At 40.5% G+C, this 143026-nt stretch overlaps 7 protein-coding genes and 1 long non-coding RNA gene across 17 annotated transcripts in view; 5 read left to right on the top strand and 3 right to left on the bottom strand.

Annotated features, from left to right (window-relative positions):
- The first annotated feature begins 28133 nt into the window (after positions 1-28133).
- Positions 28134-37161, top strand: LOC146518350 (alpha-1,3-galactosyltransferase 2-like). Of its 2 annotated transcripts, none has more exons than XM_085159559.1 (6): positions 28134-28288; positions 33301-33349; positions 33480-33569; positions 33987-34082; positions 34998-35135; positions 35279-37161. In XM_085159559.1, exons 2-6 carry the CDS (start codon positions 33345-33347, stop codon positions 35961-35963), a joined length of 1014 nt encoding a protein of 337 aa, XP_085015685.1. In that variant the 5' UTR covers positions 28134-28288; positions 33301-33344; the 3' UTR covers positions 35964-37161. The 2 variants fall into 2 exon arrangements, with proteins under 2 accessions (XP_085015685.1, XP_085015684.1); XM_085159558.1 differs by lacking the exon at positions 28134-28288 and adding an exon at positions 28797-29184.
- LOC146518348 (uncharacterized) lies at positions 36234-63928 on the bottom strand. 2 transcript variants are annotated; one of them, XM_085159555.1, is made up of 18 exons: positions 63346-63928; positions 56510-56683; positions 56312-56432; positions 55861-56072; positions 55674-55766; positions 55112-55277; positions 52522-52593; positions 51183-51298; positions 48660-48761; positions 47082-47180; positions 40648-40745; positions 40418-40538; positions 40050-40162; positions 39715-39856; positions 39342-39478; positions 39142-39259; positions 38174-38235; positions 36234-38082 (listed from the first exon to the last, which is right to left on the bottom strand). In XM_085159555.1, the coding sequence occupies exons 1-18, from the start codon at positions 63358-63360 to the stop codon at positions 37863-37865; spliced, it is 2181 nt and encodes a 726-aa protein (XP_085015681.1). In that variant the 5' UTR covers positions 63361-63928; the 3' UTR covers positions 36234-37862. The 2 variants fall into 2 exon arrangements, with proteins under 2 accessions (XP_085015681.1, XP_085015682.1); XM_085159556.1 differs by having other exon boundaries at positions 56510-56680.
- Positions 40810-43483, bottom strand: LOC146518349 (uncharacterized). The gene is made up of 2 exons (XR_014874103.1): positions 43276-43483; positions 40810-41814 (listed from the first exon to the last, which is right to left on the bottom strand). It is a non-coding gene; the product is annotated as an uncharacterized LOC146518349 (long non-coding RNA).
- Positions 63929-64765: 837 nt separating the features above from the next.
- On the top strand, positions 64766-74148 carry emp3a (epithelial membrane protein 3a (MAM blood group)). 3 transcript variants are annotated; one of them, XM_085159564.1, is made up of 6 exons: positions 64769-66943; positions 68141-70379; positions 71478-71605; positions 71807-71909; positions 72330-72470; positions 73693-74148. In XM_085159564.1, the coding sequence occupies exons 3-6, from the start codon at positions 71528-71530 to the stop codon at positions 73866-73868; spliced, it is 498 nt and encodes a 165-aa protein (XP_085015690.1). In that variant the 5' UTR covers positions 64769-66943; positions 68141-70379; positions 71478-71527; the 3' UTR covers positions 73869-74148. The 3 variants fall into 3 exon arrangements, with proteins under 3 accessions (XP_085015691.1, XP_085015690.1, XP_085015689.1); XM_085159563.1 differs by having other exon boundaries at positions 64769-68378; positions 68465-70379; XM_085159565.1 differs by lacking the exon at positions 68141-70379 and having other exon boundaries at positions 64766-65643.
- Positions 74149-74422: 274 nt separating this feature from the next.
- On the top strand, positions 74423-83687 carry sack1e (scaffolding CK1 anchoring protein E). Of its 3 annotated transcripts, XM_085159553.1 has the most exons (21): positions 74423-74852; positions 75013-75666; positions 76104-76250; positions 77137-77261; positions 77352-77774; positions 78032-78088; positions 78173-78244; positions 78347-78400; positions 78496-78546; positions 78691-78741; positions 78849-78905; positions 78987-79037; positions 79145-79201; positions 79295-79345; positions 79453-79509; positions 79591-79641; positions 79748-79804; positions 79889-79939; positions 80373-80574; positions 80664-80870; positions 81705-83687. In XM_085159553.1, exons 2-21 carry the CDS (start codon positions 75208-75210, stop codon positions 81861-81863), a joined length of 2439 nt encoding a protein of 812 aa, XP_085015679.1. In that variant the 5' UTR covers positions 74423-74852; positions 75013-75207; the 3' UTR covers positions 81864-83687. The 3 variants fall into 3 exon arrangements, with proteins under 3 accessions (XP_085015679.1, XP_085015678.1, XP_085015680.1); XM_085159552.1 differs by having other exon boundaries at positions 74423-75666; XM_085159554.1 differs by having other exon boundaries at positions 74424-75666; positions 78194-78244.
- An 843-nt stretch (positions 83688-84530) lies between these two features.
- On the top strand, positions 84531-90366 carry utp3 (UTP3 small subunit processome component). The gene is made up of 16 exons (XM_085159557.1): positions 84531-84705; positions 84982-85069; positions 85523-85579; positions 85660-85716; positions 85809-85923; positions 86011-86079; positions 86171-86292; positions 86374-86526; positions 86627-86698; positions 87312-87352; positions 87432-87528; positions 88154-88291; positions 88466-88596; positions 89075-89138; positions 89856-89963; positions 90101-90366. Exons 1-16 carry the CDS (start codon positions 84689-84691, stop codon positions 90188-90190), a joined length of 1419 nt encoding a protein of 472 aa, XP_085015683.1. The 5' UTR covers positions 84531-84688; the 3' UTR covers positions 90191-90366.
- On the bottom strand, positions 86371-93682 carry ppcs (phosphopantothenoylcysteine synthetase). 2 transcript variants are annotated; one of them, XM_085159561.1, is made up of 4 exons: positions 93549-93682; positions 92057-92591; positions 91870-91973; positions 86371-90927 (listed from the first exon to the last, which is right to left on the bottom strand). In XM_085159561.1, the coding sequence occupies exons 2-4, from the start codon at positions 92586-92588 to the stop codon at positions 90601-90603; spliced, it is 963 nt and encodes a 320-aa protein (XP_085015687.1). In that variant the 5' UTR covers positions 92589-92591; positions 93549-93682; the 3' UTR covers positions 86371-90600. The 2 variants fall into 2 exon arrangements, with proteins under 2 accessions (XP_085015687.1, XP_085015688.1); XM_085159562.1 differs by having other exon boundaries at positions 93583-93637.
- A 3740-nt stretch (positions 93683-97422) lies between these two features.
- The window catches only part of foxj3 (forkhead box J3), a 96972-nt gene continuing 51368 nt past the window's right edge, over positions 97423-143026 (top strand). For 2 of the 3 annotated variants that reach the window (XM_085159250.1, XM_085159248.1), the window contains exons 1-2: positions 97431-97785; positions 134109-134597. In XM_085159250.1, coding sequence (XP_085015376.1) covers positions 134277-134597 — 321 coding nt within the window. In that variant the 5' untranslated portion in view covers positions 97431-97785; positions 134109-134276. Of the gene's footprint in view, positions 106190-134108; positions 134598-143026 lie in introns of all 3 variants that reach the window. The other variant, XM_085159249.1, reaches the window with a different exon arrangement.

The following is a 143026-nucleotide window of genomic DNA, read 5'->3' as shown; positions in this document are numbered from 1 at the left end:
CAGAACAGGTATAGTATCTTTCTAGACACATTTTGTTACTTTTCAAATTCTATATTATTAAGTTATGCAGGGTTGTTTGCACAACCAGGCCTAAATAATTATATAAGCTTTTCTGAATCTAAATAGTGTACTTTGGTAGAATTAAAAAATAAGTGTAGTGCAGGTCTATGATGATTTTTAGTGCTACTGTCATCTAGTTTTGATTCTGGTTCTGTCTTGGTTAAGTCCTAAGTAGTGCTGATTTTGAACTGTTGTAGTCCTGTTTTAATTTCGGATCAGTTCTGGGTCTGGTTGATTTGGGGTTTAGTCCTCATGTCTTAATACAGCCCTGACTTTGTTCTGCCTTGCTGCTTAATTTTAAAAATAGTTTAAGGTGTCCTGCATATGTGATATATATATATATATATTTTCCTATATGAAGTCAATTTTTTTTAACAAAACTCAAAACACAGCCTAATAAATCTTTCAGTCGTTTCTGCTGTGCTTAGAGAGTGCTTTGTAGTGAATCAGAAGAGTCGACTCCCATTGAGCGAGAGCCGGCTCCTCACTTAATTTCCTTTCGGTGCTCAGCTCTCACACAGTGGCTCATCTATGCTCCAATCCCTCCATATTGTGGCCAATCACATGCAAGGATACAGGATAATATCATTATGTGAAAAACAGAGGGTGAGAGACGCGACAGTCAAGGGGAGCGTGCGTCTGTCCTCTCAGTGAGTGAGACAGTAGACAGCGGTGAGAGGGCTGTGCAAGTGCATTGCAAAAACACATAAATATGCCTGCCACCTGTAAACGAAGCAGCATCTGGCTGCAGTTTAAAGACTTTTTTGTCTTGACTTGGTCTTGGTCTCGGTCTCGGTTTAGGCGGTCTTGACTACAAGTCTAGTAATTAGATTACTCGTTACTGAAAAAAGGAACGCCGTTAGGGACGCCATTACTCGTAAGCCGTTATTCTCATCACTGGTTCTAAATAAGCTCATATCACTCTTTATAGCCTATTACTTTTATTTTCAATGCACTCTGAGTTCATAGCAAATTAGAACAAACATCCTAATGAGTGATTTTGTAGATATAGAATAGAATATAATTCAACTTTATTGTCATTGCACATGTCACAAGTACAGGCAAAGAAATGCACTTTGCACCCATCCAGAAGTGCTTTAGCCATAATATAGATTTATTACAAAATAAATATTAGCAATAATATATATGTATATATAGGGCTGTTCGATATAACGATATATATCGGATGACAATATAAAAACATCTTCCGTTTCCTATTACGCTATCGTTTGTTTCGTGGTGTCGTAAAATAAACTGTTTACAGCAATATTTTTTTCATTGTTTTGTTGTTCCTCGTAAACCTTTCACAATAAAAGCTCAAGAGTCCCTGTTGAGACCTTACAAAATAAACTGAATCACGTGAAAGAGTATGCAGAGAGTTTACGGATGAGAAGCAAAAAGAGAGCCATCAGGTGCTAAAAAAAAATCAACCTTAGAGTCAAACTTTAAAAGAAAATGGTGGCCGTTACAACTTATGTCTAAAAAATGTATAATTTCATGCATCTGTAAAACACTCGACTCCAGGTAAAGGCCCAGTGGAAACACTTCACGCAAGCTGAGTTGCCCGAGATTCACAGAATTCCTTGTGCCACGGATCAACACTGTTGCTTCTACTTAAAACAAAAGAGAGCAGCGACATGGGTGCAGGTCTCCACAGACTCCGGCCATACAGATGCTGTGGGCGTCTTCAACCTTCCCTGTGATGCTCACATTGACCCATGGCTGCAATTCAGGTCTTTGAGAGTGCAGTACCTGAAACACACACAGACAAAGTTAATTTAAAGACAAGAACTTTAATGAGCCAATGCAGACACAAGTGTGTTTTATCTACTTTTAAATCCATTTACCATAAATATATCAAAGTGTTTAAAACGTTAGCACATACATGTAATTTTTTATCTTTTTCATGTCACCATCTATAGAACGCTGGCATGTAATATTCTAAATCTGTCTGTTCTTTTTTTAAGAAACCCGCCTGCAAAAAATGAACCTAAAGTATGTAATGCAAGGATGTAATCACTTTCAAGAGGGAGAAAGCAATGTATAAAACCAAAATAGAATGTATTTTTAATGACACAAGACATAAAACGGAAGCAAGATGTATACTTAGGATTATTTATAATAAAATATGAATTAATTAGTACAATTTTCTTTAACCATAAAGGAATACCTAAACTGCTTCAGGACAATGTCACATCAATGCACTGAACTCAATATGTTATCCATCTAACAGAGCCTCCACATGTTCTCACTGTAATTTCCCCCTCATGAATTAATTTATATGCTGCACTAATCTGAATGTTCGGAGGGAAATCAAACGCATTTTACGCGCAGTACTCAAGCAGACTTTTTGTTTGAATGATGGGGAATTCACCAACTTAAAAAATAGCTAAATCTTGTACCCAGTCCTTGGTGGATGTGCGCCTCCAGAGATTTTGAATTGCGAAATTGGTTCGCCGTGTATGCGCTGACCTCCACAGAAGAGGGTAAGAAAATATATCAGGCTAAGTCAATGCGGTTGGTCTTCAGGGTTTCTACTCCACTGCTGTATTTCATACGGGTCCACATTTACAGTGCACGCTATTTTTGCAAGTACCGTCTTTTTGCATCCGGGAACGCAATCTGTCTCTATACGGTCCTTTTTCTTTTGAGCTGCTCTTAAGTATGCTTCGTAGCAAATCTTCCTTCGAACAAAGTGTGTTTGTTTTGATTCATGGGCCTGCTAAAATGGGGCCAGCGCTCCCACAATGCACTGCGGCGTGATGTCAACTCCAAAGCCCTATACCAGTTTTTAAATTGTGTTGATAGCCATGTAAAACCAGCATCATGATAAACAATATATATGCGTGTTTTCCTCAAAGTTTCGTTCACGTTTACTTTCTAAGGACAGAGCTAGCAAGCACTCTCTGCTTTATGACCAAACCCCCCCCCCCCCAAAAAAAAACAAACAACCAGCCCTTTCATTTTGGTGGAAAAAATGCACAATGTCGACCAATCAAAAAAGTGATATGAGCAACATGACATTTGGTTGTTTAGGAAGAGGGGAGAGTTTTAGGAGTGAGGGCAGAAAGAGAGAGAGAGAGAAAGACAGCAAAAAAGAGAGAGAGACGAGTTTTGAGATGTGAGAGATTTGTGACATTTAGGCATGTTGGAGTGTGTAGTTAATGTGATGTCTTGTGTATGTAACACTTCTGGAGTCGTTACAGTATACTAGGACCAGTTAGGTTCGACTAACTAGAGTAGTAATGAGTGTAGCGTGTAATAAAGACCACGACCAAGAAAATACGTTTAAATTGCCGGCTTGTTATTTTGTGAAGACAGAGAAATAGACAGTTAACAACACATCACATAAAACATTCAAGACATCACACTTTAAGGAAAATAAGATATTTCTTTCTCCCCTTTAGTTCAGTTTATTCTGCTAGTTTATCCTATTTATCTCAAAACCTTTTATTTGGCTTTAGAAGGATGTTATTTTCAACCTAGGTTATTGTTTTATTTATTTCAAGTTCTAAGTTCAAGTTTATCCTTTGATCTGAGTTAACACTGTGTTATTTTTAAATCAAGTTCAGTTCTTTAGGCCCAAGATTTAATTTAATCTTGGTCTAGGTTCACCTTTAAATTCTCAACCAGTTCTTATTTTGTTTTAACCCAACAAAATTATTTACATTTCCATTAACGCCATTACAGCATTAAAATGTAAGTGTCCGAAAGTCTCCTTATATTTCAATCGCATCGCTATGAGTGCAATGTTAATTTCTGCCGATAAGTTCCACTTTGTTCTTACTGTTTGCTGCGGTGATGACGTCACATGCTTTTACGACGGTCCTGCCGTATCACGAGTCGGAGGAGCACTAGGCATGTTTTTCTCCATGAGTGCGGGGAATAGCGATCTCCAGCCGTGTGCGTTCCTGTGCAAATAACCACACGTCTGTCCATCCCTCCCACATTCGTTAAGTATGCCTACTGCTGTACTGTTGAGCTGCTGTTAACTTCCATTAAAGTATATCCGGACATCACTCTCTGTGCCCCACTCTCTGACCGGAGTTTAAGTCCTGAGGGAGCTATCATCCCAGCATCCCAGAGATAACTCTCTAACAAGTGGTCCTTCGAGCCGGATAGATAGCTACACTGAGGACAACATGGAGTTTCAGCACCGGGATATCCCTGACATATCCGTGCGACGGAAAACTCAGCGAGAGAGACATCTCCCGGCTTACTTTGATGATTATGAAGTTGAATATCAACCCAAATCAGGTACATCCACTGATAAACCAACAGCAGGTGCAGAGGCAGGGATGGCTACAGATCAGCGCTCTGCCAAGCAGCGCTCGACCTCTTCACGATCACATGCCTCAGGTTCTCAATGCAGCAAACCTAGATCCCAGGCTAGTGGACACTCACCTTCGGGAGGCTCTATAATCGCAGGGCTAACTGATTTGCAGACAGCGATGTTGGAAGAGAAGATGAAGGGCATGGAGCTAGCAGAATTGCAGCGGCAGATGATGGAAGAGAGTCTAGCTGAGGAACAGTGTTTAATCTTGGATGCTCAGGCCCGGGAAGCCCTCAGTAAGAAGGAGGAACTATACATGCAGCAAGAAAGGCAAAGACGTCAATTAGACGAAGAGGCACGTACTGCTCACCACACCAGAGAATCTATTACCAGACGTTTATCAATGCAGCGTCGACTCAAAGAGAAGGAGATGGAACTAAAGAAAGCTTCCCTCATTGCTGCTTTTCTTCGTGATCAAGAAGATGGGCTGCCACCACCTAGACCTTTAAATAACTGTGAGTATGACTCGGGCCTTCAGGCTTGCAGCAGTGGAGTAAACTCCCAAGTGAATCTGTCGGAGCAGCCAGCACATAATGGACAGCGACGTAATATGACCAGCTATGTGAATGCTTTCCCACCTTCGATCTTGCCAGTGGATGCATCAGTACCAGATACACAGCCCTTACATCCCACCAGCTCCTCAGCTGACCTGGAGCCAGTATCTGAACCTCTCCATGGGTGTCCAACGCAACATATCAGTCCTGCTATGGATACTCCCTCAGCTGGTCATCAGTATGGTCAGCAGCTAGGTGGAAATCAATCCCCTATTACCTACCCGACTCAGACTCTCCGACCTGCAGCAGAGGACAGCTTTAATATCCCTAACCGACAATCACAGCCTCCTGGAAAGGTGAAACACCAGGGATGGCTTCCTCCAGTGCCATACACAACACCCAGTCAGTTTCTACCACTTCCTGATTTACAGTCCCGCCTGCGGGATAAAGTCGGACCAGCTGGCTGTGGGCCCACGGCGCCGTCTTTACGGTCAGAGATACCATTGCCACCTACTGACAGCAATGGCAACAACTTGATGGAACTGCTAATTGCCAGCTCGTATGGGATCCCCAAGCCAGCACTACCTTCTTTCGCCAGTGGTAAGGAAAATGATTTTGCACTTCTTAAGATGGCTCTGGACAGTCTGCTTGGCAGCCATACTCATCTCACAGAGCAGTTCAAATATCAAATCCTTCTGGAGCAGTTAAAACTACCAAGTGCTTACAAACTAGCACAAGCATATATGCATGATCCCCTGCCATATACTACAGCACTCCAGGCTCTCCAAGACAAATATGGTCAACCTCGTCAGCTCGTACAGAGTGAGCTTGGATCTATCCTGAACTCTCCCCAAATCCGGGTGGGGGACCCAGAAGCCTTCGACAATTTTGCTCTGGATGTGCAGGCTTTAGTAGGTATGCTTCGATCGCTGGAAGGTGAAAACGGCTACGAACTGCGATGTGGCTCTCATGTCGATAAGTTACTGAGTAAGCTCCCAGCAAGCTACAGAGATGGGTTTGTTGAGTACAGCCTCAGTCGTGGGATACTGAGAACTGGAACTGACAAGACATATACCCTGCCAGATTTTTCGGCCTGGCTCCAAGTGAAGTCGCAGGCCAAGCGCATATCTAGTAGGGCAGCCGACATGTTTCAGGACCAGACCAAACAAGGTCAGAAAGGCAGGAAAAGCCAAAGATATCCTTCCACTGTGTATTACAACACAGACAACAGGAAGGGGGATGGAGCTCATCTGGAACCAGGTTATCGGATACCTCCCATCAAAGGGAAGATTAAGCCAAAACCTTACTGTCCATACTGTGACACTCGTGAGCACTACCTTAATCTTTGCCCCAAATTTAAGACACTGTCCACCACCCAAATTGCAGAGTGGATCAAAGATAAAGGTTGTTGGCGTTGTGGACGGAATCACGCACCTGATGTGTGCACCCTGAAGGCACCCTGTAAAGCGTGCAAACAGCAACATCTTACAGTGCTGCATGAGGTTTGCCAACAGGAGCCCAGGAAAGTCCTGATGGTTGGCACTGCCCCAGATACGTCCACCATCTACATTGATCACCCAAACCGTCCTCATAAGGTCCTGCTAAAGGTTGTGAAGGTGTATCTGTACAATGCTGAGTATTCACTAGAGACCTTTGCTGTACTAGATGACGGTTCTGAACGATCCATCATCCTACCACCAGCCGTGCAGCACCTCAATCTAGGGAAGGAAGCCGAGACACTTCCATTAAGGACTGTTCGTCAGGATGTTATTCACCTGCAAGGGGCCTCGGTCTCCTTTGAGATTTCCCCTGCCCATGATCCTAAAGTGAGATACCAAATCCATCATGCCTTCACTGCTGACAAACTGGGCCTCTCTGAGCACAGTTATCCAGTTAAGGCACTCATGCAAAAATATGCACACCTGCAGGGACTCCCACTTTCCCCTGTCGACAGGGTGCAGCCTTTAGTCCTTATTGGCTCAGACTTCCCTCATCTGCTTGTCCCAACGAAACCTGTACGGTCTGGCCCTCCTGGGGGTCCATTAGCAGTCTGTACCTGCCTTGGATGGGCTCTGCAGGGTCCAGCTAACTTAGCCCAGTTCGCTGGGGAAGAGCAACAGTGTCTCTTTACTGGGTCTCCAAGCAATGATCTCCTTCAACATGTAGAACGATTGTGGAAGGCGGATGTACTCCCATACACAAATGTGAAGACCGCAACACGTTCTAAGGAAGATCAGAAAGCACTTGAAGCTCTTGAGCGGCGCACAACCAGAGTGCAGGTGGAGGGAGTGACAAGATATGCAACGCCCCTCCTCCGTCGCAAAGACAGTCCTCGCCTCTGGGCACCCAGGCTGGCCTTGCTACCACAGTTATGGAGTACTGAACATCGGATAGCGAGAGACCCAGGGCAGACTGAAACCTATTGTCAGGAGGTGCATAAACTGGAGGTGGTAGGCTATGTTGAGAAACTATCACCTGAGAAGGTGGATTGTTCGGGCGAGTCATGGTATCTACCCCACCATGTAGTTCACCACAACAACAAGGCTAGACTTGTATTCAACTGCTCATACCAATACAATGGGCTAAGCCTCAACAGCCAGTTGCTTCCAGGTCCAATTCTGGGACCTTCACTGCTTGGGGTCCTCCTCCGCTTCAGGGAGCATACTGTGGCCATAAGTGGTGACATCAAGGCAATGTTCCACCAAATTCGGTTGCTGCCCGAGGACAAACCTCTGCTCCGCTTCCTATGGAGGTCTATGAGGAAGGATGAGGAGCCAAGCGTGTACGAGTGGCAGGTTCTGCCTTTTGGTACAACGTGCAGTCCTTGTTGTGCCACCTATGCCCTCCAAAGACATGTCAGGGACAACAGCCAGGGTAATGAAGATATCTTGGGCACGGTGGAGAGGGCCTTCTATGTCGATAACTGTTTGCATAGTCTCCAATCTGCAGAGGAGGCTAAGACACTCATAGATCGGATGCGGGAGTTACTCGCCAAAGGAGGATTCGAGATCAGGCAATGGGCCAGTAACATTCCATCGGTGGTAGAGCATCTGCCAGTGGAAGCCAAAGCAGCCAGCACAGAGCTTTGGCTCTCCCAGCACAGCCAAGACCCAGAAGAACCAGCTCTGGGCCTTCGTTGGAACTGTCTCACTGACCGCCTTGGATACAGGCATCGACTTGTGGAGTACTCTCTGCCCACACTGAGAAATGTTTACCGGGTGATGGCATCGCAATATGATCCTCTAGGCTTCCTCATACCCTTCTCAACTCGAGCAAAGGTTCTAATTCAGGATCTTTGGAAGGCAGGAGTTGGATGGGATGAACAAATCCATCCTACGGCCCTACTAGAGAGATGGACACAGTGGGAGAAGGAACTAGTGTACTTGCCACAGGTGGAATTACCAAGATGCTATGTCCCACCAAGAGCAGACGCCGGGAGACCAGGTAGAGGGGCTCACATATTTTGTGATGCCTCCGAAAGAGCCTATGGAGCAGTAGCCTATCTGCGAACACAGGACTCCCAAGGCGACGTCCACGTGGCATTCATGATGGCGAGGTCAAGAGTAAGCCCCCGGAAACAGATTTCTATGCCACGTTTGGAGTTATGTGCAGCTCTTGCCGGAGCCCAATTGGCTAGAGTATTGGAGACCGAGCTGGCCTTTCAACCCAGTGACATCACTCTATGGAGCGACTCAACAACAGTTTTGACCTGGATCCAATCTGATTCATGCCGCTATAAGGTCTTTGTTGGTACCAGGATTGCCGAAATACAAGATCTTACTGAGGTGTCAAGTTGGAGATATGTCAACACCAAGGACAATCCGGCTGATGACCTCACGCGAGGGAAAACCCTTCTCGAGCTGAGTCAACCAAACCGTTGGACTCAGGGCCCACCTTTCCTTTTAACGAACCCTGATACCTGGCCAACTCTCCATGAAGGTGAAGGTCAAGAAGACGATGGGGAGCTGAGAGGAACAGCATTCTGTGGAACCACCACCACCACATGCAGTCCACAGCAAACGGTGCCAATTTCCAATTTTGGCAAATGGAGTGAAGTGGTTAAGGCTACCCATCAGATCCTTCATGGGGCGGCTGCTGATCACGAAAACCATGTCATGACTGCTACAGATGCATCAGCTGCTGAGCTGCATCTCCTGAAACAAGCTCAAAGTGATAGCTTCCCCGAGGAATTACAGGCCCTGGCTGCTGGTAAGGCAATTCATAAGCAGAGTCGCCTGCTAACACTTGCTCCAGAGTATGACCCGGCTATTGGGCTGATAAGAGTTGGGGGAAGACTCAGAAGAGCAGAAGGTCTGGACTTGGATGCCATGCACCCCATAGTCCTTGACCCGCAGCATCCGGTGACTAAACTACTGATCAGACAATATGATGAGCAGCTGTTGCACCCTGGGCCAGAACGAGTGTTCGGGGAGATGAGGAGAAAAGATTGGATTCTCCGAGGAAGGGAGGCAATCAAGCGGCACCAGCACAGCTGTGGTGAGTGTCGAAGGTGGCGAGCCAGTCCTGATATTCCTCGGATGGCAGATCTACCCCCCGCGAGGCTACGCCTATACAAACCACCCTTTTGGTCCACTGGAGTCGACTGCTTCGGCCCTTACAACATCAAAGTAGGATGGCGCACCGAAAAGCGTTGGGGTATCATATTCAAATGCATGACTACGAGCTGTGTGCATCTTGACCTGTTGGACAGCATAGATACCGATGCCTTTCTCATGGCTCTGCGTCGGTTTATTGCACGCCGGGGAAAGCCATATGAGATCCTATCTGACTGTGGTACCAACTTCAGGGGAGGAGAGACCGAACTGCGGTCTAGTTTCTCAGCTCTTGAAGCCCCCATTAAGGAGCAGCTGGCGGAGCAGAGGATTGAGTTCCGGTTTAATCCACCAGGTTCCCCCCATTTTGGAGGTACTTGGGAACGGGAGATAAGATCTGTGAAGACAGCTCTTCAAGTGGTGTTGGGAGGTAATACGGTTACAGAGGCAGTTTTGCAAACTGTGCTGATCGAGGTGGAAGGGATCATTAATGCAAAGCCTCTCGGGTATGTCTCTTCGGATGTAGCGGATCCGGATCCAGTCACACCCAACTTATTGCTAATGGGGCGACGAGATGCGTCACTCCCCCAGGTGATTTATGCTTCGAGTGAGATGCTGGGAAGACGGCGATGGCGCCATAGTCAGATTCTGGCGGACCATTTTTGGTCCAACTTCCTGCGTCACCATCTGCCGGATCTTCAGAGGAGACAAAGATGGCAGGGGGAAACTGACAACTTAACCACAGGACAAGTGGTTATGGTGGTTGACTCACAACTACCGTGAGCGCAGTGGCCTATTGGAAAGGTGGTCAAGGCCTGTCCAGGGCCAGATGGTCGGGTGAGAGCTGCTGAGGTGACAATCAAGGGACAGACATATCTTCGACCAGTTGCCAGATTGGTCAGACTCTCAGCCTGGGAGGATGATGAGGACTGGAAACCCAATGATGCTTAGACTTTCGGTTGAAGAGCAAATTTACTACTTAAATTTGGGGGCGGCTGTGTCCGAAAGTCTCCTTATATTTCAATCGCATCACTATGAGTGCAATGTTAATTTCTGCCGATAAGTTCCACTTTGTTCTTACTGTTTGCTGCGGTGATGACGTCACATGCTTTTACGACGGTCCTGCCGTATCACGAGTCGGAGGAGCACTAGGCATGTTTTTCTCCATGAGTGCGGGGAATAGCGATCTCCAGCCGTGTGCGTTCCTGTGCAAATAACCACACGTCTGTCCATCCCTCCCACATTCGTTAAGTATGCCTACTGCTGTACTGTTGAGCTGCTGTTAACTTCCATTAAAGTATATCCGGACATCACTCTCTGTGCCCCACTCTCTGACCGGAGTTTAAGTCCTGAGGGAGCTATCATCCCAGCATCCCAGAGATAACTCTCTAACAGTAAGGTTGACCAAAATAATTTACAAAAACATGTAAAAACTGAAAACAATTCAGCAAAAGGCTGAATGAATCCCTTAAACAAATGAACAAACAAAAGAAAGTTGTCTCTTTCTCCTTTAACTATTAATCCTGGAATTACTCCGAATGATTATCCAGTGCTTTGAAAGTCCGCTGTTCTTTTGCAGAGGTGTATGGATTAATCCTACCAGTTTTTTTTTAGCGAAAGAGCTCAACGTCCAGCAGGGGGCGTTTTCCCTTTTACTGCTCGGTACAGTTCAATGGGTCCGTGGGTGGCTCGCCATCTTGTTTCTCGCTCAGCGGATCAAAACTCCGATTCTAGCTCAGCATTTCCCGATCCAAACCTTAATGGCCTACCATAACAACAAAATAAAGTGCATAAACATTCGAAAATAACACAAGGGTAGCTCTTAAAAAACAGTAAAAGTCCATTTTTCCAGCTTATTTAGCCGTGAATCAGGTGACGCCAAACCGTCAAAGGCCTTTGAAGTACAGCCTGTGTGTCGGTTAAGCACGAATCCACCGTGTTTAACATAAAACAACATAAATCTGCTACCTTGGCTCTCCGTTTGCATGAAATGAGCAATATAATACAACAAAACATTTCTTGCATGAAATAAAATACAATTTCTGAACTCACCAAGTCCCGTTCGGTTGTGTTCACAACATCACCAAGGCAAGGACAGGTCGGAAAAACAAAAATACATTCTCCAGAGTACAAAAATGGCTTTATGTAGATTTCTGGCTTGTTTTTACTATTTCATCAGAAAGACGGAACAACCCGATTGGGTGTGGCTATCACAGGAGTCACGCTGCAACGTGCCCTTTCACAATAAGAGTCTCAACACATATTTTAGCATTTTACCTGAATTAACATAAAACACCATGAATTAGCAAGTTTTGTACTCTTTTAACATGTTTTTAAACACAAATGAAATCATATAACATGAATTATATCATTGCTGATGTTTTTAATGAATTTTCTAACCATTATGATCTATTTATTGACTATTTATTACTTGTAATATATTTCTTATGACTGTTTTTACTAACAGGCTTTTATTTATTGGCAGTTATGTTAACCAGGGTTACATGTAGTTAGTGTTTTGTGTTTTGTGTCAGAACAATGAGGTGACTGCTGTCTCCAGGTAGAGAACAGGAGAGTGAGACACCTGCTGCTGTCAGACCTGTAGGTATCAGGCTGTGATGTTCTCCTTTATAGTAGACAGAAACTTTTGGAGTGGCACAAATAATTTGTGTGGCATCTTATTGAATGCAGAACAGCTGATTGTTCTGTAAACAGTTTGAAATGGTTATATTAAAAAAAGGGTAAAAGGTAAATGGCTGCAAATAACTTTGTTTGCAAAACGTCTGGCATATGATTTTAAAATTGACAATTTATATTTGCCTTAAAAGTTATGAAATATGATTCATTAAACATGTTTGTGGTTGTTACAGTAAAAAAATATAACTTTTTCTACTTGGATTTTATGTTTTTTGTCTGATTTTAGATCAACTGTGTTAATACAGTATGTCAACATGAAAACATAACTGTAAATTCAGACACGTGAGGTTGTCCTGAAAAGAATGATGCCTAACAAGGCAAAGTAAATAGTTTTTAAAGGTGAAATGTAGAAGAAATACCAAAAGTAGTTAAAAATGGCCAATTATACCCTGGACCCCAGAGGGTTAAACTTTTTTTTTTTAAAGTAACGCAATAGTTACTTTTCAAGTAATTAATTACTTTTAGAATCTTGTAACTCAGGTACTAACTCAGTTACTTTTTTGAAGAAGTCACTATTAACTATAATTAATTACTTACTCAACACTGGTTACAGCGCTTTCAGAAAGACATCTACTGTGATAAAGTCTCCACTGCTGTGTAAATGTAAATGTTATCAGGAAATGATCAGATAGGAGAGGGTTTTCAGGAAGCACTGTTAAATGTTCCGTTTCTATGTCATATGTTAAAACAAGATCTAGAGTGTGATTAAAGTGGTGGGTGGGTTCTCCCTAGCGGCCTATTCTGCATGAAAACATCCGTTTGCTTTCCGTATGACTCACAGATGACCTAGATTGGTGGTTAGGTTGTTGGGTTTGTTTGTTTTTTAGTCTATTGTTTGTGTCTTTGTAAAGACAATGTGCCTATGTGATCAATAAATGATGAAAAAGGAGGAATGTCATGGGAAATTTTGCTCTTCTGTGTGTTAAGTGGATCTGACTGAATGAAATGCTCCATAATGTCATGTTTTTGTTGTTTTCTCGTCTTTTAATACAAGAGATACCCAACTGTATACGCCATCTATTGTACAGAATGTTCTAACTGTATTTTGTGATTCGAGGACCTTCTTAATTCCACTGACACATCTTCCATAGAGACAGCAGAGTCTGGGTGATGAGCTGAACAACTCATCCATAATTGGGGGTGAGGAGTTAAACAACTCCTTGGTGGCAGGGCCCCTAGGGTAGTTTCTGAAAGCTCTTGATGTTGTAGGGTTGTCTTGGTTGAAACACTTTGACAATGTTGTGTGGAAATAAGCAGTGGTACCTTTTGGATTGGCAGACCAGGGTGGGGATTCCCATCTTTAAGAAGTGGGAGCAAGATTTCTCTGCCTTCCCTTTTAAATTAGAAAAAGAAACGTTTAAATATTTGGGAATAAATATAACCCGCACAATGAACGAGTTGCGGATTTATAATTTTGACACTTTGTTAGAACAAACATTGCAAGATTTTAAAAAATGGGCAACACTTCCAATCTCATTGGCAGGCAGAATAAATATAGTTAAAATGGCAGTCTTACCAAAATTTCTCTGTGTTTTCCAAATGGTTCCTGTTTTTATAACCAAATCAAGTTTCAAAGATTTAGACAGATTAATAGCAACATTTATTTGGAAAAATTCAAATCCCAGAATAGAAAAAACATATTTGGAAGTACCAAAAGAGGCTGGTGGGCTAGGGTTGCCAAATTTTATCTTTTACTACTGGGCTGCTAATATCTCCAAATTATTGTACTGGAAATATGTTTATGAGAACAATGAGGGTGAGGCTTGGGTAAAAATGGAACTGATGTCTAATCCACTTCCCCTCCTAACCTCATCCCTAGCTCTAAATCAAAAACAGAAAATAACAAATCCAGTTGTAGGAACATCTATTAAAATATGGCTTCAATTCAGAAGGCACTTCTGTTTGCAACAAGTTAGTAATTTTTTCCCTGTTGCTTATAACCCTTTTTTTCTGCCATCCATTTCAGATAAAGCATTCCAAATTTGGCATAATAATGGTTTGAAGTTTTTTTACAATTTATTTTCAGGAGAAACTTTTAACACCTTTGACGCTCTGATGAGAGATTACAATATACCAACCTCACATGTGTTTAGATACTTGCAAATACGAAGCTTTGCAAAAACATTGTTTCCTTCTTTCCCGTACCTACCTCCTAAAAATCAAGTGGATACCATTTTGGAAATAGATCCTTTTGGCAAAAGGAGAATCTCCGTCATATACAAACTGATGCAGAGCTTAAGGCCTATTACTTGGGAAAAAACTAAAAATAATTGGGAAAAAGACATTGGGGTGGATCTATCTGATGATGAGTGGAGATCTTGTTTAAATCGTATACATACTTCCTCCTTTTGCATTCGCCATGGTTTAATTCAGTTTAAAATTCTTCATCGTCTTCATTATACAAAAGAGAGGCTTTCAAAATTTTTCCCAGAAGTCGATCCTGCCTGTCCCAGGTGTGGACATAATCCAGCAAATGAGGGTCACATGATGTGGTCTTGTCCGAACCTGGATAATTACTGGGGAAATATATTTAAAGCATTATCTCATATCAGTGCGCAGAACTTAGTGCTTGATTTCCGCATTGGCATTTTTGGAGTTATGCCATCTCAATACAAAACGAGTAAATCTCAGGAAAATGCCATAGCATTTGCTACATTGCTTGCCCGTAGACTTATTCTATTCCACTGTTCCATCTGTTAGTCAAACCTTGGCTACAGGAGGAATAATGTGGTTTGAGGTATCTCTGGGTCTTGTTCATGTGTGAGGGGAGAGGGGAATGGGAGATCGACTGATGGATTGGTGCTGCGGCTGCAGTGATGTGCTGTACTGGTTCATTATGGTGAAGAGAGAGCTGAGCATAAAAGCAAAGCTCTCAATTTACCGGTCAAATCTGTCCCCACCCTCAGTTATGGTCATGAGCTTTAGGTAGTGACTGAAAGCACGAGATTGCAAATAGAAGAGGTGGAAATGAGCTTTCTCCTAAGGGTGGCTGGCCTCTCTCTTATAGATCAGGTGTGGAGTTTGGCCATTGTTACGGATCCAAATATTGGGGATGGATACAAGAGGACAACCCAAAATAACCACACTGGTCCGGCCGGGTCAAGTCAAACGATGATTTAATGAACACACGCGTGGGAGATGGACAGCATACAGCAGACAGCATCAGATCTCAAAATGGTGGAGCCTTGATCAAACTCTTATAGCCTCTAGTGGCCCCCACCTAATCATAAAAGCCTAAACATTCACATTCTTTCTCACACAGCGCCTAAGCTACGACCTTGGCTCCCTGTTTATCTGCTCCTGATGAGATGGGGCAGTATGCTCTGTTCTCTTCTAATCAGACAAATAAGGTGATGACTTTCTGTGAACAATATTTCTTATAACTCAGCCGTATAATGCATCATAAAACAATATCATCCATTCACAATAAATCAGCAGTCTAATGTAATGCAAATCAGTTTACCAAATGTAATAGTTATCACCTTCTTCTAATTCAGGAGCATAATGCAAACTAAAACTACATAATAATTCACAATCTTTAATTAGGGGTCTAACATGGCATAAAGTAATATCATAATCCGACAATTCCCCCTGATGAGCTCTTTAGACTTAAAGAGCTCACTTACACCCTGCAATCCAGTGTTGCCGGGTTCATTTCTCCTTACTCCTGAGGCCCTTTGTCCCCCTGTTGGGTGAACCATATGTGAGATGACCTCTGTGTTTGCGCAGTTCAGATGCAAGAAAAACTTTTATTACAACAACAACAGTAGGTACAGATGATACTCCCATCACTCCCCAGTTCTCCCACAGCTTTATTTCGGTGCTACCTTATACCCTCCAAACGTACTCAGACTAGAACCTCTGTCCGAGGAGCTTTTAACCTTTATTTTATTGCTGTAGGCACCAGTATCTTCCAGTCGGGTGATCCTCTGCTCTTGTTTCCTTCAACCTCAGGGGTTAGACAACCCTTCAGTCGTTGCACAGATCAGGGGATTATTCTGCCCCGATTTCAAACAATGATCTGTGTATTCTGGGATCACAGCTGTGTTCCCCAGGAAAAGGAACAGAAAGGTGTTCTCCTTATGACCAACAGCCTCTCGAACGTTGTTGGTGTGGTGTTCCTGGATTTCCGTCAACCCCTTCATGATTATTGCTGTGTTTATGGGATCCATCCTTTTGAGGTGACTAACTGGAGCCCAAAATGCCATGACACTTGAACCCAGTTGATGTTTCCGCAGTCACCGTATCTGTCTCTGCTGCCAAGGATCCTCGTATATCTGTAACCTCGTCTGGTGTCTGTTCCTTTCTCTGTAAGAGACAGAAAACCAAAACACCTCTCTTCCCAGCTCTAACAATCTAATGTTGCTGTCTACTGATCTTTTGGTGATTCAGAATTTGTTTAAAATATTCAGAATGTCCCAAGGACTTATCCTAATTTAGTGTATGTGTGTGTAAGCGTGTTTGCATTTAGCCTGCTGCACTCAAGGCATTTCCTACACTTTATCAGTCCGGACTATCGCCGAACGAAGCTTATGACCTTCAAAAAACCGAGTGCCAACTCATTATAAGCACATTTGCAAGATATGTATAAAAATGATTAAACCCACTCATTCTAATAAAAGACATAAACAAATTAGCCATTTCTAATTCTAACATGTGTCCATTCAATGAAGCTAGAAAATTAAAAGAAAAGGTTAGTGACCTCATATCTCAAAAAGTATCAGACTTTCTCCTATCCAGTGTCGTTGCTCCAGTCTTGTTATCCTGTGTTAGGGAATGAAATCAATTTAATTGTCATGTTAGATCTGTTCAACTCCTGGCTCCGCCCAGAGCCTGCGTCTTCACAATCGTCTACAAACAAAACCTATATTATTATGAACTTCACTTCAACATGAACTTGTTGACTACTTTTGACACCTGTAGATAGAAGATTAACATGGGGTTATAACAATCACTGTAATACAAATGTTAATATGTCAATAGCTTCAATAAATGTTCAATGCAATGCTTGTTATATGATTCTGATGTAACAATAATGCTGATGCTAAAATAACAGTAAAACACACCCTTTTTATCCCTTACTGACCACAGCAGGGGCATCTATGTTTTAATTCAGCCATGAAGCTCACCTGATTCATCACTGAGCCCCACCGGCACTGGCATTTGACAGGGTGGCGCTGCATATTCTTCCTTTAATGTCACTATTTTCAATCTGTTAATTAGAGTGCTTAAACATGAAGTAGACTACGTCCACTACAAGTCAATGCAGCTATAAATGTGGCCAATTATCAATCTATTACCAATCAATAACAAACGACAGCTCTTATTTTCTGCATGCTTTTAGTCAACCACTCACCCAGAGGATCTTCAACCCCAGAAAATTCCTTCTCCTCATTTAATGAGTCTGTCCTCCTTCCATGCCCTGGTAACTGGTCCATCCAGAGCCATATCATCTTGGAATATACATACAACAAGCCAAACCCCACCTTGGTCACACCAACACTTTTCCGCCCTGAAGATGTCCAACGCCATCTTAGTCTGGACTGTCAAAGGTGACTTTAACGCTGACTGTTCCGACAATCCATTTTATAACATTTCCTGGTCAGATTAGCCAATCTCTGCACACTGGAATAAACATAATCAACATGATCAACATTTTTCCTGCGTGTTTTTTCACCATCTTATTAATTCCAACGCTCCATCCTTGTGTGGTTTGCTACATTATGTTTATCTAGAACTCCACTCTGTCTCTAAATGTTTGAAGAATTTTTCATGTTAGGGGTCAAGTTTTAAGAATTTGACCATACGTGAAATTAATGATGTTATCACCCCCATTGGGGCTTACCTTTCCCACTTCTGATGATATTCCTCCCTATTCTTTGCAAGTACCCCCTTTTAGTGGCGAGAAACTGTTGGTGTGGTCAAGTGGGTGCTGTAAAAACAAAAGCTCAGGACAGAACAGTTATCAGTCATGTACTTCATACAAAATTAGCATATATTGAATTTCATATTGATCCTGTGAGTGTAATGGTACATTTTAATTTTAATTTATCAAAGCTAAACACAATATTTTTTTTTTTATTTTGCTCTTGTTCTTGTGCAGCACCACATCTCAGCACATGCCCCTGTCGGTTCTATCTTACTTTTCTAAATTATTGACTATTTCAATGGAGAACCTAAATGACATGGACCAGTGTTTGTCATTACATATCTCTATTTTAAATGTGACAAGTCTATCATTCCCCTGTTATTCATAGACATCAATAGAGTTTTTTTTGCTTTTTTCTCTATCAAAATTAATTGGCTTTTTTACAGTGGCCTGCTATGGTTAATAATAACATGTTCAGTCTTGAATGAAATCAAAGCTTCTCTTCACTTTAGCATTTAACATTCCCAACAATATAATGTGATACATTAATCGAAACACAACTAATAAAACACAATTTTCTTAATGGAAACATCAGTAGCTCAAAATTAGCAACCAAAGGGTTAAGTCTGCAGTTCACACTCATGTGAAGCTACAGCCTCCCCCTTTAGTCTCTGTCCTCCTTCTACTCCTGCAAAAACAAAACAAAGCAAGACAAAACATCCACCCTTCTTTTACAGGCGGGGTGAATTGTTTGTGGGCATTTACTAATCCTAAAGTCGGTACCGTTTTTGTCTCAGTGTCAAGTCAGTTAAAACTTTTAGTCGTCAGTCCATCACAGTCCAGTCACAGGCATACATTCACACACATTCATACCAGATATTGCTGATAATGGAGTCTCACACGCAACCTATTCGAGGCTCCATCACCAGCAAGATGACGTCATCATTTTAAAGGAAAAACAGTTCCTTGTTTTTTGGACTGGATTGACTCGCTGCAATCCTTTTAGGCTCAGGACTTCTCATGTGATCTATGTCCCATATAAGTGAATTTCTCCAGAGCCCATTATAATCATGGAGAAAAATACTTTGCAACTGTTTTCAGTAAGAATGTTTTATAGCGCTTTAAAGTTCAATCTCTCAGGCCTTGATTAAAGAGCTGATTTATTAAATCAGGAACTCACAAAATACCAAAATATCACCACCGGTGGATCACTCCTCTCAGATGTTCTTATTTCAGTGCACTGTAACAAAAGCAAAGACAAACGTAACCAATAAAATACTCATATAATAACAAATACTGGGGCCCGTTGGAAACATGTCCAAGCATAAAACCATCTTTCTCTCTCTTAGAGAAAGAAAATAATCCAAACCTCACTGATAAAATCAACCTAGTGTTAAGCAAAACCCAAAATCAACCAAAACTTCACCAGAAAGTTTTTCTCTGTCCAGGGACAATATTGTGTAAGCATACAGGTACCGTAACTTCTTTTGCACTGACAAAAACGTGTTGGACTTATTTGATTCAATAGTGGACACCAGTTGCACACAAATGTTTTGCTTTGGTAGAAACTTAAACAACTGAGTCAAATCAACACAACCTTTTCATTTTCAGTTAACCTGTGCATTTTGAGTTCATATTACACGATTAAGACATGTTCAGATGGAGTAAGTTGAGCTCCTGGAATATTTTAATCCTTCACAATTCTGTCATTTTATTTCAACACTATTCAATAACTTTTATCCAAATTCTACTTGGTCCCTTACATACTACATGTTGTCTTCATATTGCCTACGGTTCAACAAAGTCTAAATTCTGGTTACCATAAAAATTGAATGGGTCTACAACAACTACCATCCTCCTATCTTTATCCTAATTGCACGAGGGCTGGGAAATAACTCTAAAGTGATAGGTTACGAGGCAGGGTGCACCCCGAACAGGTCACCAGTCTATCACCTAGAAACAAACAACCATTTACACTTACATTCACGGATAATTTAGAATCATCAATTAACCTAACTCTAATAGCTTCATGACTTTTCACTGTGGCAGGAAACCAGAATACCCAGAGAGAAACCACTGCAAACTAACCAGACTGTGGACTTGCACCCAGGACCTTCTTACTGTGGAGCAACAGCACCCACCAGCATGCCAACAATGTAGGAAATACAGGGAAGCTATGATTTCCTGTTGAATTTTGTACAGATCTTTAAAGCCTGAGGCAATTGTGTTAAATACATGTGGGATGCTTACGTAAATCCGAGGGCTGGCCCCCTTTTCTTTTTTTTTCTTTTTTTTCTTTATTTATTTATTTATTTATTTTCAGTGTGTTCCTCCTTCAATTAAATCTCAATCACAAACATGTGACTCTCCGAAATAAGGCTCACACCGTTAATTCATCATTTTCACTCTGTACCACTGCTCCTTATCAGGCTGTGCGAAGCACAGTAAACAATTCAGTCGAGGCCTTGAGCCATAAACAGACATCACTCACAGACATTGTTTTCATAACCAAACTGCTTTAGACCCTGTCCCCTAAATCTACACAAATGTCCTCTGGGTGACATGAAATGCATTTAACCAATTAACCATCAATGGCTTCTTGTTGTTGTAACAAATTCTGTATTTGGACGTTTGTGTGCAGCATTTTGCGTATCAGCATAGCATTTGTTAGTAAAGCATTCTTCATTGCATCAGCGTGTGTGTATCACTCTTCATTGCACAAACATGTGTATGTATGTGTGTGTGTGTGGATCACTTCTCCGTGAATTGAATCAACATTTCAATTTGTGTGCGTGTGTGTGTGTCATTTCTCAGTCAATCAACGAGTGCATATGTGTTCATATGTGTGTTTCTCTTGCTTCTGAGTCAGTGTATGTAAATGTGTGTGTTTGTGTTCATCACTTTCCTGTTCTGGTGTTCTGGGTAAACCATGGCCTGAAGCGTGCTCTGGGGTCCTGCCCTCCCCCTTTTCAGTCCGTTTGGGTCCATTGGTGCTGCTGCCCAAAGTTCTGTCCATACTGGTTCTGGCCCCAATTGAGGCAGTCCTTTTCTCCAGTGTCCTGCATCTTCTCCTTGTCCAGCTCCTCCTTAACTTGACCCTTTTTGCTTCTGTAGGTCCTTCAGGGTTTGCTCCTGCTGTTGGAGCTTCTCGTCAGGTTTGGCAACCTCCTGCTGCAGCAAGCTCCGGCCTGATTTAAAGTCCTGTATCTGGGACTCTAAGCAAGACTGATGGGTTCGATTAGCAGCCAGCTCCTCCTGAGCCATGCTCAGTTTCTGCTCTGATGTCTTGAGCTCTTACTGAGGGCAGAAACCTCAGAGTCTTTTCCGTACACGTCAGATTGAAGTTTATTGATGTTTTCCTTGCTTTGTTCCACGGCCTTCTGCAGCTCTGCTGTTCGGCTCTTCTCAGAGGTCAGCTCCTGGCTTAGCCCCGACACCTGTGCCTTCAGCTTATGTTCTTCTGCTGCTTTTGTCCAATCTGAGGTGCCTTCTGACCTCAGTTACTCCTCGTGTCTCTGGCACGCCCTTTTTGCTGCCCGATCATCCATGTTGGTCCGTCACTGTCCTGCACAGTTTTGATGCAGAGTTGTTAAGGTCAGCATTTTTTGCTCGGCCTCACTTTTCATCCGGGCTTAATAGGCGTCTTGTCACAGCTCTGTCAGCTGAAGCTGTCTGGAAATCTCCCCCGTGTCGTGAAACGGGCCTTGGATTTAACATTCTCCGTCTCCGCTGCATGAGATCGCTTTCCTGCAGCACTGTTGACATTCTCAGGCTGTTGTTGTGGGTCCAGCTGCTGTAGCATTTGGTCAGGGTCACATCAAAGATGGTAGAAAGGAGAGCAAAGATGGTAGAGGGGAGAGCAGGAGTCCAGGTCAGCCTCGGCTTTCCGGGCCGACAAAGCAGCCTGTAATTAAACATAAAGAGAAAAAACAAAAACAAAACAAAAACAGACGAACAGGAAAATGATGTTGTTTTGGCTGTGTTATTCAGAGAGGGGCCAGGCCCTGTGTCAGCCTTCTCCCCCCCTTTTTTTTTGTTTTTTCTCACTATATAATCAACTCATAACCCACCAAATTGACAGGACAACACAGGTACACGTTAAAATTCTTAAAATCATGTTTAATAATTCAAAAAGGAATTTTATTTCATTCAGTAATCACTTGTATTAATCAATCAGAGGAAAACATGTCACAATTTGACTCTTTTAACCACTAAATTTGTTGTTTCATCACTGGTTTGTGATTTACCAGTGTCTGTCTTTTTGAAGTCAAGTTGTTGTCCTGCAACCCAGAGAGTTTATTTGTTAGTAGTGGATAGACTTTATCATTTAACATCAGGTGTATGTTAAGTTTTGCTGCTTTAAGCTTGCTGGAAAATCTTCACGTGTTCATGAATGTAAGCTGTTTCTTCATTGCGTGTGTGTGCGTTTGTGGGTGGGTTATTTTAACTTTTTCTCAAACAAGGCATTTCTCTAATTGTGTGTGTTTTTAATTTTGTTTCCCAAATTTTGATTTCCCACCTTAAATAACAGCATTCCATGTCTTCAGCCAGGAATTAGAGCTTGCTTGTGAGATTCAGGGACACATGGTGCCAAAAACAATTCAGTGAAACTTGCCTGAAAATTTCCAGTGATGGTAACTGATAACTGGAGGAGAAGATGTCCTTTAAGCTTCTTTTTCGGGTGGGGACAAAGTGAGAGGTCAAGCTGTAAAATTTTGAGCCAGAGCTTGGCCTGTCTGTCGTCCCAATTTTGTTAGTCTATCCTTTTGCTGCTGTACTCAGGTTTCCAGGTTGAGAGAAATCCACCTGTATTAAGAGACTAAAACATTCATTTACTATTTTTCTTACAACATCCATTTAGTTCATCTACCTAGATTTTACTCTCTCTTGGTGCATAGTTCACACAGTCAGGCAGTTGCCTTTTATGGGCATGCAAGTTTCCGGTCACTTACCCCCAGCAGCTGCGAAGCCGTCTCTCCCATATCAAAACTCAGCCAAACATTAAACATTCACCGTAGTCATTCAAAACTTTATTTGTAATATTATAATCAGCAAAATCAGCGTTTTAATTACAGGCATGTATCATTGTTTGCAAATCATACTTATAAAACTCAATAACACGCTAAACAGGAAGTCCTCTGTGGGCTTCACAGCAGCCACCTCATTTGCATGTTCACACACTATCTAAAAATAGCTCGCAGCGCTGCAGCGCGCTGTCGTCACACACAGCCTCGTTTCACACTCAACTTTCTATTATATTACAAAGACGTCTTATATTTACAATCACTCTCAGGCCTGAAAGTTTTAGCGCCTACACAATTTTGACAAATTTAAGATAACGGGTCCAACCGAAGAAAGTCCAACTTTTTTGTAATCAATTAACCAGTATCAGACTCTAACTGTATCTGGCCTCATCTCTAAAATCCCTAACTCAATTTAAAGTGTCCAAAAAAGCGCAGATAAGGAGACTCTAACTCCTAGCTTGTTCCAGGATGCCCTGTACCCCACAGTCAAGCCAACTGAACTAACCCTGTTCGCCGACAGGTCAAGGTCGCGCGTCCGCGGCCAGGAGGGAGCGTAACCTCCGGGCTATGCGCCTCTTAGTGGACTCTAACCACCGTTCTAACAAAATTTATAATACTTTTAAACAACAGACAACACCCAAAAAACAAGAGTATGACTGAGGCAGATGCAACGTTATGGACATTGGAGACTCTAACTCGCAAAATGACCAACACAGATGCAATCCTTTAGACCAATGGAGACTCTAACTCACAAAATGACCAATTCCCTATCCAACTACCTGAGACTCTAACTCAGTATTATTTTCCTTTACCTTGGGACTCTAACCCAGTATTATTACCTTTACCTGAGACTCTAACTCAGTATTATTACTTTATCTTGGGACTCTAACCCAGTATTATTACTTATAAGCTTACTTCAAGTTTCAACACTCATGAGATTTTTTCCTCAAAATCAAAACAGACACTCACCGGCAACTTTTACTGAATAGACATTTAATTTCATCGTCCAATTCAGCACACTTCGGATAAAATCAACAGGCCTGTGCCTACCTCTTTTATAAAGGCGCCTGTCCACTCAGTTCGATTGCCGGATAATGTCTGCCCGTCTGACCACCTCGGACCGTCCAAGCCTCCAAAACTTCCACCCCAATACCACAGGACGAGCCCCCAAAACTGTTACGGATTCAAATATTGGGGATGGATACAAGAAGACAACCCAAAATAACCACACTGGTCCGGCCGGGTCAAGTCAAACGATGATTTAATGAACACACGCGTGGGAGATGGACACCATACAGCAGACAGCATCAGATCTCAAAATGGTGGAGCCTTGATCAAACTCTTATAGCCTCTAGTGGCCCCCACCTAATCATAAAAGCCTAAACATTCACATTCTTTCTCACACAGCGCCTAAGCTACGACCTTGGCTCCCTGTTTATCTGCTCCTGATGAGATGGGGCAGTATGCTCTGTTCTCTTCTAATCAGACAAATAAGGTGATGACTTTCTGTGAACAATATTTCTTATAACTCAGCTGTATAATGCATCATAAAACAATATCATCCATTCACAATAAATCAGCAGTCTAATGTAATGCAAATCAGTTTACCAAATGTAATAGTTATCACCTTCTTCTAATTCAGGAGCATAATGCAAACTAAAACTACATAATAATTCACAATCTTTAATTAGGGGTCTAACATGGCATAAAGTAATATCATAATCCGACACCATCCATTAGGGGCTCTGAGTAGAACCACTAGTCCTCCACATCAAAAGGAGCCAGTTGAGGTGGTTTGGGCATCTGACAAGGATGCCTCCTGGTTGAGGTGTTCCAGGCATGCCCCACTAGGAGGAGGCCCTGAGCCAGAACCAGGCCACGCTGGAGATATTATATCACTCAGCTGGCCAGGGATCACCTTGATGTTCCCCTGGACAAACTAGAACAGGTGGCCAAGGGGAAGGAGGTCTGGACTTCTGTGCTTAGGGTGCTGAGACAGGACCTGTGCACAACATCCTGGATGGATTGAAGAGAATGATGAATGATCTTCTCTTCAGTCTTCACCACTCTTAGCAATGGAAATACAGCTGGTCATGTTGCTCTCTGTGTTGCCATGGTATAAAGTAGCAAGGATGGGATCTGCATCAGGAGGTGCAGCCACTACTGAGCCTGTTTAACCAGTGCTGATGTATTAAGTGATCAGTCTAGACCAGGGGTTGGCAACCTGCGGCTCCGGAGCCGCATGCGGCTCTTTAGTCCTTATAGTGTGGCTCCGCGTGGTTTGGGAAAATAAATTAGAAGTATTAGCTGAAGTGTATTTTATTTATGTTAGTTCTTTTTTTAACTTGTAGTTCTAAATTGGAAGATTATTGTGATATTGAAATATAAATATATAATTATATTCTTTTTTTTTTTTTTCATCGCTCAAAATAAGCGTCACACTCGCGGAAGCCGGTGTACCCACCAAAACGGCATGCATTTATCGAGACTTTCAACCCCAGGTAGACCAATTATGAATCTTCGGATCCACATTATGTCAGCCGCTGTTCTCCACCATGAACTATGTTAAAAACAAACACCGCTCACGCCTCACAGATGACAGTTTACAGTCCTGCGTAAAGATGAAAGTGACTTTGTACAGCCCCGATTTGCAGACGCTGTGCGCAGAGGTTCAGGAGCAGAAGTTCCATTGTAAACATATCACGACAGACCCGCCGATGTTTCCATGAACATGCTTTTCAGCATCTCTTTATTGACCACTTTTCACACACGGTTGCTGTACGCATACAGCCGGCTGTATTTTTGCAGCTCACAGCCCGACATATACCAAAGGCGATATGAGGGTGGCGGCTCACAACAGTTTTGGTTTGCTACATGGATCATTTTAGTTCAGCTGGGTGTCTTTCCTTTTGTTATAAGAACTTGAAGAGTTCAAAATGTGTTAATTACATAAATAAAATGTAATTTTCTCTGTAGCACTTCATGGATTTCAAAAGCAACACACCTTAGTTGTTCACACAAAGCATAAAGGTAAAAAACAATATATACAGTGTTATCTTCATTTTAGATGTCAAAAAGTATATGCGGCTCCCAGTGTTTTCTTTTGCGTGGAAACCAGATCCAAATGGCTCTTTGGGTCTTAAAGGTTGCTGACCCCTGGTCTAGGCTGTCAGTTATCTGTACCTGCAGAAACTTGATGCTGCTGACTACCTCCACAGCACGCAATGCTGAGATCAGATTTTTAACAGGTCATTGTTGACCCTAACGAGAAACTGTTTCCCACACTCACTCAGCCAGTTACAAATGTTGTCACGGTTCTGGGTCGCTGCCTGTAGCCCAGTTAGCTGCCCAGCCTGTAGCCCAGTTAGCCGCCCGGCCTGTAGCCCAGTTAGCCGCCCGGCCTGTAGCCCAATCACCACCACCACTGTCACCTCAATTTCAGTCGCCCGTAGCTCAGTCTTCAGCCCCCTGCCCGTAGCTCAGTCATTACCACCACCAGACTTACTGCAAACTTTGTTACAGTCAATAGCCCAGTCAGTAGCTCAGATGATAGAGGAATCTTTAACTTTGTCAGCAGTTCAGGCTCCAGTGCTTTCACCCATTTAGTCAGCCACTTATCTTCACCCTCAGCCAGGGGTCCCAATTGCCTCTGGTCCTGCATCTGCTCCAGCTGGAGGGCTCGAGGAGCCTGTCCAGCCTCATGCCACGTCAGCTGGAGGGCCCGAGGAGCCCGTCCAGCACCACGCCTTGTCAGCTGAGGGTCCTGGAGGACCCAGCCAGCACATCCCCATGTCTGCTGACGGTTCAGGGGAGTCCATTCAGCCACCACCTGCTCCACCACCTGCAACCTCCACACCGTCGCTTGCACCATCACCGCCTGCAGCATCACCGCCTGGTCCCGCAGCCGCCACGCTGCCGTCAGGTCCCGCAGCCGCCATGCTGCCGTCAGGTCCCGCAGCCGCCACGCCTTCATCCTCGCCTGGATGAAGGCGCCTGGTCCTGCCTCGCCTGTGTGTCTTCATCCTCGCCTGGTCCTGCCTCGCCTGTGTGTCTTCATCCTCGCCTAGTCCTGCCTCACCTGGTCCTGCCGTTGCTACACCGTCCTCAGGTCCAGCTCGGACTGTACCACCTTGCCTTTGCTGGCTGCTTTCCAGGCCTCTAGTTGGACGACATGGTCATCGAGGTCGGCCTTCTGAACGAGGTCGTCGCCCCTGCTGCCTTCCACGTGGCTGGCCTCCGGACCTGTTCTGTCGCCACCGCTGGCTTCGCGGTCGGCCTCTGGACCTGCTTTGTCGCCGCCACTGCATTCCGTGTGGCCGGCCTCCTGATTGGTTTTGTCTGTGTCGCCGCTGCTGCTGTCCACACGGCCGGCCCCCTGAACTGTTTTGGCCCTGTGCTGTCAACCTCCGGGTCGACCCCCTGAACTTTTCTTGGACTCGTGTTAAGCTCCAGTCCAGTTTTGTTTTGCATCAGTGATGTATTCCTGAACTCTTGAGTTCTTGAACAGTTTTCTTGTTTTATGGACTGTTCTGGACTCTTGCTCCTTGTTTTTCGTTTTGTTTCTGTGTATGTATTCTGTAATCTGTAGTGGAATACATTTTAAAAGTAACCTTCTCAACACTGACCATATGTACTTTGTTCTCTGATTCACCGTTCTTTGCTGGCCTTACACTGGATGGTTCATTGGTATAATTTTACCTGTTAATCTGTTTTTACAAATTAAATTCTGCTTTCAACTGTTTAAACTGGTGTTTAAAATGTCCTCCTCTCCAATATGGCAGAAGCTAGGCAAAGAGAAACTTCACCAGTCTCATCATTTCTCTGTTTTGCAGGAACATTTAATCTGTTTTGCCGGCCCAAACTCTGGGTCGGTTACACCTGTCTTCGGCAAGTTACTCTGTGATGCATCCATTGGTGTGTGTAAATGTTAGCTATGAAGAGGGGAAGAGGGGTGGTGTTGGTGTGAATGGATGATCATGTCTCACTGAGCAATGCGCCACCCGGAGGTCGGGTGTGTTTGTGATCAGTATGTGGACCATTGTTTTAAGTTTTAGTTTAAGCTTCATCTCCAGATCTTGGAGATAATACAGCACATGATCTAAAACAACGGCTCATCATTGCGGTATTCTTAATTTAGGCTTTTTTCTTCATGAACTACAGACACGGAAACACAAAGGCATTTTATGGCACTCCTGTCACTTAGTTTTTAACCAGTCACTGAGACAGACTGCGATTTCCTGCCATCTCTAAAACTACAGGTAATCACTGTTCTCCAATCTTTATTTGAATATTGGTTCATTTGTTTCAGAATTGCAATATAATAGAATAAATTCCTGAATTTTTATGGCGGCTGTTACTTTATTTGACCTGTCAGAGAGGATGAGATCTGTGAGCTAGAGAGAAAACCCAACGCGCAAAGACAAGCAAGAAAACCGAAAATGTAATTTAATATCGTGAAAAAATTGTTTTTCACGCTAGGTTGCCCTCTGAATAACACCTTCTACATCTTTAATGTTGCTAATAGCGGTAAGATCGTGTTGTAACCTACAGCACCTTCTGTTGAATTAACGATAACAGGAAACATGAGCCACACAGCAGTGCGTAATGGCTGCGCGCAGTGGCTCGTCTTTAGTCCCGTCGTTGTTCGCACTTCTATGATAAAAGAAATGATTGAGTGTTACAGGCGACACTGAATATTCCGAGGAGGTATTTTTGCCCAAAAGCAGACAGAAGAAGAAAGGCGTGATTACATCAACTAATGGGCCACGTGGAGACACAACTGTGGATATTTGCTGCTGTTTCAATAATATTTCCATAAATTCTATATTTGTGGACTTCGCACCTGTTTCTAAAATTACGCAGTTTTAAGCCGAATTACAACTAATTTCATATATAGTTTATATTTTTAAATATCGGGAGATTCGCAGAAGACTTCACGGCTGTTTTAACGCTTAAGCTTTCTATTGGAGCGAGTAGTGTAAAGGAAAGCGGATATATACGTTGCTTTTGCTTTAAACTGAGCCCCGTCCTGAGCCAATTTTACCTGTGAGCACGGAGGCTCTTCGGTGAGCCACAACGCCACAACGAATCTTCCTCCTAAAGTTCCGCCTGTTTTGTTTTTAAAATTTTACTTAAGGGGGTCGGCGATTCACAGGTAGGTTATTTTTTTTCATCTCGGTTCCTTATAGGAAGTTTTTCCTCTTCTTCTTTACTTAAACTGAAGATACATTTTAGGGCCTTTAGGTCGTTTTAGGTCTCTTCATTTCCCAGTTGGACGTAATATTACCTCTTCTTGCACGTTCGTCTGAGTAAATGCCGACATCAGAATAAGTTCAAAATACGTTTTGGTTTGTTTAATGAAAAATGTAAAAATAGAAATCCTGCAATGACATTACAGACCTTGCTTGCTTTTTTGTTTTATATTATTCATGAGAGAAAACAACACGTTCAAAGGAATCTTTAAAGAATGCGTAACATCTCACCGGCCGAAACACAAGAACTGAACAAACTACATGAATCAACTCCATTGGACTGCTAAACCTACAGACTGGGCCACCTTTACAGGCTGCATAAGAAATTTGGGATAAACAAGCTACTTTAGAGCACGATCATGAAACACTATGCACTAGGCTACTACTAATTGCAACCCCAATACACTCCTACAGAAATGTAGCCACGATGCCTAAAGGACAAACCAAGGCAATTTTTATACAACAAAAGTATGATTTTGCATTTTATTATACATATTTATTTATTTTAAATGGTACAATACATTACCAGTACCCTAAAAATCCATTGTCCAGAAGCAGGTGTGATAATATTAAAATACAGAAAAAAAATTAAAAGTAATGTAAAATTAAACATCATGGCTCTCGTCACTAAGTATTTAAGTCAATACCTTATATAATATCAAAATATGCAATTGAAAATTTATTTTTACATATTTTTTAAGTGATTAAAATCGTGTTCAGAGTTTTTGTCAACACCATCAGATTTTTTTAAAAGTACAAAAGAATCAGGAATTATTATGGGTAGCTTACACTCTGAGGACCCCTTTACCACTTCCTGTTTGATACACATGCCATGAGGTCACTGCTGTGATAAAAAATTTTTTTTATTTTAATTTCATTTATTGCACACCTTTCTGATAAAACTCTGTGTCCCAACCATAGTGTGTCAACACCAAAGTCGATGTAATCCAAGATTTAATTTTTTATTTTATTTTCTTTGTTAAAAGAGCTTAATTTAGGTAGATTGTAAAGGCCATAAGCAACTGATGAAAAACAAGATGGCTTCTGTCAGAAAAACATGTGTTATGAGAGAAAGTAGGGTATTTTGTCAACACCATCAGATGTCAACACCATGGTATTGACCCTTTTTCTAATGGTGTTGACAAATGCCACAAAAGTGTGCTATTCACCATTTATATTAAGTTATTTTTTTACTAATATTTCAGATATATTACTTCCTGTGTATTTTACTGATATTTCTGCTTTACAGATGTGTCAAATATTATCAAATTTGTCTTATCTTGAATCTCATTGTTTATGTATACATCATTAATCCTGTAGGAAAATGCTTAGTCTTCTGCATTTAACCCATTCACTCAGTGATGCAGTGGGCAGCTACAAATCCAGGATAGCCTCTGTTCGTTGGATTTGAACGCCCAACCTTCTGATCATGTGGCATCTACTGAGCTAGCTGTGCCCCGAGAGCTGTTCTTTAAGTGATGATGTATGAATCCTGCTTCCGGACCTAAACTACTCTGTGTTTATTAAGCCTTTTGTGCTGTTAAAAGGTTTTAATGCTTTTTATCTTGTTCTATTACATCTGAACAAGCCCCTAAAACAGTCAGTGATCACTGTCAGCCTAACCATCGGGAACCATCACGTTAACTTTTATCAAGTGGAGAAAAGTTAGCATTCATCCACCAGCTTCACTGTGTTTATATTATGCTAACATAGCTGTGTCGCTAGCGATCATGTAGCACATCACTATATACCAGCTAGCCCAACTTCAGTAACCTGACAATAGTCACTGCTGTTTAGTTTTCTGTCTCCATTTATGTTGGAAGTGGTAGCAGAGCTGGTATATCATGTTCAGGTGGAAACAAGCAATCTAACTTCTAACTCTCATATATTCTGTTTTCATGGATGCCTGGATGTTACACCTGGTAGAGCAGCCACACTGAACATTTTATTAAAGATGAAAGAATTTAGACAGTTTTTAACTCTCGGTGATGTCGCAGAGTTCCTTTGATTTTGGGATCTGCAGCGGAGTTTGGACCTGGAAACGGCTAATGACATCAGACTTAAAGACCGGATAGCATCTCTATTGCTTAATGCATAATTGTGTTGTGAATATTCATCCTTAACCTGTAAAAAAGCATAAGGTTCAGAAAAATTATAATAATTACAAAATGGTACATTTTAGGCTAGAATAGCAAAGGGGAACCTGTTAGTAGAGGAATGAAAGAGAAGGAACAGGGAAGATCAAAAAAGAAGGAGAGAAAAAATTAACAGCCAGCCCGAGTTGAAGAAACAGTTTCTCATAAAAGAAAGGCAAAGATGGAGAAATAGAGTGAAAAAGAGAAAAATAAAGAACATCAGTGATCTGAAAGAAAGAGAAAAAAGGCAGCAGAGAAGTTTTTGGAAGAAAGCACAGAGAGTCAAAAGGAGAGAAAGTACAGCAGGGTCTAAACACACAACCACAGAGAAATTTAGGAATCAAGGAGTAGTAGGCAGCTACTTGCTGGTGAACTATTAAGATGTAGAACTTGACATGTGCAAAAACAGAATTGTTATGATGTGTCTTGTGATATTACAAAGGTTGCTAAAGTTTAATGGTCATTTTGAAATAAATAATATCTTGTTTTCTACTAGTGTGTCACCACCGTCAGCACCTTGTCAACTCCATAATATGGAGTTTTGGTTTATTTTTCTCTTTTGGAGAACCATATATTTTCCTCCCTCATGATCTTCCAATAAAAATACGTAATTTTCTCAATAAATGTGTAATTTGCATTCTGCTTAATATGATTGTTTCTTATAGAGATTAAATACAAGCTTCTGAAAATATGTATGACTGTAACTCTAATAATAAAAAGCCAAAACAATCTTACTTTTAAATGTGGTATAATTACTTTGAAAACATATGTGCATAAACAATAGAATAGAAGCTGCTAATAGTCAAAATAGCTGAAACAACTTAATTTAAAATATATATTTTTGCATTTCTTTGTGTCTGACGGTGTTGACAAAAACCTTGTACTTCTCCAGCAAAAACATAAATTATTAAAAAATGTTACACCTGGGAGATTGTACCAAAACACGGTGAGACGGCCAAAACTTTGTGTAACAATTATATGTAAATATGTTTTTGAAAAATCCAAAAATATATTTTAGAAAATTAAAATCTGTTTTGTCCCTAATCTCAGGAATCACTGACTGATCCTTTATACAAGGATGTGTCAAAGCAGGCATAAAAACATTGTTAGTCTGTGCCGGGACAATGAGGGCAGCCACAGTGTAGTCTTTGATGATTCTGGTAAATGGTCTGAGGAGTCCTAGCTTCAATAGTTTTTTCCTTAGTTATGTTCCACTGGAAGGATAAAATGACACTCCTTTGCATTTGGTGTTTTGATTATGGTGGAGAACAGGGTCTACCACGTTGGTCCAAAATTTACCAAAGATGTTGCAGCACAAAAACTCAAAAACTTTGAATTCATGCAGGTTGCCAGCATTGCCTGTAGTTTTCATGCAAGGTGGTAACTTAGAATGACGCAAGTGAAACTGTGAAAAGTGCAGCACAAAAAAAAAAGGTAACAGACTGTAGTGTCTTACCGCAGCAACCAACACATTTTAGAAAGGAGCCCTTTCAGTTTTCATTATCATTCGGTAAGCAGCTGGTGAACCTTTATACTTAGCAACAGAAGTTGCCAGGTGGTGGCCAATGGTCTCTAGACCTGTGTGACTGAGGCGTTTTGATAAACAAAACCCTGATGCATGCTCATATGAATGACTAATTGCATGGGTGCAAAGTCCTGCAGATCCCTAGGCAAAAGAATGCAGGATCCAGGTGTGATGCTGGTACCTTTGATCTTAAACATTCCAGAGTTCCAAATATGTAAAAAAAAAAGTTTTTTGTTTTTTTAAAAAAAGATTGGTTTCTCATGCTGATGCTGTTCTACAGGTAATAGTTATAGCAAAGCTTAAGAATAATGTCAGAGTTGCCAATTCAGCCAAACCCACACCTTTTTGTCTTTTCTCAGGTTATTTCTCAGTGTTGTCTGGTGAAGTTGAAGCACTGTGAACTATGAGGTATTAAAAACACCCTGGTTACTGTTTGTGTCATCTTTGCCTGTTCAGTAACACTTCTGCCCAGTTACTGAAATTAAAATTGAAATTCAGTCTCAGTATTTATGGTTAATTTTGAACCTTTCACCTGCAGATGCTTCCAGAAGATAAAGTGCACGCTGAAATGTTTGCTCTGGGTTCCGGCTGCACTCTGTGCTCTCTACTTCACACGTCCATCCGTGCAGTGAGTATCTTTAAACAAAAAACACAAAAAACCCCTCAGCTGCCAGTTTAATTCGACATTCCTGAAATGGCATTCCTGCAACACAACTACATGGATCCAACAGGGATCGTTTTGGAGATGTAGATTTTGTTGTTTTTGAAATATGTGGCTGGCTTTTCTTGTGTTCACTCTGTTTGAATCACTGTTGTAAGGTAAATGACAGAGATATCATTATACATATTACCACTAAACATAATCCAAAATTTTCCTTTAAATAAAACAACCTTAATCATGTTTCTTTCTAAATATAGACTAGATTACATTAGTTTAAACAAGGTGCGTACTATAGACAGTCTTTAACTCACCACAGAGTATTACATATTGTCATTGTGATGATGACATTTAAGAAAACAAACTATCAAATGCTTTTGATATCAGTATTTTGATAGGTTTCATACCCATGGAAAAATGCTCACTGGAAAATGGAAAGCTGTCAACCCTGGACAACAGCGTTGATGTCAGCCTCGACTTTTGGTAAGACCATCAAGACTTTTCATTTTGGCAACCAAGGTGCTACCGTTACTGTTTTACTTAAGTCTCAGTGTTTCTGGTCTCAAACACTGATAGGTTTGTAGCATAAACCTATTCGCTGGAACGTTCAAGACAATTTACTACACAGCAAAAAGCAAGACACAAGTAGGCAAAGTTCTTTGTGTTACTCATGCATGAGGGAGACCTGCCTGGAGCCAAGTGTCGTTCCACCCACTTGACCTCCGTCAGACTCTCAGCCAGGTTCCCCATAGCACTCCTTTTATTGTGGTTACATGAATGTGCATAGGTTCATTAACATATGGTGTATCATATAAGTGTACATGTGGACAAAGAATACCTTGTTTCTGTGTGTGTGTGTCCATAAAGACTTCCCTAAACCTGCTGGTCTGGAAGTCCAGCAGTTCATCTAAACAAAAGGCACTTGCTTCCAGGATGTGGGTGTGAATGCCAGAGTGCTCTGGCATTCACACCCACATCCACACCACACAAAGGTGTGCAGACCACTAAGGATCACATATCCTATCACTACACACTTGATTACACACCTCTAAGGATATATGGTTAAATATTTCCCAATACAAATGACAATAATAAAATATAAACCCATCAAACACCGTAACCTTGTTCTCATATGTTGAAAAGCTACATGTTAAACCCAAAGTACAGTAACAGACAAAACTCCGCCTTGGGTATATACTTTGTTTTAACAGGTTAAACTTTAATCCTTTTAAGATGTCTGCTTACCTGTAACAACACCCCCACGGCAGATCTGGTGCAACCTACATATACTGTTGGATTAGGCTGTTCTCATCATACAGGCCTCACCTTTTCCACAGACAGTAGTGCTAATTCTAACTTAAGTGTAATATGTGTTTAACCGATTTCTTTCCACTTCAGCTCTCGAACTGACGTTCAAACATGCACAACTTGGAAAGCTCCTATTATCTGGGAGGGGATGTTTGACCCTAAAATTTACGACCAGAACCACAAGAAGGAAGGATCCTCTGTTGCTCTAACAGTGTTTGCTGTGGGAAGGTTTGTTTTCACATTAGTACGACTGTTTAAAATATATCTTGGTCTTCTAATTGCCATTTAGTCTGTATATTTGTGCTCTATTCTTATAACTGTTTGAGACTGTGAAATAAAGCATGAACTCTTTTTCTCCACTATCACCAAAGGTACTTGGACGAATACCTCGAGACCTTTCTGAACTCCTCAGAACATCACTTTATGGTGGGTTTGCCTGTGTCCTACTACGTATTTACCGACATGCCAGAGAAGGTCCCGCACATCCATCTCGGTCCTCAGCGAACCTTGAAAATGATCAAAGTGCAACGGCACTCAAGATGGCAGGACATTTCGATGATGCGAATGAAGACGATATCAGATGTCATAGAGTCTGATATTCGCCACCACTCCACGCATGTCTTCTGCTTTGATGTAGATCAGGTGTTCACTGGCAGATTTGGCTCAGAGGCTCTGGGAGACTCTGTGGCTCTACTCCACGCCTACTACTACCACCTTCCAAAGAGTTTCTATACTTATGACCGAAACCCAAAATCCAAGGCTTACATGGAAACTGGGGATTTCTACTATCATGCTGCTGTCTTTGGAGGCTCATGGAAAAGCGTAAAATCTCTGGCTGAGGCCTGCTACCAAAACATCATGGAGGATAAACAAAATAACGTGGAGGCTTTGTGGCACGATGAAAGTCACCTAAACAAATACCTGTGGCTGCACAAACCCAGCAGGGTGCTTTCTCCAGAGTACTGCTGGGATACCCAAATCGGCTACAGGAGTGACATTCAAGTCACTCGACTGCTATGGGCACTAAAACAATATGATAAACTGCGCACACCTTAGTATTTCTTGGAATTGCACACAAAACCATGCAAATGAAAACACATTTTTCTCCGTACTCACAAAATATGCAAAAGTTGGCAACCATTTCAAATAATGGTATGAAAACAATACGGCAAAGGAAAATTTTCCTAGTTACTCATGCTTCCTCGTTGAGTTCATTTACACTCAACTCCAAAATGCACAAGTTTGCTTACAAGACGTCAGATAAATGTCTATGCAAATGCCAGATTTGCTTTCTCATCAGTGATTGCAACATTGTCTTTGTTTAAAAAAAAAAAAAAAGTGCTGATAAAAGGTCAAACAAGCAAAGCCGTCCACATATAATATACAATTTTAGCTAGTCCCATTTCTTCAGCTTCACTTTTTTTAAAATTTTTTTTTAATTTTTGTACTGATGTCATAGTCACATGGTAAAACGTGGTAAAATACATTTCTGGTTTCCAAGTATTAAGCACAGGCGGCTGGTCTGTTAAAAATTAAAACCTGTATTTGAATTTCATATAAAGTTATTTTGCATTCCAGGAATTAAGATCAACTGCAGCTCATTATTCTTCCTTGATGAAAACCTGGGTATGAGCCTGTGTTCTGAATATTAGAGTCATAATTTTTAAACATCATTTATAACACAGGAACTTTAAACCAAAGATTTGGGGTTTATTGTCAGCTCGTGCTGTTTTTACAAGTGTGCTATTACTTGGTGTTATGTTGAAAAATGACTGAACTGTTTTCTATATTTATATTGTTGGGGTATAACAAATGTTGGTGAGTACAGCTGCAAATTCTTTTGTACTGATATGAATAAAATTACATCTGTAGAGCATTACTGAATTCTCCGATGAAAACCTTCGTGGTAGATGTAAGGATTTTAAAGAGCTGTTTTGACAGTTTGAGACACGTCCGTGTGCGCATCTAGTGCCTTTCTGCAATAATAATGGCCGTGTTTGCTTTTCTTTTGATTAAAAGATGTCAAAATAAAATGTTTGTAGGACTTTTTTTGAGGAGAAATATATTATGTACAAAAACTGCAATGTTGGGTCTAAGATGTTTTTCAAGTGAAGTAGCATGTGAGGAAAAGGTTTTTGTTGAAAACAAGAAATACCACGTAATGTGGTTCACGGAAATTTCTGTTACTTGGCTTTAGGTTAAACTGGTATCCTGCTGTAATCTGACCTCAATTGGGCCGTTATTCTTGCTCAGTGCAAAAGTGGAACTGGTTTTGTGTAGCAACGTGATTTTCCAAAGTGCACTTAAGAAACTCCCATCGAACCCCCCACCTCCCCACAGAAATTTAGAGCATTTGATATGCTCCTGTTTTGTCTGATGCTGTTTATCTGATCACCAGTCCCTAAAATCTTTAAACTGTGCAGTAATTATGTTAGATACATTCATTTTAATTCTAGTGAACTGGAATTTTTTTTTCTGTTTAATAGCAGGAACCATATCATCATTTAGGATTGACAGCACTTATAGGAGATAATGGCAGATGGCATGAGCATGAAACCAGACTGTAGTTTTGGGGGAGGGGCTCAGAAGGGACTGGTGGCGTCTCCTGGGTCAGGCAGATGCACTAATAAGAGATGAGAGACAAAGAGATGAGGGAAGGTAGGTGGGGAACTAAAAGAAGAACAAACTGCTTGTAGCGCAAGGGGTCAAAAATACACAAAGAATTGAAAGGGGAGTGTTATGAGATGTGGGCCTGCTCCAGAAATTCAGATAACTTATTTCCAATGCAAAACCTTGAAGTTTAAGATGGAGAACAAATGTCAATTTTGATGCGAAAGTCCACAAAATTTAGAAACTGATACAAATTCAGGCTGGTTTAATTTGATGGTTTTAATGAAATTCAAACCCAGTTTGTATCTTATTTATTAATTTAACTTACAAATAAAACAGAAAACTTCAGGAAGGCAGATTTTCAAGGTTGCTGAGGGCAGCCAGGGGACCTGAGCAGTTCAAGTGGTTTTTCTGCGTGGAGGTCAGGTTCAGGTAGCTCATATCTGCTGATTGACACAAAATCTCAGACGCATGACTGTAACAAGTTCCATCTGTCTGCTTGGAGTGACCTCTAAGTGTACCATCCAACAAGGCCTGAGCTTCAGACTGCTCGGGTGAAATCACACTGTGGATGCAAAGTTAACAGTCATTTAATTAGGTTTCATTGTTCCTAACAAATTAATTTGAGGCAAGTTCTGAATTACTGCTGGACCTACCTTGAAGACTGCTGAGGAAGAGACTTGAAAACTTGCTGGTCATCTGGCATTTTCTTAAGTTTCTAATCACACAAAACAAGCAGCAGATTAATATTAAATTCAAAAGATGGGCTTTATCTGTTAAGAACCAGGACACAGTCAGGCTGTAGCGGTGTAGGTAATTCAGTGTCAAAGACTCAACAAATATTAAATTATGTTATGTTAGCATTTAACATGCTACAGACCTCAGTTAGCATGTTAAAGTTCATGACAGCACAATCAGAAAAAAGGCTGAATAAATGTGGCTTGTTTGAAGAGGCTCCCAGGAGAAAGCCTCTTGAATCAGAGCAAACCACACAATGGAACAATGTCCTTTGGAGAGACTAAAGTGATGTTTGACGAGAATGTCCAGTGCTGTTTGGCAAAAACCAAACACAACTCATCAGCACAAACACTTCATACCAACTGCCAAGCACAGTAATGGAGGGGTGAGGATTTGGGCTTGTCGTCACAGAGTCAATCATTAACTCCTCTGTATACAAGTATATAAGTTTTTTAGAGTAAAATGTGTGTCCACAACCGAAGCTAACTAAAATGCTTTGGCTGGACTCCACAATGAAGTGAGGGACCGATAAAGTCGCATAAAAAGCAGTTACTGCTAAAGATGGCTCTACTTAGCTTTTCAGACACTGCTTCTGCATTTTGGTTGAGTTTTTGTTAAATTAATAATGCCATGGTCATGTGCTCTTGCTTGTTAAATTTTGATGAAAACAACTTCTAAGGCCAAAGTTGGCAGAGAGTGAATTTTTCTTTTTTACCAAGGTGTATTTTCGCAACACCTTTGAGGCAGAGCCTAATTATAGGTTTAGGAATTTCTATTTTATTAGAAAGGCTCATAGATCATTCTTATGGTAGCCAAATAAATGGAAAACATAAAACAATATGGAGCATGTGTATAAAATAAAAGCATAATTAAGCACGAGTGGTACCTCAGCAAAGTGAAGCAGCTGCGTCTTCTGCAGGCTGAACTCCAGGACAGCGAGCTGGTTGGACATTTGTGATATTTGGTTTCCGAGTTTCTTGTTTTCGAGCTCTAAAAGTTCCACCCTTAGGATCAGAACGAACATACCGTAACATGAAGTCTGGATTGGATGACTTATCATTCAATAAATTTCAGTAATTTCAGTACCTGCATTTGGATAAAGAAGCTTTTAGACAACTGTCCTCCTTCTTGTGCTCCTCCTCGTTTAGCTGTTGCAGTAGCTTCCTCCTCTCAGAGAGTAGTTTCTCATTTTCCACAGTTATGCTTATGACAAGCTCCTTCTCCTGAGCATGAAAAGGAAAAAAGAAACATTTACCACCTTCAGCTTTATATCAGCTCCTACAGTCCCCCTTGATGAACATTTACAAATTCGGCTTCATCACTGAACCAATAAGACAGCAAACAGAAGCACACAAGTAGCAGTTTTCTGTGTTCTTCAGGGGACATAAAATACAGACTAAGCAACTGTAAAAAGACTCAATGTTACTGCTCCACCTCAAACATCCAAGTGCAGACTCACCTTTGCTACTGAATGACAGCACAAGGACAATTCTCTCTCTAGACTTTTTATCTTCTCATCACGCCAGGTGGTTTCATCTTCAAATTTCTGTTTGGCTCGGCAAAGTTTGGCCTTGTGTTTTTGCTTCATCTCGTGGAATTTGCTGAAGGGACATGGTAACAAAATCAAATGCAAAAAGCTCATTTCATGATGGCAAAAGATGCCTACGTGTTACACTGTGCACAGCCGTTTTATTCCATTTAATTATAGTTGTCTCCTATATGGATGAATGGACGTCTAATCATAATTACACGTCAAACTCATTGTATTTGTCACACTGATGTAAGTTAGGTTACCTTCGCTCTTCGTCAATGCATTTCAGGGTTTCGCAGATCTCCCTTTTAAGTGCCTCACACTCCTCTTGGGAGGACAGCAGAGTTTCCATTGCTTGTTGACAATTAATACACTCCTACAGTCCAAAATGAAAACATCAGCACAGACAGAATTTATTTTTATTTTTGGTGTTTACAGTTGGGGTTTTTGTGTTTGTTTTTGTTTGCCCAGAGCATTAAGTATCACCTTCTGCACATGTGAATTATTTATTTGCAGCTTTCTCTTTGAACTGAAAACATGAGCTAGGCAACTGTTATTTTTCCACTTTAGCACTATGACATGAAAGCAGGTTTAAATGTGTAAGCAGACCTGATGAAATAAGGGAAATTACTTTTTGTGGTCTGTTTTCTTCATACTTTGTCGTCTGTGGCTCTTCATCCGCTGTCACAAAGGAGTCATGTGACTGGGTGTTTACAAAAAGATGGGGATCTGCCTTTTTTTGTTTCAGCAGCCTTCAAACACAGACATGGACACACACACTGAATATAAACCTTCATTGATGGGAGATAGAAAATATAGAAAATCCTGAGAGCTAGAAGGTCCAGGGATTGAATATCGTACATTTGATCCTGCAGGATGACTTCACTGGTGTTGATATTTAGCACAAGGTTATCCACACTGGTTTGGGAACAGTCAACCTGCTGCTGAAGAGAATGTATCTAAACAGATGAGAAAAAAGATATAATGTATAATGTAAAACAGAAAAGGCTGTTTATTTTATTAAAAAAATTATTGGGACTCATCTGAAATCTCTCCATGTTCTTCTAATGTCTCAATTCGTCACCAAAAGCCATCTCGTGAGCACTGACGCTATTTTTAAAAAATCGGCAGGTCTGATTGGGTCTTAATCAACTTACTCACCCTGTACAGGACACAAAAAGATTCAGGCCCCCGAAAATAGTTGGCGACCACGTGGCAACCACTTGTTATCAGGCAAAAGAGAGTACTATCTGACCAGGTGCAGGTGGTTGCTGGCAATCACTGTGAAATGAACTGCTAAAGCCTCAGTTATGCACACTTAAATACTGGTCAGCAACGGCTTGGCAAAAACAGTTGCTAGTGAAAGATTTGTCGTTGCTGATAAGTTGGCGAGCACTTGCTGGAAGTTGGTTGCTGTTGCCAGCATGAACATTGTTTGTGCTATATGGGATACAGTGCTGCACTGAAAACCTCTTTGTAACTGCAGGTTATCAGGGTCATCTGTGGTTTCTAAGACAGCCCATAACTACTCATGAAAAAGCAGGCAAACTTTTAAGAGTGCAGCTCAAAACCTGTGACGGATACTGCTCAACTTTTTAAATGTGTTGGTTTGTAAAGCACAACTTTCCTGGTTACTGGTTTGTCTTGCAACCAATTGCTTGGTGGTTAGGCAAGTGTTTGTAAACAAATTGGTGTCTTTCACAAAAACTATGGGTTACAGACTGGTTGGGAAAAACCAGAGGCCTTGAGTAAGTCACAGTCCTGTTAACAGGGGTTCAGAATTCAGGGTTGTCACGTGGGTCATGCAGCTTTCATATAGTTCTCACAAGCGCTTAGCAGGTTGTTAAAATATGTGCTGATAACATACAGACGTGTTTTTTACTTGAAGACTTAGCTAAGGCTTTCAGATCTCTATGAAACTGTATTTATTCTGTCTCAGTTACCTTGGTCTTTCATCCCATTGGATGCATGTATGCGTACCTTTGTCTATAAGAGTTTGCGTGTGTGTGTATGTATGTATCTATCTATCTATCTATCACATCTATCGCCTCTGTCAGTGCACCCCAGGGTGGCTGTGGCTACAATGTAGCTTGCCATCACCAGTGTGTGAATGGGTGTGTGAATTCAATTCAATTCAATTCAATTTTATTTATATAGCGCCAAATCACAACAAATGTCGCCTCAAGGCGCTTCATAGATACAGAGAAAAGCCCAACAATCATATGACCCCCTATGAGCAAGCACTTTGGCGACAGTGGGAAGGAAAAACTCCCTTTTAACAGGAAGAAACCTCCGGCAGAACCAGGCTCAGGGAGGGGCGGCCAACTGCTGCGACCGGTTGGGGTGAGAGAAGGAAGACAGGATAAAAGACATGCTGTGGAAGAGAGACAGAGATTAATAACAGATATGATTCAATACAGAGAGGTCTATTAACACATAGTGAGTGAGAAAGGTGACTGGAAAGGAAAAACTCAATGCATCATGGGAATCCCCCGGCAGCCTACATCTATTGCAGCATAACTAAGGGAGGATTCAGGGTCACCTGGTCCAGCCCTAACTATATGCTTTAGCAAAAAGGAAAGTTTTAAGCCTAATCTTAAAAGTAGAGATAGTGTCTGTCTCCCGAATCCAAACTGGAAGCTGGTTCCACAGAAGAGGGGCCTGAAAACTGAAGGCTCTCCCTCCCATTCTACTTTTAAATACTCTAGGAACAACAAGTAGGCCTGCAGAGCGAGAGCGAAGTGCTCTAATAGGGAAATATGGTACTACAAGGTCATTAAGATAAGATGGGGCCTGATTATTTAAGACCTTGTATGTGAGGAGCAGGATTTTGAATTCAATTCTGGATTTAACAGGAAGCCAATGAAGGGAAGCCAAAACAGGAGAAATCGGCTCTCTCTTTCTAGTCCCTGTCAGTACTCTTGCTGCAGCATTTTGGATTAACTGAAGGCTTTTCAGTGAGTTTTTTGGACATCCTGATAATAATGAATTGCAGTAGTCCAGCCTGGAAGTAATAAATGCATGAACTAGTTTTTCAGCGTCACTCTGAGACAGGATATTTCTAATTTTAGAGATGTTGCGCAAATGGAAGAACGCAGTCTTACATATTTGTTTAATATGTGCGTTGAAGGACATATCCTGGTCAAAAATGACTCCAAGGTTCCTCACAGTGTTACTGGAGGCCAAGGTAATGCCATCCAGAGTAAGAATCTGGTTAGATACCATATTTCTAAGCTTTTCAGCGCCGAGTACAATGACCTCAGTTTTATCTGAGTTAAGAAGCAGAAAGTTAGTGGCCATCCAAGTCTTTATGTCTTTAAGACATTCCTGCAGTTTAACTAATTGGTGTGTGTTATCTGGCTTCATGGACAGATAGAGCTGGGTGTCATCTGCATAGGTTGAATGGGTGGATGACTGGATATGTAGAGCGCTTTGGGGTCCTTAGGGACTAGTAAGGCGCTATATAAATACAGGCCATTTACCATTTACCATTTACATTGTCCAGAGCCACGTAATGCATTTTAGAGCTCTGATGGGTAGTTTTTACATTTGTTTACAATACAGGCCTCCTGAGGTTGCTTAATCCACCTTGATAGAGGTGTGTTTTCAGTCCCACCTATTTAGCAAGATTACTCAGCAAGATTACTCAGCAAGATTACTCAGCAAGGTTACTCAACAACTGTCAGACTGAGATAATCATACAATAATCATCCCACAGATGTAATATTATCTACAGCTACTCTTAGTTTCATTGATGTTAAGTTAGACTCTTTTTTTCCAATCGATCTTTCTGAGTTAACTTCAATAATTACTTCCTCCAAACCATCAACGTGTCTTTTAGACCCCATTCCTACAAAACTGCTCAAAGAAGTCCTGCCATTGATTAATTCTTCGATCTTATATATGATCAACCTATCTCTAATAATCGGCTATGTACCACAGGCCTTCAAGGTGGCTGCAGTTAAACCTTTACTCAAAAAGCCATCTCTAGACCCAGCAGTCTTAGCTAATTATAGGCCAATCTCCAACCTTCCTTTCATATCAAAAATCCTTGAAAGAGTAGTTGTCAAACAGCTAACAGATCATCTGCAGAGGAATGGTTTATTTGAAGAGTTTCAGTCAGGTTTCAGAGTTCATCACAGCACAGAAACAGCTTTATTGAAGGTTACAAATGATCTTCTTATGGCCTCTGACAGTGGACTCATCTCTGTGCTTGTCCTTCTTGACCTTAGTGCAGCATTCGATACTGTTGACCATAATATTCTATTAGAGCGATTAGAACATGCTGTAGGTATTACAGGTATTGCACTGCAGTGGTTTGTATCATATCTATCTAATAGACTCCAATTTGTGCATGTAAATGGAGAGTCCTCTTCACACACTGAGGTTAATTATGGAGTTCCACAGGGTTCGGTGCTAGGACCAATTCTGTTTACATTATACATGCTTCCCCTAGGCAGCATCATTAGAAGACATAGCATACATTTTCACTGCTATGCAGATGACACCCAGCTCTATCTGTCCATGAGGCCAGATAACACACACCAATTAGTTAAACTGCAGGAATGTCTTAAAGACATAAAGACTTGGATGGCCACTAACTTTCTGCTTCTTAACTCAGATAAAACTGAGGTCATTGTACTCGGCGCTGAAAAGCTTAGAAATATGGTATCTAACCAGATTCTTACTCTGGATGGCATTACCTTGGCCTCCAGTAACACTGTGAGGAACCTTGGAGTCATTTTTGACCAGGATATGTCCTTCAACGCACATATTAAACAAATATGTAAGACTGCGTTCTTCCATTTGCGCAACATCTCTAAAATTAGAAATATCCTGTCTCAGAGTGACGCTGAAAAACTAGTTCATGCATTTATTACTTCCAGGCTAGACTACTGCAATTCATTATTATCAGGATGTCCAAAAAACTCACTGAAAAGCCTTCAGTTAATCCAAAATGCTGCAGCAAGAGTACTGACAGGGACTAGAAGGAGAGAGCATATTTCTCCTGTTTTGGCTTCCCTTCATTGGCTTCCTGTTAAATCCAGAATTGAATTCAAAATCCTGCTCCTCACATACAAGGTCTTAAATAATCAGGCCCCATCTTATCTTAATGACCTTGTAGTACCATATCACCCTATTAGAGCACTTCGCTCCCGCTCTGCAGGCCTACTTGTTGTTCCTAGAGTATTTAAAAGTAGAATGGGAGGGAGAGCCTTCAGTTTTCAGGCCCCTCTTCTGTGGAACCAGCTTCCAGTTTGGATTCAGGAGACAGACACTATCTCTACTTTTAAGATTAGGCTTAAAACCTTCCTTTTTGCTAAAGCATATAGTTAGGGCTGGACCAGGTGACCCTGAATCCTCCCTTAGTTATGCTGCAATAGATGTAGGCTGCCGGGGATTCCCATGATGCATTGAGTTTTTCCTTTCCAGTCACCTTTCTCACTCACTATGTATTAACAGACCTCTCTGTATTGAATCGTATCTGTTATTAATCTCTGTCTCTCTTCCACAGCATGTCTTTATCCTGTCTTCCTTCTCTCACCCCAACCGGTCGCAGCAGATGGCCGCCCCTCCCTGAGCCTGGTTCTGCCGGAGGTTTCTTCCTGTTAAAAGGGAGTTTTTCCTTCCCACTGTCGCCAAAGTGCTTGCTCATAGGGGGTCATATGATTGTTGGGCTTTTCTCTGTATCTATGAAGCGCCTTGAGGCGACATTTGTTGTGATTTGGCGCTATATAAATAAAATTGAATTGAATTGAATTGAATTGAAATTGAGAGCAAAAGAAGAAACACATTAAATTTTAGATTTTAGATCTCTCTATTTAAAATTGTGATAAGCAGTTTGTGGACACACTTTTCACATGTCATTCAAATCATCCTTCTAATTGTAATTTAGTATATATTAAACCTGACAGGGACGAAAGAATTCAGCACTTCTCTGCTGAAACTCTGTATTATAAACAGCAAAGGTTTGCCTGTCAAGGTGTGCTGTGTGTGGTTGTAGCGCTTAGGTGTGTTGAGGTAACAAACTGCAGAGCGTAGGCAGTACAAATAGTGTAAACAAAAGGCGGCCTTTAATAGCTGATATGCATAAAGTACCAAAAAATATGAAGGTTAAAAAAATCCCAAACTGATGATTTGTAACAAAATCACATATGGGAACTGGAGCTAAAGAAAGTCAAACACTAGATGGCAAACTATCTTGAAACATACTGCTAAAAATACAATGAAGCAATAGACTCAACTATATGAAAAGAAATCAAACTCTCTGTTAGAATAATACAAAAGAATTGAATCGGGAATCTAAAACTCAAACTACCAAATACAAGAATAAAGAATTCACTCATTAGATTAAAAAAAAAGAAACCCAAAACTGAAATATAGACCTAAAGCTCAAACACTACATAAACCTTAAAGACCATGAGAGATCTTCCTTCTTCCTCACATTCAACATTTTTCTGTCATACTGGACATGACGCAATTAGTCAGCAACAGCTCCAAGAGGTTTTCTGACTCTTGCTGGGTGAAATCAGAATCAAAGAAAGTGTTGTTTTCACAAATACACTACAGCTTGGAGAGCAACTGTTCAGTGTTAGACAGGTGTGTCACTTCCATGCAAATTACAGGCGACATATATACTTGTATACACTACGTACCTGTACTAGAGTGTTTATATATTGAAATTACAATGTTAAGCATTTGACCCGTATGCTCAAATTGTTTGTGACCCATATATTTAGGTCAAGCATTATTTACATTTGTAAGAACACCTGTTGATGCACACAGGTTGTTTTGAGATTTAATAACTGGAAATAATGTGTAACCTTGATAGGTTTGTGGCCTATTTTGAGAGCTTTGTGACATATGGTTGGTAGAAATAGGCCAATCTTTTTTTTTAGTGTAAGGCTGGCATAACAGTCATTATTTTTGACTTCATGAACTGACCTCAGCCATAAGCCTGTGAAAATGAGCCCTAAAAATGATTGATGATAAGGTCTGGGAAGAAAGCCCAGAAAGTTATACAAAGAGGGTGTTGAATGTCATAAGAAGCAAAGTTGTGTAAATTGATGCACTGATTAAAGTTAGACACATTTATTAGGTAACTGTTGTAAGATAACGATTCAGAGACAATTGGGGAAATAGATAGAGTTTAGTATTGGAATTAAATACCAGGTGTTCTGTCTTTGCCTTTGTGTGTCTCTGTGTGCTGTTTGTGCTTATGTGTTGTCTTCTGTTCATTGTGATGTTCTGTCTTGTTTGCATGACGGTTTTAACTTATTAATATATTTACTTACAGTTTCCTCTTTTTCCAAAAGGCTTCTCCTCTCTGCAGTGAGCTTTTCTTGCAAACGTCTGCAAGTCTTGTTGCTCTGTACCAGCTCTGCTGTTGGAGACTGAAAGAAGTACAAAATCAAACTTTACATTTTATTCAATCGCATCAATATGAAGAACGTAAATAATGAAATCTTTTTTTCTAGCCAATCTGTACTGACTGTTGTGATATTGGGCAGACATAATATTCAGGTATTTGTAAGTTTGTGTCACAGTCCTGTGTAGGTGACCCTGTATTTTGAGTCTTGTACTTGTATTTTTTATTTCATCATGGTTTATGACTGCTAGTGTTTTGCTGTCTGTTTTGTATGTCTAGCGCTCTAGTTGTTCTTTGTTCTGTGATTTCTAGTTCTTAGGTTTTGTTCCTGTGCCCCTCATGTGTCGTGTAGGTTTAGTTCTGTCTTCATGTCTATTTTCTTGTTCAGTCGGTTGTTGCTGTCCCTGTGCTCCGTACTTTCTCTGCTCAGCGTCAAGTCCATGCCTCTGTGCCTGCCGTGTGTTTCCTGTTTTTATTCTGATAGTCCCTGTCCTGTGTTCTGGTTTTGCGTCCACTTGTCTCGTTACCTCTGATTACTCCCTGCTGTGCTCTCCTTCTGTGTCTCATTCCCTGATTACTCCGGTGTATATTAAGCCCTCATCAAAAGTTCAGGTTGCTGTAGAGCACCTTCGGGATTTGGTGGAACAGGAAATTAGCATCAAATGTGCAGTCGACAAATCTGCATGAACTGTGCGATGCCTTAATTAGACAGTTATAACCAATTATAACTATTTCTAATTATATTTTATAATTTAACACATACTGAAATAGAATAACACAAACAGTGCGCAGGATTTTAACACATCCTCTCTTAGAGTGAAAGCAAAAGTGATATTAGTGAATTTTGAATAGCTGTTTTGGCTATTGAAGAAATGAGTTGACAGTTTTACAGCCATGTGTTTAAGTTCATGTTCTGATTTTTGTTATTTCAGGTCCCTAAGTGGTTCTCTATCTGTTCCTCCCCCTGCCTGTGTGTGTGATTCCTGTTGTGTCTCTACTCTTATTTTCTGTGCCGGGCTCCAGTGTGATTGTCCTAATTGTCTTCACCTGTATTACTTACTTTCAGCTGATATATGTTGCTCACCTGTCTCCTACTGACTGACCAGCCCTCTGTGCAAACATAGTTCTGTTTTTCTCTCTGTCAAGCTGTGTTATGTTTGCCCAAGCGCTGCCTAACCTTCCTTTCACGAGCTCATGTTTGCCCTCGCTCCTTGTCCCTGTAGGCTTTTGTTCATTTTAGATTATTTAAACAGCAGTTAAAACTTTCCATCTCATACTCTCACTCCTGCATTGTGCATATGAGTCTCCTGCCAATGTAAACCCCAAATTTGCTGTTGCATTCTTAGTTGTGCATTTATATAAGAGCAGTAGCAAAAATAGCACAAGACCAGTTTAGAAGGTTTCAAAGCTAACTTCCTCCAAAACGCTCCTGTCACCAAAATATGTATATATAGCATAAAAATGCAAAACCTTGAGTGAATACATGATGTTTAAACAGACTTACTTGAGTCATCTCTGTTACTTGTTTGACTGGAACCTCTTTAGTTAGGAGCTCCTCCTGTAAGGCTGCCTTCAACTGCTCTGCTTCTTCCTGCAGCGACACGACCTAAGACAAACACACATACAGTAGACAAGTTGTTATTTCACTATTCATTCATTCATGTTTGTGTTATTTGACGCTTAAATAATTAATTAGCCGATCTACAAAATAAAAGAGCCCACACATACACACACACATACACACACACACACAAACCAGTCCTCACAGGGGCCTTTATGCTACATATATTTGCATAATGTCTGTTCTGCACATGCAGTTAACAGGTAGGTGCATGTACCTCTCATGTACTTTATATTCAGCCGTGAATTAACAGCAAAGTTGAAATACGAACTGAGAACTTTGCTATTTTGTTTTAATTTAACTAAATTTTGCTGTACAGAAAGTAACAGCAAATAAATCTAACACAGTTTCACAAAGATACAGTATTGCACAAAAGGGTTGGGGCAAGACAATACAAGGAGCTCTCACTTCAGAGAAGTGAGAGCTCCTTGTATTTATTAAAAAGTGGTCCTGAGCAATAGTTCTCCAGGTTTTCTGAAGGTCTTTCAAAGTTTTTCTTTGGACACTGGCTGCTTTTTCACTCATTTTCAGTCCAGTCCTTCAACCTGATCCTTTTTCAGAGGAATGTTTTTTTTTTGTTAAGATGCTTAATGCTGACTTATGAATTAGTCAAGCACAAAAAATGCACCTAACTTACAGGATGAACCACTATTGTGTACACACATAATAGGCAACCTGCTACTTTGTTACTAGCAGCCTGCTGGAAAAACACATAATTTATTCTCATTTATTGCCATGTCTTTAGTTGGTGAAAGAAAACATTGTTTGAAGGCATAAAATAGTATTTTTGCATTAACAAGGTGATTGTTGGTCAAATTGTTGGTGAAATCTTGTGTGGTATGTATGGAGAAGGTCAGGAGAGAGGTACAACAGTGAGTGTCAGCAGCCATCTGTAAAACATGGTGGTGGTAAAAGACTGCTTCATATAAGGCCAAAGAGTCCATCCATCCATCCATCCATCCATCCATCCATCCATCCATCCATCCATTCGCTTCCGCTTATCCTTTTCAAGGTTGCGGGGGGCATCGGAGCCTATCCCAGCTGTCTTAGTGCAAGAGTTAGGGTACACCTTGGACAGGTTGCCAGTCTGTCAAAGGGCTAACACACAGACAGAAGACAACCAATTGCACTCGCATTCACTCCCGCATTCACACCTATGGGCAATTTAGTGTTTCCAATTAAGCTATCCCCACTAACTGCGGGAGGAGGTTAGTGGGAGGAAGCCGGAGTACCCGGGGAGAACCCACGCTAACACGGGGAGAAGATGCAAACTCCACACAGAAAGACCCTGGCCTGATGGTGGAATTGAACTCAGGACAGCAGGCAGCACAGTGGCACAGTGGTTAACACTGTTGCCTCACAGCAAGAAGGTCCTGCTCGTGTATACTTTTTCTTTATATGTATGTATGTATGTGTGCTTCTGTGACATGCTGCTCCTGGACATTCATAGCTGCTCTGTGTAGTTTGATGCAAGTATATGCTTGTACCACATTGTATCACTGCTGATTAAAAATAAATAAAAATCGAGTTTAAAAAAACATGGTGGTGTTTGGTGGTTTAGAGCTGTATTAGAGCCACTGGTGTTGGAGATCTCGTCAAATTTGATGGAATCATTAACGCAGAAAGCTACAGTCCAATTTTGATGCACCATATAGTGCCATCTGGAAAGAATCTGATTGGCAACACCTTCATTTCTCAGCCTGACCACAATCCCAAACACATTTCCAATGCAATAAATGCACACTAGGACAGAGAAAAAACACAATGAAACACAGTCATCAGTCTTGGATTGAGCTCCCCAGAGACCTCAGCATTATTGAAGCAGTGTGGGATCATCTGGACAGAGAACAGAACAAAAGGTAGCCGACATCCAACGAAGAGCTTTAAATGTCCTTCACAAAGCCTGGAAAACTATTTCTGAAGACTACTTAAAGAAATTATAAGATGCCTTGAAGAAGCGGGTATAGGCTACGTTGAAGAATAAAGATGAATTTCACCTTGAATTTCAAGTTTGTTACAATTATTTTTGTCTTTTACACCATATATACAGTACATGTATGTTTACACATTTCAATAAATTACTGCACCTGTTTCCCATTTTCCTAACAAAATATAAAGAAATGACGGGTGAATTTTGCATAGTACTGTGTGATTTTCCACAGCTTTTAATATATATGATAACATGTAAATGAAATTAGTGTTGAATGAGAGCATTCCACATAATTCCTAATGAACTAACCAAAGCAAAGAAACCAAGTACAGCAAGTTATGTGGTTGATTTGTGTTGAGTACTGTAAATGTAATTTAATGCTCTTCTATCAAAAGATCTTGTCCTCAACTTATGGACAATAAAAAAATCTTCATTGTATGTTTTTGTAAATTACTTTATTCTAGCTGGTCTCTTACCATCTGCTTCAAAGAGGTTTTCTCAGCATCCAAGGAGCAAACCCTATTCCTCAAGGCTCTGATCTCGAGGTCCAGGCGATCATTTAGCTCTTTGGTCTTTCGCAGTTCCACCATTTCTTTAAAAAAAATAAAAAAGTACTTATTAGATCAGCGTTCCCCAACCTTTTTTGTGCCATGGACCAGTTTATGTCAGACAATATTTTCATAGACCGGCTTTTAAGGTGTCGCGGATAAATACAACTAAATAAAACCAGTACCGGTACCAAATACAAAGAAGATTTATTCATAACACACAGGAAAAGACCCAGGGAAACCGAGTTAACGATAAAAACAATTAAAAAAATAACGCTAAAAACCCTGAAAACCATGAATTTCACACCCGAGTTTCAACTCTTGCAGCCCAGTACCAAACGACTCACAGACCTGTACCAGACTGTGGCCCAGGGCTTGGGGACCGCTGCATTAGATGATGATAATGATGATAATAATAATAATACAACATGCTATCACTGTTATCATTTTTATTTTACTTTAAACACTTTGAAGGTCTACTTAATAAATGTGATTAAAAGATTAATTTATATTTTTTAAACACTGTACTACCTGCTGTACTCCACATATCTGAAGCTAAAATAATGCTCCAGCAGTTTAAATTTATTAGTCCAAGTCTATTATACAAAACACTGATGGCCACCAGCGCTACCCCTCAGCATACTAGTAGATGCATCTATGTTGTAAATGTAAAATTCCTAAGTCACTTCCTTCTCAAGTTATCGTGTTCGCAACATTTTCAGTATACTTAAAATCTGAACTTGAACTTATCTGAGATTTTTAGGAGATACACCCGAGGCATGAATCTGAATACCCTAGCTCGGGTTTCAATGCCACCTGCCCACCTGGCAGGATGACAACAATACCCCATCAGGCTTTTACAGGTGAGGGGTTAATAAAAGCGGTTTTCTTGCTGATCTGCGGTAGAGGGAAAACTACTTAAAGAAGGGGTTTTATTCCAGTTCATGAATCTGAACTGTATGGGGCGTGTAAACCTGCTTTTGTCTTCGTTTCACAATTAGTTCTTTGAAAACTGTTGTTTAGAATGCAATTTCTTGGTAGTGGCGAGGTGTGTTGTTGGCTCAGCTGCAGCGGATGTGCGGCGCAGTAGTTTCAGGGGAAATGTGTGGAGTAAGCTGTAGCACGGATGAATGCTGAATGACATTTCACCAAAGTGTCACTTTAAAGCTATTATAACAACCAAAGTGAATCACAAACTGTGTCTGGCTATCTGTTGGGAATCCGTAGTGGCAATTTTGTGCTGAAAAAAATGCAAAACAATTCTCACCATATTTCTTCAGCTTTTCTACCTCCTGCTGGAGCTGCTCCACCTCCTGCTGTGCTGATTGCAGCTCAGGCTCTGAAAAACAACATAAGCTAGAGTAAGCACACACTTCTCTGAACAAAGTTGCTGGTTAAGTTTTGTTACAGGGGTGCAAAACTTCAGTTTTATTTGAAGAGTATGCTTATGTGTTATACAAACAAGGCTAAAAATCGGTTCCAGATTTAGCTAAATGTGGCATTTTCTTTTCAAACAGTCATGGCTGATTATTTTACACTAAAAGAAAATAGGACTGAACTTTGAGGTTGCATGCTTTCAACTAGTTTCATTTGACATACATATGTATCCAGAGTCAAATAAAACACATCAATCTTGAACTGTACACTACAGAATAACAAGAGAACAGATCTAACCTGGCCATGAAATAGCCTGTTAGCCAAATGTCTAGTTACTTTTGAGCCTATGAAAATCTTGTAGATAAATTATAACTGCATTTGGAAATGGGTGATTTATTGATTGATGTATTTCTTTCTTTTTTTTTTATGATGATGATGTGCATTGAATGACCCTCTCCTTGTATGTGTATATTTTCTCTTTTATCCCAGGAGAGGCTCTAATGTGAATGAAATAAAGAATTCTGATGTGTTACTCACAACAACCAGTTTATCACACAGTACTTGTTAATTTTTCTTCAAATAATGCTTTGCTTGTGTATTGTTAGTGCAATTATTTCCCAGAGAGAGTATTTTTTTAATAATTTGTTACATTACTTTTACATGAGATGAGCTGTCACATACTGTAATTACCAGTAAACAATCAAGCTTAGACTACACCTCCCCACCGTGACAGAAACCCTATCCTGGTGAGGAACATACAAGATCTTCTTTTTAGTGTTTAATCATTAACACAAAGTCTAGAACAATGCCAGTGAATCTTGTGAATTGTGGATGCATGGACAGACAGACAAAGGATGATGAACCTATCACCTTGCCATAAATTTACTGGTCCTTCAGCAGGATGAGCAAAAATCCAGCCCAAAAAGCATTTCACAAAGAAATGTCTGTGAAGGTTCTCAGTCATCCAGGTCATTGTAGTCTAAGGAGCCTGGAAAGAAAGGCATCTGGACTTCTTTAAGTTTCCTTGAAGACGTTTCACTTCTCATCCAAGAAGCTTCTTCAGTTCAAAGAGCAATTGGTGGAGAGTCCCAGATTAGAGCGGGTGAAGCTGGTTCTGTTTTCCAAGGAGCTTGTAGTCATTTTCTGTGGTTTTAAAGAGGAGTGAAATAAGCTATCTATGTCCACTGTGAATGACCATCTTTGAACAGAGGCAGTGGTTTATGACACCAACTGTCTGCCATCTATAATCCAGTTTTTAGATCCCTTCCCAGACGCCTTAATGCCCACTCACATCCTGGGACATTTGACCTCAGTAAATCACATGGGTGTGGCTAGGCTTCACAATGGGTTCACCCGAAACCTTGGCTGATTGTGAACCACACTTGTTTTCACACCTTGGCTGATGTGATTAGGTAGAGGATAAACCTCTTGGGGACACTCCCATAGGGCTTAAAATCTGGGACTCTCCACCATTTGCTCTTAGAACTGAAGTGAAGACGCTTCTTGGATGAGAGGTGAAACATCTTCAAGGAAACTTTAAAAAGTACGGACGCTTTCTTTCCAAATTCACAAAGAAATGCTCAACCACAATTTCTCCACTGTAGAAAGAGGCGTGGGTGGAAACGGAGGCTGCAATGCTGCAAGCATTATCCACTTATCACGCCTTTGTTACCTTAGTATTTTTCCTCTACCTTGCACACAAGCTGAAGCCAGCAAACTATAGTGTAAGTGTGCAAGTAAAGACATGGGTTTTTTTTGTTTGTTTCTAATCCCCCGTCTTGCAGATGACTAAGGATGGCATGTAAATGGTAAATGGCCTGTATTTATATAGCGCTTTACTAGTCCCTAAGGACCCCAAAGCGCTTTACATATCCAGTCATCCACCCATTCACACTCTGGTGATGGCAAGCTGCATTGTAGCCACAGCCACCCTGGGGCGCACTGACAGAGGCGAGGCTGCCGGACACTGGCGCCACCGGGCCCTCTGACCACCACCAGTAGGCAACGGGTGAAGTGTCTTGCCCAAGGACACAACGACCGAGGCTGTCCAAGCCGGGGCTCGAACCGGCAACCTTCCGATTACAAGGCGAACTCCCAACTCTTGAGCCACGATCGCCCTGCATGTAATGAAACTAACAAGATAGCTGCTTGATTTGCAATTTAGTACGGTAATTCTAAAGATTACATGTGATTAAATTAACTATACTTAGGAGTGTGCTATACCAAACAAGGTGGTACTGCAAGGACAACATAATCACCTCAGGATTAAGTCAAAGTGAACGTCTATTCCAAATTCGAAGAAATTCCCTCAGTGCATTATTGCAAAATTTCCATGAATTGGGGGGGGACAAAATGCCTCCAGGAAAAGCTGCATTTAGCATATCCATATATACACAGAGACAATTGTGATGGCAAGCCACCATGAGAAATCAGTTTAAGAATGACAGCCTCTTTATAAATTGCTGATTAATATTTCTCACCATACGCTCTCTGGGTCAAATGAGCAGACTCCAGCTCATCAGTCAAATGCCGGATCTCACTGTGCGCCATTGCCAGCCGGCGGGAGCCCTCCTCCAGGTCCCGCTCCAGCCGGGAGCACTCTCTTCCCAAACTGCTTTCCTGGCCAGCCAAAAATCTGGCCTCAGCCTGCGAATACAACACGCATCAACTTATCGCATGTCCAATACAGCAATAACTGACAAGCTCTAAAAGGAAGTAAGCAGGAGCAGGAATATATAGCGTAAATGTTTAGAGGTCCATGCAAGAACTGGACACCTTGAGAAGTGCAGTGGGTCAAGATGCATCAGTCGGGTAGTATCTTGAAATTCTTCTGCCATGCAAATTCCCTAACCTCTGCTCAGAACAGAGCTAAATAACACTGGAACAGAAAATAAGAGTTTGTAGTTAATGTGGCAAATGGCTAACGTGCAAGATCTTTATGTTTACACATTATACAAAAACTAAAGTCAGCATCAGTTCCTGAGAGCAATCTTAGTGTTTGTTAGTATTTAAAGGAAATGAGCAAACTAACGACATACATACAGGAATAAAAGTATGTTTGTTCTGTGAAGACTTGAGTCCAAAGAGTTTTTTCCATGCGCTCTGCCCATGACGTGGTGCCCCCTTGTGGGCAGCCTGTAGAATAACATTTGAAGACAGCGTCACAGACTAGGAAAACAATATGCATGTTGGCCATATGAGACTGAATTTGTGATGTTATTCCTCTAACCTGGGATACGCCGGTGCTCTTCACTTGTGCTCCTGTCCCCATATGGTTGGCTGTGTTTCCATCACCCGTCAACTTGTCTGTAAGCTCACTTGTCTCAAGCAGGGAAGCCCTCTCCACCAGGAGGTACGCCACCTGCTCACTGGGGCTGCTGTGAATCAACTCTGTGAGACCCTGCTGGTACAGCATTTTAGCCACCTCGCTTATCTGGGCATCTGACAGAGGAAATCGGTGAGGGGAATTGATTACTCACGAAATTTGTGGGTAATCAAGTAAATAGAGCATGTTTAGGATGATAAAAGAATAAGAATGAGTCCTTTAATGTATGAGACTAAAACATCTCTGTCTTTAGAAATTTATGAGTAAATACCATCCAACAATGAGGAAACACTACATTAATTCTGCTCTTAGGTTACTGTAATCTGTATATTGTGTAGGTAAGAATTTTTCACACCTTGAAGTGATATTAGGCGCCGCAGCTGCTCCTTAAGGTGATCATTCTCATCTTGTATCTCCTGAGCCAAAACATTTTTGTGATCCGTGAAGAATCTGATCTGCTCCAGCGACTTGCGTACCTTACGCACAGAAAGGACAGATAACAGACTTTCTCTCTTATCGTCACATTCTGATATCTTCAGAGGGGATACCTTACCTCCGCCATTTCTGCTAAGTGCTGAGAGCGGTGGGTTTCCAGGTCTCTGGTCACTTTGCTGAGGCGGCTCGTCGTGTGCTGAAGAGCGCGCCATAGCAAACACAGCTGAGCTTCCTTTGAGGAGTCAGGAGGAAGACCTTCCTCTTTACACCAAGCAAAGATCTCCTCCAGCTGCTTTTGGTGACAGTGAAGGCAACATATGGCTGAAAACTCAAAACTAATAACGCCACGTTCTGGGAAATTTTTACTGTTTCCTGCTTCTTGAATTACTTAAAGATAAATTAAGTATATGATAAGTAATTTTTTTAAAAAGTCATTTTTCAGCCTGAGGATTGATGCTACAAGCTGCAGAGCAAAAACACTGCAACAAAAGAATGAAGTTTGGAAGCAGACAGTTATGCTCCAACACAAGACTTCATGCACTTCATTGTGCATCACTAAAGCCTGATTTAAACTTCAACACAACATAACCTCTGCGAGTGTCCAACTTCACTGTCTGCATTTATGCTTGTTATGGACACATTGTAGGTTATGACACAGATTTTCCACTGAAGCAAACACTGGGCATAAGTTGGTTCTAGCTAAGGGCACAGCTCAGCCCAAAAACGCAGAGTCTTGCCTTTTTCTTTTAGTTCAATCGGTGAAAAAAGCAGCGCAGAAAACACAAGTCCTGTTTTTAAGGTAAGATTAGGAGGGCAGCCCACAACCCAAAGCCTGTTAAATCTCCTGGAGATGTCCTTTTATTGGCTTTCTGACTGGCTGCAGTGCACTCAGAGTTCTAATTTTTCAATAAGATCAGTGTTATGGTATTGAATTTTTTTTTGTATCATTCTACAAATGCACACACACACACTGCCCCGGGGCAGACCCAGGACACGCTGGAGAGATTATATCTCTTGGCTGGCTTGGGAACGCCTTGGTGTTCCCCCGGATAAGCTGGAGGAGGTGGCTGGGGAGAGAGAGGTCTGGGCCTCTCTGCTTAGGCTGCTGCCCCCGCGACCTCGGATAAAGCGGATGAAGATATGGATGGATCTACAAATGCACTCAAATGGAAAGTCTTTTATATTTCTTCTAAAGAGATGAAGCGATTACATTCACATGTGAACTAGAAGGTGAGGCACTTTTGTTTGGGTAAAAGAGTCACATAAATAAAATCTAAATACACACCCCCATGGTTCAGTAGCTTGTGATCCATTAATCTCAACAACATTGCTTCAGTTTTATGAGATCTGCAGGATGTGAGTGAAGTTGGCCCCCCCACCTTCTTCAAATCTAACAAAAGTGGTATCAAACGTTTGTGCTGGTTTGTGTTGCAAAAATTGTCATTAGTGCTGCTTCTGTTTTGAAGATAATAATTATTTATAATTAATTAATTATTAATTAATTAACACTTCTCCAACTCCAACCCCCGACGCATGTGGCAAGGACTCCAGACCGTTACAGACTACAGGACCACCAAACCCTCCCCTGCATCCTCCTTCCTCAACAAGCTCAACAGCTTTTATGCCCATTTTGAGCAAGGGAATCCAACAATGTGACGCCGGACCACCAACCACTGACTCTCTCCCCCACCGATGTAGGAGCGGTTGCTGAGCAGGATTAATGTCCACAAGGCTGCAGGTCCTGATGGCATCCCCGGGCACGTTCTCAGAGCATGTTCTGGGGAGCTTGCAGGAGTGCTGACAGACATATTCAACCTGTCCTTGGCCCACGCTGTGGTACCGGCCTGCTTCAACTCCACCTCCATCGTCCCCAAACACCAAAACTCCAACCCATCATGCCTACAGGACTACCACCCAGTAGCTCTCACCAACATCATTACAAAGTGCTTAGAGCGGCTGGTCCCAGCACACTACAAATCCTGTCATACTTTAGAATGACTTCAGTTCAGCTTTCAACACCATCATTCACAAACTAGATCTGCAGAATCAACCTTTTGGGATTTACTTGCCTGGATGATTAAGCACGCATCAGGACATTATTTTATTAATATCTTTAAAATAATAGCAGCACAAACAAAAAGATTTTGCAGCACAAATGTAGCACAAATGTTTGACATCAATTTTGTTTGATTTGGGTGATGTGGGGGGGCTGGTCGACCTTTACATTTTCATTGATATCTTTAAGACAGAAGCAGCACAAACGACATTTTTTGCAGCACAAACCAGCACAAACCAGCACAAACGTAGCACAAACGTTTGATACCACTTTTGTTAGATTTGAAGAAGATGGGGGGGACCAACTTCACTCACATGTGCTTGAGATCGTTGTCCTGTTTTATGATCCACCTGAATACAAACTTTAATGGACAGATGTCCTCTGTCAAGTCTCTACTGTGTGGCAGGTAGGAATTAAACCAAAAGTGCATGTACTGTAAGATAAGGTGTAAACCTCAAAACAGCTTTATTTTCGACGCCTTGCAAAAATGACAAACTAAACAAATTCATGAGTTAATTATCCGACAGGCAGTAACTTACAGGGAAAGCACACAGTTGAGCGAACAGGCAACAGGTGGAAGGCCAGCTGACACTAATCATGGCTAAATGAGACAAGGGAAGCAAAACTGAATATAACGTGCACAGGGTACCAAAACAAAACAGGAAGTAACAGAACATGAGAACAAAAACACGGGCTTGACTCTGAGATAGAAAGGTAAACGAATATAGAGACCCAAACAAAGACATGAGAACTGACAGGAACAGCAGATAAACATTGAGACATGACTGACACTGAGACCCCCACAAAGACACAACAGCTTGATGTAGAAAGAAGACAAAACACAGAAAATATAGAAGTCGTGCAGAAGATGAAACATAGATGAGACTGGGACAGAGTGGACACAGAAGGGAACTAACATCATAACCAGCAACCAGGACTAGAGACACAGAAACTCAGAAAGACAAATAATTAAACTAAATATCATATAGAGACTAGAAGATAAATAACATCACATGTCCAAAAGAATATGATTTTTTTTTTAAAATCACACAGGGGCCGTGACAGCCTCACACTTGACTTTCGAATACACTGGTATACATGCTGACTGGTCCTGTGGCTGCAAAACAAGTCAAATCATCAACCGTCCACCACTGTTTGACAGCTGTTATGAGGTATCTGTGCTGATATCCTGTATTTGGTTTTTGCCATGTAGGTCATTTTTGTGGTTTGTTTAGATGGATGGGTATCTGGATGGGTGGGTGATGTCTTCTTCCTCAACGAGCTCAACAACTTTTATGCTCGTTTTGAGCGAGGGAATCCAACAACCACAACCAAAACAGACATGACGCCAGACCACCAACCTCTGACTCTCTCCCCCACCGATGTAGGAGCGGTGCTGAGCAGGATCAATGTCCACAAGGCTGCAGGTCCTGATGGCATCCCCGGGCGTGTTCTCAGAGCGTGTTCTGGGGAGCTTGCAGGAGTGCTCACAGACATATTCAACCTGTCCTTGGCCCACGCTGTGGTACCGGCCTGCTTCAAATCCACCTCCATCGTCCCGATACCCAAAAACTCCAACCCATCTTGCCTCAACGACAACCGCCCAGTAGCACTCACCCCCATCATCACTAAGTGCTTAGAGCAGCTGGTCCTAGCACACTTCAAATCCTGTCTCCCCCCCACCCTGGACCCCCACCAATTCGCATACCGCCAGAACAGGAGCACAGAGGATGCAGTCTCCATCGCACTGCACTCTGTCCTCTCACACCTGGACAACAACAACACATATGCCAGAATGCTGTTTATAGACTTCAGTTCAGCATTCAATACAATCCACCCCTCACAACTCATCAGAAAACTGACAGACCTGGGCATCAGTTCCCTCATCTGCAAATGGTTACTGGACTTCCTGACCAACTGCCCCCAACATGTCCGGCTGGATAACCACTGCTCATCCACAATCACAATGAACACCGGTGTACCACAAGGCTGTGTGATGAGCCCTTTCCTCTACTCCCTCTTCACCCATGACTGCAGACCTGCTGATGGTTCCAACACCATCATTAAGTTTGCAGATGACACCACGGTGTTGGCCTCATCAGTGACAACGATGAGGCCGCCTACAGGGAGGAGGTGGATCGTCTGGCTGAGTGGTGCAACAGAAACAACCTGCTGCTTAACACAGAGAAGACCAAGGAGCTCATCGTGGACTACAGGAGGAATGCTGACCCACATCCACCCATCCACATTAAGGGGACGGCTGTGGAGCGTGTGAGCAGCTTCAAGTTCCTGGGAGTCCACATCTCCGAGGATCTCATCTGGACGACCAACTGCTCCAAGCTGGTCAAGAAGGCTCACCAGCGCCTCTTCTTCTTGAGGACTCTGAGGAAAAACCACCTGTCCTCAGACATCCTGGTGAACTTCTATCGCTGTACCATCGAGAGCATCCTGACCAACTGTATAACAGTCTGGTATGGGAACTGCTCTGCCTCGGACCGGAAGGCGTTGCAGAGGGTCGTGAAAACTGCCCAGCGCATCGCCGGAGCACCACTTCCTGCCATAAAAGACATATACAGGAAGCGGTGTCTGAAAAGGGCTGGGAAAATCATCAAAGACCCGAGTCACCCATCACATAGACTCTTCACCCTCCTGCCCTCTAGGAGGCGCTACAGGAGCCTCCGGACTAAGACCACCAGGTACCGGAACAGCTTCTTCCCCACAGCTGTCAGACTCCTGAACTCTGCCTCCTGACATCTGACCCACGTTAAACTCATGGACTGGACATACACACACCCACAACCACCTACACACACACCCAATGGACAACCATACCCTCAAACACACAATAATAACATGGACTGAACCACCATTCACAATCACTAGCACTTTATATACCTCTGTAGAAATTATCCACATATCTCACTTATCTTAACTGCACTACTGTATAGTTCTGTCTAAATAATCATACGATAATTTTTAATCCTACAACTGTTTATAACTTGCATAGTTCACATTTCTGTATAACTGTATATCTCAGATTTCTGTATAGTTTTTTTATTTCATATTTATATCCTGTTCATAGCCTGTACATACTTATAGTTATAGAATATTCATAACATACTTCACACCGTGTACATTATAACATACCATAATAGACCCATTTCTGTAACATACTTACATATCTATATTATTGCTAATATATATTGTAATATATCTATATCACTAAAGCACTTCTGGATGGATGCAAACTGCATTTCGTTGCCCTGTACCTGTGCATGTGCAATGACAATAAAGTTGAATTCTATTCTATTCTATTCTATCTTTCTTTTGGGAGACATAGTTATAACAGTGTTATAACAGTGTTTCTAAGTGTCAAGAACCAGAATCATAAGTATATCCATGACACATTAAAGAACAAGGCTGGCAGAAGGAGAAAAAGAAAGATTTCAAAGACATTGAAAACTAATGAGAGATGTGTCTACAGACCTCAGAATAACTGCCAAGACACTCATATATGACTTAGCCATGTCAGGAATTACTGTTCAAAAGAAGACAATCAATTTAACCCTGCACAGGAATAATCCACCAGGTCACTGATTAAGAAAAACTCTACTTCTGCAGGAGAGACCCCTTCAAATCAGACTAAAATAAGTAAGGACAACCTGGAGAAAGATTATGCAAGCATGTCCTTTGGGCAGATGGGACAAAGCTACAGCTCTCTGGGCACCGTGACACTGCTTATGTTTAGAGAAAGAAGGGAGTCAGAAGGAAGCAATACCATCTTCATGGTGAAACACAGTGGTGGGACTATTATGCTGTGATGATGCTGGAATTTTTTCTGTATCTTTTCTGTATTTTATTCATCTTTAGGCATGAAAAGCTTAATAAAAATACTTGAAAAAAAATTCTGAATCCTGATTCTTTTTTTCTTCATGATGTTTTTGTCATAATTTATGCATGATAGGGTTAAATAACAATAATTACAGTTACACACTACGTACATCTATTGTAACATTAAACTGCCAGTGGGTGGCGGGGTATGGAGTGACACGTCAGTGTCCAATGTAGTGGTTTATGTGCAAGTATACCATCAACACTGACACAAATACAAGATAACAACCTTTGAATACCTCTCCACTGCAATGACCACTATCCGTGAAAGGGTTAAGTATCCATTATATATCCATGTAAAGATTAACTTTGAGATTAAAAATCTCTTATTCTAGGGAGTTATAACATAAAAGTTCTATAACTAAAAAGTGCTATAATCTAATTGTAGAAAAAAACATACAACCAATTCGTAAAGCGCGTTGATGTCTATTTGCCAACATTAACAAGGATATTAGACCTAAAACAAAAAATTTAACCCTTACTGTCGTTCATACTTTCATTTAAAAAAAAGACACTGATGACACAAACCGCTAAGCGGAAACACTCAAGAACAAGAACAAAGTTTTGAAGCAATGAGACACATTTTTATCAGTAATCGTTGTAGCTGTAAGCTGTCTGTGCTGTGGTTACACCTATTACATAAACGTCTGTTTCATCCTGTGCAGACAACTGGCACTAAACGGAGTGTTTAGGCTGAACCGCATTTTCTTCCTCGCTGTTTCTGTAGTTCAAAAACCTGAAATAACTTAACATTACCACAAAAAATAACTTGGAATGCATGCGCGTTAGTAACTCAGTCTAAACCTCTTTCAGACACTCATGTTGAGTATTTTCTGAAAGGAAGCTGTTTTAAAAGCTTGATAAAGTATGTACGACTTCTATATTTGGTGTCTGCAGTTATATGAAAACGTCCTAATAAGTTGGTGATATTTTATTTTCTGTTGTAATGTAAAGTTTTCGCTAGCTAGCCATGTAGTGTAGTCGCTGCGAAGAAAAGTCAACGATACCTCTTCTTGATCCATTTGTCCTTAGGTGAAGGAAAACAATTTAAAAAAAAACCCAGTCTCGCGTTTTAGCTCTCATTTCACCGCGGCCAAGCGAGCCGTCATTTGTGAGCCGCGGTCTAGCCAGCCGCCTCTTATCCGCTTCTACACTGTGCGCTTCTACACTAAACTTTACGGCAGCGCCTGTTCTCCTTCATTCCTGGTCGCAAACTTAGAACCGCGTACACATACACGTGCGCGTGCGTTCACAAATACAAATCCTCCTCTGGGCCACGTCTGGGCCAAGTTTAATCTCTATCAGCTGCAATATTCCACAAAAATTAAAGGACAGTTATGCTCAAATTCAATACAGTCAATGCAAAACAGTCACCATCCATCCATCCATCTTCATCCGCTTTATCCGAGGCCGGGTCGCGGGGGCAGCAGCCTAAGCAAAGAGGCCCAGACCTCCCTCTCCCCGGCCACCTCCTCCAGCTTATCCGGGGGAACACCAAGGCGTTCCCAGGCCTATAATCTCTCCAGCGTGTCCTGGGTCTGCCCCGGGGCCTCCTCCCGGTGGGGCATGCCCGGAACACCTCACCCAGGAGGCGCCCAGGTGAGAGGCGGCGGGCTGGCCCTGTGCAAAACAGTCACATCATATTCAAAATCATCCTTGATGGCTGATGTCAGACTTTCAAAATATATTCCTCCTGTGTTTCATCAGAAACCGTTTTCATACTCCTAAGAAATTAAAGTACAAGTCTGCTCAAATTTAAAAACTTTAAATGAATGTGATAACGTAATGTAAAAATGTATCTGTGATAGTTGACATGAATTTCTTAACTATTGTGCTTTAGTTTGGCTTTTTGTATATTAGAATGATTGATACACATTTTAAAAAATGCTGGGTTATTATCTTAACTCAAATACTGGGTAAAAGTCGTTCGTAAGTTGGGTTGGTGTGACCAAATATTGGTTCAAAAGTCATGAATCAGGAGTTGGGTTGATGATGTTCTTCAATTCACTCCACAGCTTGACTCTGTTGGGTCATAGGTTTGGAAGCTTTGATCAAATACTGGGTCAAAATTTTACCCAATTGTTTGGGTTGAAGACAAGCCTCAGAAGAAGCCACATAAGTTTTCACAAACTGCCATTTTCAACTAGACTGTGACCTGATCACATATCACTGGACTTCTCCACTACTATGAAATAAAACATGGTAACTAAAAAACAGGGTAACTAAACTATTTAATTTAATTAAATTATTTAATGTATCCTAAATGATCTATGTTGATAACATCATATTTTATTTTTAAATTTAAAGGCAATGATAATTCCATTTACATTAAAAAATAAAGCTAGATTGCGCCAATACTTTGACCCACTTTTTCTAGACCCCTTAAAGGGCGCGCGCATATCTGCACTTAGCTGGCTTGCTACTAAAGAAAACGTGATGGCAACAGCAACATACGTGAGTATTTATACTGCCACCACCAATATTTAGCCCCACTTTTTAAGTGGGTTATATGACTGAGTTTAGGGTTGTATATTGAACATGAGCATAACTGTCCTTTAATTTTTGTGGAATATTGCAATTGATAGAGATTAAACTTGGCCCAGAGGTACAGTAAGGGGAACCAGGCTATCCCAATGCAATATGTGTGCGCGCGTATGTGTGAAGGAGAACAGGCGCTGCCGTAAAGGCAAGTGTAGAAGCGCAAGAAACTTTATGTGGCGGATAAGAGGCGGATGGCTTGACCGCGGCTCATTTAACTGCGGTCTCATACCACTCTTTCTTTCTTTTTTGGCCGCAGTTGTCTCAAACTGCCTTTGAAAATACACTCTCACCGGTACTGGTACCGAACACCGTGAGCACGCGTTGTTTTCTTCCCGTCGTTGTAACGGTACGATCCTGCGACGACGGAGGAGGGCCCTCAGACAAACTCTGGGGTTTAAAAATCTGACGCTAAAAATTGTCATTGTCTTTTACACGGGTAAAACATGACGTGGGCGGATCCTAATGGGATGCGCAGGGCGATATCACCTTCTCAAGCTACCCTAATGTCGTGTCGTGGGTAATATTTTGCAGGAGATGTTTTGTTCATGCATGGTGTTTGTGAACGCAGCATGAACATTCACCCCTCCCTTAGCTCTTTAATCGGAGGCTGGTTATAAGGAGCAGCTGTGGCCTACTCTGCCTCCTCCTGACATTTGGCACTCTTTCCTGTTGTAGGTGGCGATGATCACAGGTTGTCTTTAAGCATTGCAGTTCGGATTCATTTCCCCTTGCAATTGTTTAATCTGCGTAACTGTTGAAGGGTGGTGAGTAGGATCCTCATAGATTCTCTGCAATTTGGCTTATAGTAGGGTGGACCCCGGCCAACTGTTTTTCTCACTTGTTACAGGCCTACTCTCTGCTGCTGCCTTCTTCTTGTTGCTTTGTTGCTCTCGTGTTGACTGGCATCGATTGGTTATTTGTGTTTTGTGGTGTTTTAGTATTAACGTTTTATTATGTTTTAATCTTGCTGTGTGTGCCATTAGGTTGCCCCCCCCCCCCCCCCCCCCCCCTTGTTAATAAGGAGCCTGCGTGCCTTTTGTAGCTATTAAAACTTTGGACCGGCTAATGTAATCTCTTCCGGGGTGTAACTCCCTCCCCAGGTGGCGTTATCAGTACCATTTAGTTACCTTTACCGGATTTCCTACTTCATGCCGCCACAAGAGGCGGTGGGTGGTAATTCATCCCTGTAACAACTGATTGTAATTTGTCCGTGTGACTCTGAAGGCATCGGGAGAGAACTTTACCAACATGAGTAGTTTATTGGAGAACACGGATAATTTTCATTATTTTCCTTTAGTATTTTGAAATTGTGAGATTAAACTAATTCAGTGTAATAAACTCATTGTCAATTACAAGGATACGATTTAATATTTTATTCTGCTCCGGTTTAGTGGTCATGAGCAATAGTTCATTTATATTTTACTGAAGCGATTGTATATCCACATAATTATGCGTTTTTATAATGATAGTCAAAAAACACACCGTATTTTCAAGAATGCATTAAGAGACAGATTACATTAGTTTTATATTTCAAATATGACTGCTTTTTTTTCTGCAGCAAAATTGTATCTTTACAGATTAAACATTTAATAAGCTTTCAGCCTTACACAGAGTGGATAGTCCAACAAATTGAATCATCATAAATAATTTTATATTTAACTTTCCTATAACTTTATTATTATAGCACTAGGAATAAATAAGGGAAGGATTCTAGTTCAGCACCAGGATGCAAACTTGTGGTCATAGTATACAGTATTCTGGAGAAGGTATAAAATGTCACAGTGTGTGTTTCGTATTTAGTTTTTTGCGTGTATAACATTCATACCTTACCATGACCACCCTTTTCTTTTGCCCTACTAATACTACAGTTTCAGTTTATTTCCCAGTTTTTAAATCTGTTGCCCTGTGGTTCCAAGAGCTGTCACCAATCTTTGCGTTGTATTATTTCATAACACTTCTTTAATCAGCTAGCATTTCTCCTCTGTACTTGAGGTATACAGTCTCAGATCAACACAGTCCCTGCCCTCCAGCACTATCAGCAGCAGTAACATTGTACCCCATCAGGTAAAATATAGGCTATGTTTGCTTTGCATTGTCCCCACCTGATGAGTGATAGTATGGTGCAATTCTATATTATATTAGATTCTTGATGAATATGGGTTGTTGTTATTCACCCTGGTTCTATGCTCTCCTTTTTAATTTTGAGCCCCTGCACAGCCCTGGTTAAATGTTACAGCATTGGTCTTTGAAGATGTGGTCAAATACTAACAAAATACAGAACACTTATGAAAATGTTTTCTTTTCTACTGCACTTGGGCATTCAAAGCACTTTATACTTTATACTTTATCTCATCCACCCTTTCACACACTTTCATAAAGGCATAAAGGTTTTTTTTTCTGTCCTTCGCATCTAACATTGGTTTCCTTGGAACTTTAAGTCTATCTTAAAGTGGAGAATAATTCTTAAAACTTTAACTATTGCTCTAAATCATTGTTGTATATTTTTCACATGTTTGTACAGAATATTGTATCTGGTTTTTAAGTAGTTTTGTAGTTATGCGGTACATGTTTAACTCTTGCTGCCATGATACCATGATGTCTCTCTTGGAAATTAGATGATTAATCTCAATGAGATTTTTACCTGGATAAATAAAGAACGAATAAACCCCATGCCCTAGAAGACTTTGATTTTAAATTTTAGTGCTTTCTTTCTGAATAGTTTGATAAAGAAGTACAACATCAATTTCCCAGTTCTCCCAAAATTTTGGAGGAAAGATTTCCAATACAACCAATAAAAATTCCTGACAATTAAAATTTGCACTGCTGCATTAATGTACAGAGCTATAAAGTTACATGTAGCGTCTGCTCTTTTCCTTGTTCTTTTTTTTTTGTTGGTAATAATCAGTTTTTTATAATAATAATCAGTTTACTCATGTTTTCCTGCTGTATTAGTCAACTGAAACTGAAGAGTATTACTTTATTATGTCACTTCCCATTTGAGCTTCCTGGATGCTTCAGATTACAAAAGGATTAATGTTTATTTTCCTCATGTTACTGTAGTGACTGTTATTTGTTGTGAAAGAGAGATTTGGTTTTGGGAATGACTTTATTGTTGCAAACAAAGTGCTATTAGTCAAAGTGGAATATTTCAGCATGGTGTGCTGTCTGTCCTTTGTTTTTTTTTTTAAAAAAAAAAAAAAAAAAAATACTTGAAACTTGATATATGGCCTTTTAGTTGATTTTTCGCTAAACCTTCCCCAGAAACGATCGCAGTGAAGGTTGGCTGTCAAGAAGCCATTGTTATGGAAGGGAAATGGAGAAAATTATGAGGTACCTTATTACACACAACTGGACTGGAAAAACCGTGGCAGCAGGTCTTATGGAAGTCTATATCTTTGGTTCCAGTCATTGTAAGTATCAACAGAGTTGAAGAGAGAGGTGCAACAGTGAGCGTCAACAGGCATCCGTGAAACACAGTGGAGGCTTTGTCATGGTTTGGGTCTGTATTTCCACCACTTGATCTTGATAAAAATATCAGTTTGGTTTTTGAGCATGACAATGATCCCAAACAACCTGTCAATTCAGTAAAACCCTACCTGGATAGAGGGAAAAACCACAATCAAGGATTAACCTCCCCAGTGCCTGGACCTCAGCTCACTGAAGCAGTGCAGGATCATCTGGATATGGGGAAAAAAAGGTAAATGTCCTTTAAAATGTGTGGAGAACTATTCCTGGCGATGACTTAAAACAAATGACAAGAAAAGTTGCCTCAGTGAACTCAGTTCAGTGCAGGATTAGTTAGGTAGTGCCAAATTACACTGTATGTTAAAGACCTTACAGTATTTGGAGGAAAATCAAATGATCCTCTGTGAGCAAAAACTCAGCAACAGTGGGAAGGAAAAACCCCTTTAAATAGGAAGAAACCTCTGGCAGAACCAAGCTCAGGGAGGGGCAGCCATCTGCTGTGAGCAACTGGGGGTGAAGGGGAAAGAGAAGAATAGAAAAGAGAGGAAGGAAAGAGAACACAAGGATTTAATGACATGCTACAGTGCGCTATAAACACCTGAGGAGTGAAAAGAGGTGAATGGACAAGAAGTGCTCAGTACCTTCCATGAAATCTGAGCCTATATCGTGGGGGGGGGGGGGCCACTGGAGCCTATCCCAGCTGTCTTAGGGCTTAGGCTAACCTTAAATTTAGTAAGGGTGTCTGTCTCCAGGATGCAAACTGGGATTTGGCTCCATAGTAGAGGGGTCTGAGAGCTGAAGGCTCTGCCTCAAATTCTACTTCTAGAGATCCTATAGGAACCACAACCAAGCCTGCTGCGTGAGAGCATAAAGGTGGTCATAACAAACATTGTCTACGAAACTTGTTAGAATTGTATAAACTCTGTTTTTGTTTTATATGCTGTACTTCTATGTATGTGTGCACATATTCCAATAAATGCTGGCACCTATATCCATTTTCCTAGCAAAATGCAAAGAAAAAAAGGGTGTCTCAAGCCCAGTACTGTACTTTTAAAACTACAATTTTACTTTCACGGGCTATGATGTCTTTAATAAGTTCATGTGTATTAAGGTGGCGCTGTAATGAAACCGCATAATAAGCAGCAATTCAATGAACCAAAGTGATTCCTAAACATGAATACAACAGTAAAAATAATCCAGCCTCTTCCTATTTTCTGTATTTGATATTTTTTAATCTTGACACTACTTCAGGTACACAGAAGACAGTCTCTCATTAGTGAGACAAAGTCTACTACCTGGTAGGGCAATTAAGTAAACCTTTACCGTGAATGACGTCACTTGATGAAGTTGAGTTTAAAGACAAATCATTATCGTCTCTGGGGATTTAATTTAGGCTGAGACGGTGTGTGTTTTATTCTGGGTGGTCTGAGATTTCCTCTGCATTTACAATCAAAAGTGGGCAGGAATCAGCCCTTATTTCCTGTCCTTCCGTCGCCTCACATAGGAAGTGATATAGTGGTGTTCATACCAAGCTGCAAGGCTCAATGAACAGCATGAGCAGGAATGCAGCATTGGCACACAAATCTGTCTGTAGCAATTTAATCGTGTGCCGCCCACACATCTAGCAGTATCATGACAAATGCTGTGGGATCCTTTTCATTTTTCAACACACCCCCTAATTAGTACACTGTTGTTATTATTATGACCCATATTTTCGGTACAGATGGGATGTGTGCAGGAAACTGCACAGAATATATTCTGTGTTCACGCAGGTCCACAGGAATGTTATTTTTTTTTTGGTGTCGGGCTGGTCCCGACCACAGATTTGGGGGGAGGGCAGGGAAAGTTTGGAGGAAATGGCTGTAGAGAACTCCTCCTATGTCTAACTCTGCATTCCTCCTCGGTGCCCTTCTCTCCAAGTTTTCAAGCAAAAACCTCTGCAAGGAACGAAAAAGCAGAGATAGTGGATAGGAGTCACTAGGGAAAACTATCTGAGGATCTCTCTCGAGCTCTCGACTCCAACGCTTTGAAACGGGTAAGACGTTTACTCACAGAAACACTTGTTAGGGAGGATTATAAAGAGACTAACAAAATACTTCTCTGAGCTTTTATGAAGTTAAACTTTCTGTGTTAATCTTGAGATATGCTGGAGTTTTGTACAGTATACCTTAGCGCTGTCTTTCTGGATCATCTGAGATTTAAGAGCAACATTTCCCTGTAATGCCAGACCAATGCAAACTCCTGGCAGGGTAACGACACAGTGAAGTGTGCCAATGTAAACAGACGTGCAATTTACAGACTCAAAAGGTGACAAATCAAATTCAAAATTTAATTTTATCCATTTCTAATTTGAAAAAGTAGACAAAAAAAACATCACTTAAAAGGAGAATTTCTAATGTAGTGTGCAAGCTTTATAAAATAATAATAATAATAATAATAATTTTATCCAGATGTGTTAGTGAAACTGAAGACTGTTACTTAACTATGTAATTTCCCCTTTGAGCTTCCCAAATGTTCAGGAAGGTGTTTATTTCCCTCTCTTCTGTTACCGCAGTGACAGTTATTAGTCACACAGAGGAAACATTTGATTTAAGTTTTAGTAAATTTGCTGACTTATCAAAAGATTTAAATAGTTTTACTTGTTTTGTTTTGTTTTGACTCAGAGGCCTGTTTACAAAAAAATAATTTGACAAAGTGTTAAAAACTTTTTATTCGTTAATATGATTTTTATGCTTTGTGCATTTAAAAGCTGGAGGTTTATATCCAGATTTTAAAAAGTAGAAGCCACAGTATTCGATCATGAGCATAAGGGTTTCATACTCCATGTTTGTTTACAGATGTTACAGGGTGCAGATGTTTTCATGTGCTCCTCAGAGACTGGATAGAGTCTAAAGAGATGGAGCAACTCCCCTGCATCCACTTCCTTCTGTGTGGCGTGCCTGTGCCTTGATAAATGAGCAGAGATTGTCAGTGAAACTGCCCAGAAGCAGACAAAGAGTCCAGTGTGTCAGGCCACGGAAATCTGTGGGCCACTTTAAATAGCATAAAAGAAGAAGACAAAGAGGAGGGTTCACTGACTAATTATAAAATCTTTTTAATAATTAATCATTTTACTTTCTCACATACTTCACAGGGTCATTTGCACACCCGATTCTAGGCTCGTCCTCAAATCTCAGAATAGCCATGGTCTTCCTACTCATCTCCTTAGTGGTGCTGCATTTGCTCTCCTTGGCCATGCTTGTCATTGCCACCCTTGAGAAGGTGAGACGTGGGAAATTGTGTTAAATAATTTACCCTCTTCTATCAACAGATGTCGCTGTTACTCTGTATGTCACATGAAGAGCGCTGAGCAAAAAAAATGGTGCTTCTCAACAAACCAGCTGTAGATTTGTGCCATGTGCCTTTCTGCATATTTGTCTTAATGTGTGAGTGAGCATACTTTGAATTTCTTTCTTTCTTTAGACCTGGTGGGTTTGGACAGAATCAGAAGTCTCCAACCTCTGGCATTACTGCATGTATGACAATGCTACAGAAGCCTGGTTGTGTTCTGCTATCAATAAAAGCGGTAAGAAAGTATTTCTAACTTCATACTTCATATCTCTAATTTCATTTATGCATCACTAGCTATTGCATAACAGTTCAAAGCTCCATAGTGAGCCATGCTCTTCCTTTAATAGAATAGAATAGAATAGAATTCAACTTTATTGTCATTGCACATGTCACAGGTACAGGGCAACGAAATGCAGTTTGCGTCCATCCAGAAGTGCTTTAGCCATGATATAGATATATTACAATATATATTAGCAGTAATATGGATATGTAAGTATATTACAGAAATGGATCTATTATGGTATGTTATAGTGTACACGGTATGAAGTATGTTATGAATATTCTATAACTATAAGTATGTACAGACTGTAGTGAGTACAAGCTATGTACAGGCTACAAACAGGATATAAATATGAAAAAAAACTTGTTCTTCCAGACTGGCTGCAGTCTATCCAGGCCCTCATGGTCTTCTCTGTGGTCTTCTCCTCAATCTCCTTCCTGGTTTTTCTGGGTCAGCTGTTCACCATGTCCAGAGGAAGCCTGTTCTACATCACAGGCCTCTGTCAGGCCTTTGCAGGTAGTTAAAGACTTCTTCTTTCTTTGCAAAGAGTAACCTGTGAGAATTTTACATTTTCACTCTCTTATGGCCTTAACAGCTTAGCTAATTTTGTATTAATTGGACTGGACACTTGCATTACATTGATTTAATTTTAAAAACAGTTGCTTTCTTATTTTTCCAAACTTTTTGAATCATGCTTTTCTTCTATATGGTTGAAGTTTGACAAAGATGTTCATTTTCTTGTCATCAAACAGTTTTCTTATCTCATCTGCACTTCAAAACATCAATAAACTGGTCTGACAACAGTTTGTGTAGCCTGATGGTTGTGATTATAATCAAAGCAATTGCACGATTCACACCTTTAAACTGTGGCTCACTAGAGCACCACCGTGTGTTAAACCACAGCTGTATATAGTCCTCAACAAATTCAGTATTAGCTCCTGTCTTAACACCACTTGCTTAAAACTTTAAAAGAAAAGAAAATAAGTGTTTTTAACCTTCAAAGTCAGCTTATTGTGTTTTTCCTTATTTTTTTTGCTGATACATTGGTGCATGCTCAAGACCTACGTTTCAGATAATGAGACAAAAGTATGTACAAGTAATTCCTGTAAGCTTCAGTTAATAGATGTTCAGATAATCGCTCAGCGAGAGCATATATTCCAAAGATGGTCATCTGAGGCACAGAAGCCCCTCCCACCTGCAGTTAGAACTTTCGTTTTGGGACAGGCAGCCAATCAGAACAGACCAACCGACAATCTTTTTTGTTTTTTAGGGATATATATGCTGCATCTTTAGAAACCAGTGAGGTAGAGCATGACAGACAGCTCTTGGAGATTGGAAAGCACTGATATGTCAAATGACATGGCTCCTCTTCTCTTAATAAAAGAGAAAACTGTATATGACCATTGATATTTAAAACCTTAAAATGATTTAGGGAGTTATCATAGATGTGTATTAAAGTGACAATAAATGCTCCTCTTTCTTCTGACTGCCTCACCCCCCACCACCCTCACTGAGCATTTAGGGCTCAAAATCCTGAGGAATTCCGCTCGCAGTACTGTATATAAACGTAAAGAACAAAACGCATAAGTAACAGACAGGTGTTAGTGTGAACCAATGTATCAGGTTCATCACCTCACCTGATGACTGTAAAATTAAGCAATGTCACTCACTCTCTAATGTGGCTTTAAAATACGATTTTTGTTGTTGTTGTTGTTTATTTATTTTAAAACGTTTGCAGGTTTTGCGGACTTTGCCGCTTGCCTCATCTCCACCTTCCACAGAAAGGAGATTTTTGATGACTCAAGAGTCTTGAACAAAGGACACTTTGGCTACTGTTTCGTCCTGGCGTGGCTGTGCGTCCCCTTGCTTCTCGTGAGCGGAGTCCTGTACATCCACCTGCGCAAGAAGCAGTGAGCCAACAAGAAGCTGAAGCGAAGGCACCTTATTCAGAGACCTTATCTGTCTCTCTCTTTCTCTTTCTGTCCCTCCAGTTAAGAGTAAGCACACATGATGAGGAAATAAGATGACTGAGAATGAAATGCATCTTTAAATGCCACAGCTCAGTTTTCTTATTCCTGCTTCCAGGGAATTCAAAGTTACTATAATTGAGTGAGCAAATATATGTATAAATTTCCGTGTTTAATGTTTATATATAATTTTTATGCAATGAGAAAATGTACTCATTAAAAGAACATGCACTCAGAGCTGGGCTAAATAGCATTCCTGTGTTTTAAAAGGTTCAGTCTGTGTTGGCTTTCCTCTCAGTAAGTGTTTTGCCTGTAAAGCAGAGGAGGTTTAATCTAACGACATAACGCTGTGGCTGCAAAAATGTTGCTCCCTCTTTGTCATTCAATCGCTCACCAATTTGTGGCATTTGCTGTTTATCTTTTCAAAGCAACCTCGGGACATTTTCAACGGAACAGCAGAACAGAAGAGGGGAGAGGGGGGGGGGGGGGGATCAGTGATAACTCCCGCGCTATCGTGCTTTAGAAACACAGACAGCTTCGTTAAAGCACTTCCAAAGAAATCAAAATGAAACAGCTTACAGATTGCACCAATCACCGTTTGATGCAGAGCTAGATACAGTATTACACGTTACCCGTAAACTTACCTGTCAGGCTGGACCGGTCCCAGAAAAAAAACACTGCGTGGTGCACGACAGCTTCTCAAATAAAGCATGCATGGCACTATAATCCACTACACGCCTCACACACAGGTATATGCATCTTCTTTACAATCGGAAACCGGCAAAATATGCTGTGAAGACAGAGGGGATAAAGTAGAGTCATGCCAGGGCGTCTGTGATCCGAAGCGATCCGTCAGCTCCGCAGTATGTCTGGAATCTGGGAATGGTGTCAGCAACAAGGAGTGGAAGCCTTTAATGAAATTAGATAACAGGTAGGTGAGGTGACACACACAGAAGGATCACAGCTGCTCTCAGATTACGTATCGTATCACAATTGAGCCAAAGAGATCAAACTGCCCAGGAGGTGAGTTTCACAAAGTGCTGATTTAGTCATCAAACATTTCAACCTATTTTATTTTTTGGTTGTTTTAGGGGACAAAATCATAAAGTCTGACTGCAAGCGAGGACAAGATATCTCTGAACTGCCATAAATGGAAACAGTGAGCTTTTTTTTCTTTTCTGGAGGAGTGGATGAAAATCTCAGTTTTTTTTTTATTGGAGAGCGACATGAGTTGAGTTTCATTACTTTAAAAAAGTAAACGCTTATTGCCGGGAAAGACTACCGCCATGTCAAACAACGAGGAGAGTGTGGATGAGGATACAGTTTTCCTGCCGGTGGATGAGTCCTCCCCGGAGTTCATCTATAGCGAGAAGGAGAGAGAAGCAGTGGAGAAGCTGCTGAGCGCTGGACCAGAGGCTTTCTACTCAGTCGTCAAAGAGCTCCCCGACTGCTTCTTATCCTCTGAAGAGGTCAGCCAGTTTAAAAGCTGGGTTCAGAGCTACTCTTTCAACGATCCGCGGCTACAACATGAGAATGGAGCAGAGAGCATCGCAGAGATGGAGGACTTCTGTTCCAGTTACTTTCCCTGCCACTCGGACGTGCCCGTCCCGGGCCTGGAGTTGGGCTGGCCTCATAAAACCCCCTGGTCGGTAACGGCAAGTGTCACAGTCCACACCAGCCCTCCTGCAGAAGGGGAACCTTCAGTCAGAGAGGTGATCAGACGGCAGTTACAAAGAGCCAGACAGGTACGCAAATTTCTGCTGGATTCATTATTTTCACGAATAGAAACAGCTTATGTTTTCATATGAAGTACATAAAGTCAGGATATCTAAAAGGAAATTAGTTATATGCTTAGACCCTGATGAAGACGCCTGTGTTTGTTTTGCTTGCTAAATTTCTCCTAGAGTTAAATATTTTTATGTTGTCGGGGTTTTGTTTTGCACTCCTGAAGAATTCCCGTAGAGAAAGCCTTAGAGGCAGCACTTCCTCTTAAAGAACTCTTTTTTGTTGTTAGGCATTTCTCTGATAATTAACCATCAAATTTTAACTTTAGGCCATTATGATTTCATCATTTCTTTTTGTTATGATTGTATTCTTATGATAGGCCTGAACACTGAAAGAAATGGGCTTTAGTTAAAAATGCAGGCTAAATTATATACATGCATATTTTCATGTCATTCAGGTAATTGCCATCGTGACAGACAGACTGACAGATAGTGCAATAATTGGAGATTTACACAGTGCTGCCTCTCGGGGCGTCCCTGTCTACATCATCCTGAACCAAAGGTCCATTCAGGAGAAGTTCTCGTCCAACAGGCTCTGGCATCCAGTGAGTCAACACATACAAATCAGCACACACCTAGCAGCCATCCTTCACACATGGCAGTAAATAAAACAAAGATTTTAGTTGGACACAGCAGCGCATTGTGGAATGGGATATTTTCGTTTGCTATCCTGGTCTTAACATGTGCAACAAAGCCTTGTTGTGCTCAATGTGGTGGCAAATTTAAGCTGACAAAGGATGAAACTAAAAACACTTCCCATATGTCCCATGCTACTGCAGTGACATATATAAGCACACATTTGTTCCCAAAGTCTAGTTTTTGTATTTATTTTAGTTAAAAATGTTTTTCAAATGTAGTTTTATTGCTTTCGTTCAGTTTGAGTTACTTGACTCTGTGCACATATGTTGGAACTCAAACTGCAAGTCTTGTCTTTTTGCTTTGACAAGCTGATGGTAGGAATGTAGCAGAGAATCCGCCACACAGCTAAACTGGTTGCACAGCATTCAATGGAGTTTGTATTGCTTTCAAGCAAAGACAGCATTTCCATTAGAGCTGCTGATGAAATAGATGAACAGAAGGTAAAATTCAGGGCAGAATTCAGCCATACTTGGATAGAATGCTGAATTAAAACCCTGTTTACACTTATATCCAATCCTTTCCACAAAATCAATTTAAATCCAAGTGTAAACACAGCTGTTACATGTACTTTTAGACATTCTTTCTTGTGTCCTCAGGGGATCAAACCTACACTCCTTTGCATTGATTATATCACCTTGAAACCTAAAGTACCACTTAATCATATCAAGATCATGGTCTTGTTTGTACCTACAGTACTTACAGCATTACACACCAATGTGACGATTCAGCTTTTGGCACTGTCACAGGTTTTAGTGTAATGCAATGCTCAGTTTAAACCTTGTGTTTTGACAGAACATACGGGTCCGAGCTCTTGGTGGGAGAAGTTTTGGTTTGAGGGATGGAAGAAAGCTGGTTGGGGAAATGAATGAGAAATTCATTCTGGTGGATTTAGACACAGTGATCCACGGCAGCTACAGGTAAACAGATTTGGCTTCCACCTGCTTTTCTTTGCATGTGAGGCGTAAATGCTTGAAAGTGACTCAAAACATTGTTGCTGAATTCTGCAGCTTCACCTGGACGGACACCCACCTGCACCGGCAGCTGATCACCGTCCTGAGGGGACCGGCTGTTGATGCATTTGACCGGGAGTTCAGGATTTTGTATGCTAGTTCACTCCCAGTTCTTTCCACTGCAACCCATGTGAACCAAAACCATCAGCTTAAAGACATTTCAGCTGTCAGACTTCTGAAAAGGATCGCTGTTGATCCCGATATCACCGACCCTCCCTCCCCACGTGCTGTTTCTCCTCTGGACTGGGATAGGATGGGAGTTTTTTCAGAAGAAAGCAGCTTGCCAACCAGTCCTCTGTATCTTCATGGGGAAGTAGTGAAGCTGGAGATGTCACTACAGAACAGCATGCAGTTAGATAAAAACACACCTTTAATGGATGGATTTACTAACAACCAAAACCATCTTGAGGATAAAAGAAGGTAGTGTATCTGAATTAGTCTCCACATCATCATCAGTCCTTGAATAAATATGTCAGAGTACAGCAGATATATTTAAAATTCTCATGGCCAGAATTTATTCTGTCCTTTAACCAAACCTGTAGCTGATCTTCTTGCTTTTTTTCTATAACCTGTCCTCCCTTTTGTATTATTCTCTGAGTAATTTCCAAAATAGCAAACTGGATATTTTCAATATTTTGTGCTACAGGATGTTTTTTTCAGATTTTTGTATCTGACAGATTCAAAGAAAACTTCTCTCCAGTGGAAACTGAAGTTGTTAAAAACTCAACTTTCAAGTGAGTCTTATTAAAAGCTATGTTATGATTCGAACTACTAGCTCTCTATGTTTTTTCCATGTCGATGATTTTCACAAACATTAGGGATCTTGATTATGCTCATAGGAACAGAGAGCCTTTGACAGCAGAGCCAGCTACTTCAGAGAGAACGAAAAGGTAAAATCAATAAGACACCAGAAAAAAATAATTATTTTTAGACTGTCATTTTCAAATGTATGTATATTTTCACCATGTTATTAAAGATTTTTAAATCGACAGGATCACAGACAGCCTTTCTCCAGTGGCAACTGACATGGAGAAATCCACTCTCCAGTGAGTCTTAGTAAACACTATGATTCAAACTATTAGATGTTTTTCCCATGTTGATGTTTTACACAAACATTTGGGACATTTGACTACTTTCATAGGTGCAGAGAGTCCTTATCAACCCAGCCAGATACTTCAGAGAGAACAAAAAGGTAAGATCAACAACATACAAGTATTTTTTTTTATTTATTGTTCAAATGTATAATTTTATAAATATTTATATGTGGTATGACTGAGATTATTAAGGGTCTGTTTTTCCAGGTTGATGATATTTGGGATCTTATTTGTTTTCACAGGAACAGAGATCCCGTATCAACTCAGCCAGCTACTTCAGACAGAGTAAAAAAGTAAGATCAACATGATATAAGGAAAAATAATTATTCATTTTAAAGTGTGTCACATCCAAATATATCTATATTTTGAGGATATTCTTATAGATTTATATATTTGACAGGTTATCTGAAAGCATGTCTCCAGTGGCAGCTGACATAGAAAAATCAACAGTTTTCAAGTGAGTGTTATTATGAGCTATGCTATTATTAAGACTATTAGCTCTTTTGCACAAACATTTAAGGTCTGACTATTTTCATAGGAGCAGAGAGTCCTTATCAACACAGCCGGATACTTCAGACAGAAGAAAAAGGTAAGGTCAACAAGATACAAGTTAGTTGTTGTTGTTGTTTTTTATTGTTCAAATGTATCTTTTTATAAATATTTTAGGATGTTTTTACAGAGTTTTGTGTTTGACAGGGCCAAAGACAAAATCTCTCCAGTGGCAACTGATGTAGTAGAAAAATCAACTTTCAAGTGAGTCTTGTTATTAGCTGTGGTATGACTGAGATTATTAGGGGTCTGTTTTTTCCATGTCGATGATATTTGGGATTTTATTTGTTTTCACAGGAACAGAGATCCCGTATCAACTCAGCCAGCTACTTCAGACAGAGTAAAAAAGTAAGATCAACATGATATAAGGAAAAATAATTATTCATTTTAAAGTGTGTCACGTCCAAATATATCTATATTTTGAGGATATTCTTATAGATTTATATATTTGACAGGTTATCTGAAAGCATGTCTCCAGTGGCAACTGACATGGAAAAATCAACAGTTTTCAAGTGAGTGTTATTATGAGCTATGCTATTATTAAGACTATTAGCTTGTTTGCACAAACATTTAAGATCTTGATTATTTAATAGGAGCAGAGAGTCCTTATCAACTCAGCCGGATACTTCAGACAGAAGAAAAAGGTAAGATCAACAAGATACAAGTTTTTTCTTTGGCAATTTCTTGTCCAAATATATCTATTTGTATATGTTTCTAGGATGTTTTTTTACAGATATTTGTATTTGATAGGGTCAAAGACAATCTGTCTCCAGAGTCAACTGATGTCATAGAAAAAACACTTTTCAAGTAAGTCCTATTATTAGCTATACTATGATTAAGACAATTAGAGTCTCTGTTTTTTCCATGATCTTGATCTTGGTCTTGATTTAGGAGCAGGGAGTCCTTATCAGCACAGCCAGCTCCTTTAGAAAGAACAAAAAGGTAAGATATCGTGTCCAAATATCTGGCACCAAAATAAGTTATTGAAATAATTGTATAAATAATAATTTAATGTCCAAATTGTGTATTATGTAGATTATATTGTACTCTATTGTATTCAGTACATCTGTGGTTTATTGAGAAAAGCTGGTCATAAGCATTTTAACTTTACCTACTTTAAAATAATGCCAGATTTTTCTTCCGTGTGTATGTGTGTGTGTGTTGGCATGATTGTTTTTTTAATTACTTTTCTATCCTTTTATACTCAAATGACATGTTCACACAAGGAAAACTTTTTTTTTTTTAAAGGATAAAGCCCGGCGGTTATAATTTAGCTTTCCTTTTGCGTATTTAGTCAGAGTGGTTTCATTTTCAAATGGTCTAAAATGTCTAAAATAAAGTTTGTCACTTTTTATTCCTACTGGATGGAGTGCAGCATGGAAAGAGACACTTCCAGGCACCACCCATCAGAGAGGAGCACGACTTTATACACCAGAAATACATCTAGATATGATGACAAAGCAAACGAGGAAATGTACAGGCGTTACTCTTTTCAGGCAAGGAGGTACTCTATTAAAGAAGAGGAGAGTAAAACAGATGATATTGCAAAAAAAATGGGGAACAAGCCATCTTCTAGAGTAAGTAACCTTCTTTTGCTTTCAAAACACTCAATGTCATCTTGATATGGAGCTTCTAGCAAAGCTAAGATGTATTTCTCTCCTGTCAGAAGCCGATAATCTTGAGCGTGCACAGGGAGGAGAACTTCAGTGCTCTGAGCGACATCATGAGGAAAATTCCACAGACCAGTTCAGGACTGCTTAAGAGAGAATCAAAGAGTATACATACCCAGTCCATGTGGGATCTGAGCAAGGAAGATGCAGCTACAAGTCATGAAAAGAAAGGAGTCTTAGTGCCGAGATATACCAGGCCCATTGTAAGTGTGCAGATTCAACTAACTAACTAAAGGACTTTTTACTATTTATTGAGGCTCTCCCTTTTCTCTCTGTGCTCTCCTTTTTTCTTCCCCCTTAATCCCTGAGAGCGGTTATGTCACATAGCTGCCTCTCCCTGTGCCTGGATTGGCCAGGAGTTTCTTCCTGTTAAAAGGAAGAATCCTCCTAGTGCTGCTCATCAGAGATAAATTGAAAGTTTGGGGTTTTACTTACACTGCAGTGCATTTAGCTCACAATATAAAGAACCTTGTTATTGTGATTTGGCACTATAGTAATAAACCTGAAATTAAGTCAGTTGTTACTCCACAAAAACATAACAGTGGCCTTTTGCAAATATCTCTCCCCCTCAGTATTAAAAGTTATCATCTTAGAACTCTGAAGTAAGTAATAAGAAGCCAAAAAAAGGAAAAACAATTATTTTTAGTGCAATTTCCTTTTAGTAAAATCCATGTGTTTGAATCATTGCAAATAAAAGATAAACATACATGTAGAAAGTACAAATTAGCAAAGGGTTTTCAGCCTTTTTGGCTGAAAAAGCTTTCTAAAAACTACAATCAAATTTTTAAAAAAGATATTGTCTGAATGAGTGAAATCACATGTAATTTATTTTTTTAAATATTTTAGAAGTGACAAGAATCATTTCTACTGTTTTAGAGTGAAAAAAAATAAACTAAGTAGTCTGTTTTATCTCTGTAAACACCCTCAGGTTGAAAAACAAAGGTAGCATTAACTTTAAATTCACTCATATGTGAGAAGTAGATAACTATAGTGCCATAGTGCCAAAATCTGATACTCTTTTTCTGTTTCCCTGACAGTATGAACCATCTTACATAACACCTGGTCTTACCCTGATGGAAAAGAGGAACGACAAAGTGAGGGCCACATTAATGCCCACAGAGAGGCCTCGCAGTTACACTTTTCTCGGTGTGGATTCGGGAAGGAAGAAAGGAGGAGCGGGAGAAAACCATGAGTGATATACTGTGAACACGTTCTGTCACAAAGCAAAGAAACCGGCTGGCGGTGGATATTTTACGACATCTGCAGTGTTAACTACTGAAAGTATAAGCCAAAGCAGGCAGAGACTGTAATGAAAAGCATGAGTAACAGGCACATGGATAACAGGCATTATGGATACGATGTTTTACATGTACAGTGACTTACATGTAAAATAGTCATATTGTTGCTGCTCACCAGGAAAAATATCAACTCTGTTATTTGTTAAACATCTTTTTTGATTAAAATGTTCATAGAAGTGACTTCACTGAGCCCCTTCAAGTGGCTTTAGATCTTTGATAATAAACTGATAATGACTTCATTAGTTACACTTTGCTGGTAGATTTGCCTCAATTCTTCAAGACACAGATTCAACAAGGTGCTGGAAACATTCCTCACAGATTTTGGTCCATATTGAGATTATATCATCACATGGCTGCTGATATTTGGTGACTGTGGAGGATGTTTGAACACAGTGAACTCACTGTCATGTTCATAAAAGAAGTTTGAAAAACACAAGAAGTTTGAAAGGCAAGTGTTGCAACAGAAATAGAGACTTATCAATTGTCCCGTTCTTACCTGACAGGAGTCACCCTGTGTGGTCTTCTGCTGCTATGGCTCATGTTCAGAGTCACTTAAATCCCCCTTTTTCTCCACTTTGATCCTCAGTATGAACTTAAGCATGTCATTGTGACAACGTTTACTTGCCTAAAGCATGTGTAGCTAATGAAATGTGCAAATGAAAGTGGAAATAAAGGTTTGGTGGTAATTTAGACATACTGATTGATTGTTAAGTGACAAAATCACAAAGGCAGAAATATGGGGTAAGTTAGAAAAACACAGAAGGATTTTTTATTTCTTTTCTTTTTTATTTATTTATTTTTTGGTTCTTTTTCTTTTTCATAGATCACAGTACTTGATCCAAAAGTAAGTTTTTTAAGTCAAACAACAAAATGTTTAAGAAGTACAGGCTTTAAGGGTATCACCGAAAATGAAAATAAAATATCTGAAAATACACAAAATCTAAATTCCTGAGACCAAAATACTGTGAAATATGCATAACGTAACACAGAAAAATATTCATTTGCCTTTCAAAAAAATATAGTGAAATGTATTGTAATTTTATACCTTAAAGTAGAGGAATAAATATAATTTGTAGATATTGGGTGAGAACACTGAGAAATTTGTATTTGAATATTTGAATATCTTTGTGAAAAAAGTAGATGAACAAATCACTGCTTTAGATCTGGACATCATCAAATAATTTAGTTTTTCCTGTTTTTTTGTGGGTTGTTTTTTTTTTGGGGGGGGGGGGGGGGGCTTTACTGTTTTGCTATTTGAAGTTACTGTTAATTCTATGGTAAAAATCACAGTTACAATGTGAAATTAAATTCTGTTTTATCACTTTTCATATTTTAACAATGCCAACTTGGCAGACTAAACCCGTTTTGTGTAATCTGGGACTCCTCATCTACAAATGATGTTACCAAAAAATATCCAGTTTAACTGTCATACTGCTTATACTGGCCTTCAACTTCTACCTCTACTGTTGTAAAGTACATTTTCAGATCTTTCAGTTATTCTAGCAAGGAGAGAAAATAAAGATGCACATCTATCCATCCGTTTTCCCCCTCTTACCCAAGTTAGTGTCCCATGTAAGCTGGAGTGTATCTCAGTTCTGTTAGGTGAAGATTTATTTTGTGTGTGTGTGTGTGTGTGTGTGTGTGTGTGTGTGTGTGTGTGTGTGTGTGTGTGTGTGTGTGTGTGTGTGTGTGTGTGTGTGTGTGGTGTGTGTGTGTGTGTGTGTGTGTGTGTGCGCGTGCCTGCCTGCCTGCCTGCCTATCTATGCCCATCTATCTATCTACGGTGGTAGACCTCGTAGACCTCTATGGAGCTTGTGCTCAGGGCTTGTTCCTGTGCTGCCATGCCTCTGTGCCGTCTTTCAGTCCAGCTTTGTCCAGCCACTGGTAGGACTTCTGGATATATATGTATATATATATTCCACTCATTCAGCTGTACTGTACTTAAAAACTTAAAATATATGTGACTTTCTATACTGAGTATTATGAATTTATGCAGGTAGTGCAGGAGAGCCTATTGTACAATTCAAGAGTTTGGCACCTTAAAATTAAGACGTGCAGCAGATACTTCAATATTGTCAACATTTGTCATTATAAGAGTCTACCAAGCCTCTAAATTAACTTTAATGGTAAATAAGAGAGAGTAGAAAACAATGGCACAGTGGTTGAAAATACATATAAAACTGCTCATTATGTTTCCACAGTTATGTTAGAGGACACAAGAAAAGTTGATATTGTGTTCTTGAAAGTATATTTTAATTTTCTGAGAACAAATAAGCCGCATATAAATCATATCATTTCATTTTTCTTGACACCCATTACTGTAAGATTAACAGAAAGTGGCTGTAAGTATAAAAATACATGCTCAGTTACTTAATCTTAATTCATAAAGCTTGTAAAGTTTAAAAAAAAAGTTGTAAAACAGCTAAAATTATTTTATTATGCGATATTGGGGACCAATTTTTCAAAGAATAAATACACACATATAAAGATGAATGGTCAGATAGCTCTCCGCACAGAAATCCTCCAGGACAGCAGGGGGCGGTAAGTTTCCTCTCTGATTGCCGTTTGAGCTAAAGAGGAAGGGGACGTTTCTTGTGGCACATGGTATCCAGTGAGTAAAACAGATGTGTGCAGTTAACTGAAGTGGATATATTCAGTTTTAATCTGAATTTATACGCACACAGACGTGGTTTATTGTCCGCTGTGTGTGAAGCTGGTTCATCATGGTTCGAGCAAAACGGTAAGTTTGGCTTAGATGTATCTACGTGTTAGCTTGTCTTTGTAGCGTCTCTGCTCTGTTTTTCTGGGGTTTCGTGTGGTCACAATTGGCGTGTGGTGTTGTAGAAACAACAAGAAGTTGTTAGTCTTAATTTACAAACATACGGGTGCATGATTTATACTCCACTGCTGTGATGGGAGCTGGTGCTAGTGAAGTGTAGAGTGATCCGGGAAAAATAAATCTGGTATTTAACCAGAAGTTTGCGTTTTTATTTGTTATTTGTCTTTTGCTGTTCAGGGGAAAACACGCACAGAGGCCAAACAAGGATGAGGTCTATGATGAAGACGACCCTGAAGCCTACAACGACATGCCTGTCCCTGATAAGGTAAGACACGCAGTGTTTTATACAGCTGTGGTCAGAAGTTTACATGCATCTTGGACATGGATATAGGGGTTTTAATGATTTCTTTGGAGTTTAACATGATTTCACATTATGTTACAGTTACTCAATTTGTGGCCCTTTGCTCACTTTAAACAAGTCGGTATTGTCCTCTGATTTCTAAACTAGAGGGTAGTTGGTGTGACTTTAAGGGGGACAAAGTATTATTTTGAAAAGAAGAGAGGTCAAATTATAGCTGTCAAATAATAAAAACAAGATCTGAAATCTTGCCTGATTGTATGATTGACCTGTTGCTTTCTGTAACCAACAAAGCGGTAATATCTACGTTGAGCCAAACCTTGATGACCTGTGAACTAAATAAAAACCAGCGTGATCTCATATGGTGACTTTGATACAACTGTTTTCATTCTAAATGGTGTGTTCTCTTTTCTCTTTCAGAAATCCTCAACATACACAAAAGACAAGATTGATGAGTTTCATGATGAGAAGATTGCAGTAAGTTCTTTATTTGTTCTACGGTAGGTGTGCAGTGCAAGAGTTGTGTTCTGTAACCTTTCTTCGTGTCTTTGCCGCAGAAACTTCTCGCCCGAGGTGTTCAAATGGAGAGCGACCGGGAGGAAGTGGACGATGAGGTAATGTCGTACGTGTTTGTTTAAAAGTAACTGCAGGTGAAAAACATAGAGGAACAGCTGAGAAGAAACCTGAGATTATCGAAATTTCACAGGAGGAGGTGATGCCCCTGGACCTTTCTGAGTCGGAAGATGATGAAGGGGAGGAAGAAGAAAATGAGGAAGAGGGGACAGATATGGAGAGTGATTTAGAAGGGAGAAATGAGGATGGTAAATTGACTTTTTTTTTTTGTGTGTGTGTGTGTGTATGCTTTTCATTTTGAGCCTGTCTCACTGTGTTTGCATTGTCTGCTGCAGAGCTCCCTAATGAAATGGCCTGGGGCAGAAAGAAAAAAATGTTCTACGATTCAGATTATGTGACCTCAAGTAAGAACCTTTTATCTCAAGCCGTATTATTGCATTGTGTGATGATTGCATCATCTTTTATTATGCAACATTTCGATCACTGTTATTACAGAAGGGAAATCACAAGAAGAGTTGGAGGCTGAGGAACAAGAAGAAGAAGAAGAGGCTAAAAACATCCAAAAACGTTTAGCTGCAAATCTGAGCGAGGAGGATTATGATTTGAACTTTTTTCAGGTATTTAACACTCTCTCGTAGGCCTAATGACATGCTGACAGAAACGTCTAATTCTAATTGTATGTCTTTGCCTAAATGAAGGAATTTGCTGTGGAGAAGGATGAAAGCAAGCCTGTGGAAAAAGAAGAGAGGATTGTGAAAGACCTGAAGCAGATGTCTCAGAAGGAAAAAATGAAGCTTTTGAAGAAAGAGTCACCAGAGCTGCTTGAGCTTATTCAGGACTTCAAGGCAAAGGTAAGAGACAAATAGGAAGGACACGACTTCAGACTTAAAGAGCCTTTACATTTTCAAGTGACGTGCAATAGATGTGACTTATTCCTGTTTCTTTGTATAGCTTAACGAGCTCAAGAATGAGCTTCAGCCTCTCATGCAAATGGTTAAGGAGGGAAAGATCCCTGCAGGAAAGGTGAGCACACTTGGCCACATTTTTCTCATGGTGTTGCTTTCAGCCACTACACGCAGGCGTTTCCTGTGATAAAACGCACAAAAAGCTGCGTACATTACTCTCTCTGACCCAGAAAGCAGACAAACTGTAAGAATGAAGCATGCAGTCGTTCAAGGGACCAGTAGAGATCAAAACTGAGCTTAATTATACTATCATTGGGCTTTCTTTATCAGGTGGCCAGAATTTAATGAATAATGATGGACAACGCCTGTGTCTGTCTTGTATCTGCACCATTATCTAGGGAAACAAATTGTGATTGTATTGTAAGTTCCTCTGTGTTTCCCACCTTTAATCATGATGAAAGGAGAAGATACTCATACTTGTGGTGTACTGCTTACAGCCTTATTCGTAAGTAAGCTACTTTCAGCTGCTCAGATTGTTACACCGGATACGCGTCCACATATATCTCTGGCTGGAATCAAACCACCAACTTTTTGCTTGTGTATATGCAAAACAGTTGGTGTAGACGTGTTTGAGTGTACAGGAACATGTCATCAATATCATGAAAATCAACGATCTGAATCTGAACATCTTTCATCTTATTCTTTGTTCGTTTTGTGTTTTTTACCTAAAGGGTGCCAATTACCTGAAGACAAAGCAGCAACTTTATCTCAAGTAAGTTGTGATTGGATTGTAGACTCACATGACAAACTGTCACGCTGTCTCACTGAATGATGTTTCTCTCCTGCCACAGTTACTGCACAAACATCAGCTTCTACTTGGTGCTGAAAGCAAAGCGGATACCTGCTCACAACCACCCTGTGATTGAAAGACTGCTCACCTACAGAAATGTAAGTCCACACACTGATGTTTAGACCAATCTCAAAAAAGGTGAGCAGTTTCTCCTAGATTTGGTACTTAAAAAAAAAAAAAAAAAAAAAAAAAGCACCCAAAAGCACAACTTTCAACATTTGTAGGCCCCGTTATGAGTCCAAGAGGATTGTCGCAGGATGTGTGATTATGAGCCCTAGAGCTTAACCCAAAAGGCAGGTTTAGCAAGCTCAAAACAAACCCTGAACTTTGAATTAATTAACTTTGTAATGCTAAACTCAGTTCAGTCAGTCTAAGTGTTGGGAATCATCAGTGGAGCTCTCTTCTTGTAAATATGTGCAGGTAATCCACACTTAAATGCACTTTGATCTGAATTAAATAAACAGCATCAGAGAGATACTTCAGGCTCAGCAGGTCAGGTTCACAGGGGTTGAAATAGTAGCTGTTTGTTGCAACTAAAAACCAAAATCTTTTATTGTGTGTTTGTTACTTTGGTCGGCATCTTTTATTTGTGATTTCACTGTATTAACACTCCAAACCAGCACCATGAGACACATGATTATTATGACACACATCCTACAAAGCTGATCACAAAAATCCACAAAATGCAAAATGTCTTACTGAGTCTCTGATGCCTGCCTGCAGCTCATCAATGAACTAGGCGCAGTAGATGCTCGGCTTGCTCCAGAGTTTCGCCAGCTACTAGCTGGTGGAGAGAAAAGTAAGGCAGGAAGCAAGCAAGCAGAAGGCAAGAAGTCTAAAGTTTCAAACAGGAAGGAAAAGGTAAGAGAACAACATTAATATACTACTATATTACGTCTGCACCAGGGGTGAGGACACTCTTCGACAACATTGATATACATGAAGAGCATCCTTAGATGACCCCTAGTGCCGACGTTTAACTTTTATATTGATTGCTAATGTGTGTGTATGTGTGCACGCACCCACTGGATACAGGAGTCTGGAGAAGCTGAGGCTGAGGAGGAGTCAGACTCTGACCTGGATGAGGAAGAAGCTCTACGCTTCTACAAAGAGGCAGAGGAACGGTTAAAATTAAAGAGGAAGGGCAATAATCCAGAAGATGAAATGTAAGTATGCACTTTTTAACTTACAGTAAAAGTACAGGAAGTGTACTCATGGGATGTGTCTTTGATATGCAGAGGATTTGGGGTCAGAATAACAGGAATCCGTGCTGACCTGCATGTTGCAATAGATGTCACGATGTAGCACATTTGATATACTATAGTATTGGGAAATACACTGAAATTTTTCAGAAGCCGGAAACACTGCCAACTGCTCTGCTCACTCTAAAGTCTTACATCCCTGTGAGTGGTTCAGTTCTATTTAAACACCAGTATTATTGGGGAGCTGTGTGGCTTGGCTCTAAACATGTAGAGAGCAGTTACAGGACAGACTGGTGTTAAGTTGCCAAAATGACACTGTGCCTCTGGTAGAGTATTATCACCAAAAGAGCCATATTGGATGTTTTGGTAGTACTGAATCAAATTGATATAAGGTAAAAATCAACCAGGAGAGTAAAGCATTAAGAAAATCTTTGTGTTACAGGATGGAGGGGAATGAAGAAGAGGAAGAATTGGATCCAAATGCAAAGAGAGGAATCACTTACCAGGTACTGAGTGATACACAGTCATGTATTTGCACGAAACATGAGTACTTATAGCAGAAATTGAATGGACTGATAACTGTAGCATATGCCACAGCTTGTTTAATAATTATTCAAGCATTACATTTTATAACTATGGATACATTTGTTTTTAGTGTTACACAAGCATATGTCTTTGTATGCTGACTCATTTTGACCTCTTGGTATTTAAAAAAAAGTTAAAAGAAATTATGTCTATATTGTATATGTAATTGATAAATATACAAGGAATTGTAGTTGGATAACAGATTAATAATTTTGACCCAATTAAATAACTGAATATGTTAAAAATGAACAACTTAACTTCTTAAAGTAGTCATTTATTTGCCATTACTGTTGTTGGAGAATGGAGTCGAAACTACACTTTTGGAAGTACTGGTGTTAATAAACGTGATTGAGTGCCATCTGCTGGGCACTTGCAGTAGTACACTAAAGATTTTATCTAGCTCTAGTTCAAGAAAATGGATTGTAGTGTGCATATCGAGTTGTTTTGCTACAGCTTCAGAGAGCGTGTTTGCAAAATTCAACTTAATTATCCTTTAAAAGTACGTAAGTGCAAGCTTTAAAGTGTTCTCCACAGCACTGCTTGTTTACATCTCTGGATTCTCCTCCAAGTTTTCTAGATACAGTGTGTGACACTGATTTATAAATTGTATTAATTATGTTTGTCTAACAATTCCACAGATGGCCAAGAACAAGGGGCTCACGCCGAAAAGGAAGAAAATTGACCGTAATCCCAGAGTCAAGCACAGAGAGAAGTTCAGACGGGCTAAAATCCGCAGAAAGGGACAGGTCTGTATTCAACATGTTTTATTACATCGTTGAGCAAGGATTTCAGGGATTGTCTGAAGACTCTTAAAGAGGATGTGCTGGATTGTGACACACATTTCTGTGATGCGTTTTAAAATTGCTGCTTATTGTTTCGCCAGGTCCGAGAGGTTCGTCACGAAGAGACGAGATACAGCGGAGAGCTGTCTGGTATTCGTGCTGGTGTCAAGAAGAGTGTCAAACTGAAGTAACAGAGTCCAGAATATGCTGCCAAGTGTGGCAATGAGATTGAACCAGTACTAGTGGACTGTGATTTTAAATGTTTATTATTGGAGAACCTTGCAGGAAAGAAAATATTGTCATTGTTTTAAAACTTGAAACTGCTTTTCTGATTACTAGAAAGTGTGAATAAACATTTTAAAACCTGGATATTGTCCCTCTACAGAGACTGTGTTTAATGCTTCAAGGTTCATTCTTAGAACACACACAACAAACAAGGAAGATGTGACTTACAGTTGTCGCTAAAGTTTTGCAACAGTAGAGCATACTGAATATACAGTAACTTGCCAGCAGAACAGGCAGGTATGAATTGCAGCCCAATGTGGATCACGTAAAAATACAGACACAACTTAAAGCTGCTCAGACATGCAGATACGTTCTATCAAGCCACTTGTTGAGTTATGAAGTTGTCATGCGCCGACGTCAAGTTGCTGACTATCCTCTCTTCTATCTCCACCTCATTCTTCACATCCTCCTCAGTGAGGATTAGCTCAGCCTGAGTCTCAGGGGTCACAACCACCACATAACCCCGCCTAGAGTCCAGTACGTTGGCCACCACTGCTTGGTGCCTGTAGGTATCCAGAGCTCGTCGAGCCTTGTCCAGCAGGATCGACGCATCTGTCTCGAGTTTGAAGGATATGACAAATGCCTGAGGTGCCCATTCTTTCACCAGTGGGGACAATATCTTGGGGACCATTTTCATGCTCAGCTGAAGGGCAGAAGAAATATTGTAATTACTGGCAAGACTAAAGAGGCATACACACAGGAGGATGTAATTCAGCAACTGAGAGGAGCAACTAACTGCTGAATTGAAAGTATGTGCAGCTTTTTAATGCAGCAGTTCCCAACCTGTTTTGCTCCATGGACCAGTTTAATGTCAGACCATGTTTTTACAGACCGGCCTTTAAGGTGCCGCGGATAAATACAACAAAATAAAATTATATGACCAAGACAAAAACTGGTATTTTCTAAATATAATAAACACAAATTAACTGTGTAATTGTGGAACTTTATTAGCAGCGTCCTCCTGAAATGCTCCAACAACATTAAGAGTAATATCTTCCTCTCTGCCCCTTAATGCACTCTGGCCGCTATGGTAATGTATAAATATTTCTTTCAAAATAAGACACACGACTACAACACGGGGGAAAAAAACCCCAGGGAAACTACAAATTTCACACCCAAGCTTCGACTCTCGGGGCCCGGTACCAAACGACTCACGGACTGTGCCCCAGGGGTTGGGGACCGCAAGCTTAAGGGTTTACAGTTATGCCTGGAGTTTATTCCCTAGCTGTAAGTACAAATTAGTGCTCTGTTTTAGGACCATATATTGATGCTTATATAACAATAAAAGTAAAATTATTTGCAACCAACAGGAAAAAAATAAAGCTTCATCCAAGAATCTGTATTTCTTACTGATGCTCATCAGACACAAAGACACTGTGGTATCTGGGCACAGAGGTCTGGGGATCTTCCAGGAACGGTGACTCTCTAATTATCATTAGGTTAGCAGCATATGTTACCATGGCAATATTCCGCCGTAAGAAGTGAACCACCTTCGTACTCACATCTCATGCTTCCTTTTACACACCTCCGAACTGAAGTGGTGAATAAAAAGCAGACCAATAACACCATTTCCCCCCACCCTCACCTGAAGAGGTCCGTTGGAAGACTGGATTTTGTGTTCAGGCATCTCAGATGCTGGGATGTAGAAATCAGACACTGCTGCAGCCAAGTAAAACATAGCCTTTGATCCTAAGGGCAGAACAAACACTTGTGAAGATGTTTTGAATGTATGTTAGACAAAGCCACGGCTCAGGCCTGTAAACTGCTGTTACCTATTTTGCTGAGAGCCTGCGCTGCTGCTTTGAGTAGGTGCAAATACTCTGACAGAGTGCTGAACTCTATAGGCAGAAGAAGTCTGCTTTTTTTCACCTCCTCGTATCTCTTCAGTACTTTGGCAATGTTCGGCAGCACCTGCTGATTAACCACCACTTCACCAGTATTACCAGGCGCTCCTCCACCTTGAAACTCCAGAGCGTCCAGCATATTGATGGTTAAAAACATCCGTGTGTAGGGGTAGAGTGAGCGATGCCTGTGTAGGAAAATGACTGCATAACCAGAGTCTATGAAATACTCTGCAGAGGAGGCTCCTCGCCTGCCGCTGCTGAAGTTATCGAGGAAGCGAACAGTGCGGGACTCCAGGGGAACCTTGGTGCCTCCTGAAGTGATGAGAACCACCTTTCGGCCTGCTTCTGCATGAAAGCTGGCAAAAGCAGCCATCTTCTCTTTGACCTCCTCCACATGGGAGGGAACAGCAAATTCTTCTGCTAACTTCCCATCAATAGATGATATTCTGGGTTCAGCCATCACCTGACAAGAGAGAAGAAGGAGGCATCTTTAAGTGATGCCTAATGTGATTCAACAGTCTCCAGTGACAGGTCTGTTTTCAAAGTGGGACATTTCAGTATCAGATTACCTCGCTGTTGGTTTCTGCAGGTCACAAATTTATGGATGTACAGTTATAAATCACACTGGGCCTAGTTTAATAAAGCTGACTAGAACAATATTAACATAATGCTGATAATTTTACACCCAAAGTGTGACATTTAACCACAAAAACTACATTTTCCCGTTCAGTATTTAGAAAATGACAGTTGATGAAGACTGCTAATTCTGTGCTTTACTATTTTTTTCTCTTTTTTTGTAAAACAGCGCATTTGAAAATTCATGGATAAAAATAATAATTGTATTTTAGTATTATAAATATCAATTTGATTAAAGAGCTTGTGCATACTGGTGGGTTAATCATTACAGAAAGATAAAAAATAATTGTGGTAATTGCCAATACTTTAAATTTAGGCCAGTGTAGCACAAGCATTACTCTGGGTGATGATCTGCTGAATTTATTAAGCACTGTAAATGTACATGCAGCCATCCCCCTGACACGTCTACCTGACGGTAACAAGAATTAATGGTGTGCTGGATGGCTATGATCGTTGTACATTTACATAAAATTAAAAAAAAAAAAGTGCAATACATAAGCATAAAGTAAACTGAATTCACACTTTATTAGGTACAGTTTACTTGGACTAATCCAACAAATTCTGCATCTATGAGGATTTACGCCTCATAGATGGCGTAAATGTTGTCACAGCACAACACTGACGTGATACACGCCTGTTTGCGGTTAAATGACACGCGACAGTAAACACGCTGTCAAAGTAGAAGGTGGACACTTTCTTTGGCTACTTAATGTTCAGTAATAAGAAAGGCGACACGACACAGCGCTACATGCTCTCTGTAGGTTACTTGCAACTGCGGTAATACCTTATATAAAACGTAAACGCCGTCTCAGACTCACAGACAAAACTTCAAAGCACCCCACTTTGGTATTCGGATACCTCCAAACAACTTGTGCACTTCCTGAAAGTCAACTCTTTGGTTTTTATAAATACAGCACAACGCCTCCAGCTCCCCTAGCGGCCATTTGCGGTATTAAACAAAGAAATGGTAGTCTGCTTTTGAGTCAGCAGTGCGTCAATTATTTTTCCCTCCTGCTTGAAGTGTCAAACTTTATAAAACCCGAGCATCAACGGAGAGGACAAGGGGAATTTCTCTCAAAAAGGGGATCTTTTTGCACTGGACTGTCCCACTGAATCAGCAGATACAGTCGACGAGCAAAGACAAAATATTGAATTGAACTTTGTGTGCGACTAGTTTGACAAGCAACAGCATCATTGAAAGCTCCTTTTCTTTGGATGTTGGTGCGCGTTTTTACATCTAATTTCTGGTAAGTTTTGAAAAAGATTTAAATACAAGCTTTTCGGGGAGGAGAAAAATACGTTTATTTGAAATTCAACATATATATACACAAAAGATATGTTTTATTTTGCTTATATGTGCTACAAAGTTCTTCATATATGTGTCTTGTACATGTCATTTGTGTTTAAATCTGAGATTAAGATTATTAATCTCAGATATTAATAATAATCCAAACCAAAAACAAGTGGATTAGAAATATGACAATTTGAACATTTTTATTGTTATTTTTAGGCAAAAGTTATGTTTTTATAGTTTAAGGGAAAAGTCTGCTTTTGTGAACACGTTTTTGTTTTTGTTTTTCATTTCTTTTCTTTCTTTCTGTTTTTTTAAAATAAATAAAGCACTTACTGAGCAGCTAGTAAAACTAGAACAGACCTTTAGAAATGTAAGTGCATTACAATATGAGCCCTCTTTCAATCTCTTAGCTTAGAACTAGTTTAATCTCATTTATTTTAGAATAAATGTGTTTTAATTAGTTTAGGTTTAAATTGTTTCATTGCATTCCAGCTGACTGTGCAGATCTTGTGTCCTCTAAACTCTGCTCCTTAAATGCGTCCTATTTCACTGTTTCAAAGACTCGACAGTCAGTCTCTGTGGGAATTGGGGCAATTGTGATGGGAACACAGACAGAATTTCAATATTTTTTTGGTTTATTGTTTGTGTCACTTTCATTTCAAATTTTTATTTTTACTGCTATCCAAATTTGATCTGCACAGTATGTAAGGGTTAAAGGTGTAATGCACAGTTTTTATGTAATATTTTATGTAAACGTGACAGGAGAGTTGTATAAATTCTTATTTTTAATTAAGTTAACAATTTTGTTATTATCTGATCTCCTTTTTTCTTTGTTGTTGTTGTTACTGTTATGACACCATCTCATAGTGTAAGGCCCTTACCAGGTGCCTGTGGCACTTTTTAAAATCTATGTTGTTTATATGTTGTTTATCGTGGACTGTACTATTAACTATATATATATATATATATATATATATATATATATACATATATATATATATATATATATGATCCCTTTAATGATTTCTTTGGAGGCAGTCACCAGAGGGGGCCAAGGATGGGTGGATCGCTCTTTGGTTTTGGGGGCTTTCCAGCATTTGGAGGTAGCTTTGGTGGATTTGATTATATATATATATATATATATATATATATATATATATATATATATATATATATATATATATATATATATATATATATATATATATATACGCACACACACACAAAATATATACATATATATGAAAAGATGTAGCTAAGGATAGTCCATTTTCAGGATTTGTGATTTTCAAAAACTAAAGAGATCATCTGAGAAACTAACTAATAACAGATTCTTTAACAAAACAACTTACAAAAATCAACTGCTTGGTCAGTGTGAAAACTATTTTGGGATATATAAGTTTTATTCACCATAAACTTTTTATTTCAGCCTAAAGTGTCACATCATAAGCTAGAGGAGGGCAGGCTGAGCCAGTATACCTACAAACCTTTTATTTTAAGACTTTAATCGTTTATCAATTGTCTTGTATTTTTAGGATTTATTGGCGGCAGTTCCGCGATCGACCGGCAGGTGACGCTGCTGCACCGTTGGAAGGACAGTTACACCACTTCGGCTGCTACCTTCACGTGCGTACCTAATTGCATTGTTTTCCCTTCCAGTTTAAGCGCATGCGATGCACATTTGTAAAAGCTAAATAACTTTTTTTTTTTTACTAGATATCAGAACAATATGATATCTGTTTGCACAACTAATAAAATAACTATTAATTATAATAATGATAATAGCTAAGTAATAAAAAATATATGTTGTAGTTTAGGTGAAAATAAGTGACATGGAGAATTCTAAATAAAGTATTAATAATAAAAATAGCTGGAAAAAACATAAATCGATGTAGTGATTGCTTGTATTTTTTCAGGATCACTGTTTTGCACTAAAGATGCCATGCTGATATTTCTCTTTTGATGGCCTCTGCAAGCCTCCGCGTTGAAGGTCGAGCTTTATGAGTGGAGTTAAAGGACATCCAGATATTAGTGAGCATAAAACCTTCACACTAATTAAATGATTGCAACACTTTGGCAGAAGAACTGACAGAACAATTCAAAAAGGCAACCAAATTCTTCACATACAACAACCACACCTCTATCACACACTTCCAGTTTCTTAAATGATCCCATATAAAAAGCCCAGAAGAAGCATGAATGAAAATTAAGGCGATGCCACGGTAAACTTTTCCTTCCGTTGTTATAATACTGCTTACAACTGCTTTGAAGTGATTGCGGGCATTGAGGTCACTGAGCCCATTAGTGTCATGTTATTGCTGGCATTTTTTTTTTTTTTTTTATTTTTGCTCTGTGAATTTATGGTGGTTTACATTGTGCAATGGACATTTTAAATAGTTTTTAAGCTCGCTATATTTACATAGGCTCGGACCACTTACATGTGTGCACATGCTCCTGCAGTAAAGGTTGATTCAGTACAGGGGGTTAAGTTTAGAAACACCAGCCTGTTATTTTTAGGTCTTTTTTCCCCCAGCTGTGGTTCTGAGCTAAAACTGTGCACCTTTGTATGGAGATGATCCTGTCTGGTGCTGATTCAAAACACTAATGCTTGTCTTTTATCACTGTCTATTTCATTTCTCTGAAACACCTACTCCTTAAAAGATGCACATTTTAATTAAACTCTTTCATCCGATCTTTTGATCTACATTTCCTGTGGGTATCACTTCCTAAAAAGGCATGCTTCATACAAGTTTTTGCAAATAGTAACTTATTGCAGTTTCAGCAGTTAATAATCAATAATCAGAGCAACTTAAAGAAAAAAAATGCATGCTGCATGAGGTTTGTATTGATTTAGAGATATTTTTAAATTATTTTCTAGGGATTTTACCCTTTATTAACATCTTATTAACGTGTGAGCTATCTGCAGACTTGATGGCTGCCACAATTTATAACCCATTTATTACAATGAAAGCAGCATACACCCATTTAATAGACCTGGAAACCTGTTAGAGCTTGTAAGTAGGGTACAGTTTTACTAAATGATTTAACCTTTGAATAAGTATAAATAAAGCCACTGGTTAAAACTTACACACCTTTTATTAAAAAAAAAAGTGACTTATCAGACCATGTGGACTGTATTCAACTACCCCCCCCCCCCCCCCCCCGCGCCTCCTGCTTTTATTCTGTGATGTTGCCTCTATTTTTCTGCGCACTTTGAGCTACATTTACACCCAGTGCGCAATAAATAAAGCAGATATCACGGATCATTTTTATTGATTGAAGTGCTTTCGTGTGTACGGGTGCTTTTTCCACTGCGGGCGTGTGCATTTAACCGCGCGCTAGTTTCTGTGGCGGCAGGGGTGGTGAAAGACAGAGAGAGAGAGAAAAAGAAACCTTCATGTGAGCTGTCTATGTGAAAGTAGTTCCGGGCACTTAACCCAAAGAGGGGAGAGTCCCGGATGTTGGCTCGGCCGCCGAAAGAAAGGCGAACGGGTGAAGGCGGAGAGAAGCTGAAGAGGGACGCCACGGCACCGCAGGCACACCGGCGAAGCCACGGTCACAGCGGCTCTTCACACAGGACGATAGCGTCAGGAGCGCAGGACATCCCCGAGGGGGGAGGGCAACCCGCTATCCGAAGAAGAGGAGGTGAAGGAAAGGGGGAGACAGTTACTCTGAAAACTACCGTGAGGATTACAGAGAGCCACCGTCACAGCAGCTTTCACCCTGAGTAAGTGAGCTACACGGGCATGGAAGTTGAACTAAGGCCCACGAAATGGACGACTTTAACGGGGAAGTGAGCTGCACTGAAGTTGTGGGGATTGCGCCCAGTGAACAGGCCCTGACACACGGTTCTCCACTCGCTGTGCCGAGGCGTGAGGGGGGACTCCTGTTTTTTTCCCCTCTTCTTCTTCTTCTTCTTCTGCTCAGGGAGCCAGTCAGTGTTTCCCCCGTGGTCAGTGTTAGTACACCCCGGCCGTGCTGCTGCAACTCTCCAAGTTGACAGCTCTTGCGTTAGCCTGCTAACACCGCCGTGCAACCGGTGACAACTGACAGGGCAACTTTGACAGCTAGCTAGCCAGTTTTGGTAGCCAGCTAACTTTAGCAGAGTGTTGTGGGCGCTTTCTCCAGGGCCAGGGCTAGGTGTGTTTGTGTGTATGCTTGTGCTTTTCCTCGCTTTAGGTGGCTGTATAATGACCTACCCCAGCCCTCCACAGCTATCGTTAAGCTAGCTGTTTGGTATGTGAGACGATGTGTGTCCAGCATGGAGTGAGTGTGTGCATGAGCCCAGTGTCATTTGGCTTTCCTGCGTGCTCTGACGGTATTTGACTCACAGCTGTTGCAGTGTGTTTTCTCGTCTGTCAATCGTCTGCTTCTCGGGCGAGGTTATAAATTCCTGCAGGAAAAATAATGATCCTAGCATGAAAAAGATGGGGGGGACCCCCTCAAAAATCTAGTCGACCTGTGCGAGAAGGGCGAAGAATTGTCATGAGGCTGGGCAATCAACAAGTGCAAAGCGTGTTTCAGGTGCATTTTACGCCGCTGATTTTGATCTCCAGTCTGCCTCTGTGCAGCTGTGCATTGTCCTGAGACGGCACAGGCGGGTATTGCGGTTGACTCTTTGGTCATTTGTGCAAGATTTCTCGGGGTATGCTTTTTCTTATCTCTTATGGTTTTTTTAGTAGTGAGTTTGTGATCGTTCAGAATACGGCATACACACACACACACAAAACCAAAACAAAACAGCTGCGACATTTGCATGCAGTTGTGTACAAAAACGGCGCTCTTCCCTTTTTATCCCGACTTCCTTTATTAAAAGATGGATGGCTGAACTCTTAATTTGCCCTGCTGTCAACTCGTGCAGGCTTTTATCAACGGATTCAGTGTGCTATTGCAGAAATGGGCTTGCAACGAGCTAATTATCATATACTCTCAATTAAATTTGCCATAAAGCCGGCGAAAAAAGGTTAAATTTATGACTAAATCCAAGCGTAATAAATTCCCCCCCCTAACATCCCAACCATGCCAGACCTTATGCTTCAACTAACAAAATGCCCATAGCGTTAGTCAGCACCCACAATCAAAGGTCAGACCTGGTTTGCTTCTTAATCACCCATCCTTTAAATAGCAGCCCCACAGAGCTGTCTGGATCGAGGCTATCTGTGCATGCAGCTGTAGAAGACACATGGTGTTTAAGTGTGCATGGTGTTTGAAGTTGTTCCATCCAGGTCACTAGAGCCACAGTGGTTCCATTAGGCGTATTGTGGGGAAATGAGCATGCATGCTTACCCCATCATTTTTATCATTCGAGTTTCAAGAAGTGACACCAAACAAGATGTGTGAAAAGTCTTAAGTTTGCTATGTGTTTTTTGGTGCTTGATGCAATTCACTAAAGTCGCCTTTTTATAAACACTGCTGTTTTTATAAGCAAGATCTGTCACCGGGCTGTGTGACACTGGTAGTATTTGTAGTTTTTATCTGACTTGAAGTACGGCTAATGCGTGCTTTTTAAAGGCTGCTGCAAAAGTATACATTACAACACACACACACACACACACACACACACACACACACACACACACACACCTAAAAGTCTCTCCCTAAAGCACTGTTGTAACATCCATTTAATTCCTTTTAGTCTGTAAGCAATGCTCTTGTTCATTTCTGTTTAAAGCTGAAAATGCTGGGCAGGCTCAGACTTGGAGGTTCCTTCATGTGTATTATGGCTTAGTGAGTGGACTTAGTTTACAATTTGATATCAAACGGAGCCTGGTTTGGGATTTTATTTGTCATAGTAAAAAGAAAGAAAACAGTTGTTAATCTTTGATAAAATGATTGACTATTTGAGAAGAAAGTGCAAAGCATATTACACACGTAACCATTTTTAAATGTGCATGGGAGGATGGGATTCAGGTTCATCTGTAGTTTTGACCTACTGTGGTTTTTGAAGTATCCTGCTTAATGGTTTAAAAAAACAAACACCTACATCATCAAGGTGTTCTAATGTTCTGTGTGTGTGTGTGTGTGTGAGTGAGAGAGAGAGATGACAATAACATTTATCTACCATCTCTGAAGAAAAATTAATTTGTTGGCATGTGCAGAAGACAAGGAACATAAATGTAAAATATTGCATCACAGGTACTGTTATGCTTGGAGGTGTATAATTTAATAGACTAAATAGAATAATGACATGATATTGGGATAATTTTGATGTATGTCAGGGGTCAGAAAGCCAGTATTGTACTGTGAATTCAGAACAGCTTTTTACTTTTTTGAATATGAGCTCATTTGGTATTCAGTATGTGGCCCTGTGCCTAGCCGGTCTCACTGAGAGGCTTTTTAATTTCTCCCCTTGTTGAAGTGATTATTCAAATGGCCATCCGTGAGGTGCAGTTATCAGACTCCTGGTGCTAGTTGAGCCTGTGGCAACATGAAGGCCCATCACAGCCCCCCCACCGCCCTGTGTAGTTGGACAGCACCCAACAGGTACCCTCTGTTGCAACCCCTATTAGACGGTCACATCTTCCCCCTCAGGCTGAAAACCTTTTGTGTTATGCGATTGGCAGATGGCAATTTATTCATGAGGACTGCTGATGCTTTGGGTCAGAGGGCTCGGTTTAGTATTTTTTACAATGACTTAGTTTTGGTCTGAATCCAAAGTGGGCTTGTTTCAGTCTTTCTCTCTCTGCTCTGGAATGTGAAGTTATTTTAGGTCTTTTTTTTTTCTTCCCTCCTCACTTCATCGCCCATCATCTTGTCCTTCAGCGTGTTTTTCTCCTTGGATGAGCGAAAAAACAGGATCTTCCTTCTCATTTCAACAGCTGTTTGCTCTGCATGGAGGCCAGGCTCAGGCACACTGACTGGACAGTTTTTGGGTTGTTTTTTTTTTTTTTTTTTTTTTTTTTTGAAAAATTCTTCCTGTACCCTGCTTATATCCGGCGTTGGATGTTTCGCTCTCATGGAAGCCGTTTTTGGTGAGAAGAGACTGGCTCAGTCTTCATTAGCAAAGCCGTGCATCACTAGAATGCCGATGAGCTATGAAGCCATTCATCTGCTGGAAATGCCTCCCTGATTCCAATTTGAATCTTGTTTGCAGTCACATTGTGTGAGCCCACTTCTCCATGTTAAAGAAGTCTCTTTATGTGAGAGATCAGAGGGGGATAATTGCACTTAAGTGAACCTCATTTAGTGCTGGCCAGAGCAATTACAGTAACTGCAGTTCTAGGCATTTTTGGGGCCTGGAGCAGCTGTCATTGAGTCTCTGTAGCTGAGATATCAAATGGTGAATAGAATGGCATTGCCATGCCATCATGGGAATGGCATATCCTTGGATGGATTTTAATTAGTTTTTGCAGGTTTTTGCTCAGCGCTTTTCTTTTTTTTTTTTTTTCTCCATTTGAAGAAAAGCATAATTAAAAATGACAATTAGAAATGCATTATTTTAGTAATGATTGAAAATAAATTATTCTCAAGGTGCTGTAAGGTGAAAAAAGCCAGCAATGTTTCTTCAGGCAAAACCCCCTGGGCTTGAGGGAAATGTTTTATCATTAATGTTATTCAGGAGCCAAATTTTGGGTTTTGCTCAGCTGGGTGCTTTAATCTATTTTTGCTGTAAATTAATGAATTTTTAAAGAGCCCCTCGCTGGATACGGGTGGATGTGGGAATGCAGCGCTGGTTCGGTTTTCAAACGAGCCTCTCCTCCTCCTCCGTCACCCCCACCCTCCTCATGGGATGGAGAGAATGAATTTGCTGAAGCACTACACTTTTCATTTTTTATTCATCCAGCAATCCACTGTCTAGTTCTCCTCATCCTACCTCCTCCTCATCTATTGAGGTGAATTTGTCAGTGAACTAGTCTTGTATGCGCCAATTCACGTCCTGGATTGGAGTTGGGCGTAGATGTGAATTGGTGAGGGAGTCATGGGATATTTAATTCAGCTGGCTCTTTGGCTCATATTATCAGTACATTTGCTCAGATGCATGTTTTATCTAAAAGTGTTTATCGATTTATGTCTGTCTGACTAATCAGGGACGGTCTCTTTGCAAGGGGAACTACAGTAACTACCCACACTAGAGCTTGCCGGGTAAGTTTAGAAAGTGGAGAAGAAATGGGTGGGGTAGGGGCAGAGGGGAGAGGAGGGGGGGTTTGGCGGCTCTTGTATTGCATGGCGGTTTCGGTGAGTCATTACAGCCTTGTGGTAGCAAGAAGGATTTTTTTTTTTTTTAAATTTTGTGGCAATTTTACTATAAATGTGTAACTTGATCTTATCTTTGCATTGGGTTTAAGGAGAGGTGCGTGACCAAAAGTGTTACGAAAATGATGGTTAGATGGTTTTACTGTAGTAGATGTGCAAAGGAAATCGGGCCCTGCAAGTCATAATGACGTGAAAACAAAAGTGTTTCTGAGTAAATGCACGTTGTGTGTGTGCAGTAGCTGTGTCGTGTAAGATTTTACTTACATGAGTGCTAATGAAGACCCAAATCCTAAACGAATAAAATAGGCCTCAGTTTTCAGTTCCTTGACGGATTTAATAATTCATCATATTGTTTGCTTTGTCCTTGAGTTTTAATAGGCCCTCGGTATCAGTGTAGGCTTTTTTTTTTCTTTTCCTTTTGGCTGGTTGCTTAGTAGAAGGAGTTGATATATGATTCACACTCTTAGGAGACCTTCGCGCTTTGTGCAGGAAGGAGAGCTCGCTAAGCCGACGCAGCTTAAGTAATAAGAGTGGAGCTTTCATCCTAGTATTTGGTATCTGTTTTAATCATTACTTTGGCTCGCGTGGCAGAAATAAAATCCAATTTTTAGGCAGCATTCCTAGAGAACAGGGAAATTTTTAAACTTAATACGGTAGCACTTACAGCTGACTAAACAATGCAGCTTTTCCTGCATACCAGTCGCCACAGAACTTTCATTTATGACATATCATACGAATGGCGGCAATAACTGCTGCACTAAGGTCTCTTCATGAAATGACACTTTAATAACACGATATTCCCAGATGTTACGTCCAGCTCCCGCCTGTGGACTGCATGCATGACATGGCAATTTATAGGTGATAGCATAGCAATAATACATGGAGAGCGTAACATAAACCAGACTTGATTGAATATGATAATCTCTGTGCTGTGAGATGCAGCAGCTGGTTCACAGGTACAAGCATACATAAACCACTTAAGATGTACAAAGTTACAGCCAAGGTGAATTCACTTGCTAAAAAAAAAGGTCAGCAGTGTGCGGTTGGATAATCTCTCGTGTGGATGCCACTTGCTTGTCCACTACAGCGGAATTAGTGTCTGAAAAGGAAGCATGCACTGCAAGTTGCAATTCTGTCTGCCCTCCTAGGTTTATTGCCTTTATAGCATGATTGTGTTAATGCTGTTGCAATGTAGTTACGGTCGGGGAAAAAAAGAATTGTTATTTGGTTGAACATCAGTCTGCAGACTCCAAAAGGCAAAGTCGGAGAAGGTCAGTTTTAATTTTGGTCCACAATCCTAAGGCAGATTGGTGAAGCTGAATGGTGAGGGCTTGCCACATCACTTTGGTTCATACTAGGGCTGCCACAAACGATTATTTTGATAGTCGACTAGTCACCGATTATTTTTGCAATTAGTCGACTAATCGGATCATCATCCATTGGAGGTAAAACATACAGCTTATTGCATCTGCTCTTATATAACTATCATTAGCTTACAGCTTTAAGTGCTTAAGGTATGTGCTAACTAAAAATAAAGACAAGATGATAGTTTATTAAATTTTAATTAAATTTGCAGATTGTTTCGGTGGAGTTTAATAAACTCCTTGCTATCTAAACTATAACGGGACACCGGAGTATATTCTCGAGCATCTCACACTTCTGATAATCAGCTGTCTGCTTGACGTTTATTCAGCTGTGTAAAAACTATAACTTTAATCTCAATCTCCAAACGGATTTACTCAGGAACAAATAAAATACTAAAAAAAAAAAAAAAGCCAAATAATAACAATAATAATAACTTAAGTTATCTAAGTGACTTATATATGTTTAACCTGAGTAGCGAAAGACTGCAGTGGGTTTGAAAACGATTTGCCGGGAGTCCGGTGTTCTCACGGGCTCTAGTGAGCCTTGCCGAAACGTCTCAGACGTCTCCGAAAACGTCTGAGCGCTTTTGAAAATATGTGGTGTCTTGATAAACTGAGCAGATATTTGCTACATTCTCGCCTGAAAATATGTTAAACGTTTATTTTGTGACCCAGAAAGAATAATAAGAGTAATATTAAAACTAACTAGCTGCCGCCATTGTTGTAAACTGAGCTGGGCTGCGCTATGAATTCTGGGATACAGCTTCTTCTTCTTTGGGGTTTAACGGCAGCTGGCATCCTTGTACATGCAGTGCTGCCATCTTCTGTTTCAGTCCGTTATTACACTCTTAAATCCTACTACTTATTCCTGCGTCTTTTGTGATCTTACAAAGCTTCAAACGACGCGTCGACTATTAAATCAGTCATTGACGATTTTGATAGTCGATGTAATCGTGACTAGTCGACTAATCGTGCCAGCCCTAGTTCATACTCTGCCAACAGTAAGCTGGTGGCTGATAGACCATTCATCATGATATCACAAGATAGAACCTGTTTGAGCATTTTTTTTCTTTTTTGATCACAACTGAAGGTTGTGTTTAGCTGCTTCTTTTCTCTGTGTTGTGATTTCTGACAATGTTAAAGTGAGCCTGTCCAGAAATAGCTTAATGCAGAAGTTAGAGTCTGTGTATGATGTGGTGTGTGAGGCTCATGATCTGTAAGGACTAGTGCCAAGTTCTGCAGATGTGATGTTAGTTGGGAAGGAACTGCAGCGGATCTCTTAGACTCGATGATTTAACACTTCTTTTTCATACCCCTTGCTTATGCCTCATTATCATCTGTAGTGCTCAGAAGAAGCACCCGTCAAAAACCTCTCTGCTATCATCATTTGTTGCTCTTTTTTTTTTTTTTTCTGTGTGAAACCTGATGGATTAGCCTTAGTACTTGGAGCCTCCATCTGTGATTCAGAAAACCCCTAACAGAAGCCAAGGATTCTCTCTGTGGAGTTGGAGGAAATGTTGATCTGTGTGTGGACCAGGAAACCCACACGTGGTGACTTGCTCCTGCCCCATCGTTCCCTCCTTGCTCTCACACGTAGCCAGTGTCTTGATTATGGTTTCACATTGTCTCTTCCCTTCTTTTTCTCTCTCTGCGCCATACTCTCCTGTGCTCTTCACTTAGCAAACAACACGTCTGCAGAGAATTCAGAAGAATGCATCTTGTTACTAGATGAGTCATACTTCCTCTGGTTTGCATGCCTCTCCCTCAGGGTGGATGAATGAGAGGGCGGAGAGGTTAGCTGGAGGAGGGGCTCGGTGGCTGAAGCAACATGGTCTGTGCCAGTTGCCCAATGTAATTAAGAAGTTATCAATGCATTGGTCACAGGCCATGAGCTGCTTAGATCAGCGCTGCCTCACAGATGTGGTTGTCCCAAGGTGGCTACGTGACTGACAGCTTTGACCAGGGTGAGTCACTGCCTTCAAAAAGTAACTGTTTGGTAATCTCAGGCTCTGACCCCGTAAGTCAGCCTCTCTGCCAAGGTGCTGTGGCCCTGGGAGGGGAGCCCAGAGCCTCAGCTCTAGGGAGAAACAAGACAGCACCTGCAATTTGAGAAATGTCTCTGGTCTACTGAAGGAAATTTATATGGCAGAATGAGAAGACTGTAGATGAGTTTGCATGTAGTTACTATGCTTCAGTGTTTCTCAGGAGGCCTGACTTTGGGATAAATGTTTAAAAAATAGATTAATTTTTATTTATTTATTTATTTATTGGTGTGAATTTCACATGCAGTTAAGTGTCTCACACTGGTTTTAATTTCCTAAACGTATGCTTTCAATTTGGCTTAATTTCACTTTGCCTCACAAAATGCACAGAACTGAAAACAATTTTGATTATCTGTATAAAGCTGATGAAACAGTATCAGGCCTCTCCTGGCTCTTGCTCTGTCTTTCCCCATACCTGCTCTGCTTGGTCCCCTGCCAGAACCTATGACTCACAGGAGACTGAGTGACCTACTTTTTTTTTGTCTTCTAGGAGTGCCAGAAGATCTTTCTTATTTGCAAGACGATACACTGGGTAAATATAAGTCAATTAAAATGCACTTAATGCACCCATTTTTGGATTTAAGCACCTAAAGGCTGTGTCAGCATGGCGGCCACCTCAGAGAATTCCTTTCATTATTACAAGCAAAAAAGAAACGTAGTAAACAGGCGAGCTTTGATATCTCATTAGATGCAAACTGAGTTTAAGACCACACTGGCTCTCATCAAGCCAATTTAAAAATATAACTCATTTAAGCAATCTCATAATCCTGCTATATCTCTGTACTTTTATATTGCTCATTCCCAGTTTATCCAGGTTGTCAGAGATTATGGTTTGAAAGCATTTAAACAGAATCAATGAAAGCTGCCTAGTCGGCTTTTGCTGATTCTCAAGGCCTAGTCGGCTTTTCTTTCTCCAATGATGGAGTTCTGGCTGTACTGTTAAGGTGATGTTTGAACAGTTGCTTTTATGTATGCCACTGATTAGTCAGGAGATAAAAAGTTTGGGTATACATGCAATCTTTCAAATGCCTGGTTTATAGTTTGCCCACCTCTGAAAAGAAAAACAGGGATGGGATCAAAAGCCATAGGATCACTGAGATGGCTTGAGCTGGTTTTTGATTGGAAAAATATGCCGCTTTGCACCAGATGGAATTTCCACTTTAATCGCTAATTGCTGTTTTTTGGTCGTGTTGTCTCTCATTGATGCAGAAACAAGCTGTGCAGTTGAATGTGCTGTCTTGGCTGCTCTTTTTCCCTTCTACAAGGCTCGGCTTCTTTGATATGTCAGTTTTGTGTTAGTCTGCCGCCTTCGTCTTGACACGATTGGCCCCGCTTGCTCCGACCTCCTGGAAACCCCCCAGCATGCCCGCCCCAGGGTGTGTGTTCAGTCATTTATTCGGCTTCCTCTAAAAGACTGCCATGCCTTCACTTCCCTTCTAGTTTCCCTCCTCTTATTAAGATACAGAAGGCAGAGCAGTGTTTGGTCTGAAAGGCTTAGTGCTGGGGAGTTACTGGTATGTACAGTGGGGGGTCAGGGAGGGACTGTAGGCATGGGGACTTCAATGACTTAATGTGTGCTGTGTGGCCCCGGTCACACTTGTGCTAAGTTTTGCAGGCAGCTCACATTGCTCTAATTTATGCCTTTTTTGTGTGAGTCCATTCACAGAAAGTCAAAATGATGCTTTGACAAAAGTGACTATAATTGGAGGGGAACAAATTATGAAGTCATTGGTTAATGCAGATTGCTGCTTGAGTTTATGCCTGATAATCCCTATTTAGTCATCTGAAATGACTGCCTTTTTGAAACCTCTTTTATTTTTATCATTTCTTTTCTCCAATGAATTTTGTCACGTGTTTATTTCTTTCTTTGAGGTCCCAGTGGTGAACCACTTTGACCATCAGTCGAGCATTTTGATTCTCTTCTTTGCTTTATCAAACATTTTGCTCTCAGTGAAATCCTCCAGGCGCCTTTTATAAAGCTCAAGCCTAGAATTTCTCAGTCCAGTGGCACACCTACATTGTTACCCATTTACTCCAGTATATAATCAGCCTGCTACAAAAGCGTGATCTTGAATTTGCTGGTTGTGTGGTTCGCTAGAATATTGCTAACAAACCAATAAGCATGGCTTCGAATCTACACTAGTGGTACTGGTTAGGGGTGGGTACCCACAATGTGAAAATATTACAATACATTGGCCTCTAACAACAGTATCATAACTCTTTGTGTAACTAAAGTACAAAAATATAAACCCTAACAAAAAAAGCATAAAGCAGGTATTCATTTACTGGTATTTGTATATGCCCATGGCCACTTGCTTGTATTGGGTTGGACCCCCATTTGCCTTCTTCATGGCATAGATTCAACAAGGTGCTGGAAACATTCCTCAGTGATATGGTGATATGTTCCATATTGAAATGTATGAATCTCCCTTTGAACTCGCTGTGGTGTTGGGGAGGTGGGAAAAACACTTTGAAATTATTTGAGCTTTATAGAAGGTACACTGTGGTCATAAAGGGAGGGAGGTGATCAGTAAGGAAGGCTGTGGTGGTTAAACCGTGCTCGCATGGTATTAAGGGCCAGAAGTCTGAACCAGTAGCAACCTGAACTATTGTTACAAAGCGGGATGGACCCAAGCTTTTATGTTTTTTACGCTAAATGCTGTCTTCCATTGTCAAATATTGGTGAGCATGTGCAAGCTGTATGCTGGCTTTCCTGTTCTTAGCTAACAGAAGTGTGACCTGGTGTGGTCTGCTCCTGTAGCCCATCTGCTTCAGGTTTCGATGTGCTGTGCGTTCACAGATGCTCTTCTGAAGACCTTGCTTGTAACAAGTGGTAATTTGAGCTACTATTACCATTGCCTTCCTGTCAGTTCCTATCTCTGTTCTGATGTTTGGTGTGAACTTCAGCAGGTCATCATCATTATGTCTTCATGCCCAAATTCATTGAGTTGGTGCCATGCGATTGGCTGATTAGATGTTTGCACGAACAAACTGTTGAACACATGTACCTAAAAAAGTGGTGTGTGTGTGTGTGTGTTAATAAGTTATAATGGCAGAGTTTTAGCTTTGTAATTAGCTCACCTCTGTGTCTACCAATCCCCCCCCCCCCCCCCCCCCCCGTTAGTTTCTTCCCTTAAAGATAGCTAAATAGTAACTCTGGTAAGTCAAATTAGTGGGAGAATCAGAGCGGCTGCACGTTTTGGGTCAATATTTGGCACCAGCCCGCTGATAATTGTATTGCAATATCAATATTTTGTCTCACCCCTCGCACTGGTGCCAGCTAGTTTTGTTTTTTCTTCTGTTACCATCTTCTACATAAAATCTCATCATTACCTACAAAATCTAGATGAGACAATGCTGACCAATTAATCATATTTTTGCTTTGACAGTGATATGAAAATAGAAGATAAATGAAACGACTTTCTACAGACTAAGGAAGATTTCTTTATCCATATTTTGGGGGGTTGATGTTCAGGGTTTTTCCTCCACACAAAAATTCCTCAAGGAGTATCAGAATAATGAATATATTAATCTTAAAGTTTTCAAAATCAGGCGTCAAGCATAAAATACATTTATTTATTTATTTATTTTTTAATTTATCGAATGCCCAGAAATAACACAAGACTGCTAAGTAATGCAGCCTGGTTGCCTTTAACTATATGTAGATCAATCGTGCTTATGTGCATTAAATGCATTGTCACCAGCAAGGTTGTCAGGTGACAGGATGAATTCACGAGTGTTTAGCAGGCTATCATTTCTGCAGAATGAAGGCCAATAGCAACCTTAGGTGACCAGTGTTTCCTCTCAAAGAAAAAATAAAATAAAACTACTGTAACTTGAAATAACACATTTTTGGCTTTGGCTAATTTTATCACTTCTTCACTTTGGTCATTTAGTTTCTAAGTAAACAAAGGTTTATTTCAGGCTTTAGAGATGTATTCAGAGAGGATGTTTTAGAACTTAAATATCAGTTAGTTTCTATTGTACACTTTATTTTTATCTATCTCTGACTACTGAGATAACATGATAGTGGTAAATGAGCAGCATAGCGGATGTGGTAATAAGGAGAGTGTCACATGTGGCAGAGAAGTCATCAAATGTCTAGAAGGGACCATTGAACATTTTTGGTGCAACCTTACCTGCTCAGTGTGCATGACAGCAGTTAACAGTTTGGCCTAATCGGCCACAAGCAATGCAGGTTTAATAATTTAGAGACTTGAAGGGACCTAACGTGCATTTTCTTATTTTGGTTCTGCCACGTTTTGGACAACTTTTTTCCCCCTAGTCTTTTTTTTTTTTTTTTTTTTTTTTTTTTTTAAAAACCTCATGTATACAGTTCTGGCTTATTAAAAAGCCCAGTACAAGATAAATAAGGATTATTGTACTGTGAGTCATACAGAACTAGTCTAGCATAGCCCAAAGATTGAAAATATGAAGTTGAATGTTAGCATGAAAGGTCTGCTTAACTATGTATATTATACTGATTATCTTGTTATTAAGGTTGATACATATGTGTAGCTAATAAGGATTTTTAACGTTCTTTTCTTTTCTTCTTTTTTCTCTCTTTTTAAAATTGATTTATTTTTAATTCAATTTTAGGTTGTTGAGATATTTTGTTGCTTATTTTTTGTTGTTGCCCTGGTTGCATCGGGGCGGTTATGACGCCACCATTGTCGCCCTGGGACAGTACAAACATTGCAGTAAACGCTCTCAAAGTGAAACACTGATTTGTCTTGTGTGATCTGTCATTTATTTTCTGCTCGACAAATTGTGGTTACACAGTCAAATCACCCTGCTGTTAAAAAGCGTCACTTCTGTTATTTCATACATTAAATATTGTAATAAGTGCACCCTTCTTTATTCTTTTGCACAACTGTGTGTCGTAAGACTCGGTTAAAACTAATAAAAATTAATTGAATATAGAGGGATTTGGTAATACTTTGTTATGTTAGGGCCGCCAATCAGTGCTTTTCATCCATATTTAGCCAACATTTCACACATTTAACTAACTGGCAGTTTATATTGTTGCATTTTCAAAGGGTATCTATTTTCGCCCAAATAAGAAAATGGATATGAAAGTCTTGAAACACAAAATAATTTCCAAGTTCTCATTTTTAATTCTCCTTATTTTATTTATATGCTTAGTAAGCCATCATATACCTATGAGTCAGAGCAGACTGAGTAGGATTTTCCTTCACCCTGTCACTCGAAACTACAAAATTAGACAGTTTGTTAGCTTTAGTTAAATACGTTTCAAGTGAAACATGAAAGCGAGCATGACGACCCAAAACCATTTTTTTCTTCATAGATTTTGCATTTCCACCAAGGCTAAACATTTTTTTTTTTCTTTTTTCTTTTAGAACACTAACTTCTTGGGTTGGTGGGGAACCGTGCAGGTCAGATCTGGAGCTTGCATGGTATAAGACTGTCTGCCCTTCTTTCACACTGACTCACGTTGCATGGCACATGATTCACCACTTTCGCCAATGAGTCATCCTGAACAAAAGCGCCTAATTTTAAGGGGACCAGAAACAAAAGACGGACCTTTCATTGCTACATACTTGGCTTTTCTTTTTTTATTTGTTCTAAAGCAAAGTATGTAACATTTGCTCACTTTGCATACTTTATGTGATACTGCATAATTTGTAGCAATAATCACTGTGCGGTAGTATCACAGGGTGTTTTCTGCCATTGCTCCATTGAAACGTTCTTTGCCAACATCAAAGAAGACAAATGGCTAATCAGAAATGTTCCAGTTTTGCAGTTTTAGAGTCTAAAACTTAGAAATGTATTGGCAAGAAAAATGTTGTAGCCCTCTTATGGCCTAACAGTTCAACAAGGAGCACATGGACACAATCAGTATTCCAATAATTATTTTATTTTCCAGATACTGGAAAATATTCAAACCTGCACCAATAAAAATCCATTTGTAAGGGTAATCTAATATTAGATTAGATTAGATTATGCTCCTCTTCAGGTACTTTAACTACAAGTAACAGATTATTAGAAGTGGCTGTCTCTCCAGTGAGATTCTCATCCCATGAATGGACTTCATTTCCAGAGTGTTGGATTGCTGCTGGCGATGGTAGTCCCTGTTGTGCTCTGCAGCCTCAGTGAGCACAACCATTTCTGCTTAGAGTGGCCCTCCAGCTTGGAGAGCAGAGCAGGACTAAGACTCCTGTCACCAGCTGCAGCCCAAAATGCTACAGGCCGTCCGACTGTGGGACGAGACGCTCACCGGAGAGGCAGTTATGTTATTCTAGCGGCCAAGATAGTGTGCCAAGCATGAGACTGGAAGGAGCAGGAATAGGTTTTGTTTTTTTTAAATTTTTTATTATCATTAATATTTTAAATTTTTATTTTTATTTTTTAAGGACAGAGGGTGTTGTTTTCCTCTGAGGGGATTAAAATTAAAATACTACAATGACTTGCCAGATGTATAGCAGTTAGGCCCGCCCCAGTAAAGTCTGTGTGGGGAAACACTCCATCTTTCTTAGATGTGTGATCTCTCAGTGGGAATCGAGACTGGCTGCACAACAACGCAACTCTTCCTTCCAAGTTTTAGCAGCCTTGAGGTAGATTTATTTAATTTTTTTCCAATTCTGTCAATATATCCTGCATGCAGATGTATTTAAACTGAATACTGTGCAATGTAAATTCTTTCTGGGGGAGTATCTCTGAGTTTGTTTGCATATATGCGTGCGTATGGCCCCTTTAAGAAGCCTGCATTTGTTTGCTGACTGTGTCTGGGGCCCAAACTGGAGCTCTTTCTGTCAGATGAGTGAAGCACTGCAGAGGCAGCCACTGGGAGTTCTGTTTCATCTCTTCTCATACTGCTCTGGAGCAGACATGCAAATCCGCTGTAATGAGCGCAGCCTGTGTGGTGGTGGTAGTAGTGGGGGCGAGGAAAAGGGGGATGAACTCAGGAATTTAAGCTGGAGAAAGGGAAGGTGGAGGGGAAAAGGTGAACCGCAGACAGCTCTGCCAGCTAGGAGAACATGAGAATTTGGGGGGGGGGGGTTCGAACAGAGTAATGTCTGGTGCGTTGGAAGTGACAGAGAGTCTTCCCGCTCAAATCAAACATTCATTAGCCTGCTGTGGCTGCACTCTTCCCTTTGGTGTTGAAACACAGAGGTAAAGATGCAAATGGTGCCATGTTAATTAGCCTTATCTTTTACACCAGCAAGACATGGTGTGAAATAAAAAAACAAAACCCTGCTTCATCATCACCACCATTAGCAAATGTAATGAGGCTTTTGTATAGACTCTGCTTAAAGTTTAGCATCCTACAGATGCGATCTTCTGGTTTCCAAATTTCCGGGGATTTACAGTTTACTAAAAAAGAGATAAACATTTAACGAAACACAACAGCTATTTCGAGTGAGGAGTATCTTGTGATTAGAAGAATAGCTTCAAGATAAAATCACATGATTGGACAAAGCACTTTACCCTCTGTAGATTCTTTAAACATCCACAAACTGGATGCTTCATCTAATGATTTATTAAGTAAAATACAATGCTGTTGACTGATGTGCATTAGGAATATTTCAGCTGCCGTCCTCACTGCAGTCTGTAAAGTGCATCATAAACCTCATTAGTCTGTCCAATAGCTCCTTGAATGTAATTTTATTCAATCATAAAGAAGTAAATCTCTGGTCAGTGTTGGGGTGCTTTGGCTTGTCTCCACCCAGTAATGTAAAGCACTCAAGACTTTTGATGAGCTCTGCAGATCAATCAGAGGTTAACAGGCACTTCACATAAGCTGAGGCATACTGTATGCCATAGAGTCCTTAAATCTATATGACTCCTTCTGGCTTTTGTATCCAAATAGACCTAGGAACGACAAATTCCAGGATCTTAAAGTTAGAAACTAACCTAGGAAATAAAAGACTCTATGTTTGAAGAAACATAAAGATTAGGCAAATTAGACAGATAGTGGATTAAGGCTTTGTCTGAGACGACAGTGTGGCAGTGGTGTTCCTTGTAATGCATGACTGTATGACATGTTGGAAAGATGATGTGCACACTCTGGAAGAGAGAGCCATGAAAAACAAGGCTTTTTTTGCCTTTCTTTTTTTTTTTTTTTTTTGTTTTTGGAAAGTATAGTTTGATTATTATATTGTGTTGAGACAAGTTGCCAGTATGCATAGTTTCCTACAGAACTGGATTATATTTGTGTCACACTCTTGCACAAACGTGGAAAGAAAACGCGTTTCTGCTCTTTGTGACCGAAAATGCAATAATCAGCTGCCTGACCAATAATTTCTTCCTCCTGTCAGTGAACTTGAACTCCACTGTCTTGGACTGAAGCTCCTCCTTCTGCTCTGCAGTCGTCATGAGGTTAGAGTAGCTGAACCAGGTCTCCATCTGCTTCAAGTTAAGCTCAGAGTAGGGCTAGGCGATATGGTCTAAAATCCATATCACGGTATAATTTGAAGCATGTGTGGTAACGATATGTATCGCGATATATTCTTTTCTTCTGTATGTATTTTACACACTTGAAAGCACACTTAAAATCCTTTAATTTTCTCAAAAATCGACTGTGCGCCTTATGTATGAATTCTGGTTGTGCTTACTGACCTCAAACCGATTTTATGTAGTATAGCACATAGAAATCTGTCAAATGTTTTAGTGCAACTTTGGTAAGCTGTGAAGCCGCACCGCTTGATGATTGCTGGAGCATTACGGCTGCCGTAGTCAGGAGCCATGTGGAGTAATCTGGGTCCAAAACTCCGTCTACTTCAGGTCCCAAAGTCAAACAAACACTGCGGCATCATGGAGAGTTAAAAACTGTCTAAATTCTTTCATCTTTAATAAAATGATCAGCGTTGCTGCTTTACTAGGTGTAACAATTAAGTTTAACATCCAGGCATCCATGAAAACAGATTTATTAAATTTAACGGAGTTAGAAGTTAGCAGGAAGTTAGCTTGCTAGTTTTCACCTTAACACCATATACCATGTTCTGACTGAGATATTTCTGAAAAAATTAAAACGTACAGCTCTGCTATTACTTCCAACATAAATGAAGACAGAAAACTAAACAGCAGTGACTTTTGTAGGGTTACTGAAGTTGGACTAGCTGGTATATAATGATGTCCTACGTGATCGCTAGCAAAACAGCTATGTTAGCATAACATTAGCACAGTGAAGCTGAAGGATGAACGCTAACTTTTTTCCACTCGATAAAAGTTAACGTGCAGGTTTCTGGTGGTTAGGGACAAATGCAATTGCATGGCAGGATGCTATAAATGGAGCAAACTTCAGTTAGGAGAACAACTGAGATAATCCATCCACAATACGAGGTTAGTCATTAATATACTGCAACAACATGGGAATAGGGCAGCTGCGAGAGAATTCAGTATGGAAGTGGAGGAAGCACAGTTTTTGGCTTTCCCCATATTCCAAAAGGGCTTTGTCCCTTTGTTATTACTATCGCCCGGCCTAATTTGCAGATGATGTTGTTTGCAGCCGCTGGAATGCTTTCAACCAAAACAGGCGCAGCTTGATGACACCATCAACATGCGCTATCGTGGTAGAGCGGTAGAGTCAAAATCTCTACCGTTGGCCAAATTTATATTGTTTCTACTGTATACGGTTATACCGTCCACCCCTAGCTCAGAGCGGGTAGCATGAGCAAAACAAGCATCTATCACAGGATGCAGTCCAAGATGGTGGAGTTTTGTGGGCCAAGCTGCAGCCTGTCTGTAGGGGAACAGTGGACCAGGAAAGATTGAAGTTAGCGGGTTAACAGCGAGTGGCCTTTCAAAACAAGAACAAGGGAATTGATCACAATGCAGTCAGTATCTCTTGATGGACCACCCAAGTATAGTCAGTGTGTGGAAACAATGAGTAAGTGTAAGTTTCAGTTGTATTTCTCTCACTTACTCTCTTTGGCTCATCTTTTAAAACTGTGGTCAAAAGTCAGTCCCATGCAAATAATTGTTGTTTAAAAATTATGAACACATTGACTATCTAGTAATCGTACAGATTCAGCCAGAAAATTCTGATTCTAGTCAGAATTACTATATTTTTCTGAGGCTTTTGTTTTACTACTACCAAGCATTTGCTGATCTGTCAGTGCTGCTTCTGAACTCCAGGTGTTAAGTTGTTTGCCCACTGGAAAGCAGTACTTTGGGAAAACAGATTCTGTGGGAACATCACTGTTTACTGCAGTTAATTTGCACCTCGGGTCTTCAAGAAATGCTGCAGCTCGAAGGCCTTGCATCTGTGGGATTAAGTGTTTTTTTTATTGTATGTTAAAAATGACACACAGAATCAATAGACAGACTGGGCAGTTCGCTGATCAGTAGTGCTGATAAACTCTTGTTTTTGAGGTATTTGATGTATTATATTGGTGTGGAAAGAAGTCCCCCCCTCCCCCCACTACACCTTCCTCTAAAATGAAGAGTTTCTCATTGGAAACACCACAGTCAATTTCACAATAGTAGAAGAGCAACTCCTTCTGCTCGTGGCTCTCCTGTCTGACAACACTCTCAAATTGCCGTCTGACGGCTTCTTCACACTGGAGGGAGTTCCTGTGTTGCAGGGGGTTGGGCTGTCTGCAGGAGTGTTGGGTGGGGACACAATTGGAGTTCCTAAGGGTGTTTGAGGCAGCTGTGGCCTGTGTTTGTGTCGCTGGATGATTTACCAGGAGCACCGTTGCTGTTCCTGTAGTTTAACTGGTTAAGTGAAAAAAATGTAGCAACATGGGTATTTGGGTTCAGGCTGATGTGCGACGAAGAGTTGCAACTTGTGTAATGATATTCAGGGGCTTCAATAGTGTCTTGTATATTGCAACCAGGCGCACTGGATCTCAAAAGTCGGATGATATGGGGCATTCATCTGCCTGTGAGAAATGTCCTTGTGTTCATACTGCAGTGTTGAGTCAGCTGCTTAACAACATCCGGTCTGAGTAGTTACTTTATGATGGTTATGTTAATCAGTGGATGAATAGAACTATTTAAGTTTCGTGCCATCTTATGGACTGTTACTCAGGGGACCATAACATACCTTTGAAGAGTAAATGTCAGTAGAGTTTACAGTGGACCACTTTCCTTAATGCAAACACAACACAAATATAACAGTCTAAGTGCTTATACAGCCTCCTGGCTGAATCCTGCAAGAGTGGGATAAGTGTTAAAATTTGTCATTTAGATTTATCCTCTGTTAAAATGTTCAACTCGGTTATGTCGTGGTCTTATTTTTCCTTTTCCAGTTGCTCCTAGAGCACTTTTCCCACAACCGCAATCTCTTAACTATATTAAATTATGGCGATTAGTTTTGATTGCCTTTCATCTATATATAGAAGAAATGTTTAAGTAAATTTAAACAAACCACATAATAGAGGTCTATTTTAAGGCTATCAATTGTCATAATGTACGTACCAACCTTGGATGAGTCACGTCTTTATTTTGGTTTCTGTGTTGTATCAGACTGCCAAGATGTGCTGTTAGCTTAGTTGTGCCCAAACAATGCAAGTAGTAAATCCAGTATTTGCGTAAAAGCTTTTATTCAAAAGCACCAGAGGCTGAGTGCCAATATATCTGAGTTACCATCAAATCTCCTCTTGTCAGGTTAGAAGTGGAAGCCAAGAAGTTTTGACTTTAGGCCTAACTCACGTGTCTGCTGTTTATTATGGTAAATCCACTCCTTTTGTGATGACCTATTGTGCCTCTCGTAAGGCAGTAACCTCACATCCATTTCTTTGCCACTAGGTGTTTTGACTGCAGAGCTTAAACCAACAACGATTGCTGTTACCTTCCCCACGTTATCCACACCCATATAAATAGCAACATTGTCTCCAGGAAACCAAATTAATTGAAATTGTCTGGAACGTAGCGGCGTGAAGAGAACAGGTATAGACACCGACAGCTGTCTGTTCCACATGAAAATGAATTCCTGGTCCACTCATTCCTGGCCTGGCTGCAGACAGTCTCGGTTTCATGTTTTTACTCGGCCGCTCTCTCCTTAATCAGCAGTAGAACTGAGCTGCGTCCAAATTATCATGGAAGTCATCTGGAGAATGCCCAAGGAATTTATTGGCTTGTATAAACACAGACAATTCCTGGTGACGCAAGACAGCGTTGTTTAATTCAACAGCTGATTGCAGTGCTTTCATACTGTATTCTGCTACAGTGGCTAAATTGTCTCTCTTGTAGACATATATGATAATTATGATCATGGTTTAACTCGACTGCATGGGGGGTGGGGGGGTGCTAATGTGTGTGTGACCTGTGTATTATGTATTTGACAGAGAGAGTCTGCAGAACAGAAACCTCCAGTATCTCAGTGGCTTAAATGCCTTGGTAATGCTGAAGAATGGAGAGTGAAGAAAATGTGTAACTATTGACCCATGACTTCCCAGCCTGCTAATATGTTGTGTGCCGTGTTGTTGTGCAACTTCCAATGCAGTGTGCATTATCACTCAGGGGAAAGGGCACAGATTTATGGCAGGTGGCTGACTCTCAGCAATATGCCCTGCAAACCTTGAACGTAGTTTGCTTTCATTTCCCGTGAAGCTGCACTTGCGTAAGCCTTGTATTTGTAGCACGCACATTCACTCATGTAAGTGTTTACATGCTAAAAAGCCATGTCTCGGTGTGAGCGGGAAAGTATATATGCTATATGTTATCAGCAGACCGTATTATCATCTGCAGGTATAGTACGACTCCGGGAGCATTTTAAAGAGCCTGTACGGAGGCGCAGTAAACCACTGAAATGGGACATGAGGAGTCAAAGAGCAGCGCTTCAACAGCTTAATGATGTAGAGGCATCCAGCTCTGTCAGGCAGTAAACTCTTTAATATGCTGTTAATTATTTCTGAGAGATTGAATATTGATTAAAAAGCAAAATGGTTTTAATTATAACCCCAGTTCTAGTGCCATTATAAATGAAGACGATTTTTGGCTTTACGTGAGAGGAACATCTAACAGATCAACCAAAACCGCAAGCTATTTCAACTTTAATTTTTTTTTCTTTGTACTTGGAGTTTGAAAAAAAATTCTGTCTCAGTCTAACTAATGTTACAGCTCCTTCAGTCTGCTCCCGCTTTAGAGCTGCCAATGCTCATCCACTGTGTTTTGAATTTGAAATTCATGACCCGATTGCTGCTCTTTGTTGTGTACTCAGAACACGCATTGCCCACACAGGTAATTCTTTTAAATCTTGCTTGGGTTATTCTGGCATCCTTTCTTTTTAACATTTCTTCATTGTGTCTCCTCCACATTTTTCACATTTATCTATGATATATGTTCGAGCTGTCACTGTGTATTTGACAGACAACTGAATATGTGCTGGTCATTTAGACCTAATAATCTTTTGTAATTCTCATCATATTGGAATTACTTGACCATGCCTGTTGCTCAGTGTTAATTTCTATTATTGATTAATGTGGCAGTTTGTCATTTTAAATTAAACCAGCAGTTTTAGCCCAATTTAAGATAATCTGATAGACTGACTTGCAAAACGGTCTGTACAGTTCACTGTCATGTAAGGTAAAGAGAAGTGGTGTTTCCTCACCATTAATTCAATTCAATTTAAAATTTATTTGTATAGCACATTTAAAAACAACAGAGTTGACCACAGTGCTTCATAATCTGTTAAGAATTAAGAAGCTGGAATCAGTAATTTAAAAAAAAATTGCTAGAAAAGAGAATGATGAATTGATTATTAAATTGATAAAAGTCATCAACCTATGTTTTTATACCCCACATAGGTCTACATTTCCACAGGTGTTTTTTTGTTCCATCTCCCTCCTCCCACCCACGAGCTAGTCACGGGAGATGGCTGGTGGGTACCTGGTTCTGCCAGAAGTTTTTCCTTCCCGCTGTCACAAAGTGCTTGCTCAAAGGAAGTTGTCTGATTGCTGGGGTTTTCTCTGTATTTCAGTAGGGTCTTACAGCATAAAGCATCCTTAGGCAACTGTTGTTATCATTTGGGCAATATTAGGGCTGGGCGATATGACCCAAAATTCATATCTCGATATTTTTTAGCTAGATGGTGGTATAAGATGTATATCTCGATATTTTTTTAAAGCCATAAGAACAGAAAGAGTTCTTAGTCAAAGCTGTGTCCCAGATGTCACACAGGCACTTTTACTAACATACAGCATAGATGTACATGAAAAGAACTACTCAAAAATAAATTATGAGCATTTATTAAATAATAATGCTCCATAAATAAAAGAAAACTATGTTGTTTTTGTGCATAACAAAGAGCTCACAATTGTGCGGTCAAAATGTAAACTAAAAGACGCTGAGCATAATAACAAAGACGGATTTCACAGCAGCTCTGTTCCCAAAAGTTCTACTGCGTGACTGACAGCCTTGAGTTTGAAATCCGCTTCATAACCATGTCTCTTAACAGGTGCCATTTATGGTCCTTATACACACACAATACGGTAATATTACGTTGAAGCACAGTACGTATTACTATGCGAGGCTCCTCGGTACTTTTGAGAAAATGAAAGGATTTCAGGCCGTGCATGGCGTTAGCGTGGTTAGCTCGTTAGCACGTTGACGCCGTCCAGCCCCACGCGCGGGGCGATGCGCAGTAACTCGTTAACGGAGATTTGCCGTGTCCATCTTGTCGCTGCCTGCAGGTGAAGCGATGGGGAAGGAGGGGGAGTTGTGTTCAGTGAAGGAGAGAGGCGAGGTCGAGTAACGTTGCGTAAAGATAAAAGTGGACAAAAGAGAGGCAAACTTGTGGCTCCACAACTATAATTATAACGTAACATAGACTATATTGATATAAAGGATATAGTCACATCTTATATCTCATATAAAAATATATCGATACTTTTAAAAAACTCGATATATCGCCCAGCCCTAGGCAATATAAATAAAACTGAACTGACTCTTCCTTGGTATTACTGCATTTCTTTTACTGTTTTAACTCCTAAAGAGAATAACTTTACTCAGGTGGTGCAGATTTCTTTCTTTCTTTTTTTTTTTTGTGGACAGCATATCGTGTTTTGATCCCATGCAGACAGAGCTCGCTGCTCACCTCAGAAACTGGTTCATCAGCATAGACCTGGATGTAGCCAATACTGAGGCGGATAGGCCCTCAAGATTGCCACCAAACACTCGGGCTGCCAGCACCTTAAGTGGTCTATTTGTGATTCAGTAACAGAGTCTTGCTGGCTGCCAGGCTGGCATAGAGTCAACCTCCCGGGGGGAACTGTGTTAATATGGGCCCCCAGGCCGTGGGACTGGGGTAATTGGGCCCGCATGGTCAGTGTCAAGGCACCCACCCCACCTCCAAAATAAAGGCCACCTCCCAGGCAAGCTGTTAGGGATGGAGAGACAAACCCCTCCTGATCACTGCTCTGATTCACTGGATGGCCTTATTCAATTACTGGAACATTTTATGTTTTTTGTATTGACCTGCAGTTACAGAAATTAACTGGGAGCCTTGTGCTTGTGTGTCTTCCCTTTATCTGCCTAAAGCTCTCCATCCTTTTATCTGTCTTTTTGTCTACATGTCTATCTGTGCATGACCACAACCATGTGTCAGCTATCTGATATCAGCTCTTAACTGATAAATTGGAATGGGTGCATATGTTGTCTGATATGACAACTTTTCCGGTCTCTCTCCTTTTCAACAGAACATATCGCATCACGCATACAAAAATAACCTTGGGGAAATTTGGAAATGGTGTCATCAAACAGTTTGTCCAGCAGAGCAGCTCCAACTCCAGTCTTCTGTGAAATGTATAGCTTATAAATGATGTTTCCTTCATTTTCCCTTCTGGGTAACTCCTAATACATCATAGATATATGTGCATTTAAACATATAAACAACCTTGGCCAATATTGGAATGTTTTAGTTCTGTAAATGGCAAATATATGTTGGGTTCTAATATAAATCAATCCAGTCCCGCAAACCAACATTACCATGGAACATGGTTGACTGCTGAGAAGCTGAGGACATGTCCCTAATCGCTAAAGTCTTCCACTGGTACATCCATTCACATTTTTCTCTTGCTTTGGCTGTGTCTTGATTCGGGGATTATGATCCCTATTGCTTGCTTTGTGGCCTATCCAGACAGCCTGAAGCAGCTCTCTTGATCCCCCAGACAACTCCCAGATCTTTGACTACTGTGATCTGTCCCTCTGCCCGACTTGCATGTCTTTCTCTCGGTCTGTTTGCAGCAGCTGGGCGCCCTTTCTCTTTATCACATATTTAGAATTCCTCCCTTTATTTGGCACCAGCTAATAAGACAAAGGTATCTCTCTTGCCTTTTTAAGGTTTGGTGGGTTTAAAGGATGTTGAGGTTTAGCTTTGCTTTGTTGACAACTCTCTCTCCCTCTCTCCTCAGCGTTAAACTGCCCCACAGCCACAGTTGCGCTCCCCATTGATTGGCAGAATAATTATGGACTTGATTTGTTCAACCACAGGCGAAGTGGGATTGAGGGAGTAGGGGAGCTGAAAGAGCATGTATACCATTTTTCTTTTTTAAGAGCGCAGCAGAGAGGTCTGCTTGCCTGCATCTTAAAAACCAACTCGAACAAAATGTAACCTACTAATATAACTGACACGTAGATTACACTGTAAAACACGCACGCTTGTGCACAGCGTTCAGAGACCTCAGTTGGTGACTGGCTCTGCTGTAGGCTGCAATAAGCTGAACAATGTGCTCAGCCGTGTGAGCAGTGAAGCGATAATTGACACATCCTAAAAATGCAAGTAAGGACTGGGTTATTAATGCTTTCTTCCTGGGGGTGGTTTCAGCGGAACCATTAAGCCTTTAATTGAGAAGGAAGACTGACATTAAAAGCTGTTGCCTTGGCATTGCTGGTACCTACTTTTTAGTTTTTTAATGAAGATGAGGCTTAGGGTGGTTCGCTACATGATTAGAGCTCACGTGCAATCACAATACTCAGACGCACGGCTATTTTAGTTTGAAAGATCCTTAAAATAACCCCATAAGTCCTTTTGACTCCAGGGGTGGAAAAAGTGAGGAGTCTCTCCTTTGACTGAAGGGCAGGTGAGCAGAGTTCCCACCCCTCCCTGTTTATCTCCCCCCCCTTGCAATCGCTAGGAAAACACGAGCTTCTCCCACGCTGTATATAAAGCCGTTGATATGGAAGGTATGACCCGGGTTTCGGTCGAGAGTACACATGCCAAAGTCTTGTTACCAGGTTACATCACTGTTGTTGTTGTGAGTGCAAGTGCCAAATCTTCAGGCATAACAGAGGGAGCACACTTAGTGATTCCCCTCCCTTTTGCCAAGTTACCATCACACTACGGGAAGATTCTTGTCATAATGAGCTCTCTCTCTCTCTCGCTCTTTCACTTTCCCTTGTTGTGTCTCTCTCCATCTCGTGCTCTCCCTGTCTCTCTCTCCAAACACGCCAAAGTCAGGTCAGCATTTAACAATCATTGGTGTAAATATTTATTGTGGTTTGTTTGAATCCTAGTGACATTGTTTTTAATGCTGCATTCATCACCTCTGCAGTTCTAAGGTAGCACATGCAGCAGCATAGTCATCAAGGGCCTTAATGGTTGTGTCTGTAGCTGAGCAGACACATGCTGCTGGAGTGTTAGCCGTGACGGATGCATGACTGCAGTAAAAGGGGATTAATCGCGGAAATTGCAGATAAGTGCAGGAGAGCGCTGGTCTGGTGCCTATCAACAGTCTTCTGTCTGCAAGTGGGAGTCAGAATGTGAGCAGAATAGCCTACTCTTTTCTCAGAGAGGAAATGATGACAGTGATGCACAGGTATTTGAGGGGAAGTAGTTCTCGGTAGGCAACTCTGTGTTCTAGGTACGAAATAAAATGGGTTGACTGTGGTATAGCCTTATTATACAATAAAAATATTTTTTTCCTATTACAGCAAGCATTTGTCATTCTATAGAAACTTGAGAGGAAATGGCAAACTGAAAACTCATAATGGCAACGCACAGCCTGCAAAAGAAGTTAAATATTTTAATGGATTAATGCAGCTCTGATAACCTATTTTGTATAACTAATGTGTGTATATATATTTACATATTTCTAATGCTAGCCAATGACTGAATAAATTGAGATTGGTTAAAAAAAAAAGTAATTGGTTAAAAAAAAAAGAAGTTTAGGTTGCAGAGTAAACTAGTCCTGCCTTGCTTTACAACTTAATCAAAGAGCCTTAACCACCTAAGACCCGAACTCTTACATGGCATGCATTTTTGATTTCTCTTTGATATTTGGGCATATTGGGGCCCGATGAATATAAAAACAAAGAATTACCAGATTTTGTTTGTTTGTTTGTTTGTTTGTTTTACCTGATTTTTGTTTCTAAGAAAAATGAGAGCCACATATGAGGATATTCGTTTAAGATTTTGATAGAGCATTAACAGTATAATGTCCTCCTAAGTGGACATCAGGCCCTTGTAGAGCAAAATTGAGTATTTTGGTCTAAATAACCCAAAATGTGATGTCCACCCACATATGTGGACGCCAGGTCCTAGGAGGCTACAAAAAGAGATGTCTTCACATAGACTCTTGATGGTAACTCACTTAGGAAGTGAGGTCAACTATCAGTAATCTTTAAAAAACATATTGAAAGTAATTTAAGTCATTCTAACTTTTGTTGACTTGTGTTGAACAAAATTCTCAATTCTAAATGTTTAAAAAATGAACGCATTTAAGATATTTTGGTAACCCTTCCTCAAACACACTGCTGCACACAGTGTCCTGAAAATCCATAGACGTCTATATTATACTTTGAGTAGGATCTATTATGAGGTGATGCTGCATTATCCTAAATACGTTTATTCTTGTTATACAGTAGGGATAGCAATATTTGCAAATAACAATGTTAATAAACAGACTTTTTGTTGCACAAGGGACAGAGAGCAACACATTTCTACACTGATCCATAAACATCAGAGTGCAGGACGCTCCATTTGCATGCCTTCAGTTAGTGAAGGTGTATACAGAACTCTCCAGAAATGCCAAACACCTTTCACGTATGTTGCATTTTGAGTGTTCCTTCACTTTGATCTACAATTTCACGTCATTTATGGTTAAGACCTAACCGCATTGAGGAGCCAGGCTAATGAGATTCCCCTTTAATGACTGTAATCCGAGTTCTGACGAAATGCTAACGGGAGCTGAAGTTCGTCTGTTGCTTCCAGCTGTTTCTGGAAGCCTTTCTTCTGAGTTTATTACACACTCGCAGTGCCAAACTGCATCACAAGTCATCCGTAAGCCTCTCCAAATCCAAAGAGTTCTGCCCATTTAGACGTGTGGCACAACAGCAGTAACCTCATTAATTATGTATGATAAATTATCCCTGACACAGAGATGGAATTGATCAGAATCTAACAGCAAATTACATTGTGATCCGCACTTCAGGCCAGCGAAGTGTGGTTTGCAAGCTACAGTTGTACACTTGTTTCATCTGTTTACTAAAGCGTGGCTACTTGGATTACATGGCTTTAGTTATCAAAAATAATATCAAAATATAGCCACCAAGTTCAGAGAACTATGACATAATGCATTATACATCTCTGATGTACTGTTAACACATAGGACATGATATAACACTAGTACTGTGGCTTCTATCTGTCAGAGCCATTGAAATGTTTGAATGAAACTGGGAGGAGCCTTTAGATAAAGGCTCTCATTGCCTTTATCTAAAGTTATGCATCTGAGAGGGGTTGTATTTTAGATGCACCTAAAGGGTCTGAAGGGAATTGGCTAAGGATTTTGAAATGTAACCCCTTCAGTTCACGCCACACTCCAGTCAACATATTTATTAATGGGCTTTAGAGTGGTCACTTTGCATCCCCCAATTAATTGCTGATTAATTGCTGATTGGTATAAACACCTATAAAAATTAGTCATATTGAGCAAATGTATTTCTAAGCTTTAATTGTAGAGAATTTGTATACCGTGTTCACCTTGTGTTATAGTATAGAGTAGGACTGGGCAATATGACCCAAAATTCATATCTCGATATTTTTTAGCTGGATGGCGATATAAGATATATATCTCGATATTTTTTTAAAGCCATAAAGCAAGAACAGAAAGAGAGTTCTTAGTCAAAGCTGTGTCCCAGATGTCACACAGGCACTTTTACTAACATACAGCCAGTGTTGGGGAGTAACGGAATACATGTACCGCCGTTACGTATTTAAAATACAAAATATGAGTAACTGTATTCCGTTACAGTTACCGTTTAAAAAGGTGGTATTTAGAATACAGTTACTTTGTTGAAATAAATGGATTACACGGCGGTACTTTCCTGTTTCATATTGTGGCGGGTCAGGACTGTTTGGGTTTTGTTTGACAGCTACGTTCTGTTGTTCCAGGCGGCAGCGTTACGGTTGCCATGGTTACAGGGTGACGCTCTCTCTGTGCGTGTTTCCTGGGTGAGAGAGGCCTTTTTGTTGTTGTTGTGCTAAGCTAATAGGCAGAATGCTACAGGTATAGCTCTAAAGAATGTAGCATCATGGGCAGTGTAGTCTGTGCTGCAGGGAGAATGGACTGCCATACCCGTTATGTGTCTGTGAGCGAGGAGGGAGAAAAAGGAAAAGTACGAGCTGTTATCGAGCAGAAACGGGAGCTGGAAGCATGTATATACTGTATAATAATAACCACTGCAGCCAAGAAGAGAGCCTGACGAGCCCAGTTGTAAGTAAGCTATTAAGACTCGACTGTACACCGTGTTTGTGTTTTCCTCTGAAACAATAAGTTCTGTTGGAGCAGCCTTTCAACGCCTCTCTCTGTCTCTCGCAAGCAAAGTTGACTCAGACAACAAAGTAAAGCTAGTTTTCGGCTACGAGCCCAACACGAACCTGACATATTAGCCAGAGGTCCCTTTTACTAAGGTTCAGAGCCGCGGACCTTCAGTAACAGTAATAAATCACAGCATGTAGTTGTAAACAGCATGATAATATATTAAGTAATCCAACGTATTCAGAATACGTTACTCTCATTGAGTAACGTAACGGAATACGTTACAGAATACATTTTGGGGCATGTATTCTGTAATGGAATCCATTTTAAAAGTAACCTTCCCAACACTGCATACAGCATAGATGTACATGAAAAGAACTACTCAAAGATAAATTATGAGCATTTATTAAATAATAATGCTCCATAAATAAAAGAAAACTATGTTGTTTTTGTGCATAACAAAGAGCTCACAATTGTGCAGTCAAAATGTAAACTAAAAGACGCTGAGCATAATAACAAAGACAGAATTCACAGCAGCTCTGTTCCCAAAAGTTCTACTGCGTGACTGACAGCCTGGAGTTTGAAATCCGCTTGTCTCTTAACAGGTGCCATTTATGGTCCTTATACACACACAATACGGTAATATTACGTTGAAGCACAGTACGTATTACTACGCTAGGCTCCTCGGTAGTCATAATGCTCCGACAATCCATCAAGCGGTGCAGCTCCGTAGCTTACCAAAGTCTTACTAAAACATTTTTTGACAGATTGCTGAGCACCGTGTACCACATTAAATCGGTTCGCGGTCATCAAGCACAACCAGAATTCATACATAAGGCGCGCTGTCAACTTTTGAGAAAATGAAAGGCTTTCAGGCCGTGCATGGCGTTAGTGTGGTTAGCTTGTTAGCGTGGTTAGCTCGTTAACACGTTGACGCCGTTCAGCCCCACGCACGGGGCGATGCGCAGTAACTCGTTAACGGAGATTTGCCGTGTCCATCTTGTCGCTGCCTGCAGGTGAAGCGATGGGGAAGGAGGGGGAGTTGTGTTCAGTGAAGGAGAGAGGCGAGGTCAAGTAACGTTGCGTAAAGACAAAAGTGGACGAAAGAGAGGCAAACTTGTGGCTCCACAACTATAATTATAACGTAACATAGACTATATCGATATAAAGGATATTGTCACATCTTATATCTCGTATAAAATTATCTCGATTTTTTGTTTTTAAACTCGATATTGCCCAGCCCTAGTATAGAGTCACGTATAAACAAGTTTTTACTCATGCCGAGTTAAAATTACAGCTTTTGCATTGTCCTCGGTAGTTCCTGCAGTGAGCACAGACACAGTGACAGGCGTTGTTTTTTGATACACAGATACTTGAGATGCAGGTTAACGCATATGCATTTTTTATAGACAAGCATAATAACTGTTTTATTTTTTCTGATTCATTGACCTTGCATTTTTTTAAAAAAAATGACGGATGACAAACCTGCTTGCTGTTTCAGTTGGTGTAGTTATTTTTGATTTGCATTGGCTATGGGGTGCATGTCAGTTCTTTAAGTGCTGCTTCCTACTGCAAATCCACAATAGCCTGTTTTGTTTGTTTGTTTGTTTGCTTGTTTGTTTGTTTTTTGTTTTGTTTTTTTTTGCTTTTCTCTCTGGACAGGAAAAAAATACCTGTAATTCAAATAGTAAAACCTATTTAATTCACGTTTTGTTCTGCCTACTTCCCTTTTGTGTGCATGCAGCACTTCTGCTTCAGTTACTAGTTCCCTTTTTGGTGAATGTCCTGCCTGTTAGTTTCATTCATTGGCACTGAGGCAATGTGTGACAAGAGCAGAGTGACCTTATTATAGGATATTTTGTGGGTAGTTTTTCTCAAAACATTACTTCAGTCGTATTTATATAGTGCCAAATCACAACAGTGGTCAGCTCGAGAATTTATTTTATGAGGGAAAGACTTTACAATATATTGCAACAGTTTGAATTCCATGCTCATCTTTCAGGAATCATTAGTATATGTTTGCCAGTTGTTTGAAACTGAGGCTGTAATTGCTATTAAAGCTGGATACTGGACACAGATTGAACTTTTGTATTGTGCATGCAGTCCCAGGTTCAGAACTGTTAAACTAGAGTATAGGTCACAAATGTAAAGCAGAATTGTCACATAGAGATGGTTGCTCAAGATCCCCTCTTGTGTCATATGTATTGACATATTGTATGAATATAATTATTAGCTTTATGCAAGTAAGACTATTTAATAGGCGGGTTAAGAGTTGTTGGATGAAATTGGACAAGCCAAAGCTGCCATGCAGATTTCCACAGTTGATACCCCACAACCCAAGCCTGTTGCTACTGCTATGACCTCCCATTGCATTATTAATAAATAACATATTAGAGACGAGGCACTGTGTAAAGCATAAATATAAATGCAATAAAATAACCAAGATTTAGTTTTGTCGTTTCACTGTTGCTTACTGTGTAGTTAGCCAAGCTCTGAGCTGTAATGCACAGTTAAGTTGTTTTTTTGTTTGTCTGTTTTTTTTTGTTGTTTTTTTTAAACAGAGCGCTCATTTTGTGGTGGTTGTAAATGCTTTTGTGTAAGTATAGGTTCAGGAATGGCTGTTTTGAAATGGCTCTTGTAATGTTTATAATGTTATCTGATGTAAATTAGCCATGTGCTTATGTAGCTTATGCTAATTAGCCATAAGGTGCTATGGTAATTAATACCTAGTTAAAAGCAGCTGTGTAAGTGCCAAAGTAAAGAGTGAACTGGAAACGCACCCGAACATTTGGAGGTTTTATTCTTCACGATCCAGTAATAATCTACGCCGATTGGGTCATACCACATCTTAAACACTGCTGTTTGGAGGTTTTTCAGAAGGCTGCAGTGAGATGTGATTGTGGTTCAGAGTTCAAAGATTGCATATTTTCATACCCTCACATCCTCGCATCCGACCATTTGCTGCGTAACGTGGTTAAGTATGAAATTGTCTATTTTGGAAAGATACAGTGTATCCCTACATCCGATGTCACAGAAGAAGGTTCCAGACATTGTTTAGCCGTCCCAGGAAACACTTTGTACGTACACGCCTGTAATGATGTTAGTATACTTTATGCAGACGTTCACCCATTCATCAACCCTCCTCGCTTTCTAAATTGCGATTAAAGACATGCTTACTGTCACTGTAAAAAATGTTTGAAGTCATTTAAGTGTCATACACAGTATTAATATCACAGCTGAAATATTAATTTCTCTCTGGGCCATGCATTGTTGTGGGGGTACTAAAATTTTAAGTGCTTGCTAAGTGCAGGCATGAATTTTGCAATAGTGGTAAAGGGAGTACATCACTGATTTTTATGACGCAGTTGCTGACTGGTGGCTTGGTACATGCTTGCCTAACACGAGTTGACGTAATCTGCTGTGTTACGTTGAGTAATCCCTGGTCGTTACTCAGCTTGTTGCCTCGTTGGGGATTCTTGAATAAAAGATATCTTGGCATATGTATTATAGCCATGCTGTCAGTTTGATTGAGCCACTTCAAACTTAGTAGCTGAGACACCAAACACAATCACTGATTTGCTGTCAGTGCTCTGCTGGCAGCAGGACTGTTGATAAGTCCTGTCAAGAAGTTGGTAAATTAAGATGTTTCAAATACGCCTTCATTTTTTCATTCAGAACTAAATCTGCCATTAATCCCTGGAGGATAAAGAAATGTTGAGTCTTGAATAGAGAATAAATTTGACTGTCCATTTCTCCCTCTCAGCACTCAAAAATACTCTTGGCACTCCATTCTAAAAACAAATTAAAGTGGAGAGAGGGAGAAAGATGTTTTTCTTTTTTTTTTTTTTGTTGGCGATGACAGTGACGGAACCTCATTTTCCTACAGCTAGATCAAAGTGTCTCCATGTGTGTGGCATTGCAGCCTTTTCCCCTGGGCTCCTAATGATACAGCCTGAACTCAAAGACCCCTTGGATGCAGACCATTGCCACTTTCTACTCTGTACCAGGCCTGATGGTACATGGCCTGATGGCCATCTAGGTTGTGCCCAAGCCCAACCTAGCCCAAGCCCACCCCCACCGTTCCATGTCCTCTGGCTTTTCTCGTTTTCCCCGCCTCCGCTGCCCACCCCGAAATCTGTTGGTGTATGTAATCAGACGGCCCTCTGTGATGCAGCAGTGGGCTCGGGCACATCCCTGCATTGACTGTCCCACTGCTTGGATAATGAAGGCAGCTGGGAGGCCGTCTTAATGCCTCCTTGTGTTGCGCTTCATCATTCCTGCCACAGCACAAGGTTTTCTAATTAAGTCACCATCTTGGCCCTGCAGATTATGTAGCAGCTGGATCATTAGCGTGGAGGGTCAAATGGCATGTGTCTCCATGTATCGGGCGGAGCACTTTTCATCAACCCTTGTCTCAGTCACCTCACCTCTGCTGGCCAACAAAAGGCTCAGCCTGCTTCCTCCTTGCATGCCCCCTTTATGCTCAGTATTTTGTGAAAACATTTTCATTGCAATGATCCATCGTGCTGCAAGTTTATCAGTTACACATAAGTCTCTCTCTTTTTTTCTCTTTTCTTTTAACTCTCTTCTGCTTTTCTGATGGCAACATGCTGTATTTAATAATGCAGGAGGGGCAGACTTGTAGAAATACTTGTACAAAAACACTGATGTATAAGCATGGCTTATTGCCTGACATTTTGTCAACTTTTATTTCGTAGTTGACTTCAGTGTGTGTTTTACTCTGTCTTGGTCCCCTGAAGGTTCTCATCTATATTGAATATTAAGACATGGTCATGTTATCTTGCAACTACTTAGAAAAGGACATATTTGTAGCATTTATGCACCTACAGGACCTTATGACAGCATTGTATCGTAATTTCACATCAGTAACAACAAGTTGAAACCAACAAAACTTTCAGTGACGTATTGTGACGTCAGCATGTTGCATAGCAACAGACTCAAATCAAAGGCTAAACAATACTGTCGCTTGGGCATGTTCTGGCAGTCTAAACTAAGTGACAGACTGTAACCCGGGGTTAGTTTCTTTTAATGTAGGCAAAGTATTTCATATTAAATGCTCTTGATTATTTGTGTTGAACAAGCTCTAAACAGTTAGTCAAATAGTGGATCAACAATAAAATAGTGAGAAATTAATTACTTAAAAAAATTTTATAAGACAAATTGTCGGATATTATAGTTATACCTTGTCATTCATGTGTGGTTTGTGCCTTTTTCAGAACATCTGTGATAGGACAAAAGCATGACACAAGATTAAAGCTAAGTGTGCTGGCCCAGCAGTTAATCAGTCGAGGAAATGCTCTGCAGATTGATTAAAATAATAGTTGCAACCCTACTTAACAGTGTGAACATCAATTAAATGGGCTATTGACTGAACTGAGATCAGTTTAAGAATACCACATAGTATCTTAAAATGGACGCTGTACTGGCTGCACTTTCAGAGACTGCACAACACTGATGTAAAATCTGTACCGGAGGCCCGTACGGTGTATAATGTGTAGATTAATTTTAAAATCTAATTAGTTTTGTATTTCAGTGGGCTTCTACTCATAGAGGGAAAATTACTGTCAGCAGCCCTGTGAGTCACCTTCAGTTCAGTTACAGGGTGGAGATGCCTTGTATTTATTTGTATGATGAGGAAGAGTTATTCACCATTAGTCTGACTCACCTGTCAGTATAGTCAGTCAGCAAGCCTCTTCATTTATCAGTCTGCTCTTGACTGCAGAGGATGGGGGAGAAGTTTCAGTTCTCCTATGTTGTCCGTGAACAGCCATGATGTAAGTGCTAATGAAGAATAAAAACAACAGATTCAAAATATGTTTGAGTTTCATAAGGCTTGTCTGAACAGCTTGATTTTGATCCATTACCACAGATTCTCGAGGTAACAATATCAAGGGGGAATCGAGTATCAAAACATCTTTCTAAACTTTTCATTTTCCAGCAGAAAGTGTTTCTATGTTTTCCTTCACGCTCTGTATGTTACAAACGCCCAGAGTTTGGGTACACATACCGTATGACTTGACACCAAGAAGAAGAGGGGGGGGGGCTTAAACATAAAAGTAGTTTTTGAAACATTCTGGCATAAATTCAAGGTAACCATAGCTGCTTTTCTCTATCAGATCCATCTTTCTTAGCCCTGAAAATGGGAGGTTTTGATACTTGGAGCATCCTTTATAGGAATTATATCAGTTTAATAGCAGGCAAGAAATGGAATGAATAAAATATTTTAATGCATTTTGTTCAGAAAAACTTCGATTACAAACTTAACAGCGGCTGATGAAACCTGACCCTGATTATACTAAGGGAAGATTTAAGACCAGTGCGCCAATCCATTAATGATCTCCCGCAGCCGGTTTTGGTTTTTCCTTTCTCCGAATTCTGTTTGGATGTGTGGAAATGCCTTCATCATCTGCTCTGCCTGTCTGCACTGATAGCAGATATTGAATTGGCTGCTGGGCACTAGCTAACCCCCACTGTGAGAGATCAATTGAAAGGGACAGCCATATACTGCTTCTCACAAACTGCCGGCCAATTTGGGAATTTCGTACTCTTCCTGATGCATTTCAGATGGTAAGCAGAGCAGCATATAAATTATGTTTTTTTTTTTTTTTTTTTGTCTGTCTTGCCATGTTTTTTGACTTGCTCATTAAGTAAACGGATATAAAACAAATCTGAGATTTTAAAAGTTCGATGTCAGTAATGGAGTAGATATTTTTAATACTTGTAAAACTGCATTCAGACAAAGTGAGGTTCCTTTTTTGTAGCATGTTTTAATAAAAATAATTATTAGTATAACAAGTAAAATTTATTAGTTGAGTAGTTATACTCATTATTCTCAAATGTGCTTAAAAAGTTTGAAAAATCTGGTTTAGTGGCATCACAAGGGTACACAAACACTATTTTTGAAAGATATTTGACCCGTTAAGTGTTGTCAAGACTGTGTTATTTCCAGCCTGACATGCACTCAAACTCTCACATGCTCTCTCACACTAACAAACACACTTGTGTGAGCGTGCTTAGTCAAGAGAAAAATCCCACAACTTGGTGAGGAGTCCTCATTCTCCAGACTGCTTTTCCCCTCAGCCTGATTGCATTTTCATTCTCACTCACTCACTCACTCACTCACTCACTCACTCACTCACTCTCACACACACACACACACACACACACACACACACACACACACACACACACACACACACACACACACACACGTACGTCCTTTAACCTATCTTGGTAACTTTAGGCTTTTCAACTCTGCCCCCCTATTTTAAGACTCAGAGGGCAGTGTGCCGAGAGGGACAGCGAGACAGGCTGTTACGGGCGGCGAAACACGCGCGGTGCCGAGGACAGTTTGCAAGATGACACTAGCTGGCTTGTTTACAGCAGAGGCTCGATTTGCGGGGGAAGGGGTGGTGGGGAAGGAGGCAGGCAGGGAAGAACAGAGAGGGGGTTTACTACCCTCAAGAGAGTCGGAATTCCTCCTGAGCCGTTCCCCCATTTGGCTGGCAGTTGTGAAAACAATTGCCTGGCATTTACTCTCTCTGTGCAGATGGAGTCCCAGCTATGAGTCAGCTTTCAGAGCAGCAAGTGGTGGAGAAAGTGGTTGGCTTGTGATCTACTGCACAGCGAATATAAGCATGCTTTACAAACACGCCTGGTTTTTGATATTGGAGCTGTTTCCTTCTCTACATTCCCAACGTTTAATTTTTCCTTATCACACAGGCTGGTTGACTTATTTAAGCATGTCTCTTTGCTGTTTCTCTACAGCTAATCTCCAGAAGATGGTATGCTGATGTCCTGAGCTTAGGGAGCCTTAACTTCATTCCCCACTCGCCTTTGTTATTCCACACCTGGTCTGCTCTCCAACCGTCACCAACAGCTACCACCACCACCTTCACATTTTCCCCACCCCCTTTTGTCCAGCCGGTCGTCACCATGACGTCGGAGCTGGAAAGCAGCCTGACCTCCATGGATTGGCTCCCTCAGCTAACCATGCAGGCGGCCATTCGCAAAGCTGATGCCCAGAATGCCCACGGGCCCGGCATGGGAAAGAAGAGCGCCCTGCTCGATCCCAACACCACGCTGGACCAGGAGGAGGTGCAGCAGCACAAGGATGGCAAGCCACCCTACAGCTACGCCAGCCTTATCACGTTTGCTATCAACAGCTCGCCAAAGAAGAAGATGACACTGAGCGAGATCTACCAGTGGATCTGTGATAACTTTCCCTACTACAGGGAGGCGGGCAGTGGCTGGAAGGTGAGGAAAAAGAAATCTTGACTATTAATTCTATGAAGATGAGGAAATGCTATAATAATTTTGCATTTAGTTGGGCTTTTCATGCTTCGACTGCCATGTTTTATTTGTTTTCTATTTTTTTGAAAAGCAAATGCTAAGGCAAAACGAGTTGTTCAGACCTGTACATTATTACATTTAGAAAAACCACCAGGGTATCCTTTAACAGACATCTGATATCCAGAATATTGAATATTGTCGTTGTTGCTCTTTTAAAATTCATTTGGCTGTGCGTTTGGTTAGATTCTCCTTTGACCTTACGTTTTTGAGATGAGCTGCTGACAACATTCGTCAAAGAAATTCTTTGACTTAAATTGTTGTTTGGTGGGATCTGGATGTCTTAAACAAAGTGAGATTCCGTTGGTAATCACCATTGTCACTTCTGAGAAAGCTTGGAGAGAAACTATGAGTGTGCCAAATCACACTAAGTGCCTCAGTCCTCCGAATGAAAAATGGTGCAGCCCTGAGAGAACCATATGAAGTGTAAAACCCTGGATTAATATTCAGGGAAGTGGCCCCTATCTGTGCGAACACAGACTAAATAGCCCATTCATGGGTGGTATTATTCATTGCAGATGCCTTGATAGGAGAAGGCCATTATGCAGAAGGAGAGAGCCAGTGCTGTGTCATCATCTCAAGGAGCCCATGATATACTGAGATGAAGCTATGCTGATTGCCTTTTAAAGGGCCCAGATGGAAATTGATATTAGAATGAGTTTTCCAATCAGTCGACGTTTATTGGAAATAGAATCTTAGGCACTGCTTTATTGCAGTCAGACAAGATGTATGAAGCCCATTTCCTGGGGCGACAAGATCTGGCATGTGTACAGGCTGCACTGAGGTGTGTGTGTGAGGGGGAGATGAGAAAGCATGTGTTATTATAAATGGATTGATTTTAGCTTTTGTGGCAAGGCCCCTTTTGTAAGGAAATGAATTGTTTTATTTTGCAGCCTTTGTTTCCTCTTTTACCTTCATCATCCCTTATTTAGTTGTCAGTAACACAGCAGCATATGTGCCGTCAGACTGCATGTGTTCCTGCATTGAGTTACAGGCATTTCTAGCTCTGCATTTTGTATACCACCTACCTCCGTGTGCAATGAAATGTTAAATTCATTGCCAAATGATTTTTCGCCAGATGCTGGTATAAGGCAAAAGGAGCATTTTTCACCGCCTTTGTTTTTGGATTGTGAGGAAATCCAGTTGCAGAACATGTTGCAATCATTGGTTAGACTGTACCTACTGAGATACTTTAAATGCTGCTTTCTTATTCAGAGCAGCAATGAGTAGATGATAATTTAGGTGGGTTGTAGTGGACTTGGTGAACTCCTACATATCCACAGACTTTACTGCTCAGAAATGTGAGGGTGTGACAGACTAGCCCAACTAAAATAACTGTAGATAAGACATAGCATGTAGTTGACACTTATCCCAAGCACTGTGAATACACACACTTTTTATACATTTTAGAGTGGGTGGCCTCAGTGGGAATCAAACTGATGCTGCTGGCAGGGTTGACGCTTTGGTCTTCCCACTGAGTTACGGTTCCACTGTAGTTACAGCAGAAACGAAGAAATTATATTAAATTACCCAAGTGTTTTGCTGCTAATGTGTCTTTTGGTTCTTATGTTGTGAAGCGTGGCTTTTTCCAACAGTCAGTAAGAACAGGACATTATGTAAACTTGTTGCAAAAAGCCTACACTCTAAATAAGTAGAAGTAGCATTAAGGATGTGTATGTGGCTTCATTTGTAGCTGATACCAATGTTTAATTTATTTCAAAACTTCAAACTGTGTATCATATTAATGATTTAGATGAGGGGTGTAGTGGAAACTTGTAATGACGCTGTCGTGATATGCTGTCTGCTATGATGATGCTTATCACGATGCAGATACTCTGCAATACAGTACAAGGCAAGCACCCACCATTGCTTTAATTTTCAAAGAAAAAATATCCCTACATGTGATCTTTAGGTGTTTATTTGTTGCAGCGTGGTGTCAGCATGTGTATTGTTATTATCTAATCACACTAATCTGGCAACAAATATGATTAACTCTGATTTGGTTTCACCAGTGGTCAGAAATTACATCCCTCTGATTTTCATCTTCTTCTCTTCAAGTTGGGTATTTTTTGCCTCCACTTTACCCTCATTCATTTCATAACCGCTGCCACAAACAGTCATAGAGTAGTGACCCTGCTTAAATAATTTGAGGATCTGTTTAATGCATTTGGTATTAAAAATGTGTATCAGTGTATTGATAACCATTTTTCCCACGAATTGTATAAAAAATTTTTTTAAAAAGGGTACAAATTCAACATGCCAAACGGAAGATTTATTCTTCTGTGTTAAATCTACATCTTGGGTATATCTTAACCTCAAATCCCTCTGAAACCGTACGCTCTAACCCAACTAGCACCTCCTTGTAAAAGGAACCACAATTCACTATTCAGATTGGCCTTTTCATGACTGTTGATGCCTTCTGTGCATTTCTGGCTACTTTTCTGTTGCAGAATTTGAATTTGTCAGTGAGAGAATAACCATCATCACCTCAGTATAAGAAATAATAATCATAGCCTCAATATAAGGACTCATAGATTTCAGCAAATTCCTGGAGGGTGATTGACAACACCATCAGAATGGATGTGAGAGAATGTACAAAGAAGTGGACAATTATGCTTACCTCCAAGGAGGGAAAAAATGGACCGCAACAAAGCGTTAGGGACCCAGGAGGGGGAAGAAAGCCCCAGCATTTAGTTTCTATCGTGGCTAGCTCTGCATATAAAGCACCAGGAGACAACCCCAAGTCGATTAAAATATAAAACACTGTGCAAAAGTATGAATGCTGGTAACAGTGCCGGATGCTTAAGTGGGTTACGTTGTAAGCTCTACAAAGATTCACCACAGAAATCTAAATCATAATGCTACAGTCACACTAGGGCAAACGGTGGTTGGAGACTGCAGCAAACCTAAAAATATTGCAACCGTGTGCAATGCGATCTCATTCCCTTTGAAATGGTTGCTTTCAAGATAGGGACCTGGTCGTACTTGCAGTCAGTTGCAGTCTTTAAAACGACTTCAGTGCCTCAAGACGCAAAGAAATGGTAATAAGACCGAGTCATCTGTAATCGGTCTATTGCCAGTTTTCGATTGAATGTAGTAAAGATGGCAATCATATGCAGTTTAACCATCTTGCAAGTCTGTTGTATACACAGTCTGTTGCTTGCATTCAGAGTTGAGCCAGTACCTCATAGAGAAATTCAGAAACAGTAATTGCAGTCGATATGAGTAAGACCACAATTGGTTGGAGACCAGTTGCCAGGCAGCAGGCAACCAATGCAATCACTATGTGATCCAAAGTGGTTAACATCTTATTTTTACTCCAATGTGACTGAGCGATAACACGCAGCTGATCTGATGCAACAGTGTTTCTGGACTTTTGTTTTTTCTTGCTGCAAGTGCCAGTTTATCACCAATTTGGGAGTGAATTTATGCAGTTCTCCATGAGATGAGCTGACCAAATCAAATTTCGATAATGGGAAGCAAACATGCAACTTCAAGCAGTCAACCTTAAATTCAAAATTGTCATTTGTGGGAGTGATTGTGCTTATGTTAGGAAAGGCAATTTTAGTGCACAAAAAAAGTAGAATTTGTAAATGTTCATATGCTACATGAGTATTGTGTAATTTAAAAAATGAATTTTGAATTTGAAACAAAAGGGTATAAATCATAAATTTCAGAAGACTCTTCACTTTTGACTAGTATTTCGCTTTTTTATGTCTCAGTTACTACGTTTAGATTTTCAAAAATATGAGGGCACTTGTTCGATTTTAGCTTCTTTTTTTTAAATATACTCAAAACCACAGTGTGCTATCTTGAAGTTGTTGGAATGAAAAGTGCTTCTTTCAGAGTCGGGTTTAAAATAGATTTGACGTAACTGCAATGATGTCTTCGATATGAGAGCAAGTTACTGAATTAGTCAGCGCTGGTGACGATTGACGCTCTTCAGGCGTTTTCTAGTTTAGTAAAGGTTTGCATAGATCGACAGATTCTGGCCTAAATGTGGGCTGCAACTGTAGAAATACCCCTCACATTTAAAAGTGTGAAAAACCACATCACTCTAACCAGGATGCTGTACAGCGCAGGAAACACTGAAAAAGCGGTTTTAAGATGTGCTCATAGGCTGGAGCCTGCGTCACAATTTTTTTTTTTCCTCAGTTCTTGTTAATAAGGTGTTTTCCCTGTCATAGATTTTCTGAGAATCTAAACAACAAGAATAATGCACATGGAATATGTATAAATCTCTCATTGCATAAGACATTTGAATGAAATCCAATATAACTGTTTCCGTGCCCGGGGCATTTGAACAAGCTCCAGTAGCCTTAGGTTTGTTTCTAATGTTTTTGTGCTTGGAGAATTTTCACATCCCATCACACAAATGATATTTTCATCCAAGCCTGTGCAAAAGCCTTGGGAAAGGTTCCTCTCCCAATCACCAGGAGGTCACTTGTAGCTTTTACGCTTGTAAAGTTTTTTTTTTTTCCCTTTAAAATCCAAGCAGATACTCAAAAGATTTGGAAGTAACAAAACGGCTAATTGAAATTGTATAATTCTGTAATATGCTTGCAATTCTCCCTGCACTGTGACCGTTATGATATGAATCCACCTATAGTGTGACTGAGTATGTTTGTGTGTGTAATTAGTTGGAAGCAAGCATGCTGGGGTGGGGTGAATGTAGGTCGGATGTAGTCATCGCTCCTCTGTTCCCCTGGAGATGTCAGTCGCAGGAATTTGGGACTCAACGCACGCATGCGTCTGTTCTGTATGATAATGCAAGCTGTGTCTGAGAGATGAGACCTGGCTAATCTGGGCACCAGCAGCTCATTTAATCATCTCAATAAAACTCCATTAGCCTGCGCTTTTAAGAAATATCAATAAGTGCTGTCAATAAAAACAGATAATTCATCAAGGTCAATAAAAAAACTAAAATAAAAAAATAAATAAAAACTAAAATAAAAAAAGGAAAAAAGTAAGCGCTGCCTTGAGAGTGCCGAATATGTGCTCGGCATCTATGAGCAAGCAATTAGTTGGTGATTTTCTTAACACCCTCTCTGGCTCTCTGAGGCATTTTTGATTCATGTTTTGCAGGTTTGTCTAAGCAGTCGTGTGCATGATTCAGCTCATATACTGTAGCTTCTGCAGCCTTCTGTTCCATGCAAAGAAGATCCATTATAGTGCTTGAAGACATTTAGGTTTACCGAAAGCTATATTTAAAAGATGTATCTAAAAAGTTATTTTCTCTTATGTTATGTCTTCTTTGTCATAACAAATATGTGCTGCTTAATCTCTGTGACGTCAGCTGGTCTGATAACTCCTGAGATTAAAACATAAATGGGAATATTCCTCAGCCACAAGGTCAGAAGATGATGCTTGTCTCTCCGTCAGTGCCGTTTAGCGAAGATGAAACTTGGGATTTGCCTAGTGGTCTTATTCAGTGTTTTAGAACATACACTACCAAGTCATAAGTTAAAGTCTTTGTTTTTTCAAAGGTTGAGGTTAGCATTTGAATTAAATTAACAAGTGTGCCACAAGTGCCCAAATCAGCCCTTTCTCTGCACAGATGCTCTCTTGCGTGTCACGAAAGGCAAATCATGGTTCTCTTACTTTCACTACGACTGTTTGTGGGGCACATGTTGCATAAATGATTTGCAGACGTGTGGCTTCAAGACACCTGAAAGAGACGGCTGCGTGACAGAGGAGGGTATTCCCCTAATCAACTTTGTAGATGGACAGTATTTTAGAAGACCACTAGAGTAGTTTGTCTTTACAGTCATTTCTGAGTTTGATTTAAATGAGTTTGCTTTGTCATATTGTTTCATAAAAAAGCAGTTTGAAAAGTTATACTCTTTATCTAGTTGACAATAAAAAATGACTAGATTTAATCGTAGATATTTCTTTTGTTTTTATACAAAAATTGTTTAAAAAGAAATTACTCATGATAAAGCATGTTTGTAACTGTATTACTGTATATGAATTAAACTCAGAAGATTTTAAAAGTCCCTAATAGTACAAAATTAGAATTGCATATGTATATGAAAATATGGTTGTAGTTTTTATTTATAAATTCAGGATTATTTCATTACATTTTGTAACAACAGTCGATCTGGTTGGCTAATCTGACTTTAATGTCCACTTTGATTGTCTGAAAATATCTCAGCTCAGCCATAGACAGAGTGACAGTATGTTTGATTTCTTTTTGGGTCTATTTTTTCTTTTAACAAAAAAAAAAAAGAAAAAAAAAAAGCTGAAATGTTGACCTCCATGTTCATCTCAAACCTTCTCCCGGCTCGTTGTAGGCTCACTTCAGGCAAAGTGTGTAAATTCCCCTCTGCATTTCTTCCAGGTGAAAAATGCCAGAGAAATTCGGGAGCAATTCTCAACCAGTTTTAAAAAACGCTTGAAATGTTCGCTCTTGAACTTTAACTGAAGAGGAGATTGTTGCTACTGGCATGATTTTTATTTTATTTTTCTCTTCTACACCTGTGTACAGGAAAAGAAAATTAGTTGGAAGAGAACGGAAGCTGCTTTGATTGCCTAACAAACATTGAATCTCCCACTGCATTTTCACTGAGGTCCATAGCTCTTACATGATCTTTTTAACAGGGAAATATAGCTTTGGTCTGTAAATCGTTGAGTGTGCAGAGATGGGGCATGGAACTGCCTTCTGCAGGGGCCCTGGACCTTGCTTTGATCTCATTATAAAATGCAAATACACAGTACCCTAAACAGATCAAAGGTTCAACTTCCCATTGGATCTGAGGCTTAATAGCAGCCTGGAGCAGTTTACTATTTTTTAAAGAAGCGATTTGGGTAGCCACTGGTCCTCCAGGACATTATTTACTCTGGAGATAATATTCCTGCTTCTGACTAGTGACTAGCCACAGCTCAGAAAATCCTTGCTCCTGTTGCTTATTTAAATAAGATCGGTCAGGTATGAGCATTCGTGCCTCCTGCCCGTATCTCTCACCTCAAGCTTAGGTTTACAGGGCCTGAAATCTCAAAGTGGAAAATTGCTTCGGTGCTAGAGTCTCTGATACTTCCGTCTACTTTCATCATTACAGTGTAAAGCAAGCATTTACATTTTAAGGACTTTGCTATTTACTAAATTTTCAGCAGTATGAATACATGATAAAGTGATACTGTTTCTTTTGTAACATGCACGCTCTCAATTCCAAAGTTACTTTTTCTTTCTTCAGAAATGTATCTTTTCTACTGCGGTCTCACGTTCACCTTGGCTTCCATGCAGTGTGATACATGATGAGTTTGTGCAGCAGTATTTTTAGTGTTTTGCCTTATACTGGATTTCTTGTTAATTGTACAGACAGGAAAAGTGGCTGCATGCTGGCCCGGCGCTGACTTTTTCAGGCTGTGGGAGGGGTAGTGATTCACTCGGCAGCCAGTTTGATCCTGCTGTGAGGCGGGTTCCCGTGTCAGGAAGCTCCAGCCTGGCCACCCGCCCACCAGCCTCACCTTGCACCCGCCTACCGGCGCCCCACCGCTCACGCTCTGGCCCTTAGAGTGGGCGGGGAGAGCAAGCTGGCAGGCCTTGGCATGGATACATTTTGGCAGGAGCTGCTGTCCCCACACTCCACTGAGTGAAGTGCTGACTGCAGTGCAGAACATAAAAGGCCCGAGGCTTCTATCTCTTCCTCTTGTGGCCTGCAGGCCTGTGTACCGCTATGTTGGCTTCAAAATATATTTATTTTTTTTTGGAAACTGTTGCTGTCTTTTTGACAGTCTCTGCCATGGTCTCACAGTTCATCCATGATATACATGACTTCTGTTATCATTTTACCCAGTCATTAACCCTTAGTAGCTCCCTCCCATCTGCTTTTTCTGCTCAAGATGTGATACAACAGCTAGTTGCAAAAGCTGTTGACCGTGGTCATCAATTGATCCAGTGAACTTCCTCCTCTGTGATAATGAAGTCGATATCTGACGCACAGACGAGGACAAACCATTTGTTTTGCAGCTTATTCCCCCTTCTAAGACTGATTTATGATGCAGTAAAGAAGAACACTGAGTACTGTTGATTCAGACAAGAATTGTTCACAACTTTGCCCTTTGAATATAATAAAATAATAATAATGTTAAGTATGTATTATTAATATTATATATTATTATTATTTACTATTAATTTACTGTTATTTACTGTTACTGTTTATTAAGTAAAACCAAAGAAATGATTTGTTTAACATTATTGCATAAACTATAATGAACAATTTACACATTCAATTTTTTACCCCGCTTTCCTTTTATTTTTTGCAGACTAGAATGTTTTTGAACAGATTGCAGTTTCATGTTGCCTGTTTCCTCATTAGTGCTTTGCAAACTAAGGC

The sequence above is a fragment of the Neolamprologus multifasciatus genome, chromosome 5 (assembly GCF_963576455.1).
Source record: "Neolamprologus multifasciatus chromosome 5, fNeoMul1.2, whole genome shotgun sequence".
Classification (NCBI taxonomy): Eukaryota; Metazoa; Chordata; class Actinopteri; order Cichliformes; family Cichlidae; genus Neolamprologus; species Neolamprologus multifasciatus.
This window is presented reverse-complemented; position numbering and strand designations above follow the sequence as displayed.

Coding starts and splice junctions, on each gene's coding strand:
- ppcs (XM_085159561.1), bottom strand. CDS start 92,588: ATGGCTGAACCCAGAATATCATCTATTGATGGGAAGTTAGCAGAAGAA. Junction 91,974..92,056: donor GCAGGCTCTCAGCAAAATAG/GTAACAGCAGTT, acceptor TTCTGCCCTTAG/GATCAAAGGCTATGTTTTAC. Junction 90,928..91,869: donor CTTCCAACGGACCTCTTCAG/GTGAGGGTGGGG, acceptor TCTGCCCTTCAG/CTGAGCATGAAAATGGTCCC.
- sack1e (XM_085159553.1), top strand. CDS start 75,208: ATGTCAAACAACGAGGAGAGTGTGGATGAGGATACAGTTTTCCTGCCG. Junction 78,742..78,848: donor ACTTCAGACAGAGTAAAAAA/GTAAGATCAACA, acceptor TATATTTGACAG/GTTATCTGAAAGCATGTCTC. Junction 80,575..80,663: donor GGAACAAGCCATCTTCTAGA/GTAAGTAACCTT, acceptor CTCTCCTGTCAG/AAGCCGATAATCTTGAGCGT.
- utp3 (XM_085159557.1), top strand. Junction 85,070..85,522: donor ACATGCCTGTCCCTGATAAG/GTAAGACACGCA, acceptor TTTCTCTTTCAG/AAATCCTCAACATACACAAA. Junction 87,529..88,153: donor GACTGCTCACCTACAGAAAT/GTAAGTCCACAC, acceptor GCCTGCCTGCAG/CTCATCAATGAACTAGGCGC.
- LOC146518350 (XM_085159559.1), top strand. Junction 33,570..33,986: donor TTCACACGTCCATCCGTGCA/GTGAGTATCTTT, acceptor TTTTGATATCAG/TATTTTGATAGGTTTCATAC. Junction 35,136..35,278: donor ACAGTGTTTGCTGTGGGAAG/GTTTGTTTTCAC, acceptor CTATCACCAAAG/GTACTTGGACGAATACCTCG.
- LOC146518348 (XM_085159555.1), bottom strand. Junction 51,299..52,521: donor AGAAAAGCTGAAGAAATATG/GTGAGAATTGTT, acceptor TTTTTTTTAAAG/AAATGGTGGAACTGCGAAAG. Junction 38,236..39,141: donor AGCTGCTTCACTTTGCTGAG/GTACCACTCGTG, acceptor TTGTGTGATTAG/AAACTTAAGAAAATGCCAGA.
- emp3a (XM_085159565.1), top strand. CDS start 71,528: ATGGTCTTCCTACTCATCTCCTTAGTGGTGCTGCATTTGCTCTCCTTG. Junction 71,910..72,329: donor TTCTGCTATCAATAAAAGCG/GTAAGAAAGTAT, acceptor TTGTTCTTCCAG/ACTGGCTGCAGTCTATCCAG. Junction 72,471..73,692: donor CCTCTGTCAGGCCTTTGCAG/GTAGTTAAAGAC, acceptor AAACGTTTGCAG/GTTTTGCGGACTTTGCCGCT.